Here is a 144179-nt window from a genome sequence, read left to right as displayed (position 1 = left end):
ATTGTTAGGTTTAACATGTTTCTGGAAACTCTATGTGGGTTTTATGTGCACAATGCTAAGCCTGGAGCTGTGGAAGATGAAGTTGGGAGTGGAGAATGGTAAAGCCAAAGACTTCCTTTGCCCTTTATATCTTATCATCTAGTTTGTAAAAAAAAGACATGAAACAACCAACCATAAATGAAGGCAGGACTACTATATTCGTGATACCACTAAATGTTTTAGAATTTAAAGGAATATTTTATATATATATATCTCCACATATGTATACACACATCCTAATACATATACACATCCTAATATATATATTATATATATATATATTTCCTTAATATTATATTTACCCATTTATATTACCTTACTAATATCGTACCTGTTTCCTTACTAGGATTAGGTAATCCTTGAAGGAAGTCCAAGTTTAAGTCCATTCGTGAACCAAGAGTTGACGCCCCCAGTTATGGTGCTGGGGACATAGGATGGCATGTTTTCCCATTTGTTCAAGTCTCTCATGGGTCCCTTAAAAGTGCTCTGTAGTTTTTCTCATATACATTTGAAACATTTCTTCCTGGGTTTATGTTGAAGAATTTTATTTCCCTCTACTACCTCTGTCCAACTCTGAAGGGCACAGGGGGACCACTAGGGTCCCGCTGTTGGTAGCTGGCCTCACTCACTCTTATTCTGCGTCATGGGGACACCTTTGCAACTAGCTTTGGTGAAGATGCCTGTAGGTATTTTTTTTTTTTTTATTTCTTCTAGTTGCTCAATCTTTTTTTATGAGGAGATTTGTAGAGGCTCAAAAACTCTGCAGACATCATGCTCTTGCCCTGAACAGAAATCTGTCCTTTATTATTGGCAATTTCCTTTTTTGGGAGAGTTGCCTGTGATTTAAATATAAGAAAGAAAATCAACATTTGCTTTACAGTAACTTCAAGTAATTGATAAGAAACAATTGGTTCAGTCTCTTTATTAGTATTATTTAATTTATATATTATCTATTATTAATTTGTTAATTGAAAAATAAAATAATCTCAGTGACAAAATTACAAAAGCATATTTATCTGTAGTAAAAATATAAGTAGGTATGTTTATAAGTATCAAAGACTGAAATTGATCGTATTGTCAGGTCCAGGAATTATACTTCCAAGAACGTATTTTGAAAAACAGCATTAGGAACGATGATAGTAATTTATGCACAGATTTATTTCTTATAACATAATTTATAATAGTAAAAAACAAAGTGAAAGTCCAAAAACAGAGAAATGGTTAAATGAATAGTAATATACTATAGAATAATAAAAAGTGTCTATTTTTCGTTAGAGCTGAGATTCATAAAAGTCTGAGGAAGTTCTTGGGGAAAAAATTGAGCCATATTTAGAATTAGTTTTGAAGTATATGGAGGAGTGCCTAGTAGACTGGGCAGAGAAAAGACCCGTCAAAGAAGCACAGAGCAACAATGATGAGGATGCCGAGAACAGAAGAAAAAAAATCGTGATGAGGGAAGGATCTTGCTATTCCAAATCAAATAGTAGAACAGGGCCTGTGAGTCAAATGGGGGTAATGGTTCCAAATATAGCACAGTGTCTCTTAACTTGTCTGATACAGACATCCTGGCTGCAAGCAGCTCTCTTGGGGAAATGGTGCTGTGTCATTTCTGAGGCAGCCAGATGAATGGAAACAGCTCACGATTGCTAATTTGAATATATACATTTTTTAAAAAACCTGATTAAATAGTCATATGCCTACCTGTTATGCTTAAGTGAAATTTAGTGGCATATGTATTTTAAAATATTATATTAAGCAATATATTGCTATAAAAAGGTAGTTTTCTACTGTCACATTTTATGAGTTAATTTTATTCAAACTCTTCTCTTTAAATTTTGACATCAGTATTTTTGTCATCATTACAGCCAATTTTTGAGTCATCTATCACAGTTTTCAATAGCACATTATCTTCAATTCTCATCCAAGTTGTTTTAAGTACTTCACTTTTTAAATCTGTGTGTGATACTGTTTCTGGAAATTTTATCTTAATTGCCTAAATGACAGGCAGCAATTTGCATAACATCACATTTTTATTTTTGCAAGAATCTTGTTGCTATATATTCCTGATTCCCAGAGGGTGATTAATTTTAAACCCATCCCATTTATAGTAGTATCCAACATTTGTAAGTAAAGGCTTAAACAACTGGAAAAAAATCACCAAATATCTATTAAATGTCTTCCCACCTTTTTGCCTATCTTGTGACTGAGAGAAGGGGAGTTTATATGACCCTGAGGAAGAAAATGAGTTTCTTTCTGTCAACTCAAAGTGAATGCAAACTGATCCTATTTTTCTGACAGGGATTGAAAAGAATGGATTTGCCAAATCATTAGCTAAACAAGTACCCAATGTGCATGTTGAGCTCTTCTAGTGAAGACACCACATCCAGCACAACAGCTGTGACTGGGGCACCACTTGGTTTAGTTTCTGGTAGTTCACCATCATCTAACATATTCCACCTGAGTTTTTCAGTGGCCAAACTGGAGAGACCAATGCAGACGTAATGGAGACCACAACTCCTGTATCTTTTACAACTTTGACAGTGGCACTAATATCTGCCATTCCCCAAAGATACAGTTTTGATTCTGATTTAATATCTTGGCTGAGGAAGAATACAATATCAGGGTCTCCACTTGGCCTGTATTACCATTATGTGTCTTACTCCACAGGTCAATGTGAGGATATGCCAGAATAACTTGCCTTCCACATGTCCTCAATGTGATAAGGGGACTATGATCACATTTTGGGACACTTGGTGTCAATGTTAACTCGATCCCTTTATCCAACAGGTCTTGAGACAACTAGCTATTTTCTTTTTTTTTATTGAGGTATATTTGACAGTTATGAATTGCATATATTTAAGGTGTACAATCTGATGATTTGATATACATATGCATTGTGAAAAAATCACCACATTCAAGCTTATTTAACACAGTTGTCACCTCAGATAGTTACCACTTGTGTGTGTGTGTGATGAGAACACTTAAGATCTACCTTCTAAGCAAATTTCAAGTATACAATATAGTATTATCCACTATAGTCACATTGTTGTATAGATCGCCAGAACTCATTCTTGCATAACTAAAAGTTTATACCCTTTGACCATCACCTCCCTATTCTCCTATCCTCCCAGCCCCTGGTAGACACCATTCTACTCTCTGCTTCTATAAGTTTGACCATTTTAGGTTCCACCTATAAGTGAGATCATGTAGCATTTGTCTCTGTGTCTGGCATATTTCAGTCAGCATATGTTCTCCAGGTTCAGCCATGTTGTTGCAAATGGCAGAGTTTCCTTCTTTTTTAAAGATGAATAACAATGAAATATTATATATATAACATTACATATGTTATTTTATTATAACATTTTTTTTACCTATTAATCCATTGATGGACATTTATGTTGTTTCCATATCTTGACTATCGTGAATAATGCTGAAATGAACACAGAGTACAGATATCTCTTTGAGATCCTTATTTCATTTTGTTTGGATATATACCTAGAAGAGACTATTTTCTTTTCTTCCAATAGCCATAAATTCTTTTGTAGGAGGAGGCCTGAGGCATCTATTCCGAATATACTTGTTTCCTATTGCAATGTCCTTCCTCTCAATTGATGTCCTCTGGGTCTGAGAACTGGCTTACAATGGGACACAGGGTAAGAATTCCATTTTCTCCAGCAACTGACATGAGCCTTCTGTGCATGTGCTCTTGCTTTTGTTTTCTTTTGCTTATGTGGGTCTACCAGTGCCCTTGTTAACTGGGCATCTTTCTCCTACTCTTAAGAACACCAGGGTCTATTAGACATAGTCATGGATTTTTGCAGTCAGGACTCTCTGACTGCCATTCTGACTTCGGTAACTGTTACGAACTTACCTCCAGCTTGCCTCTGATGGTTAAGTGCTAACACTTTCCCACTGATTTTTGGAATCCTAACATCTCCATTGACAGTAAGGAACCTTGTTCCATAGCAGCCTCCCCTACTATCTACACTGGCCTATAAAGAACAGCCAACAGGAATATTCTCAGAAATGCCAGTGCCCATGTCACTGGTGTATTCCTTATTACCTCAGTGAAAGAGTGTCTTCTGGGTTCATCACAGAACATGGTCACCTTGTGGGTTCTCTTTTCTTATATAATATATCCATTCTATCATCCCCTTCTGCAGCTCCTTTGGTGAAGAATTCTTCCTTCTCATAGGAAGGACAACGCTGTCTTAGGTGAGCCGTACTGATACTTGATTCTACTATTGGTGTAGGGGAGGTGAGTATGAATCATGTGGAGGGCAGATACCTTGTGAGGCATATGCCTCAGGTTAGGCCTCTGTATCATCTACCAGCAGAGGAAGTGGGATACTTCCGCAGGCCTAAAGGGTTCGTGGGGAATATGAGTTCAGTGTCCTAAGCACATCCTTAGATGTCCCTATCCGTGACTTTGGGTCTTCTTCCCTATGAGGGTCTGAGTATTTAATCAAAGGAGACTCACCAGGGTAAGAATTCAGCCTTCTCATAATCAGATTGTGGACCTACTGTCAGTACAGTCTGCCCTGTGACTGCAGGATCTGAAAATCTCTTTAAATGTTATCTGAGAAGCCTTCTGGTTTTTACAAATGTCCTGAACTGGTAACTGACTGGCTTGGGCCTGCCATTTTCTTCCCTCAGTTTTTCAATTTCACTTAAGAACAAACAACCTTCTAATTATCATTGCCACCGTTACTCTTAAATGTTTAAAATCATACATGAGCCACTACTCTCCTTCCAACTGCATCCTGTTCTAATTCAACACAGATGAAAGTCTGAATAACTGTGATGCTAGAACATGTAAGGAAATACCTCCACTTTATTCCACTTATTACCAGCAATACAGTCCTTATTATCTGGCCAGCGAGTGACCCAATCCCAAAATCTCATCCTGAGGGTCTGCGTCCTGCGATAACTTCTTACATCCATTGTCTAAATTTGGGTTGCCCCAGAAGCAAACCCTGAGACCAGGATTCAAGGGCAAGTATTTATTTGGGAGGTGAAGGAACTACCAGTATGGGAAGGGGAAGTGAGAAAAGGAAGACAAGATAGCCAAGAAAAAATGGTTGTCTCCATGGACAGGCAGGATTAATTCCACTGGGGGACTTTGGGTGTTATCTCACCACAGGGAAGAATGAGGTAAAGTATTTATGTACCAAACTCTTAATAATCATTAGTTTGGCTCTATGTGTGCAGTGAAGCGGTGGTGCCACTAATTTTCTGGCACTTTCATCTCTTCACAAAAGCAGAAATGAGACTCTTAGCAAGAGAAAGCCATCTGTCAAAGAAATGTAGGTGATTGCAGTTGGTAGGCTGGTGTGTACTCAAAGTATGAGTGAGAGGATACGAGCATTGTGACAACAGAATCTTTCACACCCTACACTCTATAACCAAGGTCTAAGCGCCTTATATTGGCCACCATCTTATCCTTTTCCAATAGATTCAGGGCATGTCCACTGAGATTGTTTCTGCTCATCCACTGTGAAGGTTACTTCATCAGGTATCAAGTGCATTCAAGATGCTAAAATGACTCCAGCTTTTTTTTTTTTTTTTTTTTTTGAATCTTGTTTGGAGAGGCAAGGTTTATAAAAAATGGGAATATTAAAAATTTTTGACCACTGTAAGATTTTTACTCTTGCTATTTTATCATAGAAGTGCAGTGTACTAAGAAAAAATATGCAACTTTCTCTTTTTTACTTATCTTTCAAGGTAGAAATAATTATAATATTTTGTAAAAAGTTACCTATTCATACACCAATTTCTCTAAACTCTATGAGTCTAAAAATTTGGCAGTCAGGGGCATATGATTTGAAGCTTCTGGTGATCTTCCTTTGATGAATCTCAACCAGGAGGGGAGGAGACTTAAGATCTTCCAATGATAATTACAGTCTTTTTAGAGGTGGATTAAAATAGAAGCACATCAGTCCTAAATGGTAAAAGTAGCAGTCACTCTCATGTGGTACAGTGGATAATAAGTAGCTATTAAAGATTAGATTAACTTATTGGTCAGGAGAGTTATAATGACTTGTAAGTATAAAGTGGTGCATTTATAAATGACCTGGCATAGGATATGACACATAAGAAATATAGAAATTTTGTGTTCCTATATTGATACCAAAGTGATATGTTTTAAGTTTAATCAACATGAATAGAATATATGTACAGTCATGCACTATATAATAACATTTCAGTCAACGATGGACTGCATATACAATGGTGGTTTCTCAAGACTAGTACCATATAGCCTAGGTGTGTAGTAGACTATACCCTCTGCGTTTGTGAAAGTACACTCTGTGATGTTTGCACAACGATGAAATTGCCTAATTATGCATTTCTCAGAACGTATCCCCATTGTTAAGCAATGCATGCCTGTAATAGGTCGTGTTTTTTATTGTGTGATTGACCAAGTTATCATGCACTTTATGATGGCTGTGAATGATTTGTTATTGTGAGAATTATATTTCTAACAATGTTGAAATAATACAGTTAAAAGAAAAGATCTTGAGTGATATTTAGGGCAGATAATCAGTCAGAATGCTCCTGGGAAATGAAATCACTCTAATTACTTGAAATAGAGAGAATTTACTGTAAGGAACTGTTACATAGGTGATGGACATACTGAAAAGCCAAGATGCGTCAACCCAGACTTTAGACACAACAGGAAGCTGCAAACCCCCTACGCTGGAGGAAACCAAGAGGGAGGTGCTAGCACCAGGCCCAGGATTGGAATTCCCTGCTGGAACTATGATGAGCTTGTCTGGCAGGAACTGGAGATAAAAAGGAGATGCAAACACCTCTGGAGACTCCACCTAAGGCAAACAGCTAGCGGAGAAACAACCTAACTTCTCCATTTCTTCCTACTCCCAGTGTCCCAACCTCCAATTTTCCACTAGAGCCTCCCATTAGAAAAACTCCCAAGAATCCAGCCAACGTGGACGCCTAGGAAATGTTGTCTACAGAGCAGAGCAGAGCCGAGGAGGACGAGAGGCAAAAAATAGAACTGCAAACAAAGGAATAACATGGGAAAGGCATGATTTCCAGTCAAAAGAGAGAACTATATACTTTTATATGGTATGTGGTTGCGGGGCTTTCTGTACAGCAAAATGTAACAGAAGGTATGGCTGAAGCATCAGCATTGCATCACTGAGAATTATGCAGTTATGTCCAAACGGAAGGACTTTGTTCCTGGTGCTCTTTCAGAACGCTAGGTGTAAGAGCAGCAATTGGCATGGACTATGAGGAAAGCTGTCATGGTCACTGAAGAGCACACAGGGCACCACCAATAAGAAGAGCTCGGGTCCTTTTTATTTTACGAGTGGCGACTTGGACTAAATATCCATGACCTGGTGAATTCAAGATGCTGGGACCAGAAATACTCGTTATGTCTGTATCAAGTGAATAGAAATAGGGCAAGTTAGAAATGAGATTGTATTTTATGAGAATAATAACGATATAATAACAGAGATAATATAACACAAAAGAAAATTATCTGCCCTTCAACATTACAATTGCTGCCATCAGAAACTAGCAATTTACAATCACAATGATCAACAACATTTTACTCATGGTTAAATTGGGCATTGGAATCAGAAACCTTTTTAGAAACAGAAAATATATTGTTACAGTCTTTACTTTCAAATAAAATCATGTTACAAGCCTTAAAATTATTAGAAATTTTGGTAAGTTGTACTACTGTTCCCAAGAATTTGGGAAGGGTTATTGGCCAGGTGGTTTTCTTTGGCCAATCAACACGAGTGGTAGCATTGTACACCACTCCTAAGCAGAGGATTTAAGAGCTAACACATGGTTCTGCCATTGTTCTTTTCCCTCTGCCCCGAGATTATCGTATCACAAATAAGATACATCTGACCCATGAAAGATATTAATCTGATTGCAAAAAAACTCCGTTTGTTATAAACTGAGATTGTGAGGTTGTTGAGATTTTGGTTCTCTCATTGTAACTGAGTGAAAACTATCAACATTGGTAGAGCATTTTACTTCTCTCAATGGAATAATTTAGGTAACCCCCTCTCCATCTAGTTAGTTCCTGATAATCTTTAAGATGTCATTTAAATTACATTTCTCCAGGCAACATTTTCTTAATCACTGCCTCCAGATTAGGCTAGCTTTCTTTGTTTTACCTACTGCAGAAATATATTTCTTTCTTTGAAAGCAAGTATTAGTTTTGCATTTCATCTCAAATCCTGTTAGTTATTTTAGGTCATTCCAATGGTCATTTCGTTATCCCTGAAAAACTTGACACTCTCAGGCAGTCATTTCATCATAATTATTAAGTCATTCACTAAGTCCTTTATATCCACTCCCCTTTTAAAATGCGCCCATCATAAATATGCTTGCATTTTGGGGAATTAAATGTACATGACACGATGGTCTGTCTTTCCTACAACATAGCTATTGTATCACCCATATGATCTTTTATGCATTTTTTAATATATCTGTAGTTGTGCTTATTATGTTCCTAACATTCTCCTTTCTCAAATTTTTTTTTATTGAGGTGTAATTGACATATAACATTATATTAGTTTCAGGTGTACACCATAATGATTCAATATTTGTATGTATTGTGAAATGATCACCACAATAAGTCTAGTTAACATCCATCACTATATATAGTTACAGAATTCTTTTTCTTGTGATAATAACTTTTAAGATTTACTCTCTTAGCAACTTTCAAATATGCAATATAGTGTTATTAACTATAGTCACCAAGCTGTGCATTACACCCCCATGATATTAATTTTTAAATATATAAAGGTCTTTAATCCAAATTAAATAGCTTATAAGATATAAGAATTTTTATATTTGCTATTGAAATTACAAACAAATAATTCCAAAGCCATGATTTTTCAAAATTCATGATTCTGCTATGTCTACATCTATAGTGTTAATGAAAGTTGTGGAATCTTTGATTTGCACTATTTCATTTCAGCTGACCTAAGGGCCACAAAATTGCTCTTATTGATTTAATTTAGAGAGTGCCAGGTGTCTGGAGGCCTCTCAATTTATCTCATGCCAATCTTACGCCTTATTCCCTTTACTGTTGCTTCAAATTTTCATTTCTTAGGGATGATATATATTATAGACTGGTCAATTTATATTTAGAATAATTAGTAATTTGTGTTAAAGAAAAGCTCTTCAATCATAAGTTAAGTGATGTTAAAATAAAATTCAAATAGTTTATGTTCTCCTATGCCTCAGCTGTTTGTATCAAGATAATATTTTTTGGAATTTGTGTTGTGGTAGAGAAAATTTCACTGGTTTTATTTTCTTTCCCATCTGAAGTGGAGAGTGAGAGAGAGAGGGAGAAGGAATACTATGGACACCTTGGTTTTAGGTAACAGTCAAGTAATTAAAAGATTAATAGTATTTTTCAGAAAAGTACTAGGCTTAACTATCTTTCTCCATTAATATTACTACTTTTAACTATCTGCATTAACATGACTATTAATGACATATTACATACAATCTGTCTTATCTAATTGACAAAACAGAAAACGAAAATGCGGAAAAATGGATACTATTTTACTTTACTTGCTCATGAGGGTCGAGAGTGACATTAATTAAACCTAAATTGGAATTTATTTTCTCTATAGTGTCAAAACTTCCATTTCAATATGTACTTTAAAAAGTGTATATTTTTAAATAAAAAATCCATTGTATTTCTATATACCAGCAATAAACAATTAGAGTTTAAAAACCTTAAAAAGACAATGCCATTTGCATTAGCACCAAAAAATGTGTATACTTAGGCATATCTCTGACAAAAATATGTGCAGGATCTGTACTAAAAACTGCAAACTTCTGAGGAAAGAAATCAGTGAACACCAAAACAAATGGAGAGATCCACTGTAGTCATAGATTGAAAGATTATGTATTGTTAAGATGTCAATTCTTGATCCATAGATTCAACGCAATCCCCATCAAGTTCTCAGCAAGCTATACTCATAGGTAAGCTGCTAATAGTCCGTCCAACACGGCAGGTTCAGTTATTCACTGCTAATACTTTTGCTGTCTTTATAAAGTCTTGAGTTAAGGAAGTAGCATCAGTGCTATTTGATGAAATATCCTTGTTCTGGGTGTAACTGACAGCCTCCCCCCTTGCCTCTGAATTCAGTAGAATCTAACTGAACAAAGGATGTTCTTGTTCCATTGACATAATTATAGATACTATCATTATGAGAGTGTTTCCTCCTTTCTGTATAATCAATTGGACATTCAGAAAGACTATTTTACAGTCATTTGGAAAAAATAAAAGTAAAAAAAAACCCCATATAACTCCAAAGTTAGAATTAAAGAAAAATTTAAATTAAGTATATTAAGATGGCTATGAAAAGAAAGTAGAGAATCAGATCATATTATACAGTTCTATTTTATACAAATAAATTCAATTTCCTAAGGGAATAGAGGTTGGTAAAGGGTATAAGTTTGCAGTCATCAAATATAGCATAAAGCATTTGCAGTGAATTATTTGTCAGTAAAATGTAATACTAAAAGTTTTTGTATATATTACATTGACATTTTAAGAGACGTGTATATGTGCCAAAAGTTAAAACAATTTGCATAAATATTTTGAGCCATTTGTATATAAGAAAATAAAAATATAGGATTCAGTTCTATTCTCTTTTATGACTATTAGTGTGTATATGTTATTAATTTAAGAGCATAAAAATAAACCCATTTAGTGCATTTATTTTTCTTTAACATTATCCTTCTGAACATAGAAAGAACAAAGAGCTCATACCATCACTGAGGAATTGGTTCATATATTAACATTAATAAGTATTATTAAGTATTAATTATTTTGAATCAAGTATTGAAAAGATAGTGGGAAAAATTATAAGATGCATATTCAGGAGGCAGGAAATTTATTTCTTGATCACTTAGCAACATTTTAATTTCAAGCCCCACATGTTTTTCTAATACGAGAAAACATAGTAGTCAATTCTGGGTAAGTTCAGTATTATAGGTTTAAGCTCAGTCTACTCAGAATTCTCCAATCCTATCCCCATCTGATTCCACCTCTACCGGCTTCATTCTGGTATATCATTCTAGAGACAGAATGTTGGAAATTAGGGTGGTTGGAACAGCATTTTGACCTTGGTCTGTCCTTGTTGTGTCCACGTTTGCATCTACGTACTTAGCCTCATCGTCTTCAGAGTGATCAGCCTCAGACACTGGTGTCTGCAGAGATGTCCCATTTTTACTCAGATTCTGCTTGTGTAGTTCACACAGCGTACACTGCTTCATCTCCTTGTTCCAAATTAAACCTTCCTTCAGGGGTGTTAGTTCTCTAAGCTAACATCCATGACCTTTTCTCAGGCACAAAGGAGGCTTGGATGGTCTCCTCTCCCTCACTGAGCCCACATTTCCCACTGTCTCCTTAGCCAGTGGGCCTCTGTTTCCCACCCCCTCCCCTGGTCCCCACTGTGCTTCAGCTATCATGCCTTGGTGCTGGCTTTGAAGCAGCTACTGCTCAGGTTGTTGTCATTAAAGTTGTAAATTATATTTTAAAATACTTTCTTTCCAAATATAGCCCAAATTTCTTAGAATGTAAAATTTTCCCAATATTTTAATTATTTGTATATTTATTTCCCCTACATTGAGAAGAAAAATGAGGAAAAATGCTTTCTCTGCAAAGTCCCCTCTCTTGTCCCCCCCCGCCACACACACAATTTTTTCTACTTCATATATGCTGTCAGGAATCAAAGCAGCCTCCAGAATGCTTCCAGGGTGGTCAGCTTCTGAGACACTGAAGCAAACTCCCAGCTGCCATGGCTACAGCAGTAGTCTCAGATGACACTGTGAAAACCGAATTACCTTTCTAGAGCTCAGAATTAGGAGCATGTTTACATAGATATCACCAAAAGAACACATTGGAACTCAACCACCACTGTTAAAAAAATGATGTTATTTTACTTTTCTCAGCAGAGATTTCTTAAGAATATAAACCAGCCTCTTAGATGAAAAGGAATGTAGATAAGAATTGTTTATTTTGAAATAAAAGAAAAGAAAAGAGACAGGGAGATATACTGGAAGAGCTAGATTACAACTATTTTGCCAGTGTTTGCTTAGCGACTTTAAGCGTGAAAACACTTTAAAAATGCTATAAAGAATACTCTCTGAAAGAGACTTAAGCAAAATGTTATACATTTATCTGAAACTTTGAGAAAACAGATTACTGAAAGGTGAAAGAATGCACATATACTATCTAACTTCTGGAGGCTTCAAAAGTTGAAAATGTCCAAAAGAATTGGTAATGGTGGGGACGCATTTTAATCACCTCCTAGTCACCACTTTGGTGAGCCAGGGATTTCCATCCTAGGGGGATGCAGATTGTTGCCCCTAGACAGATGAGATTGACAGCAGTTTATTATCACATATACTCACAGCTTGGAGGAGGAAGACACCACACACCATGCAGGGCCACAGATTGTACTTGGGAACAGAGTGAACCACACGGCCTAAGGGAGGCAGGCTTCATAGTATCAAGAGGGGGAGGTGGCTCTTGGTTCCTGCAGGAGGATGCAATTGGCTTGGTTGAATAATTCCACAGGCTGGCAGGGAGCTGAAGCCACTACTCAGGGGTAATTAGGAACTGTGCCTGGTCCCAGTGATAAAGAGGGTTGTTTGTTGCTTGGGAGACTTCATCTGTGGGAGTGGAGTGGAGAGGGGAACTTGTGGTTAAGCCAGTTAAGGCTCTCCTGGACTTTCCCACATGTCATGGAACATATTATATTAGACCTGAATTTTAGGCCTTGTATCACAGGATACTCTAAATCCTCAAACTTCGATGTTAAAATTACAAAATTTCCAAAGAGGCAAAAGAGGAGACACATCTCCATAAAAAGTGAAGTGTCATATGAAGCAATTTGAAAATGACTTATTTTGAAATAGAACATGTATTACAGAACGAACAATGCATAAACCGCTAAGGACAACTACAGAAATAATAGCCTGAATCTGTAAGAGGAATGCCATTGCAGGCAAAAGTGAAGGATGCATTAACACCAGTAAAAATGTGAGCATAATCTCCATTCCAGCTATACTTGACAAAGATAAGAAGACATCCACTCTTTGAGCAAGCTAGCATAGTATTAGTGTAAGCCAGTGGTCAGTAAACTTTTTGTGTATTTGGCCAGATGGTAAATATTTTAGGCTTTGTGGGCCAGAAGTTCTGTCACAACTACTGAACCCTGTTGCGGCATGAAAGCAACGATAAATAGTATGTAAATAAATAGGTGTGGCTGTGTTCTAATAAAATTTTATTTCTAAAAACAGCTAGTGGGCCAGATTTGGCCCACGGATTGTAGTCTGACCATCCCTGAACCATATGTTGAGAACATTAAATATATAATCAGAGAAATTCCAGGCCTCTGTCTGACTGTATTCTACATCAGGGGGCAGGATATGCCTTATCAAAGCTTTTTTCCTAAGACAGAGAAAAAGGTTTTACATGAATGTCCGTTACTTGGAGTAATAAAGGAGAATTTTTTAGTAAAATTTAAAAAGTTTTAAAAGAATGGTTATCTCAGTACTTTTAATTTTGTGGACTTTATTTTTATTGATTCTAATTATTAATATGTGTCATATCATTTCATATTTAAAAAGATTTTTTTTATGTGCTTAGAGATCTATAGTTTCAAATTCAGAATTCTTTAACGTATTTTTGTTTTCTACACTGTTCTTTGAATTAATTGTTCTATCTTCTCAGTTTATTTTTCTTTCATCTTTATACAATAGTTAGGAACCATAAGATACATTCTATGATTGAAATTATAACCTGGGAATCCAAAAGTAAGACTAAAATATGATTTGGTCTTTATACTAGTACTGCGAACTATAATGGAATATAATCTGTTTCTCTTTTATAATAATAAATGAGATACTCACACAAAAAATACCTATTTATTTTAGGTAATAAAATTTGCATAGTATGAAGACATTGACCATGCCATTTTTAGTGTTCTTTAAGAATTTTAAAGACAATTATAATACAAAGTTTTCAAACTTAAAAAGGCTACTTAGCAGTGAAAAAAGTTTATAAGCTTAACATTTTCATCTTTTTATTAAAGCTATTATTTCACATTCATCCCATCACGTCTACACTGTTCTTCATCACAATCAATAATGGAAATTAACGGTGCTCTGGATATAATTAAAGGTCATGTTAGAGGATCATCAAACTCCTTTCATATATACTTACTCTTTTAAGCCAGTTGTTATGGACTGAATTGTGTTCCCCCAAAATTCATATTGAAGTCCTAACCTAAAGGTGGTGGGGCCTTTGGGAGATAATTAGGTTTAGATGATGTCTCGAGGGTGGGTCCCTTATGATGGGGCCAGTGCCCTTATAAAAAGAGGTACAAGAGAGCTTGCTTCCCCTCACTCTCTGTGCCGTGTTGAGGACACGGAGAGGAGGCAGCCAGGAAGAGTCCTCACAGAGGAAGCAAATCTGTGAGCACATTGATCTTGGACTTCCCAGTCTCCAGAACTGTGCGAAAATAAATCTCTGGTGTTGAATCCCACAGTCTATGATATTTCGTTACGGAAGACTGAGCAGTTCAACACATCAATGACTTAGTTTCAACGAATAATTCCATAGAATATAAATGTATTTTGCTTGTAGCCAATTCAAAATCCCAGAGCTGAACCATACGCTCTAAAGACCTCCCTTAAGCAATTTATTTATGTAAAAAGTTTGTTATATTTCTCTTAATTCCTCTGTCCATTCCCTTTTTATTCAGCACAAGTCACCTGAATTAGTGTGGTCCATTACAATGTTTTAGAAATAACTAATGTGCTACATTTTAGTGCTGGTGATTTTAGACAGTGCATTGAAAATTCAAACCAAAAGCCTGAAGCAATTCTATTAGAATCGGGACACTCAAAATATCTTATTAGAGAGAATAGGGCAGAGAAATTCAAATAGATTTCTTTAGTAGTTCAATTATAGATATTTTTAGATGCATGAATTTTCAGGTGTTAATGTAATAAATCTACCTGTACCCCAAAAATGTCCATTATAGGTTAATGGAGATGTGCTTATTAAAATTCAGTTCTTAAATGAATTCCTTTATTCATCTATTTGGCATTCTTTTTGTATGTTCAAATATTGGTAAATGTTTAATCCACTGATTCTTATGAATTGTGAGTTTTCTGAGGTAGAAATTAGCATTTTATTTATTTGGTATTGCCTTGTAAACTTCCAAGTAAGAAACATAATAAAAGCAGAAATGTTGAAATAAGATCAATATGGAATTTACTGATTATAAGATAGAAAAATATCTTCATAAATCTAAAAACAACTTGAAGTTCTTCCAGAATGGGCACATTTTCTAAAGAAAGATCTTAAATGTTTGAGGGTATTTTTAACTTCATACCTTTGTAAGAAAGTCTCAAGAAACATACAACAGGTGAAACTTAATTCTTCAGATTCTATACCATACAATATGTAATTTAAAAAATATATGCCCACTAAATCTACATGCATAGTAAAGAAGCAGGAAGAATGGGCAACATACCTTATTTCCAAGCTATAAAATTCTTAGAACTGTGAATTAAAAAAAAAAAATCTCAATAAAAATACACAGAAAATTTATAAGGTGTGTTCCCTGCCCTTAGCTACTTGTCCTCCACAAAAACTGAAAGTAAAGCTCATATGCATTTTATTATTCATAAAACGAGCCATTGTTGACTGCTTAACAAATAGAATGACAAAAGGGAGGAGCGAAACACTGAGAAAAGAAAGGAAGGTAGTTGATCCACGAACTAACCAAAGCAACTTTTTCCTCACTCCTGTGATTTTGAATAGTCGTTTCCTTTAGATGACAAGATGAATGTTTGTAGGCATTCAGAAAAAGCAACAATAAAATAAACACACAAGCAGACGTTGAGTTCAGGGACTTTCACTATACACTATAGTTATTTTATTTTGATGGAAATAATGTGTTGCTAACCAAGGACCTATTTTTATTTTTTAACTCTCTGGAAATAATTTCAAACTTACAGAAAAGTTGCAAACATAAAATCAGTACAAAGAACATTCACATATTCTTTACCTAGATTCAACATTTTATCTCATTTGTTTATCACTCTCGTTCTCGATTTACACACATGCACACACACATATATATAATTTACACACACATATGTGTAAATTTTTTCCTGAATCATTTGAGGAATAAGTTACATATATCATGGTTTCTTACCCCTAAATACTTCAATATGTAATTCCTAAATATAGCAATGTTCTGTTATATGACCACAGTACTATTCTCAACCTCCAAAACTTTAACATGAAAGCAATATCAATACATGAAAGTATTTTAATCTAATTTGCCATTCATATTCCAATTTTGTCAGATGACCCAATAATGTCCTTAATAGGAGATTTTTTTTTTTTTTTTCCTTTTCCTTCCAGTACAAGATCCAGCCTAGGATCAGGAATTGTATTTAGTTGTCACATCTCTTTGGATTTCTTTAATCTGGAATATTTCCACAGCCTTTCTTTGTCTTTTACAACATTAACATTTTGGAAGAATGCACCTCCCCCTTCTTTGCTATTTAATAGAAACACCCTCATTTTGTGCTTAGCTGGTGTTTACTTGTGATTAGATGAGATGTTTTCATTCTGAGCAGGATTATTGCACAGGTGATCTGTCCTCAGGGTGTCATATCTGAAAACATATGATATCCATCTGTCCTTACTGGTGAAACTTTGTTTTGGTCACTCGAACAATTATTTTTCTGTATAATTATTTATTTTCCTCCCTTGCAACTAATCAGCAGTCAATGGGGAAAAACTTTAAGATTATGAAAACATCCTGCTTCTCCTCAAAAAATTTCCCCAGATCTTGAATTCATTAATGACTCTTGCCTGATCCAATCCCTCCTATGATCATAGCAAAATAATCTTTCTACTTGACTTGTATCTAGACATTTACCAGGTGCACTTTCCCATTCTACTTAAGCAAAAGACCTCTTTTTTCTCTTATTTATGTATGTTTGTATGTGTGCATTTATGCATATATTTATTCGTTTATCTACTTATTATCAATATGGACTCATGAATTCCTATTTTTTTCCAATGGTTTATAATTCATTATTATTATTATGTCTTCAAGTCAGCTCTGACTCTTCGTGGCCCTATGAATGAGTGATGTCCACAATGTCCTGTCCTCAGCAGCCCTACTCAGCCTCTGTAGACTCATGTCTATGGCTTCCTTTATGGAGTCAATCCATCTCGTACTTGATCTTCCTCTTTTTCTGCTGCTTTCTACTTTTCCTAGCAATATTGTCTTTTCCAAAGAATCCTGCCTTCTCATGATGTGCCCAAAGTAGGATGGCCTCAGTTTTATCATTTTTCGTTCAGCAATAGTTCAGGCTTAATTTGCTCTAGAACCGACTTGTTCATCTTTCTGGCAGTCCAAGGTATACACAGAGCTCTCCTCCAACATCATATTTCAAATGAATCCCTTTTTTTCCTGTCAGCCTTCTCCACTGGCCAACTTTCACACCTGTACATAATAATTGGGAACACGAGGGTGTGGATAATCTTGGCCTTAGTCTCTAGTGACACTTCCTTACACTTGATCTTGCCTAATTCTTTCATTCGCCCTTCCAAGTCTCTGTCTTCTCTTGATTTCTTGGCTGCAGTCTCCATTTAAATTGATGACTTAACCAAGGTAAACAAAATCTTTAACAATTTCAGTGTCTCCCTTGTCTACTTTAAATTTGTGTAGTTCTTCTTTAGTCATTTCATAGGCGTAGGTATTTGGTGATTACGACACCAAGGACCCGAGCACATGTGGTTTGGACCAACACACTGTGCAGCAGAAGGCAACGGTAAACCACTGCTGTGTTTCCCTTTTTCTCTTTCTTTTAAACTTTATTTTTTACCTTGAAAACCCTATGATGAGACATTATAATTTATTACTGTACTTAATTTTTATAATGATCCCAGTTTTGACTAGTGGGGCCTCTTTTTAGCTGGCTTCTGCATCCGTGTGTAAAGACCCCGCCTGTTTTGTTTTGTGTTTTTTTTTTTTTTTTTTTTTTTTAGCACTTCTTTACTTTCTGGAACAGCAAGATGCTCCAGGTTCATCTTGAAACTACTCTTCCTCAACCTTGGAATCAACTGATATCAGAGGAGTCCTGGTTCAAAGATCAACTTTAGAGATCAGTTTGGTCATTCCGACTGACTTTCAAGCCATTGTTAACTTTTTCTGACTCTGCTCAAAATGAAGCGATAGATGTTAGTAGAAATGCCAAATATTAATTATGCATTTATTTACTATGTGCCAGGCACTGCTAGTGGCTTTATATATGTATTCATTCAAATATAAAACATTAGCCTACAAGGTCAGCGTTCCTGTCACCGCTTTACAACGATAAAATGATGCCCTCTGCAGTTAAGTAACTTGTCAAAGGTCATTTAAACAATAATTGCTAGAGCCAGTTTTGAACTTAGTTTTATTTATTAGCAGATCCAGTCTTTATCCTATTTTACCCAATTCTAGTGCTATGGTAATAATATGCATTAATTGAAGCAGAGTATAATCTAAGAGCAAAATTTAAGAGGATAAGACTGACAGGTAGCCTGGGTTTTACTGTGTCAGGTGTTTTCCTGAGTAGTCTCTGGGTTGTTTTATAAAATATTCAGTAGAGTTGCAGTTGTAACATGAGTTGTTATTTTTTTAAGCAAATAGAAGTCACGTAGTATTTAAACATACTTTTTCAATGATTATTGCTGGAAACAATGAAGGAGTTCAAGTTAGGAGGACCCTATCCAGAAGATAATTAGGGCAAACTTGCCCAGGTACCTGATCTCCCTCAACACGGTCCATGCAAAATTCACTGGAAGTTTTCAGCATGTTTTTCCAGTTTTATGGTTTCTCTCACTTATTGTGAGTTGATAGTTAATGATCTTTTCTCCTGCTTGTTCTCCTCGACACCACCTATTATGCCAAAGTAATCTTTTTTTTTTTCTCTTTTCTTCTTTTTGTTTAAAATGCAGACTTGATCATATAACCCTTCCTTAAAACTGTGTTCTATGGAGGGCTAGGAGGACTAGGAGGTAAGGGTCCCAGCTAACAGAGTCCTGGGGTGCTTTCCCCTAGGTTCAGCTAGCCAGCTTTGCTTTTATCTGATCCGTGTGTTAGTAATTACAGGTAAGCTTTATGATGAAGGAAACCCTGGGGTAATGGTGCAAGAGAGCACGTGTTTTGGTCCACCATTTGTTAATACGAGACAAACCAGGCCACGGCAGCGGGCTTTAGTCTCTTGGCTGTACAATGGCTACACCAAAATTTACCCTGCCCACATCACAGAGTTTTTGCTGTGATGAAACGAGATAAAAATTCAAGTCAGTTTTAGAAATTGTGAATTTTTATGCAAAGGTAAAGAATTGTTTTATTTTTGTGGAATTATCATTATTAACATCCAGAGCTGGAAAAAAGCCACATCACATTAATATACATAAGAATCGTTATGGAATATTTATGAGCGTTGTATCTGGAGGTGAACACTTTCATGCACTACTAGTGAAATCTTTTTAGTATACCCTCAAAGGCTACCTCATACTATATCGCCAAAAACAATTTGATAAATAAATTATCAAGAAATAATAATATTTCGTTCTTGTGCCTGAAACGAATTGTCTCATATGCCAGCTGTTGGCAAGGAATACCAGAAACAGGTTTCACACACATTCTGTTTATGAAGGGCCTCCCTGCAACACTTAATGATGACGAATTGCTCCCAACTGGGCAAATAAAAATAATGATCGTGGATGATTTGCTGGATAGAACCTTTGATGATCTGATGATCTGCTGGCAGCTATTGCTAAAATTGCACTTAACACACTAAAAGGAAGTTTACCCTTGTCGCTATAGCACATCTATGTCTTAGAAGTCCCTGAGACAGGAAAGAGTTGAGAAACAAGCAGCCTTTATATCTGATGAAGCAGTGGAGGTTGAAGTGTCGAGCTGAAACATAGTACGTATCAGGGCTCGGCAGGGCAATGTGGGGGGTTAAGGCCAAGCGTTCAGCAGAGAGGCAGTTGGTGAAGTCTAGGTGCTAGGGTTGATTTGTAGAGCAATCAAATAAGGTAGAACACTGTCCTTTCAGACAGCAAAGACTTACAATTCAGACGTGTCAAGTGTCTCTAGAATTGGGAAAGCAAGACGAAAAGAATCTGGGGTACAGGCAGAAGTTCTAGCAACAGGCTGCCAAGATTTCTAGAAGAAAAAGATGGAGTCAAAGCTCTAAGCAACAAGAAATCAGAATCCAACGGGGATTTTGTGTTACAGACAGATCACTCACAGCAAGCACTGACTTTGATACCGAAATAACCACCTTTTGAGGCAGCTTTACGAAAATCACTCATTCGCAAATAACATTTTTGTCTAAAAGTCTGGGCAACTGAATACTCATAGGATTGTGTAAGATCAAGATAAATCATTTATAGTGCAGAAATTCATCAGAATCACTTCTCAGATTTCTTTACTATACCACCTACGCCCCAAGAGCTCAGCTCTAACACCTAAATACTTAACACAGCTTGATAAAATTGCCAAGCAGCGAGATGATTCCTGAACACTCATCCTCACCCTAAAGTGCTGTGAGAAATGTCATATATATAATTCGTTTAATATTTACAACCATATTGTGAGGACTTCCCTCCATTATTGGGGGGAAAATGAGGCTTGGCTATGTTGAGGATGCTTGTGGAAGGTCAACACATAGGAGGGATAAAGCCAGGGTTTTCCACTACGTCCATCACAGCAGTTAGGTTTTTCCCATTTAGTCATTAAGGAAGTAGAGATCTCTGATATTAATGGAAGTTTACTTGCTGCAATAGCTGCTTATAGTATTTTTAATTTGGCTCTGGAATATCAAGGGAAAATTTGAAAATGTTGATGTCATTGATAAATTATACAAAAATTAATTTAAATCCTTCAGTCATGTCAGTATACATTTTGTATTTTATTTATTCTGATTGATGTGTTAGGTTGATATTTTCTTTAACATCAGTTTTACTTGAAATCATAAAACAAACTCTAAATTTTTAAAAATAGATAGTTGCAATGGGCACTTGACCTGCACATAGAGGCCAAAATCTTCTCCTCAAAACTCTGGGGTTTCAATTGAATGCTTGTCAAGTTCTTTAGGAATTTCAAAACTATTTTCCCCCTTAAGGATGCGTGCACACTCTTGTGGCAATGCTGTGGTCTCTCTCCACAATATAGAGATAATAGGAGAGAAACATCTCTATCAGGTAGAGTTTATAATTGCTTAAAATGATCTTAATGTAAGGTTCTATCAATTCACTTTACAAATGATATTTGAAGTGTATGTTATTTCCCGAGTTTAACCACAATATTACCTGTGACCATTTCTAATGTCGTGTGTGAGGAAATTTTCATTTGGAAAGAATATTTTAGGGAGAGTAATTGCAGAATGTGAACCTTCTAGGATAGTGATTCCCCAAAACAAGTGTATGAAAATACCACTTGGGGAGCTAGTGAAAATGTAAATTATCCAGAGATTGATCTGTAGTCTGGGTAACGTTGGAAATCAAAATAGCAAACACCTCTAGTGATTCTAGTGATGGTTGGACTATAATTTAGGGTCTCTAAATTTAATCCCCATAGAAAATTACAGTATCAGTCTTTTTTTTTAAGAAGCTTAACTCCACCTGGAAATTACTTCCCTGAAATATTTCAATGTTTATCACTTCATATGTTAATTATGTATTTATTAAATACATGTGACACACAAGACACTGTGCTTAAAAAGGAGAAAAAAGCCATGAAGAGCATAGTTGTTTTCCACAAAGTAAAGCTTCTCAAAGGGAGCATTGTGGGCTATCTGTATATGGATTTTGTCAGGTGTTTTTATCAAAGAAGATTTCAGGGTACTGCCCAGAACCAATCAATAATCTATGATAACGGATCCTAGATGTCTGCCATTTTTCAAGACGCGTCAGGTGACTGTAATACACTGTAAGCTTGAGAACCATCTGCTCTCTTAGATCATGTGACAGCAGAGCACTGAATACATGGGTTAAATGAGGACCATTCAGAATCACAGAGGCCTAGAAGGAGCTTATGTTAATGCAGAGAATGAGAATGGTAAGTATTAAGAGCTAAAATTACCAATAGGTTTGGATATCAAGTGTGGAGTGAGAATGGCGAGAGGGAGATGGTGTTAAGTGACAGGGAAGAATCTATGTAGGTTTCTGTCTGACAATCTGGATGGTTATCCAAGGTAATTCACGAAAAGGGGCATGTTGGAGGGGGTGGCCCAGAATCAGGTTGCTCAAGGAAGATATAAAGCTAAATCTTCCAGACTCTTTCAAATCTTACATGGCCATATTCTTATAAATGTTCCAAGAGTAAGATTTAATTTTTTCTTGATTTTAAAGAGGATTCCCCAAATTTTATAAGCTTTATGCCTCCACACACAGATTCACCTTACAACTGGGAAATAATGGTATTGGATTTATATAGTACTCAATTGACTACCAACTAGGGTTGTCTCATAGGAAATTTTACATCCTTCTCTAAAATTTAGAGATTGTGTTTTCTTATAATCTGGTTATTCAGATATAAGCAATACACGAACATAAAAACACAATGGTACCTTATTCCAGGAAATTGCCCACATATTATGCAATATAGTTTATGTAGGTATTTAGGAATTAATTCTACATTGGATTATCTGTCAAGAAACTGATATTTTCAGAAAAACTCATTTATTTCTTTGTATCATTGAATATGTATTAAATAAACTAGTTTTTTTTCTTTTATCTGTTACTAAGCTGAAAGATACTAAGCTCTAAATTGCAGAAATTATTGAATTTGTGGTAATTGGTACATTTTAGTATTTCATGATTTTACTATATTTTTGAGCTTTTTAATGTTTACTCTTTATTTTTCTGCTGAATCATCTATTAGAGTTGGAGGAATGGGATATGAATTATATATATACATACACATACTTTTTATAAATGTTTCAAACTAATTTTTTAATTTCATGTTTTTTTATCCAAATGGAAAATTCCTATAAAAACATTTATCTCATTAGTTATTATGGTCTTCTATTTTAATTATTTGCAAATGTATGCCCAGTACATAAATCTTTAGGAGAATAAAAATATGTGGCCTCCAGTTCACCATACTTTTTGCATTTATTACTTCATTTAAAAGTGTCTGTAATTCATCTTAGGAATGCACATTTATAATCTTGACAAAGCATAAACATTTAAAGCTCTAGTTAGGGTAAAAATAATCACTGAGTATAATTTTGGGTAAAGGTAATTTCCTTTTAGGTTATCCAATTGGAAATATAATGGACAAAATTAACATTGCAAGTAAAAATATAATCTTGAAAACTAGAAAGATCTGTAGGATGATATACATTTTTACCTAAAGAATATTCATAACACTAAAAAATAATTAATCTTGTAAATCAGTTTTAAGAAAAATAGCTAGCCTTTGCTAAGTGGACATATTGTAGACATGGATGTCAACCAGTAGACCAAAGGTCATTCTTGTTGCAATGTAAGTAGATGTTGATAGCAGTCATCTCATTAAATAAATGATCACATTTGATGTCAATGTCAACATCCATTTAATGATCACGCCATGAGTCATTTTTCTAAGAGAACATAACCCATATCTTAACGGGTTTTTTATGTCAGAATGGTCCACTCCCAGGCAGGTTTCAGCATGAAGGCTTCCATGTGTCATAATCCTATAGTGCACACAAGGTCCGTTTAAGCCCGACGTCTGAAGACTCTTAGCAGAAAGCAGCTTGGCCGTCACATCCAACGTGACAAAACCAACTGAGCAAAGTTGAAAATAGAAAGTTTTAGGAAAATGTGTTTAATATAGTATGTGCTATAGATATCATTATCCACAAACAGCAGAACAGCGGTCTGAGGCGATTGATCCAGGTTTGATCCTGCAGAACTGCCACCTGCATTCATCACTTAGTCTGGTTTAAAGAGCCCAGAGGGTCATAGTGTAGCTCCCACGTACTGCGCACCATGCAGAAATTCCAAACCAAGAGATGCCTGAGAGAGAGAGCATTATTGGTCTTTTCTGTTGTTCAACAATTTTTCTTGATCACCAAATAACTCTCTGTAAAGGATCAAAAGCCTGACTTTTGTTTTTCTCTGCTAAGTGAGGGATACCGTTACTACAAAGAGAAGCTACGCCTCGAGACTTTTGCTTTCCTACCATCCCTGAGTGACTTTATAAAGTGTCTCCCATAAACTCTGCACATAACCTAGAGTGGGAGAGAAAAGATTAAATGGGAAATTACACTGAAATGTGTTAAGTGCTGTAATAGATGTGAGCACAGAGATCTCCAGAATACCAGCTGGCCTCGGGTGACAGGGAGGATCCACAGAGGTGAAGTTAAACTTAGTCGTTAAGGATGAATAGGGTGAGCATGGCAGAGAGCTGGAGGATATTGGAGAATACCATATATTAAAACAACAGTGTCATCAGCCTGATAAGGCTCTTTTATGAAAATAATTTTGAGATACCTAATTGGATGTTCACCTATCACTCTAGTTTTGTTCTATTTAACAACCAGACATTGGTGAGAATAGTATAAAGCAAAAATTTCAAGTCAGATAGAGCTAAGTTAGAAGCACCAATCAGACACTTAATAACTTTAGGAATATGGTCAAATTATTTCACCTCTTTGACCTTTAATTTTGCAATAAATAAAATTGGAATAATAATATTTTCATCAATATTTTGGTGTAAAATTACATGCAATATATTTAATGCAGTGTGATCAGTGTTTGGTTCATCGTAAGTATGTCCCCCTTAATTCATTTCACAATAATTGTAGCAGACTTTAAACAGCAAAAGAATAGCAATTTGATAAAAATAGGGTATCATCTGATTAAGATAATATTAATGATTCATATGTATGTGTGTGTTTATGCTTCTGATATAAATTGTGTTTAAACAACTTCTTCATATCTCTTCCTTACTCAGTAGAGACTACCCTCATCCTTTTTAACATTAACTCCTCCCTCCATCTGTGTGCTTCTATACCAAGCAATTTTATAATATTTAGTTGGGTATATGTAAACATTTTTATGATAATTTTTAAGTTTAATGTCAGAAATGGTCATTCTGTTCATGCTGATATCCCATTGTTTACATACAGTGGCAGCTACATAAAAAATAAGTAAACTAATCATGAAAAGTGTGCTATAATTAACAGTAATGAGAGACAATATTTCATTTGTAATAGCTATTTCCACATGAGAGCATTGGTCTATAAAAGGATGCATTTATTTTTATACACCACATAAGAGATACTATCTAGAAATTGTGGTTCTGAAAAGGATGCCATGATTTTTAGCTTCAGCAGTCTCATCTGACCACTCTAAACAAAAATGGACCATCTGCCCTGGCTTGTTAATACATCGTCATTTCATTGATTCCTTTCAGGCACACATGCTTTCAATTACAATTCATCCCCAAATTGCTAGGGTCTCTCATTGTCTGGATAGTTTCTGTTGCTTTTATGCAGCCCCTATCAATGTTGGCTCTCACCTTTTCATGTTGTAATGATCTTTTTTGAAAAGTCATCAAGACAACAATTCTGATAAATAATACAGTGCTTTAGAGTAGATGAGATATTTTAACGTATTTCCATACCTAAACATAAACATCTGAAATATTTTTAAGTGTTAGAAAATACTAGGAGATCCGTGTTGTGTTGTACAAGCAGACGTTTAATTATGTAATGCCTTCACCCCTAAGTCAACTATGTAGGGGTAAGCTGATCTCTAAAGTAAGTGTTTCTCACTTTATTCTTTTACACTGAAGATTGCATTATTTTTAAAGACTATTTTGGTAGATATAGTCATCAGTTTAGGAAACAACTTTAAAATGTCTAAGAAAATTTTCAACAACTTTGCCCTTTTAACTTACAGTAAAAATAATAATACAAAGAAAAATATATGATATTAAAAGGTTCTTTTAATTTGATAAAAATACTGAATACCTGCAATTCCTCAAATAAAAAAAAATACTTTTCAGTCATCATTCAACTATATTGAGTTTAGATAGGAAAACAATTCCATTAGCTTGGTTTGAATTACTGGTAAAATCAATGAAGTATTAATAATAATAATAATAGCTACAATTTATTGAGTGTTCACTCTGCTTCAGGCACTGTACCAAGTATTTAATACACATTAACTAATTTACACTTCAAAATAACCTTATGATTTAGGTGTTTTATTATCCTTATTTTACAGATAAGGTATATGAGCCATAGAATTAAATAACTTTCCTAATTTTACATTGCTTACTGTTGTGGTAACTGTCAAGGATAAGAGTCACGATCAGAACTCTAAGCTCCAAAGTGTGTATTCCTAACTGCTGTTATGGTTAATTCCCGATTCAAAAATTTGTGAAAATCAAAGTTCCATTCCAAGGTCAGTTTTATTATTGACGCAATATGGCAATTGGCAACATGCCAATACCATGGACACATATTAAAAAATATTTTTAATGTGGTATGGATTCATACAAGAACAAAACACAATAACAATGTGATTTATAAACTTTCATTATTTTTTAAATTATTTTTTAGTTGTTCTAAACATTTATCAGGAAAATTTTCTAAAAATATATTGTGCATAATTTGAACTTCCTTTGCTTAGTCATAAAACAAAGAAATAAACTAAAGTAAACTTCCTTTTTATACTCAAAACCAGCCTCTTTCTAAGCAATTTCCTTTTTGTCAATGTTATCCGTCTTTTTGAAACCCAGGTTTGAAATCCTGCAGTCAGGTCCCAGGGCTCGAGCAGTGAAAACAAACGCCTTCAGCTTAAGGATGATACAGCTCTTCTCAAGGAACTGGAGGAAAGAGGGTGAAAATGCACAGACAGATAGAGATAACCTTTAGGAATAGGAACAGAAGTTTAGGAAAATCACACTGATAGTCTTAATTTTTCTCAGCAAATTTGGAACTTGGCCACACACCGAGGAAGAGAAGTATGGGTTTGGATTAGTCATTGTGGCTGGTGGAAACAGGTCTGGCCAGGATCATGTGAAATGATATCATAATAGTGCCAAGAGCCCAGCTGAGCATGGGGACCATGACCTGGGAGTGGCACTAATTCTGGATGGATGGTGTTCTTCTATTCAGCCATGCTGAGAAGCCTAGTTATTAGGGGCAGAGAGGGCATTTGGGTGAATTAATTTGATTGGGGATTGGTAAGGTAAGGACAGCAGAAGGAGAAAGGACCTGGGAATTGAAGGTGCTGACAACAAGTGGTTGAAATTATAAATCATCAGCCCCATGTAGCATAGGTTCCAGGCCTTGGAAAAAAATAAAATCATAATGAGAAGTAGTATTTGGTAGAAAAGAGGTATCTGGGTGTCTAAATAATCTGACATAAAGAACAAGAAAGTGAGATTTGCTATGTTGGAAACAGAGATTCAAGATTGCTGCACTCAGGAAATGGCAAGATCTGAAGTACGGTCATGCGAGTTTGCGGCTGAAGTGAGCATTTGTCAAATGGTCAGAGACATTTGACTCATAGCTGTTTGTTGGATTGTTCATGTGGATACTGAAGTTGTTCAGGGTGGCATGTGAACTTGTAACTGGGAGGACTTGAGTGAAGCAGTTAGGACTTGACTGAGAGGAAGTGGCCAGAATGGCTTCAGATGATTGCAACAGGCTTCCATCTGCATGGCAGAACACTCAGATGAGAAACTTTTGGGGCACAAAAGTAGAAGAATGGTCTAGGTTTCCAGAAGAATATCATGCCTTTTTTCCCCATGTCTTGTGACGTGGAGGGACAAGCAGCCTCATGTCAGAAGGAGGCGTCCTTGGGTAAGAATCTGACTTCAGGTAAGACTAGGGGCTAGAGGGAGCATTTTGCCAAAATGCTAGAGTTGTAGTTTTTGTTTTTTTATTTCTAACGCAGCGAGAATTTTAACAAGTGCCATAGAAAACTTTGCCAAAGAATTTGGGAGGGAGGTGTGGAAATTAGTAGGGATGAGTAGCTGAGTAAGTACTACTATAAATAGTCTTGCATTTTAGGTGGTGGCAAAATAAAAGTGAGCAGGTGCAGGTTTTACTCAAGTTCTGTGATAAAATCTTATTTGAGTGTTCAACTCGTAAAAGATCTCTAGGATTTATGAATTTATAGCATTTCATGTCTGATGCACTCATTTGGCTTTCAACTGCAGAATTATAATAATTCAGGAATCATAAAGATGTAAGCATAAATTTCCCAATGTGGGCATGGAGATTATACTCTTGAAAAATAAAAACATCGTGTATTTAATTGGATAGTGGTTAATGGATAATTTCTTTAAATTTCTAATAAAAATAAACAAATTTTCATTGTCTTTCAAGTGCATCTCAAAAATGGTAATCATTGTCCTTCTCTTAACTGTCATGATTTCCATATTTTATTTTCACTTTTGTTAAAGTATCATACTTGCTTTTTGTAAGTATCATAATAATTAAGCGTAAGTATTATAATATGTTCTGAACACTTAGTGTTAATCATATTATATGGAAAAACAGCTAAAATACTAATTCCCTGAATTCTTATCTCCTATAATATCAAGTCATCCCTACTGGGTCCTGTCACCAAAATTATATCTGTAAAATTACGCAAAGGCTCACGTTTGGTCAACTCTGTTTCCTCGGGGCCTGATCCTTGTTCTAACTTTTATTTTATAAGGATATTGAGAAACTATTTTAACACAACTGGAGTGACCCCAAACCCATTTTCTGTATCAGTCCCATATCATAAAAAATGAATTTAAGGAACACTGACATCTCATGCAGAAAATAGATTCTTTGCAACATTTTATTACAAAAAATTTCAAACATATAGCAAGATTCAAAAACTTTTTCGATGACCAGTCATCACCTGGATTCCAAAATTAACATTTTTCTACAGATGCTTTATCAAATGTCTATCCATTTATCCATTCCTTTATCCAATTACTGATTCGTCTTATTTTTGATGCACTTCAAAGTAAATTGCAGACATCAGTAAACTTCCCCCTAAATCTCTCAGCATGTGCATAATTAACTAAAGCTCCTTGGCTCAAGTGTTTTCTTGGCTTATATTGAAGCTATTTCTGAACCAAAGACATGTATATGTGTATGTTTGTGTGTGTGTTTTCCAAAAATGCTTTACAGATACCCAGCACTGTGCTAAACACTTCATTTAGTGGTATTAGATACACCACACGCATAAAACAATTTGAACTACCAACCCTAAAACTTAATCTGAACAGAGCATTTTGTTGCTAAGTTTCCTCAAAACCTTTTTTTTAATTAAAGTTATTTTTATTGCCTTACATAAAGGTTCATATTTTAATTGGATCTTGTAATTGAAGAATATCTGCTTTAGGCTGGATTTTCTGACATGTTTTTGTTTCTGGTGGCATTTTCTTTTCAGACTGACTTATTCCCCCTAAATTAATAGCACTTCAAGAGAGCAGGCCGAGCACCGGTCTGTAGAGACAGAGAGAGGGAGTGAGAGGCATCTGTGAATGCAGTGGCCCTTATTAGATGCGGCCTAATATTGTGTGGACTCAGTTCCTCATCCTGTGACAGAGGATGATTTATTTTTTCCAATCAAGGTTGTCTTTAATTTCAAAACCCATTAATGCTCTAACTAATCAAAGTGTTAACTGTTTGGAATAATTTATCTAGTAATGCAATGGCATGGGGAGAGTAAAACGTTAAATCCCATGTGTGCGCCAAGTAGATGAAATAGCTGAGAGGCCCAATTTTGTGAGCTGAGTCATGTTCAGATTATTTAACTGGTTATACAGTCACTGACTAAGTAGAATAGGCTTCAGCTGGTAAACCCCGGTGGCAACCTGGAAGCTCGACGCTGACATTCTACACGCCGGAGGATAAACAGGTCTGGGTTGCACGGAGGAGGCGGCAGGGATACAGGATGGCAGGGAACACTGCAGGCTTGGAGCAGCCTATTTATCAACAAATGGGACAGTTAAACACCTGGAGCAGCTACCGTGCTGTGTGGTACCTGCATGTCAGTCCTGCATTTTAGGTGAAAATGAAAACCGTGTGCTTACGAGTGGAAATATACTATCAAAATTCGAGAGCATTGCCAAAGAAAGAGTTTTCTTTTCAATATATTTAATTCTTTGCTGGACTTCTGCATTTTTAAAATGTCATTGCACATTCCGCTTTCGGGGACAAAGCCATTTCCTCTAGAGCAGGAAATGTGAAATATGAAGTTAGCCAAATTACTGAAAAACACATTTTGAAATAAAGATAGATCAGTGAGGAGGGACAAAGTAATTAGGAGATGAAAAGAAAAGAGACAAAGAAAGGTCAGTCAATCTTGATATCGCTCGTTATAACCTTAGTATTTTCTATCTCGGTCAATTAAAAATAAACAGCAGCTCATTAAAGGAAACAGAAGGCATAGAGATTACCTAGGCAAAACAGAAGTCTACTAAAGCATTGTTCTCTGATGGGAAAGGAGACTGGCCAGCTCTGCGCCTGCTATCATGTTCACTCTGCAAGCAGCTTTTCTGCGTAATCTAACTGACTGTCTTTTCTTCCACTGTCTTTTGGAAGGTAAATCCTTTGACTATATTACTATGTTACCCCATGATTGGACACACACACACACACATACACAGTTGTCTTAGTGTTATTTGAAGATTTAACTATTACATTCGTTTAACTATATTTTTTTGGAGTTCACGTAGGGTCTGAAATATTGAGAAACAAAGGGAAAACGAAACTCAATCAGATCAGCAACAAAATAACACAAATAACAAAAAATAATAAAAATCCTAAGAATTTCAAATCGAGAAGAATCATTTATTAAATCAAACAACTAAGTTATATGGGTATTCTGATACATATATTCATATATATGATATCTTCGTATGTACATATGAATATTTATACATATATGATATATTCACATGTACAGATGAATATTTATATATATATGAAAGCAGTGGGACCAAAGAAAATATGAGTGATCATGATTTTATTAAAGGTAAAGATAGAGAGAGAGAGAGAGAAAGGGGAGAGAGAGAAAGATTCCTGGAGAGCACGCTAGAGGGGAGCAGATCCTGGAAGTATTAATGTGCAGAGGGAGACTCTACTGAATTCATTAAATCTTTCTTTGTTGGACCATGCTGCAGCTCTATCTCCAACCTTCTATATACTTGCTATCTTCACTTCCTTTTCAAAATTAATTACTTAGAGCTGTTTAATGTGCTAGATTGTTCAGATAAGAAGAAAATAATCTTTAGAAATTAATTTCAGAGGTTAAGTTATAAAGCAGTGGGGACAGACCAGTATGAGGTTGAGCTTCAGATATAAAACGATTGTATATCTCCATTTGCAACGGTCTTATAAGGGTCAACCACACAGAATGAAAACACAGATATTACAAGCAGTTTCTCTGAGGGGGGGGGGGTGGAGGGTGATCAAAGAATTAGAGAAAAAAGTTGATAAGATCAAAGAATTAGAGAAAAAAGTTGATAAGACATAGGAGAGGAGTTTCATGGCAGCCATTACTGCCTGCACTCAGACAGATTAAGAAATAAGACAAATGACAAATACCTTGGGGAAGAACTACATGAGAGAGTATCTCCATGATGGAAAGCATACCTATACATGTTCAAATCTTCTCTTTTCTGCATCCGTATGAGAAATACGGATAAAACTTCAGATATTCTTTTAAAACAGTGTTGTAGGCAACCACTCACCATCAACGGGAGCTGGCACAGGAGGGATCCCTGTTTGCTCACTCTAGTCTGGGGAAAGACATGTAGGCAAGACCAACACATAGTAGTAAACAGAGTGTTGGTCTATACCTTATATTAATGTGAATTTTGTTTTATATGTTTATTATTTAAATTATTTATGTGTTAATTATTTTAATGAGGCATTACCTAGGCCAAGGGAAATCTAAATTACTTTGATTCTGTACACATACCAAAAGAATATCAGTAAATATAAAGATACACAAGGTATGAAAATAACTGTTATCACTTTTTTTTTTCTTTTTTCTCCCCAAAGCCCTGGTACATAGTTGTATATATGTACTGAAATAGATACAAAGTGATATTAGTCACATTGTGGAGATAGCATCAGAAAGATTACATACATGATCATATATTTTACATGAGAATTTATTCTTCTTGACAGAGTATCATATTTACACTAGTGTCAAAAGCTGTATGGACTATTATTTGTTAAACAAACTCTATAGCATATTTTCTGAAATGATTAACAATAAATATATTTTGACTATATACCCTATTCAGTTCCCTAAATAGAGTTTCTCAAAAGTTGCCTAAGAAGATATTGCCTTTTTTATGAAATCCTCAATTAGACAAAAGAATGCTCAAATGAACAATTACAGTTTCCATATCGTGTCTATTACATACTAGTAATTCAAAATGTTGAGAGTAACTCAAAGCAACAACAATACTACTTCTAAAGTTAATATCACTGGTCATTTATTGAATACTTTTAGTTTCAAAGAGCTTTACATTACCATATCAATTATTATCATAATTTGGGGAGTGTTCTTGATGAACATGGAAAAAGTAATAGTGTTTTTCTTCAGGAAAAATATCTAGAAAGTGTAACTTAATATACATTTGATTATATTACAGAGATGGAGTGATAAAAAAGTAAAATTTAGGACCTTCTAGGAAGGAGGAATCTGGTAAATATATCCCATATTTTGGTTATTTCCTTAAAGGATAACATCCAAGGAGCAGGGGTGAACGCAGCATGAGAAAGTGCTCACAATGACTGAATCCTCTAGCCTAGCTGACTGCCAGAAGTAAAATGTAATCCTCATTAGAGGAAGATAACACTAAGATCCTCAGCATATCTCTATAAATGTTAATATGTGATGTCCAGCACAAGTACAAAAAGACATATAAGATGATAAGACAAGACAGAAACCAGAAGTATATCAGAAAATATAAAGACACACAAGAAATTAAGATAACTGAGTTATCAGACACATGTTTTTTTCTTTTTTTCTCTCCAAAGCCCTAGTACATAGTTGTATATCCTAGTTGTAGGTCCTACTAGTTCTTCTATGTGGGACACCTCCTCAACATGGCTTGATGAGTGGTGAGTAGGTCTGCGCCCAGGATCCAAATCGATGAACCCCGGGCCGCCAAAGCGGAATGCATAAACTTAACTGCTATGCCACTGGGCCAGCCCCTATCAGACACTTTTTAAAATAGAAATAATAAATTCGAGGAATTAAAAGACAAGATAGAGAAATTTTTCAGAGAACTAGAAACTAGATAATTTTAGAATGAATAAAATGCAATAACTGAAATTAAGAAATTAAGGTAGGAATTTAATGGCAGATGAGACATGGCCCAAAAGATTATTAGTAAATTAAAAGGTAGGTCCCAATAAAATATACAGCTAGAAGCTTGGCATGACAACAAAAAGAGAAAATTTTGAAAAAAATATAAAGGATACATGGGATATGGAGGAGATGTCTAACACAAGAGTAACGGGACTCTCAGAAAGAAGAGAAAAAGAGACAGACAAAATGTTTACAGAGGATTTCCCAGCACTGAGGAGAAATATCAAACCTCAAATTCAAGAACTAAATACTTCAAAAAAAAAAAAGGAGCAAATCCAAAGAAAACAACACCTAGGTATACCATAAAAACTGCTAAAGACTAAAATTAAAGAGAAAATATTAAAAATTGCTAGGAAAAAATATCATACTTTCAAATTCACAACAGTAATTTTGACAGCTGACTTCTTGACCAAAAATGTGGAAGCTAGAAGACAATGATTTTTTCAAATTGTTAAAATAACTTTCAATCAAGAATGTTATACCCATATATCCCTCAAGAATAAAGGGAAAAAAGATGATTTTAAACCTGTCACTAGCAGAAACATACCAAAGAAAATACTAAAATGTGCTCTTCAAGAAGAAGGAAAATGATCATGCAGATGCTTTGCTAACATTTTCTAGTTCACTGATGGTGAATTACAAATATGTACCTTCAAATACCACTTCGCCATTGAGCTTGGTGAGTAAAGTGTTTTGAATAATTTGATTCTCTGGGTAACTGAGAATTAATGAGGTTTACAGTAGTGCTATTTTTATTATTTTGTGATTTAGCTATTCAGCTTTGTTTTTAACTGTTCATTGAACCTTGGGGGAAAAAGGCACAACTTCAAGTTCTTTGGTTTTAGAAATGTTTTTAATGAAAATGATGTGGCTATTCCTCAGGAATTTGAGAAATGTATTCAGTTAGAGCGTTTTGCCAACTAAAACTATTCCTACATGAATAAATACTCGTTCATTCATTCATTTGTTTAACACATTTTTATTGACTACCAACTATGAGATGAACTGTTTTAGGTAATGTATATAAATGAATGAATAAACAGAAAGTAATCCCTGTCTTCATGGAGCTTATAGTTTCTCGGGGAGGGCATGTAAACAAAGAGAAATATTGTAAACTAGAGTGGTAAGTGCAATGAACACACAAAGCAGGAAAGGGGAGTAGGCGTGGAGTTGTGGATGTGGAGTTGTGATGTAATTAGAATATTCAAAGACCACTTCACTGAGAATGTGACATTTGTCAGACACTTAACAGAAAAGAGAGAATGGATCGTGAGAACATAACAGGGCGGAGTGCAGGAGAATAAGGTTCCAGGTGGGCGGAGAGCAAGTGCTAAGTCTCTGAGGTAATAATGGACTTAACACACCTGTGTGGCTGAGGCCAGCAAGTGAGGGGATAGAAGCTGAGTTCTGATAAGTAGTTGGAAGGGAGGGTATGGTATTGGACTTACAAATAGGGTCTTGTCAGCCGCTGTAAAGAGTTAGTTTTTACCTTGAGGAAGTGGGAAAATATTGTAAAGCTTTGAACAAAAGAGTAACAATCTGACTTCCATTTTAAAATGATCACTCTACCTGCTGTGTTGAGACTAGACCAAAGCCGTGAAGACTACCAGAAGAAACCATGACAGCAACTGGAAAATCACGGCAGTGTTCCATGTGAGAGAGGATGGTGTCTTCAGGCAGGAAGCTCTAGAAGTGGGGAGAACTGGTAGGACTGGGGATACATTTTGAAGGTACATCTGGCAGGATTTGCTGGTGTATTGGAATCAAGGATGACTTCCAAAGTTTTTGGCCTGAGCAACTCTGGAAGGATGAAGATGCTGCTCATCAATTGAGGACGATGTAGGAAGAGCAGGTTTGGGGGCATTTTTAATATGTTTTTATTGTTATTTTAAATGAAATGGTATCTTCCAAGAATTTGCTATGCAAAATTTTAAGTACATTTTGGGAATGATCACTTGGGTTACTTAGAAGAAGTGATTTATAATTCTCATTCCGGTAAATTATTTTCAACAAAATTTAGCAAACAACTGATCTCTTGAGCTTCAGTTTTCTAGCCTGTAGTAAATATATATTTCTGTGAGAATGAATTGAAAAAATGCGTTTAAAGCATTTGGCACATAGTAGGCATTCTCTTATTTCCTTCCTTCATAGCTTTGTAACATTTAAGGTCATTACTTTTTATGGTCTATTATTCAGTTCATCATGAAATATGTCCTGGAGAAATACAATAAAAACTTGGAAGACAATGTTTCCTGTTTACAAAAGGACTAAACTGAAAAAACATAAGAAAAGAGAAAGAAATGGCATACAGATGTCAGAATTCTGCAAGATGTTCCAAACCCAGGTGTTGTTACTATGAATTACAGGGAGATATGCTTCCATAATTTTAGCAACTTATGGAAGCATATCTCCCTGTAATTTAGGAATTTAAAGCTATCTAGAGCCTATGCAATTGACTATTAAAATATACTGCATTAAAAACAGAGCAAAAATCCTGCACGAAAATTCAGAACACAAAATTTTCACAGTGACGATGAATAGCAGCGGTGCAGACTTTAGTTTTTTCTTTAATCTTTACGCACTTTTAAATCATTTTTGACAATGAGCATTTATTACTTTAATAACCAGAGAAAATATAAAAATAACTCCTGCTAACCAAATACTGAAATGAACTCTCTAGCCTTTTAATTTATTAACTGAAGTCTTTAACGAATCATAGCATGATTATTTGGGCATATTCCACCTATAAGCACCAGACTCTTTTGGAATTGTTAGTCTGTTTCTCAGCTGTTCAAATATTCTTTGATCAAGGTCTTCACTGCTTTGATTTGCACCGGTCCTGAAGTAATCTCCTTGCTGCTTCTTTCAGATTATTCAGAAGTCCTTTTTTTCTCCTTAAGATGCTTTTCACTTTCCCTGCTCACTCCCTTCGATTCTTTCAGAACTATTATTCTCTCACACGACTTTCACGGCATATTGAACTTGGTCTTTATTCCACCCCCTGCTCGTCTTTCATTTCAGTGCTAATGGTTCTCTCTGCCATTGCTCTGTTTCCTATTTTTCTATGTACCCACTATAACATTTTCCTAGGCCTAAACAATTTCCTGAATTCTAGAAAAAGTCTGCACAACCTGCTAAATAAAATAAACTCTAATGAAGCGTTTTCTTGCTAGCTCTACGTTCAGTCTTTAACATAGTTAGTCTGACCAATCCTGTGAGCAAAATAAACCCTCCCTACACTGTGATCACTCCAGTTGGGTGGTTTCAAACTGAAATACAAAAATGTTAGTTATCTTATTGTATGAAGTATTTCTGTGAGTACACATTTAGAAATATGGGCAACTTTCTTGTCTATAAAATATGTAAATATACAGTAGAATCTCGGTATTGGAAGAAACCCTGAACATCACCTAGTTGAGGTCCAATCACTCAATTGATGTTGGATCCCTCCAGTCCTTTTCTCAGCAAGTCAACATTCTGCCAGTGCTTGGAAAACTCGGGTAAACACCAAGCAGGAGATAAGGTTACACAGGTCATTCTGTTAGATAGCTCTTTCTCTGTGTTATGTTGAAACTTGTCTCCCTACAGATTTGAGCTGTTTATTCCTAGTTCTTCTCCCTGGATTTGTATGTGGTAAGTTTTACCCCTCTTTTGCACAAGAGCCCTTTAAATATTAAGGTCAGCTATACATTCTCCCTTAGGCTTCTCTTTTTAATATCCTCCCCTGTTTGTTATACCTTTGAAGTCATCTTTATAATCAGAGAAAAAAACTCTTTACCTAAAATCAACAAATACCCTTTTGTACTTTATACTCCATTTTAACTTTGAGTCTACTCTAAGGGCAAATATAAATTAAAAATAAGAGGCTTGATTCTCCCTTTGACGATAAAGGAAGGCTTACCTTCTCTCCTTTTCCTTAGAGCATTTATTTTAGAAAACTTGTTGGTATTTACTTTCTCTGCCTTTGAAATGTATGTAAATCTTTTTGAAGGCTAGATAAGCAGCCCAGGAATGTTTCCTCAAGGACCTGGGAGCCATGTCTCTGAAATGTAATCATCAAGGAACATAGATCCCCCATCTCCCTGTTTCCTGGGATGATAGGAGCCTAACTTTAGCTGGTCCATGGCTCCAAATTGCAAACTTACCTCTGGTCATAAAGATATGAGAAATTAATTTTTTTCTTTAAAGACAATTAGCAAACTCTTGTGATTACCCAATTACAAAATGAATTTAGGGGGAACTATGTTTGACAAATGATGCCATCAAGTTCTCTTCCTTGAAGACTAGTTATTATTTATCCTGAGAACATGTATGTAATGGGTTATATCTGCTTGGCTATATAACGGGGTGAGATTTTTTCCCTCTGCAGTCCCGTTAGCGGATTGTCTGTGATGTGCATCACATTCCTGTTTAACGCTTAGTCAATGACAAGTGTTTTCTTTCTCTTCTACTTTTGTCAAGAGATTTTCTGAGGTGGCAATAGATTTTGTTTTTAGATGTATTTCTCTGTCACTGCCACATGGAATCTCACAATTAAATAACATATGTTATTTAATTGAATGGATATAGAATGTATTTACAAATACGATCACATAATCAGAGCCCATTACTTGTGATGGGAGGCAAAGGGAAGGGACGTGTTTTCAGATTACTTTTAAAATTTGCTTTTAAAAACAACTTGATGACATATATTGAAAGCATTTAAGAATCAACTGATGTTATTACAGAGCCATCAGTTATTATTTCTGCCAACTCACTGAAGACATGAAAATGGCCTGAAGATTACAGATAAAAAGGTGGATATATATGTATCAGTTTTAAAATGAATTTGAAACTTATATACTGATTACCTTAATGTTAAATTTCCTGAGATTCTAGAATAAAATAGCTGGCAATTATTTCATTTGCCAAAAAAACTTGAAAAGAACATGTTTTGAAGGAAACTGTATCAGACCAATAGAATACATAACAGAGTACAAATCCACAAGGCAAAGGAATAAGTGATAAGAAGCAGAGTTATATATCTACCTTTACATTCTTTCCAACATAGTTGAAGACAGGTCAAGATGGATCTTTATTGTTTAGCAAATATCTATCCAACAAGAAGAATGTTTTGAGATCACAAAATATCATTTAGTATTTCAATCAATGATTTGCAAATCTGAATGGCTATGTATAATCATTAACTTTGCACAGAAAAAAAGGATAAAATGGTAGAATTCACTCATTTATTCATCCAATAATTCCTAATTGGGCATGTGCTCTATGCCAGGCACTATAACAGATACCAGGAATTCAGCGAGGGAAAATATTCCAGTTATTAAAAATATGAAATTATCAGGGAAATATAATCAAATAAAATTTTATTCACAATTGTAATACATGATAAAGAATAAAAAGAAGGAGTGCTCTGGGAGGGTGTCATGGGAAGGGTATAATATGGGGACGGAGGAAAGCTTCCCTTAGAAAGTACCATGTGAAGTGACATTTGGAGGATAACGGAAGCAGGGCAAGACAGGCTTATTAGGCAGAGACAACAGCAAGTATCAAGGCCCTGAAGCAGGAAGGAGATTGATGCATTTGAAGACTTGAAAGAAGGTTAGTGAGACTGGAGGCTAGTGAGTGAGGTGTGTGAATCTCTTTGGTGGAAAGATGAGTGGATGTTCTTGTTTAGCATCTAAATTTAAGGCTTATCGCTCTATTCAAGATTTCTGTTTTTGCTAAAGCCAATTTTCAGGCTCTATATAATTTCAGAATTTTATATTTAGTCTGTTTTCACATTATTTCAAATTGTTTATAATATTTTTAGTAATGAATAAGTATTGAAAGTAAAGCTGCATGGCTCTTGGCAACATTTATTGAGATGAGCAGAAGCTGTTTTTTCTGCAAAAAAAAAATACATTTTTATTTGCAGTATCTATGAGTCAACAAGTTGTAAAAGTTCTCTAAAGAGCTGGATACATGGGCTTGAAGCCAGAGGAGGGATGTAGACAGAGATAGATTTGAGAGACATTAATCTGTACATTGTACTTTAATTCACTTAAACAGATAGGTTGCTTAGGAAGAAAAGTGGAGAGATTAGGAAAAAAAAATGAGTAGGAACCAGAAGACGTTCTAAGCATGAAACTCGGAATAAAACCAGACTCTAATGCTCAGGCAGAAGAATATGATCCCCCCAAGGAGAGAGTGACTAGAAAAAAAAAGAGAGAAAGACATACTAATTTGTGGTACTTTGTCTAGAGGTGAGTATGTTTCAAGGCAGAGGGGATATTCAATGTGGTTAAAACAAATGAGAGCTCAAGTAAAATGAGGACTGACGGCTCCATTGATTTTCGAGCCTTGGAGATTATGGTGGAGGCAAAATGTGGATCAGAATATATGGAGGAGTAAATGGAATGGAGGGGAGGTGTAGAGTATATATGTACAAATGCATTTTGTTTTTCTTCAGAATTTCTCTGTAAAAAGGAGAAGAGGTTTGAGGGTGATGGAATGGTGATGATGTGAGGGATAGGGATCAGTGAAGGAGAGTTTGAAGAAAGATGGGAAAGGTCAGTCTTTGATAGGTGAAGGGACGTTTCTTCCCCTGTAATAGGAAAGATGAAGGAGAAGGTGAGTGCAACAGGTTTGTAGATGTTGCAGCAGGTCACTGAGGGAAGTCTGATGATGGCTTCTACGTCCTCTGGGTTTCAAACACTACTTAGAATAAAGGACCACAAAATTCCAGAAGTTTCAGGAACTACAAATTCTTATTGGATTTGCAGTTTATAGAGCATCTAGGTTTTCTCATTTGTATAGGGTAGTATCTTTTTATAGTTTCTGAACTAGGCCAGAACTAAATGGTTTGGTTCTCAGTCACGCCAGTTTTCTTGTTGAGAGGGCAGAGATATTTGTGGTCTTGGTAATTTACCTCTTTTGTGCTCTCTTCCTCTTTTTACTTCCCATACATTAAACAAGGCTCTAACTTAGCAAGTGGAATATATGAGTGTCCACGTAGACTATGTCTGTCTGAGGGAAGCACTGAATAATGCACAGCACTACCTGGTCTAAATTTTGTCTGATAGAGACTCCTAGGATTTCTTGTAAGCATGGCACTGCTCCAGTTCCCATGGGAATCTTAAGTGTGCCAGTGATCTGAGGATGATTATGAGGTGTTTTACATACCATTAGGAGCTTTGGTTGGATAATACTATGACCCAGAGTTTCTTAAATTAGGGTCCCTATGACATGTGAATGGGCTTTAGGGTTTCATGGAACTCTGGAATTTCATGAAAATTGCATGTATATATACTTATTTTAGAAAATGCTCCATAAGCTTTGTTACATTCTCAAAGAGTGATGATCCCAAAATCACAAAAGACTACATACTCTTTTTTTCTGATTATTTTTCCTAACAAACATAAAAACGACAAGTAACAAAATTATTTTTGGAATTTGCATTCTTCTCAGGGATAAATTACTTATGGAAAGTTAATTATCTAGAATAAACATGGATCTATTTCAAATTTTCAGCAAAAGTTCTTTCTTTTTGAGTATGACATATTGTTCATACAGCTAGTATAATTTTTATTACATTAAAATCAACAGTAATTCAACAAATGTTTGCAGAACATCTCCTCTGCCAGGAATTAGGTATTGGGAATGTAAAAATGAATTAGGCCATTAGAAAATCATCTTTGTCTTCCCAGAATATTAAAAAAGACTCTATTGGAATAATACCCTATATTTATCCAGACCTCTGTAGGGTATCTGGAAGCTCAGTAATATTGAATTGAATTGAATAATTGAAACCATAGCCATAATTTTTCCTTTAATCGACAAAATATGTGCAACATAAGCTAGAATAAATAGTTTAAAATGTCACACTCCAAATAGTATTTTAGAGCTCGAAAGAGGTCAAAAGATTAACTTTAAAATCTTGAGTGCATTTTAAACCAGATTAAGCAACACGCAATTTCTGACAATATGAACATTTAAAAATAAACATTTATGTTTAAATAAAAGGAAAGTATTTACTACTTTCTTATTTACCAAATCATTTCACAGAAATCATTGCAAATGCTCAAGTTAATGCTGGATTTTAACAACATTGAAAAGGTTCTCCCCGGAACATTTCTTGGAATTGAATCCTATAGCAATAGTATATAAATACTGCAGAGCAAAGCAATATAACTGAAAGTTATATTTGAGCACAATCTCACACATATCATCTCAAACCCTACGCCTTACTCCATCAAAAAGGATAGAGTTCACAATCAGACTACTTATATAGGGCATAGGAATTCTACTAGGAAAAAAAAAAGAAGGAAATATTTTTCTAGAACTTGATAGCAACAATTGCACTTTTATGTTCTTTTCTTTTTTCTTTCTCAACTGTTGAATGAGGTAGTGGTGATGTGACTCTCTTAGTTTGGGATTTATTTGTGGAGACGGTGTTAATTTCTCCTTAATTTGGGGAAACTAGATGGCCAAAGGAGTTACTAGGAAAATAAAGTCATCAACAGTGACTTAGGTTAATGTGGTCAACTAGAATATTGTTCAGAAAGACCACACCATCCCATTGCTGCAATGGAAAGCATATACTCCCATGTTTTGTTCATGTTTGGCTTGGATATATGGCTTTCTTTGGCCAATGGAGCATTAGCAGATATGACTCAGCCAAGGCTTGAAATCTGTCTACACTTTTGGGATTCCTCTCTGGCATCTCTGCCATTGCTCTGAGAAGAATTTGCTTTGGACTGACATGCGTGTCCCAGGAAGACGAGAGAAACATGTAGCAGAGCCATACCACCCAGCCAAACCCAGCCTAGACCAGCTAAGCCCCAGCTAACCCCAGATTTATAAGTTAAATAAATGTTTATTGTTGCATGCTGCTAAGATTTTTATGGTTGTTTGTTATGTATGGTTATTGTGGTATAACTAATCAGTAAATACAATAATACAGTTTACTAGTACACTCCAAAGAGTGGAACTCAGGGAATGCAGAAAAGACCAATTATTTAGTGTTTTTGTTTTCCTGAATAAGAAGGAAAGTTCCATGGGACCCAACAGTGTGACCCCACAGCCTAGTTGAACAAGTAAGAGGTAAGAAACCAAATTCCAAACTTTAAAAGGAATAATAATTACCTGGGGGATTTGAATAACGTGGACATTCCCAGGCCTCTGGTTTTAAGATTTTGATTTAATAAGTCTGAGATGGAAGCACTGATATCTGATTTTAACCATAACCCCAAGTGAGACTGAGGCAGGTAGCCCAGAGATCACCAAGGAAGACAGATTGCAAGATTTAAGTCCTAAGTTCCTTTAATAGAGATGTGACTTTACTTGCAATGTTCCCTCAGGAACTTGGTCCATACTAGATGCTCTGTGTTACAGGGATCTATGATCCTGGTTGCAATCACATTTCTCACGATGAAAAAGCAACTACTATGTGAAGTTCTGGGATATCTGCCATGAGAGAGTAAAGCGAACCATAAGAAATCATTCACGTCCTTAAGGAAGTGGATATTCAGTGAGTAGGATGAGAATTTGGGTGAGTGAAAAATGTAACCTATGGAAGGAAAGGACACTAATAGTTATAATAATTTAGATAGAGGGAAAATCAATGTGCACAAGTAACTGGATAATAGTCATTATTTTAACACGATTTTCCCAATGTCTTAATATTAGTAATGATAATAAAAATAATAGAAAATGCATATAGCATATATAGCATATATAGCATATAGCATTATATGTACAAGGTTTTTTAATAATAAAAAAAAAATCCTTCAGGGTAGGTCAGCTTTTATCCTGGATTTTCTAGATGAGGAAACTGAGGATAAAGAACTTGTGTAACTCACCCACGTTCACAGAGCTAAAGTGAAGTAAAGCTGACATTTGAACATACAGTCTGCCTCTGCTGTCCTGGGGCCCATCCACAACACTAGAGCATTCCTTATCTATATGAAAGAGCTCTCAGGTCAAGGCCAGGCAGCTTTCCATGTTAACTGGGAGAGTGATGCCGTGAGTGAATAGACACTTTAGTCTCTATGTGAAGGGTGAAAGAACGCATACAACTCCCCACAAACACCAAGACTTTACAATTTGTAAGAGTCATGTCTGTCTCAGAGATGCTACTGTAAATCTAGTTATACAGCTGCCTACAAAAATAATGTAAACATTTTGACATATAGTTTAAATATAATAGTTAATTGTTTATTTGCATGTCTAAGCGCTTCAAAACATTCAAAAAAGAGATTTTTCCAAAATGGTTTATAAAACAGGCACTATTCACATTTCAAATCTGTCTACTAAAACAACTAATGGATGACTTGCTTTTTTATGCCTCTTGTGGCAAAGGTGTGATCCGCCAGGCTGAGCGTGGCTGGTTGAGGTGTCACAGTAGATCCATCTGACCAAATCCTAATGGACAGATCCCAAATGATTCTCTCAGAGACTATTTTACGTGGTGAAAATCTCGTATGTTTAATGGAACAAAGACAATTTACTACTGAACAAGATAGACAGCAGATACACGTTCTGAAAGAGAAATCTGAAAAGGAAAGTCATAGCAAGAACAAGCAGGCGACAAGGATGGACATTTTCAGAACTACTGTATCTGCTCTCCTTCAGCATCTGCAGATTTGGTTGCTAAAAATCCTGTTGGTAAGCAGTTTTGCCACAGGATCTTTAAAAGACCAACACAGATACGTAGGAAATTAGAAACATTTGATGTATCTGATTATCGTATGCTGCTTTGTAAAATATTTTGAAGAAAAAAAATGTGTTGAAAATTCTTAATTTTGGTTGGCTAATTTCTCTTCTCATGTCACTAAATATTTAGATTTTGCGTGTTTTACTTTTCCCTTCATTAGGAGGCATATCCAGAAGTGTTTGATATATGCAGAACAGCAGTAAATGCTTAGTATATTTTTCAACAACACAATATATCTCTAATACATTCTTAGAATATAGACTTGTTTTTGGACAGAAACTGTCTAAAAATGCATTTATTTTGAACCATATATTAATCCAATGCACTTTATGTGCTAAATCTGTTTTCTCAGTCTTTGTACCATTTAAAATTAAGAACCTAAACTCGGGGCCGGCCCCGTGGCTTAGCGGTTAAGTGCACGCGTTCCGCTACCTGAGGCCCGGGTTCAGATCCTGGGGGCACACCGACGCACTGCTTCTCCAGCCACGCTGAGGCCACGTCCCGCATACAGCAACTAGAAGGATGTGCAACTATGACATACAACTATCTACTGGGGATTTGGGGGAAAAAAGGAGGAGGATTGGCAATAGATGATAGCTCAGAGCCAGTCTTCCTCAGCCAAAAGAGGAGGATTAGCATGGATCTTAGCTCAGGGCTGATCTTTCTCACACACACACACGCACACAAAACCTAAACTCAGTAGCGTGCTGGTGAACGTTTAAAAACCAGCTCTGTGGGGGTGCTTATTTGTGGTCCTTACCAATTTCTATGGTGTAAATACCACCAGGGTTGATTTCAAGCCCCCGGTGTGCTGCCACCTGGCTTGCAAGATTCCTGAAGATCTGACGATTGGCCCTCTACAGCAGAGGCCAACTGGTTGCAGCACCCACTGTGAAACTCCAGAAATGTCTTGAATCTTTAACAGGCTGGTTCTTGGATGTAAATATAAAGAACCATCTATGGCAATAACAACATTTTGTTTTCAAATGCCCGTGTTCTCTTTTGACCGTTTATATAATCAGCAGAGAAGCTGATTTTATATCAAGAATGTTTGATACTGGCATGGATCTTTGGATGCAGAGGATGTATGAGAAGACTATTCTTTTAATGAAGGTCACATAAATAGGACAGTAAGGGGACAGCAGATCAAAGATAATCCATGAATGAGAAGTTATTCATTTATTGTGTGGAAATGTCTAATTAGTATTTGGCGAACGTGTATTGTTTATTTAGGTCGTTACTGTATCTACTAGTAAAAGTAATTATTCAATAAACATCATGGAAAAAATTCCATAGAATAGATTCCTTAAATGGAATTCCCATGCCAGTATAAATTGTACTTCTACTCTCAAAAATATATTCAGATTCTGATCACTTCTCTTCATCCCCAGTGTTGCTACCCTGGACTAAAGTGCTAACAGCTTTCCCCAGGATTTTGCAATAATTTCTAAAATATGTTCCCTGTTTTTACTTTTGTTATTGAACCCTACAGTCAATTTGTTCGTTGAGAGTGATCTTTTAAAACCAAAAGTCTGATCATAATACTTCTTTGCTTTCAAGGGTTTGACCTTCTAATGGATTCTCATTTCACCTACATTAAAACCAAAGTTCTTATCATATTTTAATGGCTTACACATTGCTATATGATCTAACCCCTTTCCATCTAACTTAATGTCTTAAAACTAAGGCGCCCCATTTCACTCATCACACTCTAGGCACTTACCTCCTTGCCGCTGCTCCACTTTCACCAGGCACATTCCTGCCTCAGGCCCTTTGCACTTGTGATTTCCTCGGCCTGAAATGCTCTTCCTTCAAATTTATACATGACTCATCCCTTCACCTACCTCATTTAGATTTTTGTTCAAAATCACCTTCTTAGTGATTAAAGGTGCATTTCTCTCATCCTTATACTTAACGATCTTCCTTCACTACTTTGTATTTCTACTTGCACTTAAAATAATTCAATGTACTCTATATTTTACTTTTTCATTTGATTATTATTTGTCTTTCACCACTAGAATATAAATAAAATGAGGGGAAATTTTTTTCTGGTGCTGTACCCCAGAAGTTGACTGGCACATATATGTGCTTGATAAATATTTTAGGAAGAAATGTATAAAATGAGTGTTCACAAAAATATTCCCAAGAAAATTTTGTCATTATTTTATCAAATATTTCATTTTTAAGTACTACATTGAAAGTTATAATGTTCTTTCAAAGTTTTTACTTCTCTGAATAATTAAACTAAGAAACCTACTAGAAGAGTTGCTTATAAAGAAAGCAAATAAAAGAAGAACAGAATTTTTATTTCTTCTCATTATCCCCCATCTTCTATCCCTAACTATTGTGTGGCAAGTAGGCATCATGGACACGGTGGAAGAGGAAGCTCCTAGAATAAAACACTCTACTGAAGCAACTGTGAAACTGGAAAAAAATAACCTCAAAGAATAAACTTTTTAGGAACTTTAAAACTTAATCAGGGATTTAGGGCAACAGGGGAGTGCTTAATGAAGAAAAATACTATTAAATTTTGGTGTTTATAGAAATCTCTGTCTAGTCACTGGCTAACTGCTAAGATAATGCAACAGAGACTTCATTGACTGTGCAGAAAAAGGAATACAGTCTTCGTGAAAATAGTGTGGAAAAGTCACTTAGACAACAGTTGATTGCTGGGCCCGGCCCGGTGGAGTAGTGGTTAGGTTTGCATCTTCCCCTTTGGCCACCCAGGGTTAGAAGTTTTGGATCCCGGGCGTGGACCTACGCCCTGCTCATCAAGCCATGCTGTGGAGTTGTCCCATATACAAAAATGGAGGAAGATTGGCACAGATATTAGCTCAGGGCCAATCTTCCTCACCAAAACAAACAAAAAAACAGTTGACTGCAAACCTCAACAGTCAACAACAAAATCATTGGGGAAGAGGGAGAATCTGATTTCCAGAGTCACTACACTGTAATATTCAAACTGTCCGGTTTTCAGCCAAAAAAACAAAAACACAAAAAACCAAGGCATACAAAGAAACAGGAAAGTATGGTCCATTCACAGGAGAAAAAATAATTGACAGAAAGCCTCACTTAGGAAGCACAGACATTGGACATACTAGACAAAATCTTTAAATCAACTATATTAAATATGCTCAAAGAGCTAAAGAAAACCATGGACAAAGAACTAAAGGAAACCAGAAGAACTATATATGAATAAACATAAAATATCAATAAAGAGATAGAAAAATGAACCTAATAGAAATTTTGGAGGTTAAGAATGCAATAACTGAAATGAAACATTCACTAGAAGGGCTCAACAGCAGACCTGAGAAGGTATATGAAACTATCAGTGAACTTAAAGATTAGACAATTAAAATATTCCAGTGCGAGTAATAGAAAGAAAAAAGAAGGAAGAAAAATGAACAGAGTCAATGAGACCTATAGAGAACAATCAAATATACCAAAATATGCAATATGAGAGTCCCAGGAAAAGAACAGAGAAAAGGACAGAAAGAATATTTAAATAAATAATGGATAAAAACTTCTCAAATTTGATGAAAAACGTGAAGCTACACATCCAAGAAAATAACCTATAGGTAGGATAAACTTGCAGAAATCTGCACTGACAAAATAATATGAAATTGTGGAAGGCTAAAGCCAAAGAGAATCTTGAAAGCAGGAAGAGAAGTGACTCATCATGTACAAGGGAGCTTCAGTAGATTAACAGTTTATGTCTCGTCTGAAACCATACCAAACAGAAGGCAGTGGAATGACATATTTAAAGTGCTGAAAGAAAAAAAAAAACTGTCCACCAAAAATGAAGGAGAAGTTAAGACATTCCCGGATAAACAAAAGCTGAAGGAGCTTGTCACTAGTAGACCTGCCCTACAAGGAATGCTAAAGGGACTCTTTCAGCTGAGACGAAATGACACTAGGCAATAATTCAAAGTCACATAAAGAAATAAAGAATACACTTAAAAGTAACTACATAGATAGAGATAAAAGTCAGTTTATTTTAGTTTTGGTTTCTAACTCCTCCTTTTCTCTTCTAAGTGATTTAAAAAGACAAATGTGTAAAACAATATTTATAATCTATGTTAATGTATACCCAATGTATAAAGATATTTGTAAAATAAAAGCATAAAAAGAAGGGGTAGAAGACTTTTTTATGTTATTGAAGTTATGTTAGGATTAATTCAAACCAAATTGTTACTAATTTAAGATATTAATTGTAATCCTGAGGGTAACCAATGAGAAAATACTAAAAAATTGGCAGAAAAGTAAATGAGGAAGGAATCAAAATGGCACAGTATAAAAAATCAGTTAAATCCAAAGAAGGATGAATTAGAGGAACTAAGAAATGAAAAAGATCTAAGACACATAGAAAACAAATAGCACAATGACAGAAGTAAGTCTTCCTTATCAGTAATCACTTTAAATGAAAATTGGTCTAATTCACCAATTAAAAGACAGAGATGGGCAGATTGGATAAAAAAATGCAACTACATGCTGTCCACAAGAGATACATTTTAGATATAAAGCATAGAGGAAAATGAAAGGATGGAAAAAAGATATTCCATGCAAATAGCGACCAAATGGCAGCTGGGCTGGCAATGCTAAATCAGACAATATAGACTTTAAGTTAATAAAAGATGTTATGAGTCAAAAAAAGTCATTATATATTGATAAAAAGACCAATTCATCAAAAAGATATAACAATTATAAATATATAGGCATCAGGCAAAAGAGCCCTGAAATATGTGAAGCAAATATTGACTGAATGGAAGGGAGAAATACAATCATGTGCTGCATAACGACGTTTGAGTCAATGACGGACCGCATGTAGGGTTATGGTGGTCCCATGAGATTAGTACCATATAGTAACATATAGCCTAGGTGTATAGTAAGTTATGCCATCTATATTTGTGTAAATACACTCTATGATGTTCAAACAATGATGAAATCACCTAACAAGGCATTTCTCAGAACGCATCCCTGTCATTAAGCAAAGCATGACTGTAGACAGTTCTACAATAATAGTTAGAGATGTCAATACCCGTGATAAAATAACCAGAGAAGATCAATAAGAAAATAGAGAATTTGGAATACACAATAAACCAACTAGAACTAAAGGATATTCCGTTCAACAATAGCAGAATATATATTCTTCTCAAGTGCACATGTAACATTCTCTAGGATAGACCATATGTTAGGCTACAAAACAAGTTACATTCAATTCTAAAATAATTAAAATCATACAAAGTATTTTCTCCAGGTGCCATGAAATGAATCTAGAAATCAATAACAAAATGAAAATTTTAAAATTAAGTATATGTACCAAGACTATTCAATGGACAAAGAGTAGTCTTTTTAACAAATAGTTCTGAAACTACTGGATTTCCTGATGCAAAAGAACAAACTTAGTTCCCTACCTTACACCATATGGAATATTAACTCAAAATGGATCAACAACCTAAATGTAAGGCCTAAAACCTTATAACTCTTAGAAGACAGCACAGACATAAATCTTCATGACTTGGATTTGGCAATGGATTCTTACATATGACACCAAAAGCATGAGCAACAAAAAAATGATAGATTGACAGGCTAGCCCTGGTGGCCTAGTGGTTAAGTTTGGTGTGTTCTACTTTGGTGGCCCAGGTTCAGTTCCTGGGCAGGGACCTACACCACTCGTCTATCAGTTGCCATGCTGTGGTGGTGGCTCACATACAAAAAAGAGGAAGATTGGCAGTAGATGTTAGCTTGGGGCGAATCTTCCTCAAGAAAAAAAAAGAGAGATTGAACTTCATCAGTATTATAACTTTTTGTGTATCAAGGACATTATCAAGAAAGTAAAAGACAAACTACAGAATGGAAGAAAATATTTTCAAATCACATATGAGATAAGGGTCTAATGTTCAAAATATGTAAAGAACACATACAACTCAATTACAAAAAGACAAACAACCTGATTTAAAAGTGGGCAAAGGAACTGAACAGACATTTCTCCAAAGAAGATATACAAATGCCCAACAAGGACATGAAAAGATGTTCAACAACATTAGTAATTAGGAAAATACAAATCAAAACCACAATGAGAAACCATTTCATACCCACTAGGATGCCTATAATTAAAACAAACAAGCAACAAGTGTTGGTGAAAATGTGGAGAATTTGGAAACCTAGTACATTGGTGGTGGGTATGTAAAACGTTGCAGTCACTGTGGAGAACAGTTCCTCAAAAGGTTAAACATAGAATTACCATATGACCCAGCAATTCTGCTCCTAGATATATACTCCAAACAAATGAAAACAGGTACTCAAACAAATATTTGTACAAAAATGGTCATTGCAGCACTATTGACAAGAGCCTAAAGGTGGAAACAACCGAAACGTTCATCAATGGATGAATCGATAAGCAAAATATGGCACACACATGTAATGGAATACAATTCAGCCATAAAAGTGAAGTACTATGATGCATGCCACACAGTGCATGGACCTGAAAAATGTTATGCTAAGAGGAAGAAGCTATGCACAAAACAAGACATACTGTATGAATCTGTTTATGTAAAATATCCAGAATAGGTCCATCCATAGAGACAAAAAGCAGATTGGTTGTTGCCTGGGCCTGGGAGGAGGAGGTGAATGAGGAGTGACTGCTTAATGGGTATGGGGATTTTGGGGGAAGGAATAAAGTCTTGAAACTAGATAGATGTGATGGTTGAACAACATTGTGGATATACTAAATGCTACTAAAGGGTTTGCTTTAAAATAGTTAATTTTATGTTATGTGAATTTCACCTCAATTAAAAAAAAAAAGTATGATTCAGCAATGATTCCTTGGGTAATCTAATCACTATCTCTCTTAGGTAGCTCCCAGGGAGTTCAGATGATCCTTACTAGATACTACCAATTTATATATGTCTACCATGTATGCTTTAAGGAAAGAAACATATCGAATAATGTAGTTTCGGTAAGTGAAACATAATAACAATGCATTTTCTTTAGATCCATAAATCTTTAGTATTCTGATATTTATAAGTGACATGTTTCAAATCATTGTTTCATTGTGTTTTTCTCCATAGAGCCAAATGAAGGGGATATTTGGAGAATTTTTGAAAAGTAATCTTAATTAATGTGGTTTAACTCATATGCAGGAAGTCATTTGGAAGGAGAAAATGTTTTTATAAATTTAAAAGTTACCTACCAAGGTCAAAAACAAAAACAAGAGCAAAACAAAAATCTCTGTAGAATTGTCTAAGTTGAATAGTCTCTGAGCCCCTCGTCCAATCTCCCTCATCAGAAGTAACCACATTTAACAGTCACCAGGTCTGGTTCTTCTAGTAGTCATCTTTATAAATTTAAACAATATATCCATATGTCAATTTCTTCATTTGTCAACTTGGGTTGAATTTGGTTGACTCATTTTAAAGAATAGGAATTAAATGCAATTTTATTGTCAACTCAATCCTCTCCACTTTTTTTCATTTAAATCATTTTATTTTATTGTTATACTTTTATGATTTTAACAATATTCCTGATTCATCAACTTCAGATATTGTGTTTTTAACTCCCAAGTCAAATAGATGAGTAAATTATTCTCTATTTCTAACATCTTCTTTTCTAAAATGTTGGCAATTTTAAGTTTTTTAAAATGTCCAGGTTTGTAGCATTTACATTTTATTCTGTTACTATAATTAGCTCTTCTTTGCTTTGTCCCTCTGAGTCTGAAAATGTAAACCCAGTTAATAAGGTATTACAGTTATATAAGTATTATTTATGGCAAAACCAATCATTTAACTGAACGCGTAAATGAGGCATTGTAATTCTCTTTCGTTAAAGAGATTGGCTAAAATGTTCTCACACATCACTGAATTTAAAGTATTTAAATTACATCAAGTTTAAAAAATTTCCTTTTCAGTCTTCATTCCCTTCATTCTTTGGATTGTTTTGATAAAGAATATATATTTGATTTATTTATTTATTTATTTATTTTGTGTGTGTGTGGGTTTTTTTTGAATTTGTTGTTTAATGCAGTACATTGGTTTATAACATTGTATAAATTTCAGGTGTACATCATTATACTTCTATTTCTGCATAGATTACATCATGTTCACCACCCAAATAAACAATATATATTTGAAATATGATAGATCTATATAAAACTAAAGGTGCCCTGAACCCTCTTTCGATCAATATTTTTATTGTTAGTGCCGCAGAGTCAATTCCGACTCCTAGCAACCCTGTGGAGAGCAGAACAGAACCCTGCCCCGTCTCTTTGTGCCATCCTCTCACCTGCCAGTGCTAGATCAGACAATGCTCCGCTGCTATTCATAGGGTTTTCATGGCCAATTTTTTTGGAAGTGAGTGGCCAGGTCCTTCTGTCTGTCTGGAAGCTCCCCTCTAGTCTGTCTAGTCTGGAAGCTCCACTGAACCCTGTCCACCTTGGGTGAGCCTGCTGGTATTTTAAATACCAGTGGCATAACTTTTGGCATCACAGCAACACACAACCACCGCAGTATGACAACCGACACACGGGTGGTGTGGTTCCCTGACAGGGAAACGAACCTGGGGCCCAGCGGTGAGAGTGCTGGATCTTAACCACTAGACCACTGGGGCTGGCTGATCAATATTTAATACTAATCAATTGAATTAAAAAAATTTGTTGCCTTTGTTTAAGCACTATTTCTTTTTTTCCTCAAAAGAACTCTTTATAGCTATTTGATTTTGCTATTTAGTCTTCATATATAGAAAATACTTAAAAATGAATACTTGAGAATAATGTATGCAGGGTTAATAGTTAATCCATATATATAAGTTATTGCTTGCATGTATGTAGAACTAGCATTACAATCATAGGTTATCACAGAAGTCTCAATACAGACATTGTGAATAGAGTATAATGTGGCAAATGACATACAATTATGTATGTATATATATATATATAGCTGATGGCACTTGATGCATGTATATATTAGAGATTGGTTGATACCCACATTTTTGAAGGAAAACATTAGAAAAGGTCTTGAGTCCTAATTTACAAAATTAATATCAGAATGACAGGAAATAAAAGTCCAAGAATATTGGAAATCATTCATCTATGTATGATAAACATGTTAGTTACTAATAATTAGGCTTATTATGCTTTGGCTTAATAAGCTATATACTTAATAAATTGTGATAGCAATAGAACCACTCAGTTGGTTTAACTAATCTTTTATCTTCTTTACTAGAAAGCATTTAGGTGTAGTGGAGGGTGGACATAAAGATCACTGCACTGAAATGAGGATATTTGGGTTTTTATTGTGGTTCAGTCCCTTCCTGGGTATGTTCATTACCCTCTCTATATCCTCAGGTTCCTCATCTGTAGGAAGGTAATCATAATAATAAACATATTACTGAGTTGCTGAAAAGATTAAAGATAATGCATGTGTAATGTCTGACAGTCAATGGTAATTATTACTAATGTTTCTCGTTGCATTTTCTTATAAAGAACAGGCCTATTGTGGACAACCAAATGGAAACAGGACAGGATGTTTTTGATATGTTTTCATGGTAGAGCACCCCTTGGTATCAGATTTCTCTCTTGTAATATAGGATTATAATAGCATCTATCACCCAGAGTGGTCATGATCATTACATTAAGAAGAACATAAATTACGTGGAACGGTGTATAAACTATAAAAGCTCTATCAGTATTAGATATTGCAATGGGTTATTAGGATAAGACAAAATATATCAAAAAATCAAAACGGGCGTTTGCAAACATTGTGGCTGATAAAACTAAAGCAGGTAGCATCATTTTAAAACATGTGTCGAGGCTTAGAATATACTTCTTCTAGGTGTATTAATTGACTGTATTAGTATTTGAAACAAAATCCTATGAGATAACTACTAATTACTCATTAGGAATATGAGCCCCTGTGGGTTAAGTCACTTGCCAGCAATCACACAGCTAAAAAGTGCTGGGCTGTACTCAACACAAAGCAGTTTGACTCCAGAATGAACTGTTTTTGAAAGATGCGTTAAAAAACCTATTTATACCTGGAAGAAGTAACAAAAAAATTCATTTAAAGGGTGTATCTCATGGATCTTTCTAAGAACTCTGTTTTTGTTGTCCATTAAGCTATCCAAAAGACATATTTCAAATTTCATTTTTCAAATCATTTATTAGCTTATTTATTTCTATATTGTAATACTTTAGAGTATATAAATGTGAAGGTGAAGAACAGGATTGGGAAATTCTCTCTTTAAAGAATAACCATTCCCCTTTAACTATAATCTAAAAACAAGAAAGTTGTGATTTTGAGCACCCTTCATTTAGAAATGCCGTTTCTTTGGAAGTGACACTGAAGGAGTTAATACAGCCAGCAAGCAGTAGAGTCCAAGTCCAGGACAGATAATATTGGCGGGAACTTGGAAGAAATAGCAACTACAGACCTGTCACGACTGTATCTTGAGTAATGGGATTCATTCATTTTGGTATTTTTAATGTAATTATAAACTGCCATTTTCCTCACAGTTTAAAGCAGGGTTTTTTTTTTTGATGATATAGCTATAAATGTGAAAACCAAATTAACTTGTCACATTTGACTGGCTAAAGAATTTCCCAATCCCATTTTTAGGGTATTTATAAAACCTCAATAATCAGGGCTTAAATCAGGAGAAAGAATGACATTTTGCAGGATCACAGAAATGTCCCAAAGATGAGAGATAGGAAGAAAGTTGGCTAATATATGGTTGTTTATGAAGTACAGAATCTTATATTAAAAATAAGAACGCACAATCCTGGGATTAATGTCAGTAAGTCAATACCCACTGTCTGAAACAGCACTATCATGCAATGTTGACTGGCACTTGTATTTTATTCTTTTATTAAATTAACCCTAATGTTTCCTTAGGGAATTCTCTATTTTGAAAAGCTGAAATTTACTCTCCCCATCTTAATTCAGTTGTTTCTGAAGGTAAGGACTTTTTTCTTAAGCAGAGGTAAACTTTAATTCACAGGTGTACAAAGAATAAAACCTAGACAATGAGGGGACAAATCATCATCTTGAGAAGGAGGGAGCTTTCCTGCGGAGATCTGCCTCTTCAAATAATCCATTGGTGGGCTAGATTAAAGGCCACTCCCACCAGCATTATCAGGAGCTAACTTATAGAACCCTTTTCGGGGAATTTTTATGAAAGAAGCATCTCCAGTATTCCATCACATAAAAACACTCCCACTCTGCAGAACCACCTGAATGCATGTTTCCTTCACCTGCCTAACCTTCTGCCTGTGGAATAAATAATATTAACATACATGGGAGAAAAGTAGAAGCTGGTGTCTCTTTAGCAAGTACCATCTCATAAAATTCTGATCTATCAAAAACAAAGACCCAAATTAAAACAAAACAACCTTTTCACTGACAGTGGAGAACTCTCTGTACTTTCCACTCAATTTTGGTGTAAGCCTAAAGCTGCTCTAAACAATAAAATTTATTAATTAAAAAGAATACGGTAAACAATTTTAGTAGCTAAATCAATGCCAACATCATTAAAAAAAAAGAACTGATACATGCTTCTACGACATAGAAGAACCATGAAAACATTATGCTAAATGAAAGAAGCCAGTCACAAAAGACCATATATCATATGATTTCATTTAAATGAAGTTTCCTGAAGAGGCAAATCTATGGAGAAAGTAAGAGTAGTTGCCTAGGGCTGGGGATGAAGGGCGTGGCAGGACGTAGGGAATGTCCTGAAGAGGCAAATCTATCGAGAAAGTAAGAGTAGTTGCCTAGGGCTGGGGATGAAGGGCGTGGCAGGACGTAGGGAATGACTGCAAACTGGAGTTTTCTTGGTGGGGAGGATGAAAATGTTCTAAAATTATTGTGAGGATGAATGCATATCTCTGTGAACGTACTAAAAACCATTGCATGGTACACTTTAAATAGGAAAATTTAATGGTACGTAAATTACATCTCAATAAAGCTGTTAAACAATCTACGGCTTTCTTAAAAGTATTTTGATATAATATCTACTTCATGACAAACATACAATAACAGTATATTGTCTTTTTGAGAGGGATTATATGTTTTCAAACAATTGCAATTTCCTTCATTCATATTCAATGATTTATATTGGATGAATTTCTCTCTTGGAAATGTGTATCTATGATGTAATCTAATACCTGAATAGGTTTTTTTAGGGAGCACTATATGTATGTACATGCATTTATTTAAGGACATTCTAGTCTAGTGATATGAGTTGAGGAGAAAAACGCTAAAGGAGTCAAATGAGCTTAGGTAAGGACCAGTATCAATTTTACATTTGGTCAAGTGTAATTTAGCAGAGAATCAATTTTTACAATAATATAAATTAAGTAGGGATGGATGGGTTAAACTCTGAATAGTGACTTCCTCCAAAAAAGTAATGTCACATAGTTCACAGTACATATTTTAATCTTCCATTGAAATGCACAACTACGTATTTAAACATTATTCCTGGTGAAAAAGACAAGAAATTAGGAGATTTGGTGTATAAAAAGGATATCAGAAGCAGAAACAATTGACTTTCAAGGTGTAAAGCTTTCTTTATCCTTACTCGGGGTTTCTGGACAATACACTGTTCTGCTTTTCCCTCTTACCCTCCAGGATGGTGCTTCTTGTTCTTTCCTGGATCCTCCTCGCTTGCTGAATTATTACATTTGGTGTGTTCTGAGGCTCAGTTCTTAGAACTTTTCTTTGTTCTATCTACATTCACTTCTTAGTGATCACATATAATCCTGGTTTGAAGATAACGTACATGGAGGATAAATCTCAAATTTAAATCTCCAGTCCAGACGATTTATGGTACTGTGCCAAACCATATTGGAGACTGAGGCAAAGGAAAACTCAGTAGTATTGATCCTGTTTGTATTAGTTTTCTATTGCTATTGTAACAAATTACCACAAACTTAGCATCTTAAAAACAAAATCAAATAAATTTATTATCTCACAACTCTGTAGGTCAGAAGTCCAGTAGGTTCATCTGGCTTTTCTCCTTGAGGTCCCCAAAGGCTGAAATCAAGATGGCAGCTGGTCCTGGCTCTTATCTGGAGGCTCTAGGGGAGAATCGGCTTCTGGTGTTGGCAGAATTCCTTTTCTTGAAGTTATAGGGCTGAAGTCCCTGTTTCCTTGCTTGCTATTGCCCAAGGGTTGTTCTTAGCATCTAGAGTCTGCCTCTTCCCATTCCCTGGCTGGTGATTCACTGTTGCTCATCTTCAAAGCCAACACCAGAGGATTATATCTTTCTTATAATCGCTTCTGCCTCTTTTTCTACCACATATCTCTGACTCTTTTGGTTTCCTTTTCTGTTTTTAAGGGCTCATGAGATTACAGTGTACCCATTTAACAATCCAGGATGATCTCTCTGTTTTAAGGGTAACTGATTAGCAACCTTAATGCCATCTGCAAAGTCCTTATTAACATATAAAGTGACATATTCACAGGCATAACACTCGGAGATGAAGATCACAGGGGTCAAAATCCTGCAAACAAAACTACTTTTATTTTAAAATTTTGATATTTTGTTCATCATGGATTGTTTGCATTAATTTGGATTTTTGAAAAAATCACATTAAAATAGTATTTATCTTGATTACTGAGTGTTTTGGCACCCCATTAAATTTTGCACAGGCAAATGCCTGAGGCAATGCCTCGTTCAGCACACCATAATTTTGGTCTTGCAATATCACTACTTGCCTACAGAGATTTTCAGTTGGAATTCCAATGGGCATCTCAAGTGTGTCCTGTCCAAAATCAAACTCCTGATTTCCCCTCCAAAGCTTGCTCTTCCCCCAGTGTTCCTTATTTCAATAAATAGCATCGCCATTGACCCAATCACTAATGCCAAAATACTTAGAATTCATCCTTGATTTCTCAATTCAATGTCTCCCAGTTACACTACGAGTCAAATCCAAATCCCCATCCATGGTCTATATGCCCACTATGATCTGGCCCCTGACCCTTTGACATTCTCTCCCTTTTTTACCCTGCTTCAGCTATAACTACACTGACTCCTATGTTGTTTTACCAATATTTCACATAAGAACCCAACTAGAGATATTTCTGCTGCTGGAAGTTTCTTCTCCAAGATTCCACTTAGCTCTCTCCCTAAAATTCATTCAAATCTCTACTCAAATGTTACCTTCTCAGACCCATCCCCAGTTCTCATCTCTTTATTCTTCTTTATTTTCTTCATGGATTTTATCATTACCTAACAACCCCAGAATATTTTAAATGTATTCTTTGTCTTTTTCCATATGAGTTCTTCATAAGGACAAATCTTTGTTTTGATCACAGATGTATCCCCAACACTTAGAACAAAACCTAATGCATAGTCGGTACTTTAGACACTAAAGAAATACTTGTTGATGAATTGACAGATGCATACAACCCAACAGCATAGAATATAATGTAATGTGTTTTTATGGAACATAAATATGGGCTCATGAAATCTAAAATCTGTGATATTTGTGGAAAATTGTGGGCTCCATAAAATCATTAATCAATTTGTATCAAATGGTCAAAAAGCACTCACAATATGAGCAGATCTTTCCTCAATCAGAAGATGTCTACAGGTCCAGGGATCATAGATTTATGGATATTCACACTATGCATTCTATGCATCAAATCAATGGTATTATAAACTATTTACAAGCAGGAAATTGACATGCAGAATATTAATAATTTATCTCAGTCTTACGTAGCCCCCCGTACTGTACTGATAACACAAGATCCAAGAGTAAACAAAGTCATGAAGGGGTTACATGGTACTGCATTAGATTATTAGTTTCACAGAGTTCTGATGTGGTAGCAATTTGTGGTCCATGCTCCATTAAAGAAAATTAATTTAAAGATATACTTTGCCCAGGAATAACCACATCCTCATTATCTCACTAGAGGTTGATTATATTCATGTATGTATTACTGAGTTATGCACTATGTGGACACAAAGATTTATAATAGAAGTCTCTGGACTAAAGTAAAATACAATCTTGTGAGGCATTGCATATACGCACTAAAAGCTTACCTAACAATACAGGAATCAAAAATACAGAAAAAAATTGTCAGTAAATAGTTATTAGGTACCTATTATATTCAAACAATTTTCCAGGAGCCATGGAGATATTTTAAGTACATTTGTCACTCCTAGGTTGCTTAAAACCATTATATTTTAATAAAAATATCCCAGGATAAAATTCCAAAGGGATCATTTAAGAAATAAAAATACTGTGAGGTGAGAGATCAATCCACGGGTTGAGGAAGTTTTATGCACTATTTTATGCAAGGAGAAATATTTGAACAGGAAGCCCATTAAAGGGGTAAAAAGAATTACTGTGGATATCCCAGGTTGAGAAAATGCTACATGCAAAGTTATAGATACATTGTAGTTATTGTTAATAATATTAGCCAACATGTATACAGTGCTTTACGTTTTATAGTGAAGGCAATTCTTGATTTAAAATGAGAGGGAATTCCTATCATTGATCTTAAATTGTTTCTCTAGATGCAGAGAACAAATGGAATTTTAATTGCCCTTTTGACTCCCATAGACACTGTGACCCCAAATTCCTATCACTTTTGAAAATTTCAGTGTTAAAAATGAATTCTTTATTCAAGAGTGCTCTGTAAAATTGTAACTATCTGGAAGGTTTAGTGCGCCTTTAACTAATAATGGATTATTGGACAGTCTGCTGAGAGCAAAATCGATTTGTTATAAGAAGTAAGGATTCTGAGTACAGTATAGAGCACTTTGAATTTCCTTCATTCCTTCTTCCTAGTAGATCCTAAAAGGGCTAGTGTGAAGGCAGCAGAAACAAGCTAGCCTTCCTTGAGGGATTTTCCAGAGATTGGCTTTTCATGGGTATGTGAAGAAAGTGATCCTGCCAGGTACAGTTCAAATTATAAGATCCATAGTAATCTATAGGAGCACAGTACTTCTCACAAGTCACATTGAGGATTGAGGGGAGGGGATTGGTGGGGTCAGAATCTCAACAGTTGGTCTCTAATACAAATGATTTCAATGTCGAAGGAGTAGTCATCCTGCCAAAATATTTTTGGTTTCCCCATCTATGTTTTAAGTTCTATCAATAGACTTTTCCCAGTCCACCCCTTTAGTTTAAGGCTTTGTTTTACATGAAAATTCAAGTTCTTGCAGAGGTTATAGATAAAATTTTACCAGTTTTTGCAGCCTTGTGTTGCATGGTCTAAGAGTATTTTCTGCGAGTTTGTTTGTATATTGAAGAATAATGGAAATGTACATGTCTGGGAGAAGAGGGCACTGCCAAAGGGACAAAGAACCAGAGGAGGGGAAGATAAGAAAGCCCAAGACAAGTCACCCTGTGTTAAAAGCTTGTTCAAGGCATCACTTGAGTGGATCACTTCCTTTATGTGAAGTATGTTACCTTTATTAGCAAGCATGATATACTGTGTGTCACTTTGGCTATTCCATCCAGTTCAATTCCATAACTACAAATCATGTAACTCATGTGAAGAAGTTATCTAATCAGGTCCTAGGATACATGTGAGCATAACGTGCCAACAGCTAGCCCTGGTGGTGAAGATTTGGCGCTCTCACTGTCTCTGCCTGGGTCTGTTTCCCCATCAGAGATCCACACCACCCATCCGTTGGTTGTCATACTGTGGCAGCTGCGTGTTGCTGTGATGGTGAAAGCTATGCCACTGGTATTTCAAACACAGCAGAGTCACCCATGGTGGACAGGTTTCAGTGGAGCTTCCAGACTAAGACAGACTAGGAAAAAGGACCTGGTCACCCACTTCTGAAAGAACTGGGCATGAAAACCCTACGAATAGCAGCAGAGCATTGGCTGATATAGCACTGGAAGGTGAGAGGATGGCACAGAAAGATGAGGCAGGGTTCTGCCCTGCTGTACACAGTGTCACTAGGAGTCGGAATCAACTGGATGGCACTAACAACAAATGTATTGGTGGACAGAAAGAAAAATTCCAAATAACCTGAATGAAGAAAATACAGTGTCTAAATACAACATTCTATATCCCTTCCCCATCAAAAAAACAAAGAAAAAATATATGTATCAATTCTATAATACGAATTGTTGAGTATCTACTATGTGCCAGGCACTGCTCTAGACACTTGGCATGTATCAATGAATAAAAGAGATGAAGATCCTTGTCCTTGTGAAGCACAATTTCTAGCAGAGAGAATAAAAAAGCATTATCTAGGATGTTAAAATGTGATAAATGCTACAGAAAAGAGAAAAAGTAGAGCAGGATAGAAGAGCTGGCAGTGCCGGGTGAAGGGGTGATATGCGGGGTACACGGAAAGGATGATTACTAATTAATTACTCTGTAAACATGTTTCTGCCTTAAATTTATTCCTACGAATTTAAAGGCTCTTAAATCTAATTAGAAACGTAGATTTTTCAGGAAATTGTAAGAATTAAGCTAAGCAGCCAAGTAAGCTTTGTCCATTTAGTTTAACTAACAGTCATCAATACTTATTAGCCAATTGCTCAGCTAGGAGCACTCTGTTCTGCGGTAATAAATAACTAAAGGCAATGTATACTGTATGGGGTGTTTGCAGAATGGCATTCCAAGGCAGATCTGAAAGTAGGCTATTAAATATGAAGAGGAAGATAATGGGATTACAAGGATGAATTCAAATCTCCTGGACAACATACCAAGAGCCAGTCACAGAGCCTAGAGAAGAGTACGTCGGTATCGAGTTCAGAGTGAGGGGTCATTTAAAGTCTCAAGTTGTCTGAAATTTGAGAAGCAGAATTAAATTGAGAACTCCTTCAAGTCCTCTCAGTGTAGAGAGCTACAGAGGACACAGTCTTGACTAACAATGGCATGAACTTGAAATGACAGACAAGCACTAAAGGTGATATTTTGATCTGAACAGAAGAGCTGTTTTAGTCTGAAGGTGATTGGCAGGATTTAGAGGGCTGATTAAATTGTAGGCCAAAGCAGAACCTATGTTTCAAAATATCGTTTGTCCTTTAAAAGAGACAGGCTGAGAGATTTTAATGTGGTACAAGAATGAGGACAGCTGTAATTTACTCAGCACTGAGATGATAAAGAATAAAAAGACCATCTTTAGACACCAAATTGGATTTTCACCACAGAAAATGAATACCAAGAACATAAATTTTCTTAATATATTTCCTATTATCAGAAAGAGTGCAAAGGGAATCTGGTGAAAGTGAATTATAGACAATGCAGACCTCTGTGTATGGAAAATAATAAATTACCAAACATGTTTTATGAATAAAAAATGAATGAATGCAAATATTTTTACTTGAATCTCAGATATTATAACTTGTTTTGACTTTAACACATTTTCATAAATGGTAGCAAATAAAGAAGTTTCTCAAATTTGAGTATCAAAAGGAAGAATAAGAAAGAAAGAGAATTAAAACGTATTGACCTACAATTTGATGCCAGATGAGCTGCCAAAGAATTCCTAAAGAAATTCATTGTGATTGAAGGGTTAAGTTATATTATGATGTTTGCAACCTGGGTTTAAAATAATGGCAGATCTGAGGTTTATACCCAGGTATGACTGCCTTTGAGAACTTGCTTCTTTTCATGCCATACTGTCCTTATTGAAGGGAACAATTTCAATCAGAGTGCAAAAGACTTTGGAAGTCCATTAATTATAATTTTATTTTATTGCACTAATTTATTTTAATTGAACAAAACATATTGAAACCATGAAGTAGAAATCCCAAGAAAGAAAAATCATTCACAATTTCATCACTTTATGAAAAGTGTCTTTGGTTCTTTACCTATCTATTTATCTATCTACCCACATATGTATGTGTGTATATATACATGTGTATGTATCTACATATGTACATGTATAATACTTTTTATGTATAATCCTGTAATATTCATTCTGCTATTATCCTACTTAGGATAATATCATAAGCATTTCCAATTTGTTGACTAACCTTCAAAACATCATTACTAATGGCTGCAGAATATTCTATGGAATTGCTGAATCATCATTTATATAATTATTCTCCTTTGGGGGAATTTTAACTCTCCCAAAAATTGTTTATTAGAATCAGGACTAAAATGAGTTCCATATATTGCAATCAATACCCTCTCTTTCTCATTCTTTGCAATTAATTTGTTAAAAAAAAAAAAACGGCAGGGTTCCTCAGTCTGAAGTGTGTTATTGCTTCACTGTGGTGTAATTCAATGTATTTCTTTGTCTGCCGTACTGCCTATAAATAGGTAGTTTGAGCTCTAGAGAGACTTGATGAGATTCCAGTAAGACCTTTCCCAAAAGTGCTCCATAGGTGGTGTGGTGTACACTCATCAAGAAGGACATGATGCTTACTCTCACTTTTTGTAAGGTTAGAAACCACTCATGACCATTACCTAGATCAATGAACCCATTAGGGATTGGGAATTTTATCATCTTGATGAAATTTTATCATCTCGTGATCCAATTTTATCATCATTTCATTTCATTAGTTGCTACTAGAAAGGGAAATTTCACTTCCTCAACCATTTGATTACTTTGAATTTTTCCAGGAAAACTCACTTCCACAGTTTATCACTTTCAGAATAATGAGTTGGATCTCCAGCATCATGAGAAAATGATCTATTAGTTTTTCTTCCTTCCTTCCTTTCTTCCTTCCTTCCTTTCGTCCGTCCTTCCTTCCTTCCTTCCTTCCTTCCATCATCTATTCTGTATGTATATCATTATTGTGAATTCATGTATTTAAAAATTTTGAATAATTTCCAATACATTACAGTTCTTATTCCTAACGATGTTCAAACTGATCCATCATTGACTAGTAGGAGCTTCAAGTTGGTCCCAGAGTCCTTTTGATATACATCTTTATCCTTGAGATCTTGCTTGCTTCCTGAAGTGACAGAATAGGCTGCACTTATCGTGTACATTCCCTTCCTTGTATCTAGAACCAGACATATCTCTAAGGAGCTCTTGTTTGTTTAACATGAAATGATATTCAGAGTCAGCAATATGGCTGTTGGGGTGCTTAGAGGGTTGGTCATTGTTTTTAAATGTTTTTATTGGAAAGGGCTAGGAAATATGTGGTTCTCTTTTCTTATTTTAAAACATAATACAGTGTGAGTTCATCGTGATCCTTCCAACGCAAAATAAGTACAATAGGTTTTTAAAAATTTTTTTCTTCCTTTTTTAAACCTAATTTTGTCAATCTTATATTTGTATCCCCTTTCTTCCAACCACTAATCCCTATTCTCAATGAAATAAACATAATCCTCATTAGCTTTATTCTACCACGCAGACAAGAGTCTTGAATTAAAACTACCAACAATATTATCTATCACGTATTATCAGAATGCGGCATAAGTATGTTTGCAGTACTTTTTGTTTGTCCATAAGGCATATGTACTTCTTAACTGATGTACAGTAAAATTACTTGTGTGTAAAATCACTTGGCACAGTTCCTCTTTGGATTTTTATACTACCAATTAGAAAAACAGGTTTATTCTTTTCATTATGCTGCTTATTATCAGGGGTTGATTTTTTACCTAATATTTTGTGATTTATTTTGCATATATCCAAAGTCAAATCTACAAAACAGGGTATAGTCAATAATTTCTGGCTCCTATTCTTGTTCCCTCCTCACTACTCTTCTCCCAATAGAAATTTTTTATTGTTGTTTATATAAATATACACCTTTAAGTCTTCTTTTATTTCAGAATGTGATTCTTGAATTTCAGTGCTTTTGTTTGTTTTACTCTATTGCTTTGATTTTATTCTCTTTTTCTTCGTTCTTTGTCTATTATTTCTGTGTATTTCCTTCTCCCTAATCCTTCTTGTGTCTTTCCTCATTTGTTAATACTGATCATTTTCCTTTTCATATTTCTTTTATGACATTACTTTGTTTATTGTGTTTATCCACTCATGTGTTTCTTCTAGTTAATTCTTTGTTACATATTTCTTAATTTATTACATAAATAATTTAAACTTGTTACATACATTTTTATTTTTAATTCTTTCCCTGTGGGTGTTTTGTTAACTCTCTCCTCAATTTTTCTTCTTGACCAATTGTTACATTTCTTGTCTTTTCTAAATAGGATTTTTGCAGTGCTTTCTTAGCTTCTATTGATTTGTTTTTTAAAAAATTATTTTTGCATGCTTAAAAAAATGTTAATTCACAGGCTTCATTTGTGTGGAGGCGTCCTTTTCTGGCATTCCTTCATTTGTCTGTATACAGATTTTCCTGCTCAATTTTTGTTTCTTATAATAATTTAATATGGGGTTTGAATGCAACCCTTTTCTACTGCTTATATTTAAGTGAAGAGAGTTTTTCCTTAACCTCTTAGAAAGAGAGTGTAGCCAATGGTGATAGTGATCAGCCAGATCTTCTCAGAGCACCGCTTTTTCCACTGCTGTGTACCTCCCAGCGTCATTGTGAGTGAGCTCCCACCAGCCCGCCCCGTACTCCTTTCTCAGCAGCCGTTCCCTAACTCATGCCATGGACTCATGGATTTGGGCCGAGCACTTCTATGTCAGGTGGTAGTCCTTAAGGAACACACCTGGCATGCCCCCATTCCACGTTATTCTTATATTCTATCAACCTAGGTGAGGAGAGATATAGAGGTTTGAGAAGAAGATTTTGATGGAGTACAGATGAGATAGAAGAGTGATCGTAATGTGCAAAACAACCCCAATATTTTTTTTTTTAACAGAGCAAGACATTTCAACTCTTCTGCAGACTCATATCTTTGACATGTCCTTAATCAGCCACGTGGAAACACTCAATAACCTCGCTGGTGCTTGATTAGAAAAACACAGACATCCTTACCAGAGAAAATAGTGACGTAATTAGGGATAATTGACCTTTTTATATACATTTTAGAGGGTAAGTGAACATACTGAGTCTTATTTATTGACACCATATGGCGCTTCCTCATAGTGATAATCAAATTGTGTAGAATAAGGCTAATCAAAACTAAATAGCTCATCAAAAGGTCTTCCATTCTAAGATGCTGCTATTTTAATTCTGGAAGCTTTTAGATACCTCGTTGGACCCAAAAGTACTTTATATGTCCTTTTATTCAAAGCATGCCAAGTTTCTAGTAAAATAGCCTGCAAAAGTTTTCCATAATTTCCAAACCATGTGTCAGTTTAGCATTTCTTTATTAATTTATTAAATACATATTTTCAATAACAGTTGCACAACTAACGTCAGATTTTGTGCTAAAGATTGCAAAGTCAATAGACTCTGCTCATGCTCTCGAAGAGTTGACACACCTTGCATTAGAGATCTGATTTGCAAGCAACAAAATATGTCTACACAGGGTATATGCAGGAAGTAAATGTTGGAAAAGATTTCGGATGGCTTACAGAATTGCTGAAAGCCTAGATACTTGGAAGAACAAGGCTCAGAGAACAGAAAAGAAAGGGCTGTCCGGTCAGATCCACAGTGGAAAGTCACAGTGCAGAAAACAGTCCCATGAGGACACCACTGCTGGTGCAATTTTGTACCTGCTCGCATGGAGACTACACCTCTTCAGATCAAACAAACAAATAAACAAACAACAACAGCAACGATGAAACCTCTGCATCTCTGCTTCCCTGTGTTTTTTTGTCACTGACTCCAGAAGTAACATTCTAGGCAGGTACTTAGGTCACCTGTGCACCTAAACTGTCAGGAGATGTAGCTTTGCTAGTGGAAGGCAGTCTCAAGATTTATTAGATATGTAATTTCCCAAACATCAGTAGATGGTTTATATAATATGGAGAAATAAAAACAAACAATACCCACTACATACGCTTAATTTGCTGAAACAAAAATTCTAGGTAATACAGAAGAATATATCGAAATGCTTTCTGATCCATAAAAATTAAAATTGTAAAACTGCTTCAGTCCAGATTTAAGACATATAATGCATGTGTAATTTTAATGGTACAAAGTCATATTATTTTATGTTTTTTTCCATGCAATAAATGAGTGCATGTTGCTCATTTAAATTTAATTTTTTCATAATATCAACAATTATGTATAGAATATTAAATCAATATATTATATATTATCAATATTATATGCAGTATATATTATATGTAGTATATATTGTGTTGTATGTTTTATGTTATATTATATGTTATTATATATTATAACATATTATCTATAGAATATTTCATAGCTTATATTTTTTCCAAAAGATCTGGTCACAATTTATTTGCTCCCGAATTCCATAAGTATAAAATCTAACCTTAAAATGGCATTAAAACCTTTCATAATCTGTTACCAACCTATCTTTCCAGTATCACATTCTATCACTGTCTTGCATAAAATATATGTTCTAATTTAACCTATTTTCTAAACATTGCATACATTTTTATAATTATGTGCCTTTGCTTGTGTTTTTACTTTGACCTAGAAGGTTCTTCCCTTTACTGGACCTCCTAAGAGCATATAACTCATATGTTCAGACACAGCAGGAATGCCACTTTCCCTATGAGCCCATTGCCAACTTTTCCAGAAAAGAAAATATATACTGATTGTTTTTTCTACACTAGCAATACATTTTACAATAGTTTCACAGTTGAGTTTCCTTGCAAGAATGTAAGGTTTTCAGAACCTGGGATAGCATGTTACACTTCTTTACGTGTGTGCAAAAGTTATAAAATGTAAATATTTACTAAATATTTGTTAAATATTCTTAAGAGGAAGTGGTAAGTGCATAGAAAGCATTCTCTCATCTGCTGATTCTTTAAATCTTACCAACATTCCATGGTGGTATATTTTTTCCTATTATTGTGTAAAAGTTTGCCAACAATATATGGGATAGAGAAATTCCATAACCACAAAGTAACATTATAGTTCTTAAGATGCACAATTACACTAGCTCAAAGTGGAAGAATTGATAAAAATTAAACGGTCAAAAATGTAAAATTAGTCATTTATTGACTCTAACTCTGCATCTTCATACAGATGTTACATACATTCAGTATGTTAAATGGCTCTTATTTTCATTCAGTATCTACAGTTACTGAGTTAGAACCATACAGGAAGTAAAGGGAATTTATGTCATGCTAGAAGAGTAAATTTCAATTGGATTATTCTCTCAAAATATACTAGTATTTGTTTGGGATCAAAGGTGAATTTTTTCCTTTCTTACCCCTATACCCATCTCCTAGTAATACTTCTTTGTTTTCCTTGTTATCTTTCAATGTGTTGGTACACATCCTTAAACTGTCAGGACACTTGTGAATATTTGCCAGGCGGTGATGGCATTTGTAGGCTTCTAGGATCCAGCCAAAGATAGTTGCATTCAGTTAAAATAATAGTAACTGACGTTTATTAAGCAGAGAATGAGACCAGACACTTTGATAAACATATTAATGGAGTAACTGTTTTAACCCTTGAAACAACCTTATAAAAAACATTGTTGTTGATATCCTTTTAACCCAGGAGGAGACTAATGCTTGGAGTGGTTACATCATAGACATAATGAGGGTTCAAATCAGGTTTCTACTGGGTTTGTGTATTTCCCGAGACTTGCCCTTTTCATTACATCATCATTCATGGAAAAAAAACGTTGTTCAAAAAATAGCCTTGCAAGCTTCTTCTGATTCGTATCTCTGTATAAGTCCTCTCTATTCACTGAAATCTGGAGTGTGATCATTATAGGTGTGCTTCTGCCCAAATAAAGTGTTGGTTGCCTCACACATCTGCCCAGGCTGAGTCTCCCTGTTGACAGCTTGTATTGCCACACTCATTCGGTTAATAACCACATCCATTTTTTAGTACTATAGAATAACAAAGAATGAGAGGTATCTCTAAGGTTGTCATTCCAGGTAGGAAATAAGGATGTAGAGTTAGCAAACAAAACCTATTATTTGTTAACAAACAAAATCTATTTCCTTAGATTGTTATGACAGAATAATTGATGGATCAAAGCAACTGAAAGCTGACTTCTGATCCCGACATGATGGAGTAGCTGGTTTCAGACTTACCTCCCATAGTAAGTGACTATACAACTGGAAAAATTTATGAAGAAACAGTTATTATACAGCACGTCCTGCAGGACTGCAAGACTTAAGAGAAATGAAATAAGCTTCACATTTACTGCAGCTTTTTGCCTGGGAGCATTTTCTAAACTACGATGCAGAGAAATAAATTACAAGAACAAAAACCAATCTCATTAGGTGGAGAAAACAGAGAATGGAGTATGGAATTGCTAAGGCAGCTGGAATCTGCAAGACATGGTATGGAGAGGATTTCAAGATTTACTATAAAGCTACAGTTCTATAGTATAAGGCTACAGTAATTGAGAGAGTATGGTTGTTGGCATAAAGATAGAAAAATAGCCCAAAGGGATAGACCAGAGAATCCAGAGATGGCCCCAACAAATATATGGCCAATTTTAATTTTAGAAAATAACATCATAAACATGGATAATTAATTTTAATTTTAGAAAATAGCAACAAAAGAAATCAACAAGGAAAGGAAGTTATTTTCAACCAATGGTGTTGTAACACTGGATATTTTATGGAAAAATGAATTTTAATTTCTAACTGGCACCAAACAAAAAATTACGAGGTAAATCTTTGACCTAAACATGAAAGCTATGATTTTGAAGCTTTTAGAAGAAAGCATGGGAGAATATTTTTTTAAATTGTGCCAAGCAAAGATTTATTATGGCATAAAAGGTGCTGTTATGGATCGAATTGTGTCCCCCTCCCCCAAATTTATGTACAGAAGTCCTAATCCCCAGTACCTCAGACCATGACCTTATTTGCAAATAAAGTTGTTGCAGATGTAATTAGTTAAATTAGGATGAGGTCATTAGAGTGGGCCCTATCCCAAAATTATTGATGCCCTTATAAGAAGAGAATATTTGGAAACAGACCTATTCAGAGGAAGGGTGAGAAGACAGAGGGAGAAGACAGCCATCTACAAGGCAAGGAGAGAGGCCTCAGAAGAAACCAACGCTTTTGACACCTTTATCTCAAACTTCTAGCCTCCAGAACTGTGAGACAACAAATTTCTTTTGTTTAAACCACCCAGCTTGTGGTACTTTGTTATGGCAGCCCTAGGAAACTAATACAGGTACTAAGCATAAAAGGAAAAAAAGCCCCTAAAATTATAAGTTGGACCTCACATCAAAATTGAAAAAAAATATTGTCTCAGCAAAAGACACCATTAAGAAAGTGAAAATGAAAGCAAAAGACTGCAAGAAAACACCTGTGACACACATATCCTACATCCTTCTAACAAAGGACTCGTGCAAAATATATAAAGAAGTCATACAAATCATAAAAGTCAAATAACCGACTTTAAAATGCACAAAGCCTTTAACTGATACTTTACATACAAAAAAATGTCAGAATGCCAAATACATAAATCAATACACACTCAACATTATTAATCATCACGAAAATGCAAATTAAAACTACAATGAGATACCACCACACATTCACTAGAATTGCTAAAATTAAACACACACAATACGCACACACACACTGCCTGTATCCACTGCTGGAAAGATATGGTGCAGGCATAGATCTCAAAAATTGCTAGTGTATATTTAAAATAATGTAACTTCTTGGGGCCAGCCCAGTGACACATGTAGTGATTGGGTTTGAGTGCTCCACTTCAGCGGCCTGGGGTTCGTGGGTTCAGATCCCAGGTGCAGACCTACACACCGCTCATCAAGCCATGCTGTGGGGGTGTCCCACGTACAAAATAGAGTGAGATTGGCCTGGATGTCAGCTCAGGGACAAACTTCTCAAGCAAAATGAGGAAGATTGGAAACAGATATTAGCTCAGGGCCAATCTTCCTCACCAAAATAAATAAATAAATAAATAAAAATAAAATAAAATAATATACCAGAACTTCTTTTAAAAACTATTTTTCATTTTCTAATGAAATTTATCATATGCTAACCGTGACCCAGCAGTTCCACTCCTAGCTTTGCCAAGCCTGTGTCCACAAAAAGAATCGTACAAAAAAATTAAATCACCTTACTCATAAGAACCTAATCTAGAAATAACTCAGATGTCCATCCAAAGGAGAATGGATGAACAAACTGTGGCATACTTATACGATGGAATACTAGTCAGCAATAACAAAAATTAATTACTGACACATGCAGAAACATGGATGAATTTCAAAAGCATTATAAACTGTGAAAGAATCCAGACACGAAAGAGTACATATTATGTGTCTCCATGTATGTAAAGTTCAAGGATATGCAGATATTTTATTAATGGGGACAAATCTGAACAGCTGTTATTCATGTAGTGGTGGAGCTATTGACTAGAAAGCCACTGAGGTGTATTGAAATACATCCGCATTAACATAGATTCAATATTAAAATTAAAAAATAATAAAATAATAAATATAATAAAAAATATAATAAAAAATATAATAAATATAAAATATATTATATATATATATTTTATATATAATAAATATAAAATATAATAAATATAAAAAAATAATAAAATAATAAATATAATAAAAAATATAATAAAAAATATAATAAAAAATAATAAATAATAAAATAAAAAAAATAAAATAAAAAAATTAAAAAATAAAATAAATTCATTAAATTAATAAATTAAATAATATTAGCAATGAACTGAGGGTGAGTAAATTAAATTTCAGATGTGATAACTTCTCTATTTTCTCGTAGGGAACATTTCATGGCAGAATGATTTTGATTTATTGTATAGCTACAAAATGACCTTTATATTCTCTTACTGAGCTGAAAACCCTTGTTATAACCAAGAGTGACTCAAAATATTGAAATATTTATAAAGCATGGTAAAGCAGACCGTAGAAAGGTGATATACAGTCATGTATCCTGTAACGATGGGAGACGTTCTGAGAAATGCATCATTAGGTGATTTCATCATTGTGTGAACAGCATAGAGTATACTGAAGGGGAATAAAATTTGCCACTCCAAAACATATCTTGTTAACATGAAGATTATTTTAGGCTGATTATTTTTAAGAAAAAAAAGAGTCAGAAAGCTTTTCTTGTTACCTCTTCCTTAACTTAATTCAGATAAAAAATCTGTCTCAGGAAGCACGCTATCACCTTAGCATCACATGAACTAGGTGGTAGACAGGGAGGAACCTAGAAAAGCCTATTTGTTGGGCTCCCCTCTGTGTTCTTCTGTTTCTGTGTGGCCAAGCAAACACTGTTTTCCAAACATTTCCTCCTTTTCACCAATCTGTGAATTGTCTCTGACTCTCCCCACTCCCAACATCTTCTTTCGTCTTTAGCTGAGGATGGTATTGAAGGTGAGGGCTTCAGCCATTTTGGCAAGTTACTTGGTTTTCCTGAGTTTCCCCCATGTATACATGGTATTAAGCTTTTGCTTTTCTCCTGTTAATCTGTCTCATGTCAATTTAATTCTTAGACCAGCCAGAAGAACCTAGAAAGGATAGAGGAAAATTTCTTCCTCCCCTCTGTCATTGACCAAAACGTTGTTATATGGCTTCTGACTGTACACACACATATATACATATATAGAGGGAGAGACTATCTAAATACAGTCATGTGCTGCATAACGACATTTTGGTCAATGAAGGGCCATATACACAATGGTGGTCCCATAAGATTACTACCATGTATATAGCTTAGGTGTGAAATAGGGTATACCATCCAGGTTTGTGTAAGTACATTCTGTGATGTTCACACTACAAAATTGCCCACACTACATGACTGTAACACACACACATTTATTCATATAGTTATATCTACACCTATATCCATACCCATGTCTTTATCTATATGTAACTTTCCATGATTTAGAAAATCATGAGAAGAGGAAATAGCAAACCAAAGATAAGAGTTTCCCATGAATTTCTTTGGCATTGCACAAATTTTACTTTTTTCCTATTCCTAACACATTTTGGCTTTGAGTACAACAACCTACATATAGTAGTTCAGTGACTATTTCTTGATTAATTTGTTTTTCAGTACTGACTGCACGTGTAAACTTAAATATGTGGCCTAGTCATCACTCCAATAGTATTTATAATCATGTGTATTGTAAAAATAATTTACCCATATGTTCAGGAACTCCTGCTTTAGGCTGCCGAAGATGACAGGATTTTTTTCTAGACATGTTCAATGACCCCAGAGTCAACTTGATGCATTAACTGCAGCTTAACCATTTTTCTCATATATACCTCAAGAAAATCTATAGCTAGTTAGATGAACTGGAACATAGTAAATACAAACTAACTTTTTCGATAAGTCTTGCTAGCAAACCAAAGCTCAAAGATCACTCAGGATTTTAGCTGGCAGATGTTTGCAAAGGGTCATTTACATCTGATAAGGTACAAATACCTGTTTCCACTTAAATCACTTAAAAAACAGGTGTAAAAAGGTGAATTCTGCCATCTTCCTTAAAATTTCTAATGACTTCCAGCTGGTAAATAAAGAAACAGCATATAATTTTATCAAAAGTTGTCTGTGCTCTACTGAATTTTTCCGTTTTTAGAAATCCTGAGTCTCAAAAATTGGAATTAACTTTTCCACATCTCTGTAGGGAAGAAAACTTTAAAAGCATATTTTTTGATGGTTTCAAAATCACCTCTGCTTTACTTTAATTAGTTTTTCAGAGTTAATGCATATTCATTTTATGAGTGAAATACAACTATGGCTTTATTTTCAATGAACTCACTTGTATAGAGCCTTCAGACTTTATTCTGATCAATAGAAAAGCTATTGGACTTTATACACAGTAAACAAGAAATCCCATATGAGACTATGAAATATATTCACTATTTCTATCATTTCTTCTTTCTACTTTACTATCTAATAATTATGGAAACCAGCTAGAAAATAACCCAAGGTCACAAAGTCCAAATTCTTCATCTTACAGGTGAAATATGCAAGGGAAAAAATATTTAGTAGAAGAAAAAATTTATACTTTAGGTATCTTGGTTCAGTCCTATGCTTGTGTTATTATAGCTCAGTGTTTCTGACATGCTATTCTATCCCTCATTTCAAATATAAACACCCATTTCTGCACAAAATGTTAATTGTTCAGCTTACACATTATACTCATGCAATTCATCAAGGATCTGATGGTAATTTTTATAAGAAAGACATATTGTCTTGCCTAATTTTCACAAAATGAAAGTAGGGGAAGTTAATGAATAAGGTCCCTCAAAAAAGAGTTGAAAGCAATTTGTTTTCATACTTCATGAAATACAATTTCATACAATTTTATTTTCAACTAAAATCTTTTCAGTTCTTTAGTTTAAGCTCATAATATCTGCTCTGGAATGAATCCGGGATTAGGCAGTTAGGTATGTGTGTGTGTTTGGGGGTTGGGCGTGGTTTGCTCTGAATAGGAGGAGATACGTCAAGAATAGGAGCCATATAGGCCACTTTTGAAGAAACCGAGTTCATGTGTATGAGACATTGGGAAAGTCTCCCCATATGGAGTCCCTGTCTGATTTCCAAGCATACTTGTTAGTACAGGTGCCTCTGAGGACACCGGGCATCTCGCATGGCCACTTGCTTTCAAGTGCGCTTTCTCACTATAGTTTTCCCGAATTTCTGACAATAGATTCAATGACAGATCCTTTCAGAGAGCAAAATGGAGGCATATTTATCCTTCCAGTAGGTACAGCATATCACTTTTCTCCTCTAACCTATCACATGGGTTGTTCTAATGATATGCTTTGAAATCCACACTCTTATTAAAGTAAAAGTTTATTATTTCTGATAAAGGTTACAAATGGAATAACATGGTGTAAGCTATTATTCCTTTCTCTGCCTGTTATAGGGTATATATTTGGCACGAGATTCCATAGGTTCATATATTCTCAGATGTAGCAAGTACTTTAATGACATGCACACTTCCACAGATAGATCATGTGTGATTGATCAGCAATGGGTCCCAAATCACTAGCTTAGAAAACATAGAAAAGCCAGTCAGATCAGACCCAGAGTAGATCAGATGGCTTAGAGATGCAACTTCCCTGATTTGGCAAATGGGTTTTGTGTCTTCGATGCTCTACTTTATGAAATTAGAAATATGGGACATTAAAATTTTGGCTAGAACTCAAGACAACTGTTTGGAGATGACCTTTGGCCAAGTACAGTGTCATTCTTTATGGGAAAACTCCATGTCCACCTTTGGAAATCTTGTTATTTATTCAATCTTAAAGCTAAAAGTTTGAGTTTTGAACTCAGACATGGATTTAAGTCCAAGTTTTGTCTTTTTCTCTGTTATGATCTAGTCCACTGAACTCTCTGTCCATTTCCACATTGGTAAAAAGGGATAAATAAAAGGAACCTATATCTTTGAATGGTCATGTAGATAACTCATATTAAGTATTAGATATTATCTGCATTTTGATGATTTTGATGATTTGATTTAGAACTTCTTAACACTCACAGTTTGGTCATGGTGAGATGTTGAGGTTTTTGGAATGTTTCTGATATCCATATCCATATCTGTGTTCATATGCACATACATATCATTCACCAGGCACATGCTATTCCAAACATGAGCATTCCTCTTTTATCATGCAACATATAAATACATCTAAGATATTGTAGAGTTAAATGAATAAATATATAGCATGTATTCATTCAACAAATATCTGAGTGCCTACTGAACTTTAGGATCCTGCCAATACTGAGTGAACATTTTAGTAAGTAAAGTTATACAATAAATACACAAATAAAAGAAATAATTTCAGATATTGTGAGTGTTACAGTGTAAAATGAGTAAAGTAATACAAGAAGAAGTACTAATAATAGTTGCACTGGAGCATCGAAGACACAAAACCCATTTGCCAAATCGGATATAGGAGGGACTGATATTTAAATTGATTCATGAGTGATGAGAAAGGGCCAGCTGTGTGAAGACCTAGGGAAAGAGCATTCTAGCCTGAAGAAAAAACAATTAGAAGTCATAGGCCAACAAGAAAGAAGACCAATATAGCAGTAGAGACCAGGTAGGGTCACAGGGCTTTGGTAAAGCATACGAATTTTACTCTAATAACAATGGGAAGCTATTTAAAAGTGCTAGAAATACAAGTCTGAAAAATATTTTACTCCTTGAACATTTTGAAGGAATCACTTTTTCTTTTCCTTTTCACCATTTTTTGGGGAGACTACTCTTTTATTTTTCACTACAATATAACTCATTAGCAAATCTCTTGGGATCTACTTTTATAGTATACTGTGAATATGACCAAACCTCCACCTTTACCACCTTGTCTTAGGTTACATTCCCAGTATATGGACTCTGAGAAAGAGATTCACATGTAGGAAGTTTATTAAAGGTGCTCCTTGGAGGCAACACCTGTGAAGGAGTAAAGACAGAAGGATCAGGTGGAGTTGAATTACTATTCAATCACAAGAAAAGATTCCAGCTGATACTACAGGCATCTCTGGAGCTGGACCATCATCATAGTTGTCCCATCTTGAGGCAAGAGTCCCAGGCTTTTAGACTTTCTTTTTTTTTTTGATTTTTTTTTTTTTTTGAGGAAGATCAGCCCTGAGCTAACATCCGTGCTAATCCTCCTCTTTTTGCTGAGGAAGACCAGCTCTGAGCTAACATCTATTGCCCATCCTCCTCCATTTTCTTCCCCAAAGCCCCAGTAGATAGTTGTATGTCATAGGTGCACATCCTGCTAGTTACTGTATGTGGGACGCAGCCTCAGCATGGCTGGAGAAGCGGTGCGTCGGTGCGCAACCGGGATCCGAACCCGGGCCGCCAGTAGCGGAGCGCGCACACTTAACCGCTAAGCCACAGGGCCGGCCTGCTTTTAGACTTTCTATATCTAGCAATGACTGTGATTAGAGTACCCTCAGAGGAGGTGGCATGACCTTGGGCCAGGTGATACTCTTAAGCGGATAGCAATCCCTGGAGAGAGCTTCAGCTGAGAGCTCTTAGTCACAAACACTCACAGTAGCTGGAGGAATAGGGATCTGGATGGTGTGCCACGACATTTACTTGACCCAATTACTTCAAATAATACATCCTGGGGAAAGCTCTTGAGGATTCACTTGGTCTCTTTTCCTGGGAAAAGCAACATGAAGAACATTAGTGGGTGAACTCATAGTCACGCAAAATGCCTTGATCTGGCACTCTCCTTCTTCCTGGACCCAGTGGTAAGTGAGGAACTATTTCTCGATTGATGTCTAATTCTCCACAGAGAACAGCATGTCCTAGCTTAGCATGCTGTGAGTCTACATTGTGATTCTACATTTGGGCTTCCCATAAACTGTACACTGGACCTTTCCCCACCACTGAGATGGCAACTTGCATCGTGGCCTGAATTTGCTGTAGAGCCCTGTCTTGCTCTGTACTCTGCTCAAAGCTGGCAGTTTTTGTGTCACTCAGTAAATTAGTCTGAGTGATAGTCTCAGGCAATATACTTCTTCCAAAACCTGCAGAAACAAACAAAAAATTGAGTAACTTGAAGAGTTATTATGAATGTGAATTAGACCAACTATGTAAAAATTTAGAACTGAAGTTGACTGATGAAAATAGTAAGAAATGTAATTTTGATGAGACCTAGATTGATGTGGTGCTAAGAAATATGATATTGATGGGACATCAATTTATGAGAATGAATCTTTAGTTGTTCTCTAAAATCTAGGATAATTCTGGGGCTGGCCCAGTGGCGTAGTGGTTAAGTTCATTGGCTCTGCTTTGGCGGCCTGGGGCTCACAGGTTTGGATCCCAGGTGTGAACCTACACACCACTCATCAAGCCATGCTGTGGCTGTGTACCATATACAAAATAGAGGAAGGCTGGCACAGATGTTAGCTCAGGGACAATCTTCCTCACCAAAAAAAATAAATAAATAAAATAATAATTATAAAATAAAATCTAGGGTAATTCATATTGAAGAAATAGAATATATTTTAAAGAATTTCCTATATATATTTCCAACTACTTTTGCAAGTTCCTCAAAAAAAAAGGGAGTTACACAATGTGGTGGTCTATGGCCAGGCCAGTCACATGAGAGCCTCTAATAGATCCGATCACAGTAAAATATAAAATGTGCGATTATACAATTATGGTCATGTAAATACTTCCTTAATGGGAATTATGTAGACCCCTGAGCGCTGACATGCTCCTCCAACCCTCTGACAACTGCTACCATATCTTCCCTCTTGCTATCCTGGTCCGTACTCTTGAAATTTGGATTTTCTGCTTTCCATTTTTTTTCTACATTTCCAAATCATTTCTATACATAGTCCAATTTTCTTTCCATCCCAAACAGTTCATTAAAATAGTTCTTGCTAAAGCCACTAAAGTTCATTTTTATTCTTCATCTTACCTGACAACTCAGAGGCATTCAACATTATTGACCATTTCCTATTTCTTTAAGCAATGTTCCTTTGTTTTTTTGTGATATCAGACACTCATTTTATTTCTTTACTTAGTTGCTTATTATACTCTTTTGATAGCTCTTCTTCCTTTCTCTGGAATTTAAGTAAAGTGGTCTTAGGCCCTCTTCACTTCTTAGCCCGTGTTTGTTTCCTACAAAATCTCATCTAAGCCTTAGCTTCAACTACTTTTTCTCTGCTAATACTCCTACTTACTAGCCCTGTCGGATATCTGACAATAATTTCAAGCTTGACATGTCCAATAAGTATTTGTTGATGTCCAAATAACTTATATTTTAAAGCAAGGCCCTTTTCAAATGTTTCTTGGCTCAGTGAATGATACCACTATCAATTTAGTGGTTCAAACAAATATGTAAAAGTCATTGTCTTAGTCAGTTCTGGCTGTTATGACAGAATACTGTAGACTGGGTGGCTTAAACAACAAATATTTTCTCTCACAGTTCTGGAAGCTGGGAAGTCCAAGATGAAGGTGCTGGCAGATTAAGTGTCTGGTGAAAGCCTACTTCCTGGTTCTTCCTGGTTTGTAGACAGTCATCTTGTTTTATCCTCACATGGAGGAAAGAGAGACCATCTCCTTCCTGTCTATTCTTCTCAGTGCACTAATCCCACTACTGAGGGCTCCACCCTCATGATCTAATTGTTTCCCAAAAGCCCCACCTCCAAATACCATCACATTGGAGATTAGGGCTTCACAAATGAATTGGGGGGGGTGGATATAAAAACATTCATTCCGTATCAGTTGACTTCAATGCTTCACTCTCTCTAAAACAGACAGACAACCAAGCAAGCAACCCACCAATAAACTGCCTAGATTCCCTTTATTATATCGATCAAATGCACCTACTTATATTCTCTGCTATCACCATGGTGGCTAAATTATCGTCATCTCCTCATGGACCACTGTAAAGATCTCACTACTGGGTTTTCATGTTAACAGGACCACACTTCAAAGCCATTTTTTACAAATAGGCCAAGTAATCTTTTAAAATGCAAATCTGATCTTATTGTCCAGCATTTAGAAACCATTTAATGCTGTCTCATTGACCTTAAATGAAAGATCAAAGTCCTTAATAAAGTCTGCAGAGTCCTTCCTCCCTGCCAAGCCTCATCTCGCTTCAGCTACCTCATTTCACTTCAGCCACACTGATCTTCCCTTTCTTCAAATATGCTAGTTTCCTCCATGCAGATATTTTGCCCCTGATTTTCTTTTCTGCTAGAAAGTTTTGTTCTTACCACCCCATCAATCAGCCCCAATTTGCCTGGTTAATTCCTACTTATCCATCAACCTTATACTCGATTGTCACTTTCATAGAGAATGATTTCTATGGTAGCATATCTGGTAAAATCTCTTTGCTTTATAGTAACATACATGTTCCTTTACTTCTGAATATTTATATCAGGTTGTATATTAATGTGATTGTTTTATTTCCCTCTTTGTGCTCCATTAAAATAAAAGCTTCATGAAAACAAGGTCCCTGTTGATTTTTGCTGGGTTGATTTATTTCCCCAAATGTAGCCTATTATCTGACGTAATGTAGATACTCAATTATTTCTTTAATGACAAAATGAGTGTATGAATAATGCAGTCTGTGACCAATATCTTAGGTGATTTAGAGATGATTAAAACATTTCACAATGAAAAAAATTTACATATCAAAAATAACACAAAAAGAAGACTATACTAAAAACCTATTAAGGGAGGCCTAATTAGATCCTCATAAACCTCCTGGATGGATTGTATTTCCTAGTCACATTGTATGACCAAATTCATGGCACTTTGAACATAGTCACTCCTTCACTTGAGCACTGGCCAGTTGAAAGAGAGATTTTTAGATGCTGGTGTGAGAGGAACATTGGCCTGGAGGAGGAAAGGGCCAGGGACCAAGGGTTGGGAATAGAATGGAATGGTGGAGAGTTCAAATTGTTACTCTTCGTCTATCATACACAGTTCTGGTCAGATCATTGTCTGTCATTTGTTAATACAAAGGAACAAAACAGCAAAGCCAGCTGTAGATAGCAAAAATGGTTCACCACCTGCTGTATAGAGGATAGAGTAGAGATTCAATTGCAAAGAACCCAAGCTGAGAGATAGTCTATGAACATACAACACTGACTTACGATTAAAGAAAGAAAAACAGAAATGTCAGAATAGAAGGGACTTCTTTAATTTGATGAAGACAAAATATCAAAAATCTACTGCAAGGATCATTTTACATGTAGAAATGCTGATGATGAATTCCTTTAAGTACTAAAAGAAGACAAGGTTGCCTACTTGCCTATCACCACTAGTGTTCAACAAAGTATTGGAGATCCTGGGTTAAACAATAAGCAATGAAGTGAATATTAAGTGAAATAAGCGAGAAAAGGATCAGAAGGGAAGAGACTATATTATTTTTATTATATAGTTTCAATACATAAAAATCAATAGCATTCCTCTCTACCGGTAAGAATCAACAAGAAAATAAAGCAAGAATAGGAAACCATTTCAAATAACAATAAACTCTACAGAGGATCTTGGAGATTATCTATAATAAAATGCACACCATTTTATGGAGAAAACAGTTAATGTTTAGATTTTAGTAAAACAAAATATATAGATCTCAAATGCATAAAAGTTAAACAAAAAGTGAGAAACTCAATGTTATTCATAATATAATATCACTTATGTAAATTAAAGCACACATACGACTGAGGAGAATATCATCCAAGGATTTACACTTAAATAGATACATGGAAGATGGACTTAAAAAGACCTGCTGGACACACATTAGGGTAGTTGCTTATAGGAAGGGGATGAAATTGGAGATGGGGGTTGAAAGAAAAATACACACTTTAAAAATTAAAAAAAAATCTGTCTTTGTTCTTGAAATGTTAGTTTTATTACTTCTTAAGAATAAATGGGCAAGTAACACTTAAGCATGGATCAGACAGACCTTTTTGTTCTTGGATCTGAGTCTTCAGGATTCCATATTATTTATGATTTTTTAATGTTAGACTATCAGCTGGCTTTTCTTTTTAACAATCTCCATAATATAATTTGTCAGTTTTGGACTTTTATCTATCAACTTCTTCAACATTTTATCCGGATTTCTTTTTAGTTTGCCATCATGGTGGTCTAAATGTCCAAAAACAGTAGGAATCATGGGTAAATTTACTGCACATTTCTAAAGTAACCTCGCCCACATACTGATTGATTCACATAGTTGCTTAACATTTGATACTAAATGCCATATAAATGCAGCCAAAATGCTTTGACTATACCTCGATGATAGGTACATAAAGTTATAAGTTATAAATTAATTATCAAATATGACAACAATAATAATAAATTAGAAGAAATAGAAAATCAGTTACGTCAGAAAGATGACCACATATGATTCAGATTCAACAATTATGTATTTATTGGTATATTAATATAAAATAATGTATTTTTTGTTTAATTCTCTTAAAATTCTTTTTAATATAGGCTTTGTTAATTTCATTCACTATATGAAAGACTCAGAGAAACTGAGTTAACTGTGTACATTTAGATTTTTAAAATTGGAGGCAGAATTTAAACTCAAGAACTCTAAATTTCAAGTTTATAGGTTTTGAACATATCACCTCTTAAGATAATGAAGAATACAGACATATGTCATCCTGACTCAAGCATAAACTGAGTAAAAGGAGGTCACCTATATATACATAAAGGAAAGCCAAAAATTTAGGTAATGATTTCTTTCCATATAAAAAATTAAACATTAAGTGAAGTGAAATTAAATAGAACAATCTTTACTGTTGAAAAAGAATCTCTTTGAAATATTTATTCTCTCTTTCTAGACTGAATAGCCTTAGGCAGAAACAAAAATGGAGATATACAACTGTGGTGAACCACAGCCAGGCTAGGCACATAGGCACCTCTAATTGATACAATGACTCAGTAAAATATAAACTGTGTGATTATACAATTATGACCCTGTAAATATTTCCTTACATGGGAATAATGTAGACCCTTGGGTACTGACATATCCCTCCAACCATCCAGCCAAATGTGGTATAAAAAGAAAGGGCTAATGCCTATACTTCTGGGCTCTCTCATCTGTGGGTAAGGCTTCCACAAGGGCTGCTTAGAGCAGAAAAAATTGAGTATACTTTTATGAAGAATAAAGGAAAATAGCAGTGAGCCACATCCGCTTCTATTAAATTTAATGTGATGTGAATCTTTTGCACTTCTTGTCTGCTATGCTGATAGCAACCAAAATGAAGACAGTTTGCCTTTTTCTCCATTCCTTAAAACTGGAAGAACCTGGGACTGGTCTGGCATAGCTGAATCATACTTGGTATCAGGACCTGTCAATCACTGCCTCAGTGCCTTCTCGGGTTTTGACAATTAAAAGTCTCAGGCTGCATTTTAGGTTATCCAGAAAATCTATTTTGGTTTTCTGCTGAGATCTGCCCTAACTGAATAGCATCCTTTATCTGCACACTTTTGTTGCTTTTTATTTGCATTGAAATGGGCCTGCCTCATGTCCCAAATCCCTTATAGTCCCTCTGTGTGCAGTCAATTACACTGAAAAAGCTAATTTGTGCTAAGTTTTTAATGGTCTATTTTACTGCTCTTCTGAGAAATCATATTTATCTACAATACCAATCCCAAGTAATATGGTCAACCTGAAAGAATTACAGTACCATTGGAGGACAAGACTAATGAAAGCATTTCACAGAATGAACCACACTTATTTGCCCTCCTAAATCTCTCAGAATGGTTCAGAGAAGAGGCATCTATAGGGAGAGTTTCAGAAGAAGTTGGTTGATGTGATTGTTGCTGCTAGAACACTAAAGATAATAATTGCTCAGAGACCTCACATTACAACCCGGTTCTTGTCTATTCCAGCATCTGATTATCTCAACACACTGAATCCTCCCATTTCAATACACATAGCATGATCCCTCAGGCCTCTGTGCCTTGTCATAGACTATTCCCTTTGCTTGCCTTGTCCTTTCTCTTTCTTGTGAAATTGTGTTCAGTCTTTAAGACCCAGTTAAAATATTGACTGTTCTTTAAAACACCCTCTAATGTTCTCAGGAAAACTTAATTTTGCCTCCTTGTTTTTCTTATACTTTGGCCCATAAAGTAAATATAGCAGTTATCACATTGTATGATAGTTTCTGATTATTTTCTTTTCTCCACCAACCAAAACTATTCATTAGTCGCAGGCATTCCATGTGCAACTTTATATGTATATTTTTGGGATACCTGGACCATAATACAGGGAAGCAAATGAATGAATAAATGAATGAATATAAGACCTTACAAAAATGCAAAATAGTGAAGAAAAAAGGGGAAGGAACTTCTAGTTGCTATAATAACCAAGATTACTGTGATGGGTAATTTTATTTCAACTTGACAGGGTCATAGGGTGCCCAGATGTTTGATTAAACATTTCTGGGTATGTCCGTGAGGATGCTCCCGGATAAGATCAGCATTTCAGTTGGTGGACTGAGAAAAGCAAATTGGCCCCCCCCATTGTGGGTGGGCATTGTCCACTCCATTGAGGGCCCAGATAGAACAAAAAGGCCAAGGAAGGGAGAATTTGCTCTCTCTGCCTGACTGCTGAGCTGAACATTGGTCTTCTCTTGCCCTCATACTGGGAGTTACACCATCAGTGCTCCTAGTCCTCAGGCCTTTGGATCTAGACTGGAACTACACCACCAGCTTTCCTTGTAGGCAGCACATTGTGGGACTTCTCAGTCTCCATAACCACACGAGCCAACTCCTTACAATAAATCTGTCTCTCTCTCTCCGCTTCTCCTATTGTTTTTGTTTTTCTGGAAAAGCCCGACTAATATAGTTACTGTCTTAGTCAATCTGGGCTGCTATAGCAAAATATCGTATACTGGCTGTGCTTAAACAGCGCACATTTACTTCTTACATTTTTGGAGGCTAGGAAGTCCAAGATCAGGGTGCTGGCAGATTTGGTGTCTGGTGAGAGCCCCCTTCCTAATTTACAGACAGTCTCCTTCCTGCTGTGTCCTCACGTGGAGGAGAGAGAGAGAGGGCTCTGGTCTCTTCCTTTCTTGTAAAGAACTAATCCCACGATGAAGGCTCCACCCTCATGATCTCATCTCAACCTAATTTCCTCCCTGAGGCCCTACCTCCAAATACCATCACTCTGGGGACTAGGACTTCAATATATAAATTTTAGGGGGAAACAAACATTCAGTCTATAGCAATACTTAAGAAAAAAATTTTTATTTCTGCCATAGGGATATTGTAAATATCAATATTAGATATGTTCATAAATTATGAAATTGGGTTAAGAAAATGCAGTGAGCCCAGTCTTGTGGGGTCCTGTGATTTGACAGATATCTCAGTTGTGTTTTTGTTTCTCATGCCAAAAAAGAAAAAAAGGTATTCTGACTTCATTTTTCAACAAAAGAGGATGGCAATTTTATTTATGCAGACTTTCACAAGAGTAAAGAGTCGAGAGAAAGAGGAGTTTGTAAGTCTAGTTGCTCTTAATTCATGTCTCACTTTTTTATGTCTCAGTAATAAATTTGGGGCACTTTTTGCTTCAAAGAAACTCGAGCACAAAAGTTTGTTGAAAACTAATATTAGTCAATGACTTACCAGGACAACAACCTACCAGATTGTATGGTAACTTCACGGTATATTTTGTCTCGAGACAGCGATATTAGTCTTTCTTTTTCAGGAGTTTCAGGAGTTTTTTATTCACTTTTTATCAAATAATGCAATTATTCTTTTTTCATTTTGTGAACATCTGCTGCTTAATTATTCCCATTTATATTATTACTTCATATTATTACTTCAGTTACTTCAAGAGAAGACAAGATATTTTAATTGTAACTAGGGAGCGATCATTATCCACATGTAGGTATAAAAGAAGATTCTATTAAAATATGGGAGCAATTTTAAAGAGAAGACATTATCTGTTATAAAATTAAAAAGTTTTTATATCTTATATAACATAGTAAGCTTAAATTAATATCATTGATAATGTATGGCTTAGTAGGTGTAGTTTAGATTAAAAAACAAAACAAAAACCAAAAATATAATTGTTGATTCTTGTCGTACTATCTATTTACAACATATTACAAAATCTGTAAAGATATCTACATTCTTAGAGGTGAAAGCCTTTTCATTCCAAGATGTGTTATAGTCCATATGGATAAAATTATCCTGAAGATGTATAGCACTATAAAATACTGTTTCAATATAAGATATTTGAATAGAATCACTATAGCAAAATATCTGAAATTTATTTTCTAGTTTTAAAGTTACCTTTTAAATTATTATCCTCTCTTAGTCTAATTCAGCATGGCAAATAAGAACCTAAACTCATAACAATTTTGAATCTGGCTTTTTAAAAATAGGTTAAATACTTTGTTATAGCTCTCATTGTATACTGCAAGTTTCAGTTATACTTTAAAAAATTCAAATATATGTATACTAGAAATTTGTTTAGTTTCCAAATAAGTCAGCTATTTGATTTTCTCTGAATACAATTTCTCAACCATCGAGCTAGAAATCTTGCTAATTATACAGTTTGTCTGCAGAATGCAAATAAATGGCTTTTAGGATTGTGATGACCCCTAGAAATGATATTTTTGATGATCACACAAATCCTAGGAATTTATCTTCTTCTACATTTTCTCTGCTCTTGAGTAAGCACAACTGTGGTTATTAAAATATTGGAAAAAAAATAATGCTCTAATACTAGCCCTGTTGATCTCGGGAATTAAGTAATGCTTGCTTTGCAATAAAACCAGCTGTTAGGAAGTCACAAAGTAGGAGTTTTCTTTCTAGATTCCCTGTCAGTGACAAGGAGACTGAAATAAATTAATAGCATCTTTGCCTTTCCATTTTGCCAAGCACAGGAGATATTTTCAAATTCTCCTCTATTTTCTGGAAATAACATATTGTTCCAAATTGCATTAATGGTGCATTTATGTTCTTGATACACATATGCAAGTTGTCATTATTCTGATAAGATATGATAATGTGGATATGTTGGCTATGAAATGCTTAAGCAGGTACAACCTCTTGATCATCTGCAGCTAACGATTGGATTATTTGCTTATTGTTGTTATTAGGAAGTATCATTGCATCTATTTAGCCAGTGGTAAGAGGTAGGAACTTAAAAACTCCTTTCACCATAATGCTGGTGAGGAGTAACTCTTACTGTTAATACAAAATAGCAGAATATTCTACATGTAAAAGTTGACCGTCACCTCTCGGGTTTAGCAAGACAGGCAAAATCATAGTGTGGTAATGTTTGAGGAAATGTTATGAGTTAAAATATAGAAGACAGGGAGGATGGAATAGACATATTTTTCCTTAATCCTCCAACCAAATACAGCTAAATATCCCTGGACATTATATTTAAAACAAGCATTAGAATACTCTGAAAGGTGGAGACAAGAAGGCGGCCTAGTTAGGGATGCAGGAGACAAGGAATAACATGGTAGTCAGCTCCCTGGGTTTCCAATTTACCTTATGTATTCCACACTTGAAGATGAAGAAGCTAGCAATATGGAAACACCAATATGGGCAGGCAAAACGACAACAACAAAAAAAACCCAGCCCCAACAAATGTTAACTCCCTCTAGCCCTAAATTAGGCACAAAGCAAAGACATCCATTCTCACCGCTCTTATTCAACATAGTGCTGAAAGTTCTACTGAGTGCAATACGACAAGACTAGGAAATAAAAGGTACATAGTTTGGAAAGGAAGAAATAAAACTTTCCCTGTTTATGGATAACATGATTATCTATGTAGAAAATCCCAAGAAAGCTATAAAAAAAAAAAAACTTCTAAGACTAATAAGTGAATTCATCAATGATGCAAGATGCAAGACAAGCCCTTAAAATCAATTGTATTTTTATATATCACCTTTGAACACAAGGGCACAAAAATAATTAAAAACACGATATCATTTACAATTACTTAAAGAATAAGCACTTAAGTGTCAATTTAACAGAACATGTATAGGTCTTGTATGCATAAAAACTATAAAATGCTGACCTAGATAACTGGAGAGACATCGTGTTCATGTATTGGAAGACTCAACATAGTAAAGATGTCAGTTGTCTCTGTATTTATATGCAAGTTTGACACACTTCCTATCAAAAGTCCAGTAGGATTTTTTTGTAGATATTTACAAGATTATTCTGAAAGTTATTTAAAAAGGCAAAAGAACTGGAATGGTTAAAAATCTTCCAAAAAGAAGAATAAAGCTGGAGGAATGAGTCCACTCAATTTCAAGACATTTTTTATAACTACAATTATCAAGACTATGTGATATTAGAGGAAGACTAGGCATATAGATCAATGGAACAAAATAGAGAAATCAAAAATAGACAAAGGTGAAAAAATAACTAAATGTAGGAAAGTTAGCATTTTAAACAAATGGTGCTAAAGTAATAGGATATCTGTAGACAAACAAAAACAAAAACAAAAACAAAACCACAGAACCTCAATGTAAGTCTCACACCTTATACTAAAGCTAACTCAAAATGGGTCATGATTTAAACATATTGTGTAAAATTACAGAACCTTTAGAAAAATAATCTCAGGAGAAACTTATCAGGATCTAAGGTGAAGCAAAGACTTGATACCAAAAGTAGGGTCCATAAGTTGAAATGTTGATAAATTAGATTTCATCACATTTAAAACTTTTGCTCTGTAAAATATTCTGCTATTAAGAGAATGAAAAAACAAGCTATGCACTGGAAGAAAATATTTGTAAACCATATATCTGAGAAAGGACAGAATATGTAAAGAATTCTCAAAATTCAACAGAAAAAAAATAAATAATTCACTTAGGAAATGGGCAAAAGACAAGGAAACGGAAATGGTATCTTACCAAAAAAATAAGAAGGTATACCCACAGTAAATAAGCACATGGAACAATGTACAACATCTTGGGTAAATACAAATTAATATCACAGTGAACTATCACTACATACTTATCAGAATTGCTAAAATAAAAAAATAGGCCACCAAATACCAGTAAGAATGTGGAGAAACCGGACCAGCAATATATTACTGGTAGGGATGTAAAATGGTACATCCACTTTGGAACACAGTATGGAGGTTTCTTTAAATTAAACATACAACTACCATCTAACCAAGAAAATGAACTCAAGGCATTTATCACAGGAAAATTCAAACTTATCATTCACTCAAAAACTTGTACACGAATGTTCATGGCATTTTTTCATAGCAGCTATAAACTAGAAATCACTCAGATGTCCTTAATAGATGGCTAAACTGTGGCTTATCCATTCAATGAAATAATACTCAACAATAAAACAGAAACAACCGATTGATACGTGCAACAATCTGGGTGACTCCCCCAGAGCATTACGTTGAGAGAAAAGAACCAATCTCAAAAGTCTACATAATGTATGATTCCATTTTGTATAACATTCATAAAATAACAAAATTTTAAAAATGGACAAAGGATTAATGGATGCCAGGAGTTAAGGAGATAATGACAGCAGGAGGGAAGTGAGTGTGGCTATAAAATTCACACTTCCTACAACAACACATTTCTTACAACTTAATGTCAATCTATAATTACAGAAAAAAATAATTTTAATTAAAACATATTCTTCAACAAAATATGAGCAAATGGAATCCAAAAAAGTATAAAAAGAATTACACACCATGACCAAGTGGTATTTATCCTAGGTATATAAGGTTGGTTCAACATTCAAAAATCAATTACTGTAATCCATCACATCAACAGACTAAAAAATAAAAACCACATGATCGTACTAATAGATGCAGAAAAAGCATTTGACAAAATCCAACACCACTTCATGATAAAAACTCTCAGTAAACTATGAATAAAGGGAAACCTTCTCAACTTGATAAAGACTGTCTACAAAAACATCTACAGGGGCCAGCCCATGGCATAGTGGTTAAGTTCACATGCTCCCCTTTGGCTGCCCAGGGTTCACAGGCTTGGATCCCGGGTGCAGACCTACGCGCCACTTATCAGGCCATGCTGTGGCAGGGGTCCCACATATAAAGTAGAGGAAAACGGGCATGGATATTAGCCCAGGGCCAATCTTCCTCAGCAAAAAGAGGAGGATTGGCAGCAGATGTTCAGCTCAGGGCTAGACTTCCTCACCAAAAAAAAAAAAAAAAAAAAAAAAAAAACCCTACAGCCAAGGATGGCCCTCTCACCATTCCTTTACAATATCATATTAGAAGTCCTTTCCAGTGCAATAAGCCAAGAAAAGGATATAAAAGTATATAGATTGAGAAGGAAGAAATAAAACTGTCTTTGTTCATAGGTGACATGATTGCCTATGTAGAAAATCCGAAAAAATTGACCAAAAACTCCTGGGACTAATAAAAAATTATAGCAAGGTTTCAGGACATAAGGTTCATATACAAAAGTCAATTGCTTTCCTATATACCAGCAATAAACAAGTGGAATTTGAAATTAAAAACACAATGCCATTTACATTGGCACCAACCCAAGTGAAATACTTAGGTATAAATCTAACAAAATATATACAAAATCTATATGAGGAAAACTACAATACTCTGATGAACAAAATCATAGAAGAACTAAAAAACCGGAGAGATATTCCATGTTCATGGATAGGAAGACTCAGTATTATCAAGATGTCGGTTCTTCCCAACTTGTTCTATACATTCAATGCATCCCAATCAAAATCCTAGCAAGTTATTTTATGAATATTGGCAAACTTATTCTAAAGTTTATAAGGAGAGGCAAAAGAACCGGAATAGCCAACACAATATTGAAAGAGAAGAACAAAGTTGGAGGTCTGATGCTACCCAACTTCAAGACTTACCATAAAGCTACAATAATCAAGACAGTGTGGTATTTTCAAAAGAATAGGCAAATAGATCAATGGAACAAAATAGAAAGCCCAGAACTAGACCCCCCATAAATGTAGTAAACTCCTTGACAAAGGAGCAAAGGCAATACAATGGAGCAAAATAGTCTCTTCAACAAATGGTACTGGACAACCAGACATTCACGTGCAAAAAACTGAATCTATGCACAGACTTTACACCCTTCAAAAAATTAACTCAAATGGACCACAGACCTAAACGTAAAATGCAAAACTATAAAACTCCTAGAAGATAAAATGGAAGAAAACCTAGACGAACTTGGGTATAGCAGTGCCTTTTTAGACACAACACCAAAGACATCACACATGAAAGAAATAATTGATAAGCTGGACTTTATTAAAATTAAAAGTTTCATCTCTGTGAAAGGCAATATGAAGAAAATTAGAAGACAAGCCAGAGACTGGAAGAAAATAATTTACAAAAAAGACACATCTGATAAAGGATAATTATCCAAAATATACAAAGAACTCTTAAACTCAACAACAAGAAAATGAAAAACCTGATTGAAAAATGAGCCAAAGACCTTAACAGACACACCTCACCAAAGAAGATTGATAGATGGCAAGTAAGCATATGAAAAGATGTTCCACATAATATGTCATCAGGGAAATACAAATTAAAACAACAATGAGATACCACTACACAACTATTAGAATGGTCCAAATCTAGAACACTGACAACAACAAATGCAGCAAGGAAGTGGAACAAAGGGAACTACTATACACTGCTGGTGGGAATGTAAAATGGAACAGGCACTTTGAATGACAGCTTGGTCTACAAAACTAGTTTACCGAACTAAATGTATTCAGTGCTAAAAAAAAGTGAGCTACAAAGCCATGAAAAGACATGGAGGAACCTTAAATGCATATTATTAAATTAAAGAAGCCAATCTGAAATGGCTACATATTGTGTGATTCCAATTGTATGACAATATGACATTCTGGAAAAGGCAAAACTTTGGAGACAATAAAAAAGGTCAATGGTTGCCACGGGTAAGGTAGGGGGAGGGAGATGAATAAGCAGGACACAGAAAATTTTTAGGGCAGTAAAAATATTCTACATGTCATTATAATGACGGATATATGTCGTTATACATTTGTCCAAACCCACAGAATGTACAACACAGAGAGTGAACTGTAAGGTTAACTATGGTTTTGGATGATCATGATATGACAATGTAAGTTCATCCTTAGTAAAAAATGTACCACTCTGGTGAGTGATGTTGATAATGGTGAAGGCTGTGAATGTGTGGGGGCAGAGTTTATGGGAAATCTCTGTACTTTTCTCTCAATTTTGTTATAAACCTAAAACTGCTCTAAAAAAATAAAGTCTTGGGGCTGCCCCTATGGCATAGTGGTTAAATCTGGCATGCTCCACTTCAGCGGCCCAGGTTCACGGGTTTGGATACCAGGCATGGACTTACACCACTTGACAAGTCATGCTGTGCTGGCGACCCACATACAAAATGGAGGAAGATTGGCAGAGATGTTAGCTCAGGGCTAATCTTCCTCAAGCAACAAAAGAGGAATATTGGCAATGGATGTTAGCTCAGGGTGAATCTTCCTCACCAAAAAATAAATAAATAAATAAAAATAAAGTCTTTAAAACCATATAGAAGGCAATGCAGAGTTGTCGGGGTTTTCATTTAGAGTAAGCAAATATCACAATGCATTGCTATGTGTATTACAACATAATGTTATGAAACAATATGTATAATGATAATGACTGCATCTGGATTTTTTATTTACAATGAAGGCAAGTTAAGAGTATTATACATAGTCTTCCACTTGACAACTAAAATTCCTCTCAAGAAAAAAAAACAAAAATACACATCAACATTGAAAATTAAGACTTGCTAGAATGGGGGGAAATCTCCACACATTATGAGGTGAATTGAAATGGATTGAAGAATTGAATCAGTGTTTTTCTTTGCTCATTCTGACTCAGATATGCAGGATGTGTACCAATCACCAAACTGGCACAGTTCTAGTTCATGAATGCTAACAAAGAAGACTAAAGACACAGATACATCCATTAAATTCAGAAAAATAATTTAAAAAAATGCAAGTAAAAGAGCTGCTGATAGCCTCTAGGTACTTTTAGTAAGTAAGGATAAGATACCACTCCTGCTGAGCAGATGATGTGCTGCGGTGAGGGGCAGAAGAGTGCATTTTGCAAGTAGAGCACAGAGGGTATTTCAATCCTCCCACCTGCCCTCATGTCCAGCTCTTTTCTGCACCAACAAATTGCACAATTCCACACAGTGGCACTGATTGTAAGCTTACTATCATGAAGAGGGTGACAATCATCTCTCGCTTTAACTAATAAGACTATAATTACTAAAGAAGAATTAATGAGGAAATAGGGGCAGTGTGAATGGTACATTGTTGCCTGGGAATTGGATTTTCAGTAGTAAAGCACTGACACCTCCATTTCCACCAGCATTGAACGATAAACAACGTTGAACCTTACTTCAGACAAACAACTAAAAGTTCTGGATAAATCATAATTAGCATTATTTTAATTTTGTTGCTGAGATGACGGTAAAGTTAAAGGAGAAATTCAGAAAGACAGTTGTTCCTGAAGCCATTGTTCTTCCTGAGGACATCTCCTGCCTCTGGTGATCTTGGGTTTCTTTATGACAGGCTTTGGAGCATAGAGAAAGGAGATAATTCCTAAGGTCCACCAAGTTTAACACGAAAACTGGGATGCCAAGTGGCTACATATTCAGGAAAAAGGAGAAATCTGCCCTGCAGAGGGAGACAATGAGGAAACTTGATTGACACCCGTATCAGTCTTGCCTACTTGTCAGTTTGCTGCCTAAATTCATAGTTCCCTGTGACTATACACTCCAAAGAATGTATTCCAAAGCAGACTGGGAGGTGGCAGTCCTCAGAACCAAGGAAAGCACATGCAGGTCTCTGAAGGAGTACATGGTCAATCCAGGCCCTAAAGATTTTCCACAGATCAAGTTCCATGGAACACAAGCTCAGAATCAAATATCCCTAAGTTCATACACATGAAGGAACAAGGCATCATGAGTGTAGTCAACGAAAAACAGCCAGGATCTCAGAATCACAAAGAATGAAGATATTAAAGTTATCAAAAGCAGAATATAAATTGTCATTGATTTTTTTAAACGAGTCTATCAAAAGTATGAGTTAAGAACAAGAGACTACAAAAATGGCCAGGAAGATTCGAAAAGGATCCATAAAGAGATTCTAGAAATGAAAAATCAAATGATAAGATAATGAAGAAATTAGAAACAGCTGAGTAAAGAAAAAAATTAGTGAATGTCAGTAAATACAAATAACTGTATGAAACATACATATTATTCTCTAACTTTGAGAGTTAAAAGGAATGGTATAGAACTAAAATTCTGAGAAGTTGTAACATATAATTGATGGGGAATATGATCTAATTTTGAGTCTTCCTAGGACCTTGTAACAGTTAAGCAGAAGGGAAATATGTTATTAATTTGGGATACTACTAAGTTTGCATATTAAACTTTAAAGTTTAATCACAAAAAGAATAAACATATAAATTCCAAAATAGAAGAAAAAACTTTTTAAAAATAGAGAAAAATGAAAACTCAAGCCAAAAGAAAGCAGAACTGGTAGAAATAATCCCAAATATGTGATTAGTCATAACAAGCACAAATGTACTCAACTCTCTAGTTAAAAGATTGAGGTAGATAGAATTAGAAATAAAAACAAAGCCAATTCTTGGCTTTTAACAAGAGTCTAAATGAAGTAATAAGGACACAGAACATTTGAAATAAAAGGATAGAAAAATGATATATTAGACAGCTATTAACCAGAAGAAAGATGGTACAGATTAAAAACCAAGTACAATAAAAGAAAAAATTGGGAGGCAAAATACATTTCTAGACATTAAGAGGAATTGAACAGGAAGTTGCAACAATTGAAAATGCCTTATACATGATCATATAACCTCAAAGTATATGAGACAAAACTTGGAAAAATTATAAAGGTAAGATAAAAAATACCCCATCATAGTGATAGTTCAATACCAGCTTTCAGGAATGGAACAAAGGAAAAAGAATAGGAAAAACATAATATATAATAAAATAATTAATAACCTTGATCTAATGGATATATACTTTTATAATACTTTGAACCACAAATGGAGAAAAAAATGTTCCAAGCACTACTGAAATATTATAAATAAACCAATAAATAGAGCCTACTCTTGACCATAAAGCAAGAGTGGGAAAAATTTCTAAAGATTTTTATCATTGATTGTTATCATTAAAAATCACATTTTCTGACCAAACTACAATCAAATGAGAAATGAATAATAACAATAATAGCTCCCTTAGAAGCATCATAGATTTGGACACTACACATAATAATAGGAATTAACTTATGTGAGAAAAGAGAAGAAATCTTACTATTAGAGCCACCAGAAAATAGATGACAATAAAAATATTACATATCATAGCTTGTGAGATAAAGCTATAGCAAGACAATTATAATATCCAATACTTGGAGTAAAAAAGAAGAAAAGTTGAAAAATATCCATGTTATTTCGATAGAAATAGAGCAATAGAAATAGTCAAAAGTAGTGGGAGGAAATAATACAGAGGAAAGCAGAAATTAATAATGTAAGTAAACAAAGAGACAATAGGAAGGATCAACCCACCCAAAATTAGTTATTTGAAAATACTAATGAAATTGAAAAACCTCTGGTGGTACTGCTTAAAAAAGAAAAAGAGAGCAATAGAGGACAAGTAAACAATATTAGAAGTGAAGTGGGACCTAATTGCAGCAAACAGAGTAGTAATTGGAGCAGAAATGGAGTCTGTTATGTATTTGTTAAAGATGAAGATATTATAGCAGGTTTGGATACTCATATCGGTAATAAAGAGATGATGCAGAAGAGTGAAGAGATAATTACAGGAATAAAATTTTCAAGTAGGTATATCTTATTTGTTATAATGGGATAATTTACAGATGAAAGAACTCTAAAGTGTGTACTATTACCTCAATCACAGAAAAGATTATTTAACACAGGTAACAGCAAATGGATCATTTCGGACCCCTACACAAAGGATTAAGACAAACTTAATCTTCCTCAAAAACTTTAGAGAAAATAAATGATGCTAAAATTTTTCAGAATGGCGAATTAAAATATTCTCGTGAAATTTAAACGAGCGAGTAATTGGGTCTCAGATTATTAGTTAATTTTTTAGTGGTTATTATTTTTTCACCTGTGTGTTAACTTTATTTGAACAATTCATGTGTACTTTTATACCAGAAATACGTCATTTTGCAAACTGAAATTGATCTAGACAATATGCCTTTATAAACACATTGAACCAGCTTAGATCACGTCTGCATTCTGAAGGAAGAAAATTCAGGGAAAGTAGAATTAAGATGTTAATATTACACAGCAACATGAAGTAGGATCAAGCACTCCTTGAAGAAAGTTTTAAAGGAAATTTGTGTAGTGCTTCAAAGCATTGCAAGGGCTAATGTACCTCTTGAGAGCTAAATAGTTGCATTTGTAAAAAGGCCTCAGATAAGTGCTGTGCACTGCTTTTTAGCTCTCCAGTTTATCATGCTTATGATGAGCTATAGTCAACCTGAATACAGAAAACAAGAGAAGAGTAAATGAGAACAGGGGGTATGAGACTTTATAGAGAAGGAATTTAAATGGCATTTTGGAAAAAATTTTATTTGGGGAAAAATTGTATACTTACCCTAAGCTTATTTTTTCTTCTTTCTTTCTATCTTCAAAGTAGTTTTCCACAATATTTCAGTCTTGCCAGTAGGTTCTACCAAATTAATCTATGAAGTGATACCCTGGGGGAAGAAGATCATGAGTATACAAGGCAAACATGGCAGTGAAGCCATAAAGAGTCTGAGATCACTTCGTCTATCTGGAAATCATATCTGGAAACTTCATCTAAGGAAATCAGAGAAGTTTAATAAATATATGTCACAGTGTTCTGTTATCTTGCTCATGAGACTGACAATCATTAGACACTCATTCCAAGACTATTTGTATACAATTCTCATAAGCTTGAACATAAAAATGTACATAGCTGTAAAAAATTATAATAGATTTGAGAGACAGTTAAGAGATAAAAGAACAACAAGTGACAGCAAAGATCCTGGCGGTAAGGAAAGTATAAACCATGAGAGTAGTCAATTAACTGTAAAGTGTAGCTTTTCTAGAATCAGAGGCAAGAACTGTATTTAAATAGTCTCAACATGTCATTAAATCATCTCAACCACTACCATGACTGAAATTTATAAAGAAACTAAATCATCTTGTAAGTATTAAATTATGTACACTAAATACGTCTAATTTATTTAGAATTATCAGTGTCAAAATAGAACAGTTTTCCTCCTTATTAATGTCAATATCTATGTATCTATATCTATCTATCTAATTTCTAGTTTCTATATGCATTGACATATTGCTATCTAGATGCCTGTTTTACTTCTAAAATTAAAACCACCTGTGAGAGTCATTAATCTAATTATTACTTCATGTCCCAGCTAATTATAAACGCTATAGAACAAGACATGACCTAGCATTGATCCTTACATCTTATTAGAAATTTTCTTAAAATGCAGTGTACTGCCATTCATCACTAAATTTGTTTATGAAGTTTCCTTTGCATTTCATTTCATGCTACAGTGCTCAGTTCCAAGCTGACCCTTGGACTAGATTTTCAGCTGGTTTGAGCACAAGTTTGGTCAAGTCACGGAATTGATCTTCTTAAATCAGTTAACTTTTCAGTGAACAATCTCCTTTATAGTCACAGGTTATAACCTCTCTTCCCAGTTGACAAAAAATATGTTCCTATGTGGACACATAAGCTTCTTGGGAAATTATTTTTAAAGTTAGTTCAAAGCAATCATAACCCCCTAAAAGGAAACATTAATATTTAATATATTTGTCCCATAGGGTTATTTCATTTCTTAAAAAATTAAAGATATAAATGTAACATTTCATATATCCTCAGCAGTATAGTGCATCCATTAAGCATACCAACTTTTCATCTAGATTGGCTTGGTTGGAATTCTGACCCTGCCACTTATTAAATATATGAAATTTATTTAACCTATCTTTACAAATGAATTTTCTCATAGAGATAATGTAGCACCTATTGCATAGAATTGTTATAAGAAGCAAATGAATTAGGATATATAAAGCCCTTATAATAGTGACTAGCACATAGCAGTATATAAATGTTTGCCATTATTACTATGAGTATTAAAACATCAAGAAATAGGATGGTGCCTTAATCATGTTTTTCAAATATCAAACTTGTATTGTTCCTAAGATTGATAAGATGGCTCTCTGTTCTATTTGCCTGGATTTATAATCTCAAAATTTTCAAAAATGTCTTATTCCAAAATGATCAGATTATAACATAGGCACTATTTAAAAATATGATTTTTAAAGACAAACATAATTAAGTTACAATTTCAATTTTTACTGTATTATTTAACTGTTCTTATTTTCTTACATAGTCTTTTTATCCTTGATTACAAAAGGCCACCTGTTAGATTCTTTTCCCTCTAATTTATTGGAAGTCAAAATAACTTCAAGCCCTTTATTTTCTACTGAAGTGTCAGCTTTGATTGATTGAAATCCTTTCTGCTTGTGTCACAATTGCTAGATATATTTTGTTTTCCTCAAATCTTCTTGTAGTCTGGGAAAAAGAATGCCTGTGTGGGGATAATGAGAAGGCAGAAAGGGTGAAGTAAGCCTGCTTATCAAAGCATAAGTGTAAGAAGAGGAAGAAAAAGAAGACGGAGAAGGAGAAGGTGCATAGGGAGGAGGAGAATGTAGGGTATTAGACGGCTTTACCACTTGCTATTCCAAGAGCTTTAAATGTCTTCACACCCTTATTCCCTACAACAATGATAAAAGTTAGCAACTCTTAATGACTCCACTGTATACACAAGGAGACCAAGCCACAGAGAATTGAAGGAAATTGCCCAAGATCGCACTACTATGAAGTGATGGAGCCAGGGTTCAAACTCAGCTCAAGAATTTGTCCTCTTGACCACTAGGGACACTTTCTCTACATGCAGAGTTTTCTCAGTATCCTTGGACCCTTGACCTGGTATTTATATTTTTCACCCTTAGGAGGTACACAAAAAACTTTTGCCTGGTAAGCATAGTAATCAGAACAAATAAATGCTAGCTGTTGTCACAGATAAATCTAAAACAAACGAACAAACAAGAAAACCCCACAGTGCTGTAACTCAATAATTGTATTTATCACTCAAGTCCCACTCTGATGTGATGCTCCTGGTTGGGTGATGCTTGTCTGAATAGTAAATCAGACAAAAATCCTTCTTCTATTGAGATTGGGCCATTTTCAGTTTATAACTGTCACAATCTCTATGGGATTTGTCTATATGCCAGGTACCGAGAAACAGAAAAGAATACATAGGATAACAGATATTCATTAGCCAGGCCTGGAAGTAGCACAGGTCATTGTCCAAAGCTCATCACATGAGTGCTCCTAATTTCAAAGGAAACCAGTGAAATAAAGTAGCTGAGTGCCCAGAAGGAAGAAGAGGAGGTTTTGTTAAATATTTAGCTTTCTCTACCACTGGGATCATTAATATTCTATGACTGTATTCTTTTCAATTAGAGAACATTTTTTGAGGTTTATCTTAATTATTCGATTATCTCTCTACTTATCTACCTATCTTTCTATTTATTTTTAATGAGTTTATTGATTTATTTTCTGTGGTTGTTACTAGGCCATTCTCTAATTCATAAACTGACAGGTCCAGGCTTGTTAATAGCAGAGGATTTGTTATGACAAAGTAAGAGAAAGCAGTAGGAAGTATTGTGTACAAATTTGTAGGAAAGTATTCTCCATTCATACACCTCTCTTCTCTACACCTTTCTAAATGTATAACTTCCTGCTGAAGCCTTTTTGACAATTTTACATGCTTTAAGTGATGAGATGCTCGTTATTTCATTTTGCTATCACTGGTGCATTTCTATTCAAGCAGCTCCATCCCTCTCTGATACATTTTCTTAATTCTATGCTTATTCTTGCTCCTTGTCACTACTTATGGGGATGGTACCTATTCGCATAGAGCTATAAATTCTAACTGTGCACATCAATGTTTCTGTGTTTTTTTTAAATATCTAGAAGAAAAGAACAGAGTTAAAAGTCAATTTTGTGATGAAACCTTTTAGTAGATATCGTACAGAATAAATTCATTAAGAAAAACTTTGGGATGGTGTAGATTTTGAATTCTGTACAAAATTTAATGAAGATTAAGTAGTAAATTTAGTTTCTCAAACAAGGACTTTCAGTATATTTTAAATATACAAATATCATCACTGTCCTATTCTTTTTCTGTAGATCTGAATCAATCATTCATATTCACATTCCTTCTCCCTTGTTTCCCATTCTGATATATATTATGTATTAACTTTCTATCCGTGTAACAAATTACTCCTAAACTTAGCAGTTTGAAACAACAGACATTTCTTTTCTCACAGTTTCTGTGGGTTAGGATCCTGGGCATGACTTAGCAGGTGCTTCTGGCTCAAGATCTCTCACCAGACTGCAATCAAGGTATCAGCTAAGGATAAAGTCATCTGAAAGCTCAAGTGGGGATGGATCCACTTCCAAATTCACTCAAGTGCTGTTGTCAGGTCTCACGTTCTCACCGGCTTTTGACTAAACACATCAGTTCTTTGCCATGTAGGCAGCTTTCTCACCCTCGGTGTGAGAGCTCCAGAGGGAGAGAAAGAGTGAAGTAAGGCAGTCACAGTGAGAGCTTCAATTTTTTTATAACCTGATCTCAGAACTGACATCCTGCCACTTTCGCTGTATTCTGTTTGTTAAAAGTGAGTCAGTGAGAACTGCCCACACTCAAGGGGAGGAGCTTACAGAAGGGCAAGAATATTAGGAGGCATGTGAACTTGATGATTGCCATTGTTGTTTAGGGAGACAGTGGAAGGTGTAATAAAATAGTAATGATATTACAGTTCTTAGTGACCATTCAGGAAGGCCTACACCTTATATTAATGAAAAAGTCAAAAGATATCATAAATGGCATAGAGTTTTCCTTGAACACTATATTTCTTAGGATATTTCTTAGTTCTTTTTTCCCCAAAATGTAGAATATTTTTCTTAAAAGTGAATTATGAGTTCATCATAACACTTCTCATTTTTCTTAATTTATTTTAATTAACAATAAGCTAATTGCAATATTTCATGTAGCCTATTTTAATACTACTACAAGGCAAACATATATCATACCCATTACATGGCACTTAAAGAGGAAACATCACTCTAATGCAGAATATTTTAACTAAAATTAGGAAACATGACTCTTTCCTAAGGCATCTGGCAATTATATTTGAAAGAAAATTACAAGAACATTAAAATTAATACTAATGGTATGGGTTTACAGCAATGTTAATTTGTTCTATGGTTAAGAAAAATATTTGAACTCCACATTATAGCTAATTTATATAAAGTACTGATGTCTAATATATTACAAAATATACGTGGCATGGATCAAAAAACATTTTTAATTCCTCTGTCCTTGTATATTCTGTGATGTAGCTTACCAAAGTAAAAAGACAAGGTTTGCTTCTGTATCCATAAAAGAATAACTAACTCTTAGTGCTAGAAGGGATTTTAAGCATCATGTAATCTAACCAGCTGGGGGCCAACCGGGTGACAGAAACCAACCAATAATTGGCACAGGGAAAGTTTAAAACAAAGAATTAACTATAACAGGAACTGTAGTAATGGGAGATTGGATAGTAAGAAATAATGAGAACTCTAGAGAGTTCAGGAATCCTAGATGTAAGGAAGAGCCACTATCCCTACGGCTGAAGTAGAGTGCCTAAAAAAGAGCTCCCCGCAGGGCTGAGATCCACACTTTCTCAGAGGGGCCGTGTCCATGATTCACCGAATGGTGAAGGAAGAAATCACTGAGGTCGTGTGTCAATGGAACTTGTTTGGAATGTGCCCCCTGAGGTACTGGGGAAGATTCCATACAGCAGAACTCTCCAGAAAGCCACCCAATGGGGAACTATTAATGTGATGGTCCCTCAACTGTAGCACACCACTGGGAAGATGGTGGGTGTGCCTGAGAAACTGTAGGACCTATAGAAAATGTTCACTTTAGGAGATAGATAGTGGAGAAATCATACATTGCAGGAGCTGATGGCTGGTGAAGTTGTTCATTGCAGGAGCAAGACATGGGAGAATCTATGAGCTGCAGAAGTTCTGCACTGGAGAAACTGCGTAGTGTAGGAATCTGGCGAGAACAGCACACTAGAACCTGGAAGAGAAAACTTTCTTTCCATCGCCAGTGTCCCTTCAGCGCCCTCTTGACAAAATTTAACATTGTACCAGCTGGCAAAGGAGCAATCTCTAAAGGGCCCAGACCCACTTTTGCAGAGCAAGCAATTAAGTATGGGTTTGTACTTAAGATGAGATATGTTGATACTTGGGAAAGTCCATTCCTTTGGCTACTCAGATTTCAAATGTACCCTTCTACACACATTTAAATATATATGACAATGAAATCTCTAACAATGTGTTTATATTTACCTAACAAGTATACAGGGTACAGCTATCCTTACAAGTGAAAAAGTTATCACTTAGTTTCAAGTTGGGAGAGGCATAGCCCAACAGTCATTGTGTCCATTGCTGACAACATTAACTACTCCTCAAATTCCATTACAGTCCCACTGAATACTTACTGCCATCTTTCTTTAAAATCTTTGCTAGTGACATTAATCTTCACAGTTCCCTCAGGGATGACATATTGCTTCTGGTTCATTGTCTTGCTAGGTGGTGAATGTTCCAGGGACTGTCACCTAGCCTTTTCTACCATAATGGCTCTCACCTCAAGGGTTAGAGATGCAATATGGGGATTTATCAGTTCCCAAGTATGTTTATTTCATTTAAACATTCAGGCACTAAGGAAATAACTATAAGGTAGATCTATGGACTAACTCGGCCCACTGAGTCAGACTTGAGCTAAGACTACAGCTATCACTTGACCACTATAAAATCATAATTTGGCATCAGTGAAATTTTGGGTCCCCCCAGAAATAAGCATCATTTCAAAGCCAGTGTCTTGTAATCCTCGAGAAGTCTGGGTATTTCCTTTTTCCCTTGTACAGTCCCTCTAGTAAATGGCTGCAGGCTAGTGGGGGAAGGTTTAGAGACGTATTTGTGGTATTTACTTGCAGCAATGGTGCAGAACCCTTCCTTAAGAAATCCTTTCCTCCTTTTCAATCACGGGGCCCTGGCTGTCTCTATTGACTTAGGTCTGGAAACTGGAGAAAGGCTATGACTCTCCACTGTACCAAATCAAGTCAGGGTTTTTTTTGGCTTATAAGATCTAAAGTTTAGCTCAAGTGATATTCAAGTGATTTTCCTATCCATTACATTCCTAGAGACACTCTGAACAATTAGCCATTGCTAAGATCTCTCAGAGTCAAGGCAGTGGCTAACTGATACATATGCTTACCAGTATATCCCTTCTTCCCTTTATGGTATATATTTCCACCTTGTCTTGGGCAGTTAAGTGCTGCCATTTGTTCTCTGCTACTCTGGGATCTCATCATTCACAATAAATCAGTGAGCTCATCTCAATGCCAGCATCCTCTACAAGTACACCTGGTCTAAAAAGGAAAACAATCTCAGAGCTTTTCAAGGATACAGATGTTATCCTCATTAATGAATTTCTCAATGTCTTATTGAAGGGTATGTCTTTTGGATCTTTTATGGGATGTATCTGGGAAATGTGTATGCATGTCCCACATCATAAGTCCAATCTTTAGATTCCCTCCTCCACGTCATGCCAGGGAAGATCTGGCACCTAAACCTCGTTAAATAAAGGCCAGCTTTGTTTCCAATGTTCAATTAACGAACCAAGTAAGCAATTAGAGCTACCTCCTGCTGAATGAGCTAACACATGTTAAATCCAGATTCTCTATTAAATACATTCATATTAATGAGTTCAGCCTGATCTAATGGTCTTAGAATATTTTCTCACATATATTCTCTAAGTTTCTGCTGATATATTATTAAAGTTATTGGATAATTCTTTTGACGTATAAGCTCCTGTTTGGGGAGTCATATTATGTACTTGTCCCCTGGAGCATACGGATATTTGACCCTCGTTCTGGGTCAAGTGACCACAAGGAGTAGTTGTGGTGGATCACAAGGAAAATGATCATTCTCTTTCAGAGCATCTACCTTAGATGAGTTTAACAAAGTTTTTTTGTCGTTTTTTTTCTTTAGCAGAGGAAGGCTAGCTAGTCTCCTCAGACATTGGAGGGAAAGCTACTTCCATTGGTAAAGACGACTCAGAGTGACTCGGAAATTCAATAGTGTCATCTGGATCCAAACAGATGTCCTCATTCCAAATTTCAGGATCACATTTTTCCCAGTCATTACTCTTTCACATGAGGAATTTGGTGAGAATTCAACTATTGTTATAATTCAGCAAACTGCACAATAAAATGTGTTTGATATGCATCAATATCAACCATGTAGCTACAAGATATAAGAGATGCATTTTTCACTGTCATGGAAGCACTCTGATTCTGGGTCCCAGATCATGACTTCAATGAAAGTTGACAGATCTGAGCTTGTCATTTTCTTCCTGTATGTGCTCAAGTGCACTGAAAAGTATCCGTCTCATACCACAGGCCTTATGGCGATTACTACTGCTGTAACGACTCGCTGCAGCAGGCACTTGGGTTCCCAAGGCACTGACTTCAATTAGCACTTCATCGCAATCAATCACAGGAGATAGTTTGTTAATTATGAAGCCATTGCATGTCGTAGTTTACTAGCATTCCTTTTCCCATTGTCAAGTGGCATAGCACCGCGCACAAGCCTAAAACCACAGTCAAAGTATGCCTAAATCTCATCTTTCAGAGTCTGTCTTCTATCACTCCAGATCCCACCAGGAAACAGAAGCCATACAGTTCTTTGGATAGGAAAAGTTTAATATAAAGCAGAGATGGGAAAACTATGGGCCACGGGCCAAATCTGGCCTTTAGCCTGTCTTTGTATGGCCTGTGAGCTAAGAGCTGCTTTAAACTTTTTACAGGATTTGTTGAAAAACAAAAGTAAAGGATATGTGACAGGAATCATTTTTGGCCTGTAAACATGAAGAGGGAAGACTCAAATATATAAAATCAGAAATAAAAAAGAGGAAATTACAAGCGGTGCCACAGAAATACAAAGGATCATAACAGACTACTATGAACAATTATACGTAAATGAACTGGATAACCTAGAAGAAATGGATCAATTCCCAGAAACATACAACTTACCAAAACTGAATCACGAAAAAATAGTATGTCTGAACAGACTTTTTTTTTTATGAGGAAGATCAGCCCTGAACTAACATCCATTGCCAATCCTCCTCTTTTTGCTGAGGAAGATTGGCCCTGGGCTAACATCCATGCCCATCTTCCTCTACTTTATATGGGATACCGCCACAGCATGGCTTAATAAGCAGTGCATCTCGGCACACAGGATCCAAACCTGAGCACCCCGGCCCAGCGAAGCAGAGCAGGCGCACTTAACCGCTACGCCACCGGGCCAGCCTCATGAACAGACTTTTTAACTAGTGTGGAGATTGAATCAGTAATCAAAAACTTCCCAACAAAGAAAAACCCAGGACCCAATTGTTTCACTGGTGAATTCTACCAAACATTTAAAGAATTAACACCAATCCTTCTCAAACTCTTCCAAAAATTGAAGAGGAGAGAAGACTTCCAAATTCGTTTTATGAGGCCAGCATTACCCTGATATCAAAGCCAGACAAAAACATTACAAGTAAAGAAAACTACAGGACAATATCTCTGATGAATATTGTTGCAAAATTCCTCAACAAAATCACAGCAAACCTAAAATTTACGTTAAAAGATGATACACCGTGACACAGTGGGATTTATCTCTGGGATGCAAGAATGGCTCAACATATGAAAATCAAGTAATGCGATATAACACATTAACAGAATAAAGGATAAAAATTACATGATTATCTCAATAGTTTCAAGAAACTTCAACTTACTTTCATGACAAAAACTGGGAATAGAAGCAAAATAGCTAAACATAATAAAGACCATATATGACACACCCACAATTAACATCCTACTCAGTGGTGAAGAAATGAAAGCTTGTCATCTGAGCCCAAGAATAAGGCAAGGGTGCTCACTGTTGCCACTTCTATTCAACATACTCTGGAAGTCCCACCCGGAGTAATTGGGCAAAAAAAAAAAGAAATGAAAGACATCCAAATATGAAAGAAAGAAGTAAAATTGTCCCTGTTTGAAATGACATGGTCTTCTATACCAAAACCCCTGAAGACTCCATAAAAAAACTGTGAGAACTAATAAACACTTTCAGTAAAATTGCAGGATACAAAATCAACACACAAAAACCGGTTGTGTATATATGCACTAATAAACAATAAACTAACTGAAAAGGAAATTAGGAAAACAATCCTATTGATGATAGCACCAACAAGAATAAAATACTTAGGAACAAACTTAACTAAGAAGGTGAATGACTAGCGTATTGAAAACTACAAAACACTGAGGAAGGAAATGAAAGAAGCCACAGAAATGGAAAGACATACATGTTCATGGATTGCAGAACTTAATATTATTAAAATGTTTATACTACACAAAGCAGTCTACAGATTCAATACAATCTCCATCAATACCCCAATGGCATTTTTTTTCAGAAATAGAAAAACAATCCTAAAATTCTATGGAACCACCAAAGTCCATATATTGCCAAATCATTCTTTAGAAAGAACAAAGCTGGAGACATCACAATTCCTGATTTCAAAATATATTACAGAGCTACAGTAATCAAAACATTATGATTTGGGCATAAAGACAGACACATAGACCAACGGAATAGAATAGAGAGCCCAAGAATAAATCCACATATATGTGATGTAATGGTTAATTTTATGTGGATGCCCAGATAGCTGGTAAAACATTATTCTGGGTGTATCTGTGAGGGTGTTTCTGGAAGATATTAGCATTCTTTTCAGTAGACTGTGTAAAAAGACTTGTGCTCACCAATGTGGGTGGGCATCATCCAGTCAGTTGGGGGCCCAGTGGAACAAAAAGGTGAAGGAGAGTGAAATCTTTCTTTCTTCTTGAGCTGGGATGTCCATCTTTTCCTGCCCTCAGATATCAGAGCTCCTGGTTCTCAGGCCTTTGGACTTGAGCTGAATTATACCACTGGCTCTCCTGGTTCTCCAGCTTGCAAACAGAAGATTGTGGTACTTCTTGGTCTCCATAACCATGTGAGCTAATTCCTATAATAAATCTCCTCTTCTATCTATCTATCTATCTATCTATCTATCTATCTATCTATCTATCTATCCATCTATCCATCCATCTATCTATCATCTACCATCTATCTATCTATATCCTATTGTTTTTGTTTCTCTAGAGAATCTTGACTAATATAGATGGTCAACTGATCTTCAACAAGAGTGCCAAGAATATACATTGGCTAAAGTATAGTCTATTAGATATATGGTGTTGGGAAAACTGATATCTACATGCAAAAGAATGAATTGAAGCTTTATTTTACACCATACACAAAAGTCAACCCAAAATAGATTAAAGACTAAAGCATAAGACCTGAAATAATAAAACTTCTAGAACAAAACATAAAGGGAAAGCTATATGACATTGGCATTGGCGGTCATTTCATGAATGACACCAAAAGTACAGGCAACAAAAACAAAATTAGACAAGTAGAACTACACTAGAATAAAAAGCTTCTGCACTGCAAAGAAAACAATCAATAGACTGAAAAGGCAACCGACAGAATGGGGGAAAATATTTGTGAACCGTATACCTGATAATGAGTTAATCTCCAAAATATATGAGGAATTCCTACAACTCAAAAACAAAAAAAAACTATTAACTCAAATAAAGGACTTGAATAGACATTTCTCCAAAGAAGACATACAAATGGCCAATAGATATATGAAAAAATGCTCAGCATCACTAGTCATCAAGGAAATGCAAATTAAAATCACAATATCATCTCACACCTGTCAGGATGGCTATTATCAAAAATAAACAAATAAATAGCAACAGTTGTTGGTAAGGACATGAAGAAATTTGAACCCCTGTACGCTGTTAGTGTGAGCGCAAAATTGTGCAGCTGCCATGGAAAATAGTATGGAGGTTCCTTAAAAAATCAAAAATAGAACTAACATATGATCCAACAATCCCACTTCTGGATATTTATAGAAAATAATTGAAATCAGGATCTCAAATATTAGCACTCTCATGTTCATTGCAGCACTATTCATAACAGCCAGAGGTAGAAAAAACCTAAATGTCCATTGACAGATGAATGGATAAAGAAAATGTAGTAAGTACACATGACGGAATATTTTTCAGCCTAAAAAAGAAGAAAATTCTGTAATAAGTGACAGCATGGTTGAAACTTGAGGACAGTATACTAAGTGAAATAAGTCACTACCAGAAAGAGAAATACTGCATAAATCCATTTATCTGAGATATCTAAAATAGTCAAATTCGTTGAATCAAAGATTGGAATGGTGGTTGCCAGGGGCTGGAGGAGGGGGAAATGGGGAGTTACTAATTAATCAGCAAAAAGTTTTAGTTAAGCAAGATGAATAATTCTAGAGATCTGCTGTACAACATCGTACGTATAGTCAATATTACTGTATTGCACACCAAAAAATTTGTTAAGAGGGCAGTTCTCATGGTAAGTATTCTTACCATGAAAAAAGAGAACTTTAAACAAAATCCAAAAAAAAAAAAAAACTTGCAAAGATCATGATCTAATATTTTTTTAAACGAGTATATTTTAAAAATGCATAGATCTTAAGTATATTGTTTGAGATATTTTGACAAAAGTTTATGTCTGTGTAACTATCCATTTAGTAATCCCATTTAGTATTTAGAACAGCTCCATTACCCCAAAAAGACCTCTTGTATCCTTCCTAGTCAATTTTCTACTTACTCTCAGAGACAATCATTGCTCTTATTTCTAGTTTTCACGTTCTAATACTTTATGTAAAAGAATTCATGCACTCTGTTGTGCTTTGCTGCTATCACTCAACAAAATCCATTTGAGATTGACGCATGTAAGAATCACTTGTTTCCTTGTTATTGCTAAGTATTATTTTGTAGTGTAAATATACCATAAGTTGCTTAACAATTTTCCTCTTGATGACATTTGAATTGTTTCCAGTTTGGGATACAAATAAGGCAGCTGTGACCATTGTTTGACATTTCTTTTTGTGGACATACATTTCTACTTTCGTTTGGCAAGTACCTATGAGCTGAATTGCTGGCTCATTGGGTAGGTGTATGTTTTAACAAGAAATTTCCACACTATACAAGGCTAGTTTGTGTGAAATGATTTCTCACTGAGGTTGTGAAACAACTTTTCTTGTGCTTGTTATTCATCTGTCTTGTCTCATGAACTGTGTGATCAAATATTTCGCTCTTTAACTATATTGTCTTCTAATTATGTAGTCTAGGAGTTCTTTATGCATGTTAGATACAAGTCCTTTCTCAGATACCTGTAGGAGTGAATATTTTTACCCTATTTGTGCCTTATCTTTTCATTTTTGTAATGGCATTTTGTTTGAGCAGACGTTTTTAATTATTATCCAGTCACATCAATTTTATGTACGATATGTGATAGGGAACAAGCTTTATTTTTTTTTTGTAGTGGATGTTGTTCCATCATCATTTGTTAAAAAGACTTTCCCTAAGCATTGAATTGCCTTGGCGCCTGCTTCAAAAATCAGTTGAATATATATATGTGGGATTCTTTCTGTATTCTGTTTCTTTGATTGATTGATTGATTCATTCATTCATCCTGATTAGAATACTATACTCTCTAGATTATTGCATTATCTATCTAACCTCATTTTTAATATTTCCTGAATTTACATAGTAAAAATATGGCACAATTTATTCATTATTTCTCCTATTAATGAAACTGTCAGTTGTGTTCAGATTTTTAAAAATATTTTTGGAAAGCATCATTATAAATATTACTTCAAATAATATATATTTGGTTATAGTTACTTTATCATGTAGGATAGATTTTTATAAATATTATTGGAAAAGTTATTAATCATGCCAACTTAATTTTAATAGATGTTCTAATAGTGATTGACTATTTTATTTTCCATTTCTACTCAGATATTGTTTGTTTAGTGAGAAACAATTGATTTTGCCTATATATTTTGTATTTAGCTGGGTTACCAAAATTTCATATTAATTCTAGTAGCTTTACGCTGTCTTCAATTTTTTTGCAAAGCACGGTTACGTTGTGTCATTTTCCCATATTTTATATAAATTATTTTATTGTCTTGTTGCTTCAATTCAACCCCATAAATGTTTTTAATTAAAGAGTTTTTTTCCTTGAAGTATGTTTGACATAATATTGTGTAAATTTAGGTGTACAACATGTTGATTTGATACATTTATATATTGTAATGTGATCACCGTTGTACTTGTAACACCTCTATCATATACTTATCATTTCTTTTTTGTGATGGGAATACTAAGATCAACTTCCAAAATTATATTGGAAAAAAAGATAGTACTAACAGGGATTTCTGACTTTGTCCATAATTTCAACAAAAATAGCTTTGACATTTCACCACTTAAGATGGTGCTTACTTTTCCTTTTTGGTAAGTATTTTGTTTGCTACCATTGTTTGCTTATTTTTAGCTTTCTCAAAAGCTATCTCCACCCCCACCCCTCATCTCCCACTATAGACGTTGAAATGATTAGCTGTTCATTTTCCTAGGCTTCTTTGCATCTAGGGGTGACTTTGTGTAAATATCCCTAGGGTTTTAGTCAATATTTGTCAAATTCAAGGTTGCGAGTGGAATATGAAATCAACTTAATTGGTGGCAACGAGAAATTTTTTAAAAACATAGAATAAAATAGAAAATATCAGAGAACAGTACAGGTACTCTAACTATGATTTCTGAAACACTTTATATATATATGGATATATGTTTATACATATATGGACATATATATATATTAGTACATATAGGTTTAGCTAGAAAAAGTGTATTTCTTTGCATGATTTATGTTCAAAAATTGTGACTGTCACTTGTTTAAGTCATAGTTATTTGAATTTGCTGTTACTTGTAGCTAAATGCATCCAAACTGGTTCAAAACTGATACATATAAACAGCTTGCTTTGGGTAACATCCTTTAAGGTTTGGAAGTAGTTGTTTACAGGAGGTAAGGTGGCCATTAATCCATTCCAGCTGGGAAATCTGTGGCCCTTAATATGAAGTAAATAAATTTTTATCAAACTCTTTCTTATTGTGTCTTGGTATGCATAAAACAGATGACATTCTCACACCAGGTAATTAAGGTGCACTTTATGAATAGACTAATTTACAAAGATGTTAAGGAAAACTAACAGAGGAATGTAAAGCATCCCAGTGATAGCAACAGCAAGGAAGCATTACCAATGCCATACCTGAAGAAGTCAGGGGCAAAAATAAGACTTGCAGCTCCAGAAGCTTCTACAGCAGTTGTGACCTCTGGCAGAGAATGACTACCCTGCCCTTGGATCTATTTCTGGCACTTCCATTTGGCTGGATCCAAAATCAAACCAGAGGGCAAGGAACTTAAGTTCTATATCTATACAGACCATCCTCTGCATAAAGGCAGAAAACATTACCAAAGATAAAGGATCTCTCTATACTGACAAGTAGTTCAATAAATTAAAAAAGATGCAAAAACAATCAACTTATATGCACCTAATATCAGCCTCAAAAATATTTGAAGAAATTCACAGAACTGCAGGAGAAAAATTGAAAAAATGCACCGTTTGAATAGTAGATTTTTAATATACTTTTCTTGGTAATTGATAAATTAAGCAGGAAAAAATCACTAAGGATACAGAAGATTTGAATAATATAATTAATTTGATCTAGCAGATAAGTATACATTACACTCAACAACAGCAGAATATATTTCAAGCTTGAAAGAACACTTATGAAAATTGACCACATACTGGGGTATGAAGAAAAGATCACCATATTTCAAAGTTTTGTTATATAGAAAATACTCTCTCTGAACACCAAAATTAAATTAGTGATCAATTATTAAAAAAAAGATAATTACAGGATCAAAATTCCCAGGGAGAGGGGAGAGAATGAAATATTAAGTCAAGTTGTGGTAAAAGATTCCTCAAGAAAGTGATGATTGAGGAAAGTCTTGAATGTAATGAGGTAGTTAATCATATAGAGATCTTGCAGAACTCTATTCTAGGAAGATTGAAAAACTGAAGCCATGGCCTTACTATGGCTTTTGTAATTTAAACATGGAGGCCAGTCTGGAGTAGAATGAGCAAGAATTAGTTAGAAACTGAAGACAAAGTCTATCCTGAAGGGTCTTTTAGCCATTTTTAAAGACTTTGGTTTTCACCCTAAGCAGCATGGGGAGGCATTGCAGGGTTTTGAATAGGGAAGTAACAAAATTTGACTTATGCTTTGATAGGATCTTCATTCTACTCTTGCTTCTTCACCGTGAAGAGATCATAGGAGGAAAAAAAGTATCATTGAGAGTCTTAGAAAATTATTGTGTGATCCAGATAAGTGATCATTGTAGCTCAGGCAAGATGGACACTCTGGAAATAATGAAAAATGGTTGCATCTAGATATATGCTGAAGATGGAGTCAACATGATTACTCATGGTGGATAAGTTATCCAAGGTGGATGAGTTATCAAAGGATAACTCAAAGATTGTTGGCTTGAGAAACTAGATATAAAGAGTTGTCACCAAATAAGACATGAAATTCTGCAAGTAGAGTAGGTCATGTGGGGAAGGTCAGGAGTTCAGTTTTGATTTTTTTTTTTTTTTTTTGTGAGGAAGATCAGCCCTGAGCTAACATCCATGCAAGTCCTCCTCTTTTTGCTGAGGAAGACTGGCCCTGGGCAAACATCTGTGCCCATCTTCCTCCGCTTTATATGGGACGCCGCCACAGCATGGCCTGACAAGCAGTGCATCTGTGTGCGCCCGGGATCGGAACCCGGGCCACCAGCAGAAGAGCACGTGCACTCAACATCTACGCCGTGAGTCCGACTCCCAGTTTTGAACATATTTTGTTTGAGGTGCATATTACATATCCAAATTTAGATACTGAATAGTCAGTTGGAAGTATAAGTCTGGAGTTAGGGAAAGAAGGCTGAGCTAGATGTATAAATTTGGGTGTGACAGCAAGAAAATGGTATTTAAACTTGTTGGCCTGGATGACATCACCAAGATTAAATATTAATAGAGAGGAAAAGGGTCAAAAACTTGACTCCTGAGGCAAACAAATATTGAGAGTCTATTACAAAGGGAAGGAACCAGTAAAGAAAAATGATAAATAAAAAAGACAAGTGAAGAAAGTGAATTAAGAAGGAGAGAGTAGTCAATTCTGTGTTAAATACTAACAATTGGTTGAATAATATTGAGCACTAAGAATTGATATGATATTCAGCAAATTGGAGCTTGTTGGAAATCTTAAAGAACACAGTTTCATCAGAGTATTTAAAGCTAAGGCTTTAGTCTTTTTTATTTATTTATTTTTTTTGTGAGGAAGATCAGCCCTGAGCTAACATCCATGCTAATCCTCTTCTTTTTACTGAGGAAGACCGGCTCTGTGCTATCATCTATTGCCAATCCTCCTCCTTTTTTTTTTTTTTTTCTCCAAAGCCCCAGTAGATAGTTGTATGTCATAGTTGCACATCCTTCCAGTTGTATGTGGGACACGGCCGCAGCATGGCCGGAGAAGTGGTGGTCGGTGCGTGCCCGGGATCCGAACCTGGGCCGCCAGTAGAGGAGCGTGCGCACTTAACCGCTAAGCCATGAGGCTGGCCCTCAACTAACTCTTAACTTCACACAGAATTTTCTCACCAACAGTATTGCATAAGGAACTGCGTAGTACTGCCACAGGCTCTCTACAAGATCTACAATGCCCAGTTACATCTTCCCAGGTTCCTACTGAGGCTGAGAAACTGGTCAATATTGAAATAGGCACAATGAACTCTTTCCAGGGTTTTCCATTCCTATTCCTGTGGCATTTATTAATTATTTTGGTCATCATTGAAAACTGTTGCTTGAAAATATTTTTAAAACTTTTAATTAAGAAAATTACACTTATTATTTGAACTTTTCCTGAAAAGTATATAAAATATGCATTAATCAATCTCTGGATTGTGGAACACTTGTGTTTTGTTGGAGCATGCTTGTGGCCGAGACTCTTGGCTATTCTCCATTCTCTCCTTCTTCTTTTAGCAATAGAATATCCCAATATTAGTTAGGCCCAGGGTCCCCTTGTGTAATCACTACATTTTTATGTTTCCTTAGAGAAGATGTAGTAGCATGCCCTGCAAATTCTGGCTACTATAATGTGAGCAGAAGTGATTTCTGTTACTACTAGGTTGTATCCTTAAAGTTAAGGCTTATTTTCAATACTTCCTTGTTTCTTTTTTCCCACTGGTTGCAATGCAGACTCTATTGCTAGAGCCAGATCAGCCATCTTGGACTGTAAATTGGAAACTCAAGATGAGCTTGGCAGAACCATTAGATAGAAGGATCTGGTCTCTAATGGCTGAAGTGGCAACACCAGTCTTGGGTTGTCTATCTAGACTTTTTAGGTAAAGGAGACATAAATTTCTATCTTATTAAATTCACTCGTATTTTGAATTTCTCGATTATGCAGCTGGACTGATAATCTAAATAATATACTCTTTTAGCCTGTACATTATGATAATACTTAAAGATTGCAAGGAATACTAAAGATAAATAAAATTAGAAGGTTCTCTAAGTCAGAAATCAAATACTTCTGTTATCACATTTTCCAAACCAGAAATTTTACAATATTTTCTATTTATCAGCAAAGTTTGTATGTTTTGTAAATAATCATTTGGATCTGATGGTGAGTTGGAATAATGTTGGGTATTCATAGATCACTGATTTATTGTATTATGAGTTATGTGATTAGAGTCTGTGTATAGCTAAATATGCAATAATTCCTTAGCTGTTTCAGATGATTAATATTGGAACTGGCTCAACATTTCACTCATTGCCTATGTATACTTGTCTACCAGGATGATAAAGCACTAATGGATTCTTATTACTATCCAGGGGCAAAATGTGGTTCTCTTCCACATTTTTGAAACTATCCTAACATTTTACAATGAATGCCCAGAGCAAAATGAAAGGGTTGGAATGTAATAGAGATGAAGCAAAAAGTAAATGACAAGGCAGGGTGCAGTCAGATATTTTTTAAATAAAAACTATTCAGTATAACTCTTTTCTTCTGGACAATGACCTATTAGAGAGGATATTTCAAATCACTATTTTATAGAATCATAGGTCTTAAAGGTAAAAGGTACAATGAATAACAATCTGTTGCAAATTCCCCCTCCCAGACAGGTGAGGCATTAATACTCCTGGTCCACACACTGGTTAATAGCATTTCTCAAGATTACAAAGCAGAAAAGTCAGGGTTAGATCCAGATTTTGAGACCCCTGGTGTAGGAATGCTTGTAACTTCTTGATAATGTGATGTAAAGTTAGATTTGGTGATTCATTTATTTTTATTCATCTATCTACTCAATTCACTTACTTTTGGATCTAAGGATGTAGGTAGGGCAACTGTAGCCAGAGAAATGATACCATGTGGCCAGTGGAGTATGTCAAAGTGCTAAGGAAAACTGGCAAGAAACTGGTTCAATTTTAGAAGGTAATAACTTAAGGGCTTACACAAAGGGATAGCTCAGAGCTTATTATTAAGAACAGTTATATGTTTTAGATGGGAGGAATAGAGTAGAGAAGGACATTCTAGCCAAAAGGAATATGTTGAGCAGGGGCAGGGAGCCAAGAAAGACCATGGTGTGATTGAAAATATGAGCAGCCCAATGTAGCTCAGACAGTGAATGGATCGGTAAAGGTCTTCAATGTGTGTGACCAGGGATAGTGTATAGCCTGGTTGTGAATTGCTTTTTAAGCTAGCTAAGAAATTTGGTTTTTTATCCTGTAGAAAATAAAGAGACAAAAAAGATTTTAAATGAGAAAAAAAGGGATTTATTTTTTTTTTTTGGTGGGGAAGATTAGCCCTGAGCTAACATCTGTTGCCAATCCTCCTCTTTTTGCTGAGGAAGATTGACCCCAGGCTAACATCCGTGCCCATCTTCCTCTACTTTATATGTGGGGCACTTGCCACATCACGGCTTGATAAGCAGTGTGTAGGTCTGTGTCTAGGATACGAATCTTCGTACCCCGGGCCGCCGAAGAGGAGTGCATGAACTTAACCGCTACAACACCAGGCTGGCCGCAAAAGTGATGTATTGTTTTTTGTTTAAGATGACTCTTGTTATCTTCAGAGTTGAAGGTTAATTGAAATGAAGAAATACTTGGGGTACAAATAACATACCAATTTTAGGCATAATAAAGAATTTTCTGGAGAAGGAACAGTGCTGATGGAAGGAAAAGACCAGATATGATAGGAATTTCTAAATTAGAATTTATAATTAAACCTGGGGGCTATAAATTGGGACAATGGTGACAACACTAATAGAGATTAAGGATGCAAAATGTAGAAAATTGATTGAGAGCTAGTAAGAACATATTTGTCCATGCTAAATGTAGATTTCCAAAATCAGGGTTAATCTTTTTGAGCCTCAGTTTTTTTTTAAGTAAAATATCAATAAATATCTCTCTGAAAGGACTATTAAATTCATAGAAAAAGTAACTCAGATAATGCACATAAAGTAACCATGAGTGCTAGCTAGCTAAGTGGTAGGTATTGAATAAATGGTAACTGTTATTATTATCTATTATTGTTATTATTACAGTGAATTGAGAAATAAATATCCTACAGGAAAGTGAAAATAAAAATCTGAACCATGGAAGAGAGATCAAGGATGTAAATATTTATTTGACATTCATTGCTGTAAAGGTGCAATTAAAAATACAAGATTAGACATAATTCTAATAGAATTTTGTTCTTTAGTTGTTTTCGTTGAAAAGGAAATTGAGTTTTATGAAATTTGAATGTCATTCATTAAATGAATAAGCACAAGAGCCTGTTAGCTATCAGCAACATGAGTCTAAGGAAACAGTGGAACTGCTGCATTTGTGCTGATGCCTGAATAAATAAATTTCAGGCTTCAAGGCATTCTCGAAGTAGCAAAGTAGACTGGCTTTAGGCCAAAATTTGAAATATGCAAAGTTTGTCTTCAGATGCTGCCTTTTCAAAGCCGGGAGTAGGGGGGTGGGAGTTGGGGTGGGGTGGGGAGGGTGTGTGTGGGGGTGGCTGTTATATAGAATAAGATGGAAAAAGTCCCTCAGGGTTTTTAAGCCTTAGGCGTATCATAGCATATTCTAGTCTCTCCATCATATATTTTCATAAAAGTGAAATCAAATTAAATAAATATTTGAAATTAACTTGAAGGAAAAAGAAAATCACAAAAGGGAAGCATAGTACTAGGTAAGCGTAAGGAATTGTAGAGGAGACTTGACTTTTACAGGGATAGTTGGTACCGGTTATTGGTCTATAAAATTCAAGTCATTTGTGGCAACCACTGACAGAGTCATATCCTTTGCTGATAATAAGCTTTCTAAATCACTGCTAAAACCTGAGATTCTGGTGAACTCAATACATGATCTCCAAAGACAACATTCCCAGAATATCTGAGATAAATGTTTGCTTTCCATGATTGGGCACTACAAACAAATGAATCTCTCCTTCCATCCCTAAAAGGAAAATTCCCCATCATCATCACCGCCATCATCATAATCGTAGTCACAGACACACATAAGACACTTATGTTGAGTCAGATCCTCTTTTAGTTACTTTTCAACCATTAACTCATTTAATTCAAAAGCAACCTTATGGGATAGGCACTATTGTTATCTCTATTTTACAAGTGAGGAACCCAAAGTATAGACAGTTTATAGAACATTCTTAAGGTCATACAGGACAATTCCTTCATTTAGTTGACTACCATTTCCATGGGCCAAAAGTGTCTTATGGCTACTTGGACTATCCCAGCCAAGCAATCTTTGTATCTGTTCGAAGAGACAGTGCTGCAGAGTGGTTGCTGAAAAATGGTTGCTGAAGCCCTGACTGATCTGCAGGGGAAAATGGATCCTCCTCTGACTAGATTTATGACCTTGGGAAATATATTTAACCATTTTGAACTTAAATTTCTAAGTCTGTAAAACGAAGACAAGGGTGAAGGAGAAAAGGGAGGTGTGTTAGGTCATGGTCTGTGAATGCCCCTGAGAGGACCTGGTGAAATCCCCTAAGTCCTGAAGTGCAAGTGCAGATAAGCGGAAATGGTCCCAGTGCTCTCATGGCAGGAATTTCTAGACCCAGAAGCTACATATGTAGTTACCACCGAGAAATAACTTGCTGAATAGCAGAACTATTTTCATAGATGGCTATATAAATTCTAGGACTCTCCAAACTCATTGATGTCTCAGTCTGAATAAGCTGACAAGACCACCAAACTCCATGGGTACTCCTTTGAGATATGAGGCTGGCAGTGGGGAGACTTGCCCACTCATCAGCATTATTATCTGCTTTAGGTCTTTTATCTTGTTTATTTGATGACTGCCAAGAATCCAAAGTTAACAACTTTGAACAAAGTCTAAGTCATCATTTTCACCCACACTTAGCTTTGTAAAAGCCTATGTATTCTAATCTAGCTCCAAATGTCAAGCACTTAATCAGGACTCTATACACTAGTATATACCTGTTAAATGGGTATAATATTTTAGGAGAGGAGAGGCTTTACAAGACTTTTCAGATTGTATCATCTCTGCAACTACCTAAGTATCATATAATTTGGGTGTCCCTACTTAGTAGATGGTTTTCTATAAATAGTAGGCAATAGTATATTTGTTTTTACAGATTAATCTTAAACTTTTCTCATTTTGCAACTTCATTCTAAATTAAGGACACAACTCTTTCCACACTCCCTAGTACCCTGACTATTATAAATCATTTATAAATCATAAAATCCAGTTGAGTATATCTTTTTCCCTCCTGCAAAACTATTTTTTATTTATTTGCTTATTTTTCTTGTATTTGCTTACCTGACTCATGCTAATTGAGACAGATAGTTATGATTTTTACATTCCATATATAAAATGAGACTTTCAATTGACCACAGATTTGAAAACTTGTAAATATTTACCTCATCATTTTGCATTTTTCCCAATAGACTCCCTGAAATTAATAAATATTTTAATTTGAGAAACAGTTAAATTATTTGCAAAGATTACAGAGTAAATTAGAACAACAATTCACAATCAAGGTGAGGTAAACCAAATCAATCCTAAATGCATTTAGACCGATTTTACAAATATTGCTAGATTGTGATTCTAAAAATCAACTGATATTATTCCATTAATGGAATTATTGCATTTGGCAGTATTTCCACTAAATATTTTGGAAGATTTAAATCTACCTGGTGGACTACACTAATCCTTATTGCAAACCTGCCTGGATTATATATGAATTCAGTTTCTGGGCCTCAATCCAATCAAAACTGCAAGCTGGGTTAAAGCCTGATGTTTTTTGTTTCTTTTTCTAATAAAAACTAATGATCAATTTCTGGATCATTCTAACCTATTATCAATCTGATATGGAATGTTTATTTTTTTCTATCCTCTCTAATACCTGCGACTATTTTCTGTGTCTTAACAGAGATATAGAAACAAAGAGGGTAATTTTTCCCTTGCGGAATGACTCACTGTAGGGGGAAGGGCGGTCTCAAAATGACTTCCCTGGTAGCTTTTTACATAGTCACTCACACAGTATCTGACACATAGATAATGAATTAATTTGTTCTTTCAATAATTTTTTTATTGACGCATATTTTGTGTCAGATGCTCTAGGAAACATTGCCGTCAAGGAGATTAATGTCAGACTGGTTAATGATTGTAGTTTGGCTTCTTTAATTTAGTTTAATGCTTTTAAATATATTCATATTGTTGCGTGTATCTGTTCTTTTTTATTTCTGAATGTTATTCCATCATGTGAATATTACACAATTTCTTATTCATTCAGTAGTTGAAGGACATTTGGGTTGTTCTAGTTTTTCTGATTATGAACAAAATGGCTGTAAACATTTGCACCCAGCTCTTTGTGTGGTTGTATGCTTTTGCCCTTTTGGATGAATTTCTAGGAATGAATTAGCTGTGGTATCATGTGTGGTAGCATATGGTTGAATATATGTCAATATACAAGAAACTGCCAAGTCTGTTTCCAAACCTATTATACCATCAATTTTTATTTTTTATTTTTCTTTACTGCAGTAACATTGGTTTATAACATTGTATAAATTTCAGGTGCACATCATTATACTTCTATTTCTGCATGGATTACATCATATTCTCGTGTTCACCACCCAAATACTAATTACAATCCATCACCACACACGTGTGCCTAATTATCCCTTTTGCTGTCCTCCCTCCCCTCTTCCCCTCTGGTAACCATCAATCCAATCTCTGTCTCTATGTGTTTGTTTGTTGTTGTTATTATCTACTACTTAATAAGTAAGATAAGTCAGAGGGAGAAGGTCAAATACCATATTGTACCATTTTGAACTCCTTCAGCAGTGTATGAAAGGTTCAGTTGCTCCACATCCTTGTCAGCACAAAGCACTGACAGGATTTAATTTTAGCAAATCTAGTCTGTGTAAAGTAGAATCTTTTTGTCATTTCCATTTGCACTGCTGTAGGGGTTAATGACGGTAGGCATCTTTTCATGTACTTATCTGTTATCTATATATCTTCCTTTGGTGAAATGTCTGGTAATTTTTTTCCCATTGTTTATTTTTTTATTTATTTCTTTTTTTTTGTGAGGAAGATAAGCCCTGAGCTAACATCCATGCTAATCCTCCTCTTTTTTGCTGAGGGAGACCGGCTCTGAGCTAACACATATTGCCAATCCTCCTCCTATTTTCCCCTCAAAGCCCCAGTAGATAGCTGTGTGTCATAGCTGCACATCCTTCTAGTTACTGTATGTGGAACGCGGCCTCAGCATGGCCAGAGAAGCGGCGCGTGGATGAGCGCCGGGGATCCTAATCCGGGCCGCCAGTAGCGGAGCGCGCGCACTTAACCACTAAGCCAGGGGGCCGGCCCCTCTCCATTGTTTAAATTGGGCTGCTTGTCTTTGTTTTATTAAAATTTAAAAGTTCTCTATATGCTCGATAGAGGTTCTTTATAAGAAATTATATTTGCAAGTATTTTCTCCCAGTCTTAGTCTTATCTTCTTATTAACTTGAGTGTCTTTCAAGCAACAGAACTTTAAAATTATCATATAGTTGAATTTATCATTTTTTTCTTTCATGTGTCATGCTTTTCTTTGTATCATATATAAAAATTTTGTGCTGAACTGAAAGTTATAAAGATTTTTCCTACATTTTCTTTTAGAAGCTTCCTAGTTGGAGTGCTTGCATTTAACTCTGTGATCAATTTCAAATTACTTTTTCTGTATGGTGCAAGGTAGGAGCTTTGCTTGCATATGTACCCAGCTATGCTTCCTTTGTACTTTTCCTGCATGGGATTTCCAAGCTTTGTGCATCTCTGGGTCCTTGTCATTTATTAATTTTGGAAAATTCTTCTCTATAAGGTCTTCAAATATTTCTTCTCCTATTCCCTCTCTCTTACCTCTGGGACTCCAAATGCATAGATATTGGATACTTTAATATTGTCCCACAGCTCATGGATGCTCTATTCTGCTTCTGTTTGCTTGTTTTTTTTTTTTTTTTCTTTTTACTCTTTGTGTTTCAGTTTGGATAATATCTAATTATCATTGTTCAAGTTCACTAATTATTTACCCAGACATGTTCAGTCTGCTGAAAAATCTCTCAGAGGAGCTCCTTGTCTCTGATATCGTGGGGTTTTTTATTGCTAGCATATATAGCTGACTTTTTAAAGATAGCGTCAACCGTTCCTCTACAATTCTCATCTGTTCATGGACAGTGTCCACCTTTTACACTATATCCTTTAAATATTAATCATAATTATTTACAATCCCAGTTTACTAGTTCCATTACTAGGGCAAATTCTGGCTCTAGTTCTGTTAATTCCTTTATCTCTTGACAGTAGTCAGTACTGTCTACAACACAACCTAAAGATGTGTCACTTTTTTCCTCACTTTCTTGTGTCTTATAATTTTTCACTCTATCCTGAACGTGATGTGCAGAAGAACACTAGAACCTGAGGTATAATATTTTTGCTTGGCAATAGACACTCCTCTGCTCTCAGGCTGTTAATATGATGAGTTGAGCCAATGTAGACATTAGTTTGGCTGGTTTGGAGGTTTCTTTTTTGGTTGCTATAGTTATCTTCAGTGGTCCACAGTTTTCTCCCAGCATCAGGCAATTACTCTTCTGTGCTCAGTGTGAGGCCTGGGGAACCACAAGCTTTTTTGCTCAGCGTCTCTGCACCTTCCCCAGTATTTGGCAAGCACAATGCTTATGCTTTTCTCTCTTCTGATAAATAAGTTCTGCTACATATCGCTGGTAGTTTTGTTTTGTTTTCAAATATATATTCTATTTTTTTATTGTATTCTTTATGTTAATTTTTCAGCAATACATTTAAAATATTTCCTAGCACTCTCTCATTCTCTATGTTTTGCTTTTTCAAATGACATGATACTTCAATAATCTTACTATCTACTTATTTGAAAAACTACAATACACAAACATAAAAGCAATACACAGTGGTCTTCAAAAGCCATGAGGCAGCTGCACATATATTGGTTACTGTGAAGAGAAAATAGCAAGTTGCAGAGCGCTGTATATATTTCACTCTATTTGTGTGAACAAAATTGATATATGTGTTTACATATGCACGGACCATCTCTGAAAGTGTGCGGAGGAAACAGTTAAAACTCATTGACTCTTGGAAGGGGAATCCGATAGGTACAGGAGTGAGATTTACTTTTCACATCACACATCTTTATAGTGTAAATATCCTACAGTGTGTAGATATTATCTAGTCAATATTAGCTAAAGACAATAATGTAAGCTGTACAATTAGTGTTAGAATAGTTAATATATTTAGGTGTCATTTATGTAGATAAACACTTCAACTAAGTCTACACAAAGTGTGTCTTGAATCGTGGTCTCCCATGCATCGTGAGCTTTGAATTACTAATTTGAAGACAGTCACCCCAGTGAGTCCATTAATCTCCCAATAAAGCCATGTAATATATTATATGATGAATTTTTGGTTCCCATTCATAAAATTATGGGAAAATATTGTTTAAATGTGGATCTCCCTGCTTACTACATATAGATATCTCGTTATACGTATATTTCTTGTTGTTGTTAAGGAAGAGCTTCTTTATGTATTTTTTAAATGGATGACTACGTGACAATGGGTATCAACTCATTATCGAATTTAAATGTCATTTAATATATTTGAAAGAATGACGTCTCACTTCTATTTTTAAACGTCAATACTTACAACATGCCCAAAATATATCATTTGTGACTACAGTTATAATGAACACTTTTATCTGTGAAGCAATACATACTTTTCCAAGCCAAGGATATCTTCTTTTGTGAAATGTATAATCATGATTTTTGTTCATTTTTCTATTAGGGCATCTGTGTTTTATCATTTTATTTGTAGGAATTCTTTATATATATTGAATATACATCCATTTTCAGTTATTTTATTGAATATATATATTTTCCAAATTTGGGACTTATCTTTTTACTCACTTCATGATGTCCTCTGATGAATAGAAGTTCTTAATTTTAATTAGATGAATGTATTAATATTTTTCTTTCTTATTAGTATTATTTTGTGTCTTGTTTAAGAAATCCTTCCCTACTTCAAGATCATAAAGTTATTCTCCTATGTTCTCTTCTAGAAATTTTATAGATTGTTTAAACTATTTATATGCAATTACAATCAAACTCTGATAAATCTTATTCAACTTTCAGAATGTTTCCACGTGATCCCAGCTTGCAAATCTGTATGAAGACTCTGCTATAACCACAACTTTTCCAGGATGATTTTTTTCCTTTGCTCCACTCAGCATCAGGGAACCCTTGTCTTAAGTCCGCTGTCCATGAAGTTGGAGCAGCGCTGCTTCCTTTTCCCCTTAACCCTGAGAATAGATCCCGTTGGAGACTTAGCTTAAAATGGACAGGTTCTCCTAAAAGTTGCCCATATAGGAAGGATATATGGCTTTGGCTTTTGTTGCTCTCATCTATAAGGTCTCCAAAAGGAAAGCCCAACTTTGCTAGGATTGGCAGCCGGTCCTCAGGGCAAAATTGTTTTTGTTGCCTGCATATGTTTCATACATCTTTTATGCCCCATTTTCTCTTAGAATTTTGCCTGGTAATTTCTTATTATCTTGTCATCATCATGATGGGTTTAAGAAAAGAATATCTATATTTTAACCAACATATTTTATTGCGTTCAGCAGAATATTTGGTCTGTCTATATATCAACTTGGCTAGGCTACGGTACCAAGTTAATTTATAAAACGCTAATCTAGCTTTTGCTGTGAAGGCGTTTTGTAGACATGGTTAACATCTATCATCAGTTGACTTTAAATCAAAGAGATTGTCCTTGATAATGTAGGTGGGCATCATCCAATCACTTGAAGGCCTTAGAAGCAAAACCTGAGGTTTCCCAGAGAAGAAGAAGAAATTCTGTCTCAGGACTACAACATCAAATCTTGCCTGAGTTTCCAGTTGGCCAGCCTACCTTACGTATTTCAGACTTGTTAGACCTCACAATTGCTTGAGGCAATTCCTCAAAATAAAATGAAATAACACATATATATATCTTTCCCTGGAAACCCTGACTGATACACTGAGCTGTCTTATCATTAATGAAATTGAAGTCCTCCCTATTCTCTCTCCCTCTGTCCCTCTTCTCAGTATAGAGTTCTGTCTCTCTCTTTCTCTACCTAACATCTTAATTTTGTTTCATGGAAATGATATGGATTCAAGTATCTGTCATGAAACTTATTAAAAGGGCTTTTCTTTCCCTGATTTATCTCTTCTCTTTCTGATAAGCTTGTCTGTTTAGTCTTATTCTTGCCTCTTCATACTTCAGGCTTAATTCAAATGCTTGGTGATCTTTGTAATGCCAATTGAGAACTCTGTGTATGTGGGAGGGCTTGCTGCCTGATAAGCCTTAGTTTAGATAAATATTTGGGAATTGAGACTTTTTTAGGGACACCTTCAAAACTTGAGTTAAGAGGACATTACTCTGGGGTTCTACCACCTTTTTCTCTGTGTCTCATTAGATCATTTATAAACTTTTTCTAAAAGAAAAACTGCTGATTATTTCACTATAATTCCCACTGTATTCAGATATCCACTGATTCTTATTTTTCTCTCACCTTCTACCTTTGTGTTCATAGCCTCTCCAGGTTTATGCAAAATAGTTTGAATTCATCTTCTACTTTCTCTTTAAGCAGAAACTTCTGCTTTATTTATTTATTTTTTATTTCATAAATTTGCTGAAATTTCTTGTTTTATTCTCTTTCTGATACTACTTATAACTTAAAATTATTTTTCTTACATTGAAATGAGGTCTTAAGAGGGAGAAGACTTATTATATATTTTTTTATATCCAATATCTTAATCTGAAAGCCAATTTTATGTATATAAAACGATGGTAAATAAAAACAGTTGGTTATATTCTTAAATTCTCCTAGATTAATGAATATTTTACTGGAAAATTGCCTTTTGCCTATGCTTTCAATTTCCATGTATTTCTTATTGCTTATCTTGTTGTTAAAAGCCATGAGCTGCTAAAATAGGCTGCATAAATTGCTATTTTCCTGCCTTCCTAGTTTCTGCCTCTTTGATTACATGATAAAATTTAATTCTCTCTGATGAAGCTAATGTTGGCAGAGAAGAGAAGAGACTTGGTAAAGCTCCTACTATACACTTGATTGAACATAAACCCAAAGCTGATTATTAATATTGATCGGACTGCTGAAATAAGATATGTTGCAAGGCATAGATTCAGCTTCAATATGTGTACTCATAAGAGAAAGACAAACCGAAACTATGCTGTAAGGAATAACAGCTGCAATAAATGCAATGAATGGTTTTACATGGTTTTAAGTCACTTATAGACTTCTGAGCTGATTTGCAAAATCAGAATCTTTTAATTCAGCACTCCATAATTTCAAAGTTTGGCCATTAAGTTCCAAGTTATATAAGCATCCAGATTCAATTACCCAACTCTTAAATTATTCCTTATATTACTAAGTGTTGCTTAGAAGACATGGAAAAATTCTTTTAAAATCTAAACTATCAATAAATGTAGTATGGCTCTCACTTCATCTATAGCAGCATTAATATCAAATAATTAAAACCCAATATGTGAAGGATTCAGGGAAGATGTCAGCAATAATATTGTTTTGAATGTCCCAGAGTCCTGTTATTAAGCAGATATAGAAACTAATTAGCAAAAGCAATAACTCATTACAGACATTTTCAACAAAAGCAATTGACAAGGTACCCCATGAACTCTGAAATACAGACACATAGTGAAAAGCCTTCAATATTTATAAGACCTATATGGAATCAGTTTTGTGTGGAATGGGGCAGAGGAAAGAAACAAGGAATATGAAAAATCTGGAAACAGGAAAAATTCAAAATATTCAATAGCTTTTCACTGAAAAGCAGCAGCTACAACTGGGAGGGGTTTTGGCCAATCTAACATTTGGTGAGTGTGAGGGATCTGAGGTCCTGTCTGAATAGTCTGGCGCCGTGCAGCCCCTGTGACCCCTCAAACCTAATCAACCAGGGAAACTTCTAGCACAAGGCTGCGCAGTGAGGAGAAACTCCTGGACAATAATACTAAAGAAGCGGAGCAGACCTGGTAAATATCAGAAAACAAGCTGCCATAGTTTTGTTGTTGTTGTCATTCTTTTGTTGTTTTGTCACTAAGCAAAACAATAGAAAAGGGGGCTATATCAAATTAGAAAAGCAACCTGAACCACAAGTCCTTCTAAAAGTTTAAGATAACAAATATCACACCCACCAAGAAAACCCATGAAAATTGTAATTAAACCCCTTAGAAGTAATTATGAGCTCAATGAGAATGAAAAGCAGAATAATATCCTTATAGAATAGATAGTGAAAGCAGAAGACATGCACACAAAACAGAACCAAATCATAGCCTATTATTTCAGAATGACTAAATGAACCACAGGTTCTCTAAAGACATTTACAAAGTTAGACTGATTGATTTTTTCTTCCATATACACATTCTTCTTCCTCATTTGATGCTACTAATGATTAGTAGCATCAACTAGCTTGAACTAGATACTCGAAAGCATCATTTTCTCCTCATTCTTTAGCAACCCTATATCTCTAGTCAGTCAAAAGTTCTGGAAATGCTTCCTCCTAAAAGTCTATTGAATCTATCTCCTCCTCTCTATCCTCCCTGTCACTGACTTAGTTCAAGAATTTACCATCTCTCATGTATATTACTGAGTTATGCTCCACACTGATGCCTCTATTTCCAGTTATAGTCATCTACAGTCCATGCTGCAAATTGATTCAATGGAGAAATGATATAAAATACAACATAAAAATGAATATTTAACAAATAATGACATTAATGACCTTTAATTTTCTTATTGTAGTCTGCCTCTCCATCTCATATTCCACTATTCCTTCTATGTATTTTATAGAATACTTATATTTATTTGTATAAATCATTATCTTACACATTGTTACGTCTTTTTGTAAACTTTGGTAGAACTCTTTTTCTTTTCCAGTTTTATTGGGATATAATTGACATATAGGACTGAATAAGTTTAAGGTGTGCAGTATACTGACTTGAGTTACATATATTTGAAATGATTACCATGCTAAGTTTAGTTAACATCCATCATCTCATATAGATACAAAAAAAAGAAAAAAATGTTATTTTCCTTGTGATGAAAACTCCGATGATCTACTCTCAACAACTTTCAAATATATCACAAAGCAGTGTTAACTATAGTCATCATGTTGGACATGACATCTTCAGTACTTTTTTATCTTATAGCTTGTACTCTTTATTATGGCTAAATAATGTTCCATTGTATATTCTTTATCTGTTCATCCACTGATGGGCACTAGGTTGTTTTCATGCCTTGACTATTGGAAATAAAGCTGCTGTGAACGTGGAGGTACTTTGTCTTTCTAAAATTTTTATCTTATTATTTTTAAAAATAACGATTGTATATATTAAGGTGTACAACATGATGATTGAATATACGTATACATAGTGAAATGATTACTACAGTCAATCTAATTAACACATTTCCTCATGTAATTACCATTTTCATGGTTCATCCACATTTTGCAAATGGCAGGATCTCTATCTTTTGTTAAGTCTGAATAGTATTCCATTATATATATATACGTATATACACCACAATTTCTGTGCCTTTTCGCGTGTGGTACAGTCTGCTGGCAGTTTCCAGTTTATACTTCAAGACTCAATTGAAATATCATCTCCTCTGGGAAAGTTTCCTTGACCGCATAGGTAAAGCTTGACATTCTTTTTCTAACATATTTTATTGATATTGTCTGTTTATATGCAAAAGTTACGCTTAGTTAGATCAGTGGTCAGTAAATTTTTTTGGTAAAGGGCCAGCTAGTAAATATTTTAGATTTTGCAGGCCGTGTAGTGTCTGTGACAATTACTCGCCTTTGTCATTGTAGTATGAAAGCAGCCATTAACAATATGTAAGCAAACATGTTCAGGTAAAACTTTATTTACAAAAGCAGGCCATCAGCTGGATTTTGTCTCTGGGCCATGGTTTGCCAACTTTTGAGTTAGCTGACTAAGATTTACCTTTGAAGCTTACTATAAAATGTATATGATGAAGCACTAGTACTTATTATATTTTCATAAATATAAATGCCCTGTCTGCTAAATAGACCTTGCATTCCCCATGGAAACAGCTTGCCTTAACTGGCTGTTTGTCATCACCCATAACAGATTCTTCTACATAATAAAACTAAAAAGCAACGAATTCTATGAGTTTATGTAGACAATAACAAAAATCAGACATGGCACATTTTGTTATAATATTGTTCAGAAAATGGTGGTGAAAGGCAACGGTCAAGAAATATCCATCCCCATTATGTATGGGCCTTCCTGTAGAAATATCATAAGGTACAATGATGGTCCTACATGGTGCTGTACTCAGAGTACTGCGTTATTCCACCTGCCTCACAGATCCTCTAAGAGGTTCTTCACTCATAAGAGTGTTATTGTTTGTTAAAGACCAATCTAAGGACCAAAATTCATACACATAAAAAAAGTCATTAACTTTATTTTGATGTAAATTATTTTAGTTTATAATAGAATACTTTTATTGTAGACATAGTTTCTTTTTTTCTAATGATATCTGCACAGGGTGATTTTATGATCACAGTAAATTGTTCTTGGGTCTTGTGTCAACAGTAATCTTTCTAGCCCTCAGGTAGTTATAATTCTCTGCCTTGAACCTAAAACTAGGACAGAAGAGATACAGAAAACATTAAAGCCTGCCTTATAAAACCTACCATAACAGATTGCTTTATTTTAAAGATTAAAAACCTTAAAATCTAATGTTGGTTTCATTTAAGTACAGTAAAGCAGCCGATATCTATAGTTTGACTTTTATATAAACATACATTTCCCAAGCCCTTTGAAATGATCTAATAAAGGTTAAACTAATAAAGCATACACATGAAGATTGCTATTAAATTGAATTGAAGGAATATTAGTGTTTACTGTATTTCAATAAATACAAAGCTCCAGTGGTATTTTCTATTCTAAATTTAAATTACTTGTACTTCCAACGTTTTCATGAGGGGCACTAAAGTTAAGGTGAAGTGGACTTAGTAATCATAAGTATTTCAAGTGTGTTTGAGTATGTGTGCGCACATGTGTGTTTTTAGCATATTTATAACAACTTCTTTGAAATAGGTATTTTTTATCCTTGCCTGAGATAGGGTCGAATAAGCTTTGGTGTAGGTTCCCATCACTATCGTACAAATTACAACAGACTCAGCGGTTTAAACAACGCAAACTTACTATCTTCAGTTCTGGTGGCCTGGAATTGTGTATGGGTCCCATAGGGCTAAAGAAAAGTGTCAGCAGGAGCCGGCCCGTGGCTTAGCGGTTAAGTGCGCGCGCTCCGCTACTGGCGGCCCGGGTTCGGATCCCGGGCGCACACTGACGCATCGCTTCTCCGGCCACGCTGAGGCCGCGTCCCACATGCAGCAACTAGAAGGACGTGCAACTATGACGTACAACTATCTACTGGGGCTTTGGGGGAAAAAAAGGAGGAGGATTGGCAATAGATGTTAGCTCAGAGCTGGTCTTCCTCAGCAAAAAGAGGAGGATTAGCATGGATGTCAGCTCAGGGCTGATCTTCCTCACAAAAAAAAAAAAAGAAAAGTGTCAGCAGGATTCCTTTCTGGAGGTTCTAAGGAAGAATTAGCTTTTTGCTCATTGGTGTTAATAGAATTAGTTCCTTATGACTACAAAACAAATATCCCTGTTTTCTTGCCGGCTATCAGCTGAGGACCATTCCCAGCTTCCGCAAGTTACCGCATTCTTTGACTCGTGGCCCCTTCACTCCATCTTCAAAGCAAGAAAAGGTGGACAGACCGCCTATTGAAGTGCATCTCTCTGCCCTACTCTGCCACCGTCTTCTGCTCTTAAGAACTCTCGTGATTGCATTGGGCCCACCTGGATAACTCAAGCTACTCTCCCTATTTGAAGGTCAGTGGAGTAGCAAATTTCATTCCACCTACAACCTTAATTCCCTTTTGCTACGTAACATAACGTATCCACAGGTTCCAGGATTAGGACGTGGACATCTTTGGAGGACCGTTATTCAACCTACCACATTTAATAATTCCCAATATCGATAGCAGTAGTAGTCAATGTAGCTACTGACCACAAAACTTCGGACAAGAATAACAATAATAATAATAATAACGGTCACATTTTGTATTTTTGACTTATAATTCTCATAATAAATTAATAAGAAACCAAAAATGTAACAGATACCTAAAGAAAGTATTTCTTCTTTGGTGAGGTATCTGTTAAGGTCTTCGGCCCATTTTTTCATCAGAATGTTTTTGTAATGTTGAGTTTTAGGAGTTCTTTGTATATTTTGGATAACAGTCCTGTATCATACGTATCTTTTGTAAATATTTTCTCCAAGCCTGTGGCTTGTCTTCTAATTCTCTTGATACTGTCTTTTGAAGAGCAGAGTTTTTTTTTTTTTTTTATTGATATTTTAATGGTTTCTAACATTGTGAAATTTTGGGTTGTACATTTTTGTTTGTCCATCATCCCATATATGACTCCCTTCACCCCTTGTGCCCACCCCCCACCCCCACTTCCCGGGTAACCACAGTCCAGTTTTCTCTGTCCATGTGTTGGTTTATATTCCACATATGAGTGAGATCATACAGTGTTTGTCTTTCTCTTTCTGGCTTATTTCACTTAACATAATACGCTCCAGGCCCATCCATGTTGTTGCAAATGGGACGATTTTGTCTTTTTTTATGGCTGAGTAGTATTCCATTGTATATATATTCCACATTTTCTTAATCCAATCGTCAGTCGAGGGACACTTAGGTTGCTTCCACTTCTTGGCTATGGTGAATAATGCTGCAATGAACATAGGGGTGCATAAGCCTCTTTGGATTGTTGATTTCAGGTGCGTTGGATAGATTCCCAGTAGTGGGATGGCTGGATCATAGGGCATCTCTATTTTTAATTCTTTGAGGAATCTCCACACCGTTTTCCATAGAGGCTGCACCAATTTGCATTCCCACCAGCTGTGTATGAGGGTTCCTGTTTCTTCACATCCTCTCCAACATTTGTTGTTTTTTGTCTTGGTGATTATAGCCATTCTAACGGGCGTGAGGTGGTATCTTAGTGTTGTTTTGATTTGCATTTCCCTGATGATTAGTGATGTTGAGCATCTTTTCATGTGCCTATTGGCCATCTGTATATCTTCCTTGGAGAAGTGTCTGTTCATTTCCTCTGCCCATTTTTTGATCGGGTTGTTTGTTTTTTTGTTGTTCAATTGTGTGAGTTCTTTATATATTATGGAGATCAACCCCTTGTCAGATGTATGTTGAAGAGCAGAGGTTTTTAATTGTAATGAAGTCCAGCTTATCAATTATTTATTTCATGGATCATAACTTTGGTGTTGTATCTAAAAGGGCATTGCTATACCCAAGGTCGTCTAGGTTTTCCCCTGTGTTGTCTTCTAGGAGTTATACAGCTTTGTGTTTTACGTTTAGATCTGTGATCCATTTGGAGTTAATTTTTGTGAAAGGTGTAAGATCTATGTCTGGATTCATCTCTTTGTGTGTGGTATCTATTTGTTCCAGTCTTTTTGTTGAAAAAACTATCTTTGCCCCATCGTGTTGCCTTTGCTCCTTTGTCAAAGATCAGTTGACTACGTTTATATGGGTTTACTATGATAGTTTTAAACATTTTTCTTCACGTTTCTGTCAATTTTTCTTTAAATGTTAGGAGACTGTATTTTGGGGTACGTATACATTCGTAATTGTAATATCCTTTAGTGGATTATTTCTTTGATAATCATGTAGTGAGACTCAATATTCATTTAGGCTTTAAACCTCATAATGTTTTTGTTCTTACACATATTGCTGTGTCAACTTTCTTTTGTAGAAATGGTCTGTCTTTTCTTTATACCTCCAGATATTCTTAACCTTTTTATGCTATTTTGTTTTAAATATGTTCCTTTTGAACAGCATGTAGCTAAATTTTTTTAAACGCAGTTTAAATCTTAGTGTTTTTAATGCACTGTTGGCAATCGTTACTGCTATTTTAATTTGTTTCTATTAACTGAGGTTTTTCCTGGGCCTTTGTCCTTCTTCCATAGCCTTCCTTCAATGACTTCTATTTTGTTGTTGTTCCTCCACCCTGTGTTCTTACTTTGGATGTGTAATTTGAATTTTCAGTTGTTCCCATGAAATTATCCCACAAATATGATTTTTAAAAATTCTAGCAAAGTTTGATGTTATTAAGTTTCTCTTATTCTTGAATAGGGTAAGAACTTGGCGTTAATATCTATCGTTACCCTCTGTGCTCCCTCGCATCACCTATATTATTTGTGTTGAAGTTTAGTTCCGAATTTTTAATCATGAAAATATGTGTTATTTTTAATAGTCTCTAGTTTATTAGCTTCAGCAATATATTTTGTCAATTACTGTAGGTTTAATTTTCTTCCTGCTGAGGGATATCCTTTATTAATAGTTCTTCCACTGAAGGTCTCTCCATGGTAAGCTTTTTTGGCACTTTTGAATAAGAATGTTATTTCATCATCACTGTTGAAAAATATTATGTTCGGCTCTATTAGTCCAGTTGGACAACTATTTTCTCTTTGCGCATTGAAGATACCAGTTCATCATCTTCTTGCATCTATTACTGCTGCGGAGTAGATCGTCAGCCTCATTATTACTCCCTGGTAAAATATCTGTCCGTTCTTGCTGCTGTTAAAAATGTTGCTTTATCCTTGATGTTCAATGTTTCTGTAGACATTCTGAGTTCTTATTACTTTCCTCAATTAGGAAAATTCTCAGGTTTTTTTTTCATTTTGTTTGTTTTGTTAAGCCATTTCTTACTGCCTTTTTGAAGAATCCTCTGTCATCCATATCCAGAACTTATATTTTGAAACTTTTCAATCAATCTTCTTCCATGTTTCTTAAATTACTTTTAAAAATTTCTATATGGATCTTTTCTAGGTTCTGAATTTGTTTCCATCATTTCTCCATTAGCCCTTTATACCCTGCCACATTAATCACTGGAGATTTTGTTAAATAAACTTTTAATTTTAGGACAGTTTTAGATTTATGGAAAAATTATGAAGATAGTACCGAGAATTTCCCCTTCCATTAACATCTTGCATTAGTATCATACATTTGTTACAATTAGCAAACCAGTATTGAAGCATTATTATTAATTGATGTCCACACTGCACTCAAATGTTTAACGTTTTTACGTTATGTCTTTTTTCTTCTCAGTCTCTCCTCTGGAATACTGTGTTAAATTTAGTTTGTCATGAAAAAAATTAGTTTGTTATGTTTTCTTACAAATCCTCTTGGCTGTGATAGTTTCTCAGACTTTCCTTGTTCTTGATAATCTTGACAGTTTTACGTAGTATTCATCAAGTATTTTGTAGAGTGTCACTCATTGGGATGTCTGAGGTTTTTCTTGTGTTTAGAATGGGTCCGTGTGTTTGCGAGACGGAGATAACAGAAGTAAAAAGTCATTTACATGACATCATATTAAAGGTACAAACTATTAACATGATTTATGAATGTTGGTGTTGACTTTGATCACCTGGCTGAAGTAGTGATTATCAGTTTTCTCCATTGTAATGTTATTCTCTCCACACTATATTCTTTGAAGGGAAATCACTATATAAACCCGCATTTAAGAATTGGAGATTTATTCTGACCGATTCTTTCCTTGGCCATATCCAGTCTACTGATGTGTTCATCAAAGGCGTTCTTTGTTTCTCTTCCAGTGTTTTTGATTTCTAACATTTCCCTTGGATTCTTTTGGAGTTTCCACCTCTGTCCTCATATTACCCATGTATTCTTGCATATTGTCTCTTTTTTTCCTTTAGAGCCCTTAACATATTGATCATAGTTATTTTAAATTCCGTGTGATAATTCCAAAATCTGTGTCATCTCTAAGTCTGGTTCTGATGCTCGCTTTGTCTCTTCAGACTGCATTTTCTCTTGCCTTTTAGCAGTGCTTGCAATTTTTGTTGAAAGCTGGGCCTTATGTATCAGGTAATAGAAACAGAGGTAAATTGGCCTTTGGTGCGAGACTTATGATAACTCGGCTGGGAGTTGGGCTGTGTTTAATATTTGGTGTAGCTGTAGGTGCTAGAGGCTTCAAATTCCTCTCGTATTCTTCTTTTTTCTCTACTATTGCCTTTGGGGCTTCCTAAATCCTCCTTCTCAGAGTGTGTGCATCTTGAAATTCTTCCCGCTGTAATCCACTATTGTTATATTGATGCGGTGGTGAGGTGTGGGAGAGTAGGCACATTCTGTACTTTAATTTCCCATTTAAATCTTAGTATTTTATTGGGCCTGTGTTTCTGGGATGTACTCTTTACAACTTTTCTGTCTTGTTTCTTTTCTCTCTCTCCATCCCCTTAACTAAGAGAATAAGCCTAGAGGAGACTGGAGTGGGATAATGTTCTGGTAAATTATTTTCTCCCGTGCTTAAACTTCTGTTATGGAGAATGCTCTGGGAATATTTCAAAATGAAGACGTTTCCCCCCTCTCTGCCCAAGCCACAGGAGTCTTTCTTTGCTCTTCACCATGAGAATCTGGTGGGAATCCTAAACATAAAACCCAGGAAGGTTTGGGGGCCCCTCAGATTGCAGTATCTGGGAGTGGCCCGCTTTCACGCTGGTCCACACTCACACTGCAGCAACTCATCAAAATCACCACTTAAGTGTTTCCATCGCTTTATGGATCCAGCAGCTTCTGCTCCAGGTAGGCAGATCTCAGTTGTGACTCTGGATTTGCCTGTCTTTCCAAATTTCAGCGCCAGTTTGCCTTGTGACCTCAGTTTTCTGTTGTGTCCAAGAAGAGACATTGATTGTCCATGACCAAATGTTTGGTTTTTTCTTGTTAGAATGGGAGTAGTGATTTCTAACCTTAGGGTTGTAACCAGCAGTTCCCATCACTGGATTTTTAATGATTCAGTTTCACATTTTTTCCATGTCTTTTTAAATTAAATAATACATTTACATGGCTTAAACATTAAAACAAGCATGAAAAGAGATCCAGTGTAAGATGTCCCTCCTTTCTTTATTACTCATCTACTAAGTTTGTATAATTCCTAATAGGTAACTATTTTATTCTTTACTCTTCCAGGTATTTTTATCCCAGTACAGATTTATATTATTTTCCTTTTTTTAAAAAATAGAAATACTTGTAAAATATAGATATTTTCTCTTTGATGTTATACTTTTTCCTAATTGCAAACCAATTTATTCAAAAAACTGGTCTTCCATTTTTTTTCAAATGGCATTCCATTATATGGATATGTCCGACTTGCATAAACAATTCATTGTTGGTATACATTTAGGTTGTGTCTAAACTTTTGCTGTTACAAAAGTTCTTAATTGGATAATCTTGTACATAGAACATTTTCCATATGGGTGATGATGTCCGTGAGACAAATTCCTAGAAATGAAATACCCGGAACAAAATGTATATTCATTTGCAATTTTGAGAAATATTGACGTTAAGTGTTGAACAATTTACACTATCCCCATGAATGTATGAGTTTCCTTTTGAACTGCCTCACTAATGAAATGTGCGATCAAATTTTATGCATTTGCCAGTGTGATAGGTGAAAACTGTATCTCAGTGCAACTTGAATTTGCATTGTTAAAATCATTCAGTATAGTAAAGAGCCACTTTTATACCACTTGCCTAGTTTTTAATTAGGCTGTTTCTCTTTTATCTCACTGGTATTCATGAAAATTGGCATTTTCACTATGTGGAATGAATTGCAAATATTATTAACCAGTTTATAATTTCTCCTTCATCTTTTGACTTTCGGTGTGTGTGTGTTTTATATGCAGAAATATTTTAAGATCTAGTTATTTAATTTTTTAAAGAAGTTTAGGACTTCTAGACTTTTTGGCGTGGCGAGATTTCTTCTTTACTATGAAGTGATACACTAATTTGCTTATCTTTCATTATTTATACTTAAATCATTGAAATTTTTGGAATTTATCCAAGTGTATAATGTGTAGATACTGACATTTAGATTGAATTCTTTTTCTGCACTGCTTCCCATTTATTCCAATATCACTTATTGAAGATTCTTTCTTTTCTCCACTGATTTAAAGATTTAAAATACCACCTTTGTCATATATTAGGTATAAAGTCCACTTCTGGACTTTCAATTCATTGGTAGTATTTATATTCATGAAATAATACCATAGCCCTTTAATGACTTAAGATTTAGAGTATTTTTTAATATATGATGGGGCAAATCTCCCCTATTTATGCTTATATCTTATAATTTTCCTGAATATTCACATATTGCCTTTAAAATTACCTTCTATAACCTTTGTAAAAATTTTATTTTATTAAGATTTTATTAAATATATCAATTAAATTAGAAAAACTGACATCAAATTTGATGCTAAATATTGCAGTTAAAAAAGTTAGTGAGTTTTTTTTATTTGTTCAAGAGTTTGTGTCAGAGCTTATGTTATTTTTATAGAGGCCCTACACACTTCCTGTTTAGCATATTCCTAAATAATATCTTCCATTATATCTCCTAACTTGTTTATAATACACGTATAAATGTTATTTATTTTCTGCATGTTAATGTATCACACGATATAACCAAATTATTTATTATATAGAGCAGTTTTTAGATATTTTGTGAGTTTTCTAGGCATGTAATTACATCATCCACAAATAAAAAAGAATGTTTGTTTTTCTATTCCAAATTTTTAGAACTCTATTTTTATTAATATCATTATTTTTTCACTTTTTAATAACATCACCTTGTACTTATACTAAAAAATTTAATAATTATGTGGTGGTATCCACATAATTTTGTTTGTTTTTGTCTTTGTTAAAATTATTATTGTTTCTCTGTTAAATATAATGCTGGCTTTTGGAATTTAGCATGTCAAGGAAGTTTTTATCATTTCTATAGTGTTGGTTTATCTTGACTTGTTGTTTTGCAAAATGCTTTTTCAGCATACACGTATATGGTCATATGATTTTTTTCTTTAATTATATGACACGATTTCCTAAAAATTGAACTATTCTCTCATTGCTGGAATAAACTTTATCTGGAAATGAGCTGTTATTTAAAAATTTTCCTGGATTGTGTTTGCTAATACTCAGTTATGTTGCTTTCACATTTATGTGAGACATTTGTTTGGTTTTATTTGCGGGTAATATTTTCATGTTTTGGTATCATTGTTATGCTCACTTAACATAAAAGTATCAGAAAATGATCTTTCCTTTTCCATGTTTTTAAGTGGTTAAATTGAATTTCTCAACATATTATGAAAAATTTCAAAATTATAGAAAGTTGAAAAAATATAAAGTGAATCAGTAAATATCTATATTACTACCACATAAATTATGTAATTAATACTATAGTATATTTTCTTTAACACACACACATACACAGACACACACATCTATTCCCATATTTATTATTCATTGGATGCATTTCAAAATTAGTCTTAGATTTTATTCAGTTAAGCATTACTATTCCTAATTGTTAACAGTATTATTCAGGTATAATTGACATGTAATATACTGCATACATTTAAAATGTAGAATTTAATAAGTTTTGGATAAAGTCATCACTACAATCAACATAATGAACGTAACCATCAAGAAAAGAAATTCTCTCTCCGTACCTCCACCCCACCCTCCTTCCCCAGACAAACACTGATCTCCTTTCTGTCACTGTACATTAATTTACATTTCCTAAAATTTTATATTATGATTCATACAGCATGTGCTATTTTTGGTCTTGCTTTTTTCATTCAGTGTAATTTTTTTGAGATTAATTTATATTGCAGGGCATATCAATAGTTCATTCTATTTTTATTGCTGAGTATTATTCTATTATATGGATACACTATAGTTTATTTATCCATGCAGATGCTGATGGAGTTGTGGGTTGTTTTCTGTTGCTGGCTATTGCAAATAAAGATGCTATGAATATTCTTGTACAAATCTTTGAGCATATGCCTTCTTTCTCTTGGGTAAATATTTAGTAATGGAATGACTGGATCATGGTGTTGTATATTTAAATTTTTAAGACACTGTCAAACTATTTTCCAAAGTATTTGTACATTGCAACGTAAGAGGGTACTGTTTACACACATTCTTCCCAACACTTATGTGTTCAGCCTTTTTCATTTTAGTCATTCTAATGGATTTGTTATGGCATTTCCTTTTTTTTAGTTTGCATTCCATTAATGACTAATGATGTTGAGCATCTTTTCATGTGCTTTTTTGTCTATACGTCTTTCATGGTGAAGTGTCTGTTCAAATTTTTGCCTATCTTTTAATTTAATTGCTTTCTTTTGAGTTTTGATCGTTTTTTAATATATATATTATAGATTCAAGTTCTTTATCAGATGTATGATTTGCAAATATTTTCTCCCAGCCTGTGACCAAAAGGCGTGGTATGCCTCTACTGCCCACCACACTGAAGCATTGATATGATCTCCTTTCCACTGGGGTAAACAAAGCGGTGACCTAACTGTGTTCAGTTTTTCTCTGGGGAGCCAGAGAATTGAGGTTTGTGAGCATCTGGTTTATTAAGATTCAAATTTAGAATCTTGTAATCCTATGGAACCCAGTATTAACAATATAAAAATTAACATATCATATTTTTAAAAGGTAGTGTTACTCTTACAAGCTACATAGGAAAAATGAAAGAGCTTTTGATCTTCCCAGTATGACACAAAGATAGGGCAGAAAACACTTTTAATATCTGCAGTTAACCAAATCAGCCTAAGTGGTACAATCTAGCAGAGGCCATTATTTAGGTGCTTAATATTTGATTGAGACCATTTAGTTAGTTATTAAAATCAGTTTCATTTATTCATAATAGTATAAAAGCACATTATAGCTATATTAAAGTTGCAGTATTAGGCACATAAATATAAGGAAACTGAAAATTCATCATTTCTCCAGCAATGTTATCTTGGCCATCTACATTTATTATGTTTAAATAATATATATTTACCATCTAATAATCAATATCTTTGAAAGTAAATTAGTCATTAATTAAAATAAGTAGTATTATTTTCCATGTAGAATTTGATCAAGTTGTTTTAGGAATCCTCTATGTTTAATTGAAATACTCTATCTTAATATTTGTGTTTGCATCATACAAAGTACACAAAATGATTGAAGGCAAGTTGTATTGATGGCTAGAAACATTGTCTCTGACCTTGAGTTATTGCTCCACTCCAAAGGGTGGATTTGTTGCTGTGGCTAGTCATAGAATCTCTGTCTTGCTCTTTATCGACACTCTATCACATTTAGGATTTGAGTCAGCAACATTTTTTCAAGTCCTTCGTTTATGCACACACTTTCTAAATTCTGTACTCTATCTAGAAATAAAGAAACTTTCTCTGTTCTCCTGCCTTGACTGATGTTTTTTTCATTTTACGCCCATTAAGGCTCCTCTTCATTCAATTGGCTTGCACTCATTTCCTGAAAAAAAATACTTTTTAAAATGGTAGGTTAATACAAGATTTTACTTTCGATTTGTTTCCTTTGCTGGAAGCATACTACTGAGGAAATCAAAGATTTTCATTTTCCCACACGATAATTTTTGAGTAAAACAAGAAACCATTTATTCCTATAAGGTCTCATCTTAATTCTCTAACTGCGTCTCCAACTATTATTTTCATATTGATATTCATATTGATTTATTCACTGTATTTTAAAATACTGTGCTTTCATGTTTTTCTCCATATCATTCCTTTTACCTGGCATTATTCAATAATTAAATTCAGTCTCACTAATCTTTCATCTCTCTGTCTCTGCTTTTAAATTTGATTATATTTATTTACACATTTATAGTACCTATTTAAAACTTTAATAAGATAAAACTTGTATTTCTTATTCTCTTCTGAATATGTTCAATTTCTATTACCTAAATGAAGAAACAAAAATCCCTATCCTACTCTTGACTCATTCTTTTTGACTTTCTCTATCTAAACATCTGTTAATTATATTTAAAATAATATTTCAAAATTGAATACATTTACTATTTATTTATATCTTAAAAACACAGTCTCTTAGGTTTGTCTACAGGTTGATTCTAAAAGCTGAAAATCACTGTTTGTATTATTATAATCATGGAGATATTTTTCAATGAAAAACTGAGGAGTATGCTAATGTTACAGTTCTCCCCATGTGGGTCTACAGTCACAACCCCTGTGCTACTCAGGGAAGAACAGTATATTGTCAATATCGAATAGATCCTCTTTTCTTACATGCCATCTGTAGCTTCAGAACGTGGTACATTTCAATTTGCCTTATATTTGTAATAGTATTTTCTATAAAGATTTGCTTTGTTTTAGGAATTTTTTTGTTCACATTTTCCTGATTATTACTGTGCCAGCTAGAAAAGATTCATTTGCTTTGGGCTCCTCACTTAAACCCACTATTTCATTTTTCCCACATTCATTGGTGGTTGTCAACCTCGTTTTGTGTAAATATATCCCCATGTAACCTTCTCCAAAATGTTATATGGGAGGAACATTTTCTGATTTCTTGAGTTTTTCAATGGCTTTAAAATTCTAAGTTCAAAATATTACTGCCTCAGAATTTTGAAATAATTATTATCATTTTCTTTTAGTATCCAAAGTTGCTGATTTAAAAAACCTGAAGTAATTATGACAAGTTGCTTCATATTAATATTTTTTCTTGGTATTCTCTAGATGTTTTTGGAATATTCTTTTTGTACTTTGTCTTCTGAAATTTCTCAATGATGTGCCTTTGAATAATTATCTATTTATTGAGCTCAGCAGTCAGTGGGCCCTGTTAAACCTGGAGATAGATCTCTCTTTAGTTCTGAGAGATTTTCCTATATGATTTATTTAGTAATTCTCTCCCTACTTTTTCCATAATGCTCTCCTTTTGAAACTCTTATTTATTAGATATCAAGCTATCTTGATTTATAGTCTTGACCAATTTATTTTCTTTTATAGACTTCCTCTTTTTATGTTTTCACCTGCTGTGCTGGAAGAATAACTCAAATTTATCTTCTAATTCTCCTATTGATTTTTATTTTTAATTTTTAATATGTTTTTAATTTCCAAAAGTTCTTTTTTGAGAGCGATTTTTCGTTCAAACCTATTCATGATTCTTGTTTTATCAAAGCATCATCTAGAACTCTTCTGAAGATAATAAAATTTTAAAAATTCTCTTCTGTCTGTGAATGACCTCTATTGCCTCTTGGGGTCACATTTTTGTGTATTTGGCTTGTTTTTCTCCTTTCCTGCTGCTGATTGTCTTTATATATCCATTAGTCCTTGCTTTTTCATTCTAATTAAAGAGTAAGTAATTAGATTAGTCAGTGGAATTAGTTGCTGCGTGTCTTGTCTCTTTAATTTTCTCCTGAATAGGGCGTTTAATAGGGTAGTACAGGTGCAGAGCTTGTTGACTGGCAAACTTTCCTTCATATTGAAATGGTGGGAAACTATCTTTAAGATGGAAGACACCACAAATTCAGAATTAAAAGTACTTTATTCTGGAATAGTAACATACAGTCTAACAGGGTTAATTCTTTCTAAGGGGTTCATTTAATTTTTTTTGAAGATTAAATCAATCTCACAATTCAATCCAGTTCCGTGTCTGTGTGTAGGATGAAGGCAAATGGCTTTACCTTGTATTTCACCACTTTTTTTTTTTGGAGGAAGATTAGCCCTGAGCTAATATCTGTTGACAATCCTTCTCTTTTTGCTGAGGAAGATTGGCCCTGGGCTAACATCCATGCCCATGTTCCTCTATTTTATATGGGATGGTGCCACAGCATGGCCTGACAAGTGATGCATCTGGCGTGTGCCCGGGATCCAAACCTGTGAACCCTGGACCGCTGAAGTGGAATGTGCGCACGTAACCACTACGCCACCCGGGCCGGCCCCTGTATTTCATCACTTTTTTTCAGTTCTATTATTATACCTTCTGTGCCCAAAAAGAAAGATTTTCTGGGTTTCAGCTGTGCAGTTCAGACTCCCTTAGTTTTACATATCTACCATAATCTGGAATTTGAGAGTTATATGCTTGATCAAATTTACCAATATGGTTCCATCTGCTTTCACTTTTACAAAAAACATAGAACCTCCTCAATATGTGAACCCTCCACTCATTTTGTTCTTTCTACCTTTATGGGTTTACCCTCATTTTAATCATTTACAATTCCTGTAGTGTCTTTTGAGGATGGAGGCTAGACTAACACATTTGCTTAGTCTGCCATATTTCTCTAAAACTATAAAGTATATGTTATTCCCAATTATAAATTGGTACAAAAGAAGAACTTGAAAGTTATTTATCAAGATAATTAAAACTGTAAATATCTTTTGAATTCGCAATTTTATTTTAGCAATTTATATTGGAGATTAACTTTTTGTTCAGATATATAGTTACAAAGGTGATCAATGAAGGGTTATTAAAAAGTTAAAATCAGAAAAAAAACCCTAAATATTTAACAATGGGAGAATATCTCAATAAAATATGACACATAGTTTTAAGCCATTCAACTTACTTTTATAAGCATACTTAATATTCTCGCAGTAATTTTCAGTTATTTCTACTTTATCATAATATTTTTTTACAACTTTGATTACATTTACACTTCTTATTCATTTGGATTACATTTAAATTTTATTTATTAACATAAGAATTTGAGGGAGTGTAACAGACCAAATAAAATGAAAATATGGCTGGCTATAATAAATTTAAAACCGTGAAGCTCGTCTTATAGGGGAAGAGAGAATAGACATTAAGATGAATGTCTTTCATTCATTGATTGAGATGCATTGATTTATGAAATTAAGATCAGAGTTTGGTTCAACAATAAATAGAAGGTAAGACAGAAAAAAGATGGATAAACTTTTGCATGGAACTAAACTCAGGCAGGAAGTAATCATGTAACTGATATTCAAGAACGTATTGCCGTGTATATGGTCTAAACTGACATAGTGGTTGAAGTCTTAGAACAGTTACTTGAAAAGCAGTACACTTAAAAAAATGCTGCTCCCCTAAAGATTGCTTATATTGACCCTATTTAAGAAAAAAGATCACTCCAAGAGGTCATAACTCATTGAAGGAATGTCTTCAACACTACAAAAATGCCCTCTGTGTGCTTTGTTTTTTGAGAATGTTATAGCTCTGAGTTGAATCTCACATGTTCTGGTCTTTTTCTTAAAGTAGAACTCTACGATAGGGAGGCCATCTCTGGAAAGGCTTTCAAGTAGACACAATGCTCTGTCAGCTCCTGATCTCTCCCAGGGATTTGTAAACCCAGTTGCCAAATCCCAGGTCACAAGCCCGGATATCTCCCCTTCTCTGTGAGTTGAGTTTCCATTTTGTTTACTTAGTATCTCAGGGATGAGAATTTGAAGTCTAAGTCCTTTCTATTCCTTAAGGGCCTGGGTTCCTTGTAAAGGTTGATTCAATACTTATCCAGAGCTCTTTTACTGAAGAACTTTCAATGAGTTGTCATTTTAGAGTTTTGAGGAGAATTCCATGTGGACTTAAATTCATCCAAAAATGGAAAAGATAAAGGAAGAAAAATTATATGTTCAGATATTCAATGATTGTGGAAATACTATTATATAATATATTACTTATATATCATATATAATGTAATATATGATTTCCCATGCACTTTTTTCTTGTTGCAATGTTTATATATACAAGCAAAATGAAAGTTTTAAGTAAGAAAGAGAGAGATGCAATCCAGATAAAACATATCCAATATGAATCTATTTATAAAACAAACTATATAATTGCATTTGAAAAAAATCTAAAGACTATCTAATTAAATACAGGAATTAATTATTGATTTTTCACAAAGTCATTGGATAA

This window comes from Diceros bicornis, chromosome 3 (genome assembly GCF_020826845.1).
Source record: "Diceros bicornis minor isolate mBicDic1 chromosome 3, mDicBic1.mat.cur, whole genome shotgun sequence".
NCBI classification, from domain to species: Eukaryota; Metazoa; Chordata; class Mammalia; order Perissodactyla; family Rhinocerotidae; genus Diceros; species Diceros bicornis.
The sequence above is the reverse complement of the archived record's forward strand: the minus strand, read 5'-3'. Positions refer to the sequence as shown.